This window comes from Opisthocomus hoazin, chromosome 6 (assembly GCF_030867145.1).
Source record: "Opisthocomus hoazin isolate bOpiHoa1 chromosome 6, bOpiHoa1.hap1, whole genome shotgun sequence".
Taxonomy (NCBI): domain Eukaryota; kingdom Metazoa; phylum Chordata; class Aves; order Opisthocomiformes; family Opisthocomidae; genus Opisthocomus; species Opisthocomus hoazin.
The window spans coordinates 7,707-129,602 of NC_134419.1; the positions used below are offsets into that span (position 1 = coordinate 7,707).

At 44.0% G+C, this 121,896-nt stretch overlaps 2 protein-coding genes, 6 long non-coding RNA genes and 1 other non-coding gene across 9 annotated transcripts; all 9 read right to left on the reverse strand.

Moving 5' to 3' along the window:
* Positions 1 to 3,683: 3,683 nt before the first annotated feature.
* LOC142361742 (uncharacterized) lies at positions 3,684 to 5,739 on the reverse strand. Its single transcript, XR_012764355.1, has 4 exons — positions 5,691 to 5,739; positions 5,518 to 5,579; positions 4,164 to 4,249; positions 3,684 to 3,955 (listed from the first exon to the last, which is right to left on the reverse strand). It is a non-coding gene; the product is annotated as an uncharacterized LOC142361742 (long non-coding RNA).
* A 1,126-nt stretch (positions 5,740 to 6,865) lies between these two features.
* On the reverse strand, positions 6,866 to 7,756 carry LOC142361692 (uncharacterized). Its single transcript, XR_012764337.1, has 6 exons — positions 7,702 to 7,756; positions 7,560 to 7,610; positions 7,405 to 7,460; positions 7,279 to 7,319; positions 7,097 to 7,195; positions 6,866 to 7,018 (listed from the first exon to the last, which is right to left on the reverse strand). It is a non-coding gene; the product is annotated as an uncharacterized LOC142361692 (long non-coding RNA).
* Positions 7,757 to 9,277: 1,521 nt separating this feature from the next.
* LOC142361743 (uncharacterized) lies at positions 9,278 to 9,628 on the reverse strand. Its single transcript, XR_012764356.1, has 3 exons — positions 9,530 to 9,628; positions 9,404 to 9,444; positions 9,278 to 9,313 (listed from the first exon to the last, which is right to left on the reverse strand). It is a non-coding gene; the product is annotated as an uncharacterized LOC142361743 (long non-coding RNA).
* Positions 9,629 to 12,701: 3,073 nt separating this feature from the next.
* Positions 12,702 to 13,033, reverse strand: LOC142361585 (uncharacterized). Its single transcript, XR_012764213.1, has 3 exons — positions 12,991 to 13,033; positions 12,859 to 12,900; positions 12,702 to 12,748 (listed from the first exon to the last, which is right to left on the reverse strand). It is a non-coding gene; the product is annotated as an uncharacterized LOC142361585 (long non-coding RNA).
* Positions 13,034 to 14,111: 1,078 nt separating this feature from the next.
* LOC142361683 (uncharacterized) lies at positions 14,112 to 14,452 on the reverse strand. Its single transcript, XR_012764330.1, has 3 exons — positions 14,410 to 14,452; positions 14,278 to 14,325; positions 14,112 to 14,187 (listed from the first exon to the last, which is right to left on the reverse strand). It is a non-coding gene; the product is annotated as an uncharacterized LOC142361683 (long non-coding RNA).
* Positions 14,453 to 16,131: 1,679 nt separating this feature from the next.
* On the reverse strand, positions 16,132 to 16,991 carry LOC142361744 (uncharacterized). The gene is made up of 5 exons (XR_012764357.1): positions 16,959 to 16,991; positions 16,721 to 16,785; positions 16,472 to 16,620; positions 16,338 to 16,376; positions 16,132 to 16,227 (listed from the first exon to the last, which is right to left on the reverse strand). It is a non-coding gene; the product is annotated as an uncharacterized LOC142361744 (long non-coding RNA).
* A 51,187-nt stretch (positions 16,992 to 68,178) lies between these two features.
* On the reverse strand, positions 68,179 to 106,255 carry MSH4 (mutS homolog 4). The gene is given in 20 exon segments (XM_075424196.1): positions 68,179 to 69,093; positions 69,440 to 69,528; positions 74,932 to 75,106; positions 76,616 to 76,744; positions 77,261 to 77,379; positions 78,593 to 78,793; positions 80,507 to 80,631; positions 81,457 to 81,560; positions 81,981 to 82,117; positions 85,768 to 85,937; positions 86,478 to 86,542; positions 86,965 to 87,039; positions 88,343 to 88,410; positions 89,172 to 89,344; positions 91,774 to 91,947; positions 92,614 to 92,729; positions 93,802 to 93,912; positions 96,417 to 96,580; positions 101,225 to 101,407; positions 105,846 to 106,255. Coding segments are annotated over 20 exon segments (2,850 nt in total). The 5' UTR covers positions 106,132 to 106,255; the 3' UTR covers positions 68,179 to 68,907.
* A 119-nt stretch (positions 106,256 to 106,374) lies between these two features.
* On the reverse strand, positions 106,375 to 120,771 carry RABGGTB (Rab geranylgeranyltransferase subunit beta). The gene is made up of 9 exons (XM_075424197.1): positions 120,730 to 120,771; positions 120,017 to 120,124; positions 118,738 to 118,935; positions 116,165 to 116,270; positions 115,840 to 115,892; positions 115,610 to 115,720; positions 113,496 to 113,621; positions 112,550 to 112,699; positions 106,375 to 109,762 (listed from the first exon to the last, which is right to left on the reverse strand). Exons 1-9 carry the CDS (start codon positions 120,730 to 120,732, stop codon positions 109,622 to 109,624), a joined length of 996 nt encoding a protein of 331 aa, XP_075280312.1. The 5' UTR covers positions 120,733 to 120,771; the 3' UTR covers positions 106,375 to 109,621.
* LOC142361821 (small nucleolar RNA SNORD45) lies at positions 119,792 to 119,874 on the reverse strand. Its single transcript, XR_012764439.1, has one exon. It is a non-coding gene; the product is annotated as a small nucleolar RNA SNORD45 (small nucleolar RNA).
* Positions 120,772 to 121,896: the final 1,125 nt, after the last annotated feature.

Genomic DNA, 121,896 nt, shown 5'->3' on the forward strand with positions numbered 1-121,896 from the left:
TCATATAAACATTCTACAGACCATTCTGTCACAAACTACAATGACCGCAACAATTTACAACCCTAACGCTCTACAATACAGTTAGGCCAACTTGCTACACATGCCAGTCCTTGACCGCACTACCATCTAGTCCAACTCCCCACACCCTTCTGCTACACAAACCTCAATCGTCTTCCTATGACTGTCCGCTACAGAGGCATCCCTGCAGTGATACAGCGTACCAACATTCCAGGGGAGGGCTCCCCAGAAACAGCATTCCTGGGAGCCTCAAAATACACCCTGCCTGCCAAAACCCCGGCCCGAGCCTGCCCGCGGCCCAAACATTGGCGATGAACATCGCCTCGCAGAGCGGCCGGGACCGGGGAAAAAAAAACCCAGCTGGGGGAAGGAAAAAAAAATCCCCCAGCTGGGGTTTTTTTATTCTAACATCATTTGGGTTTTCTTTCAGCTACTCCTACATCTCTGGAAAAGAATGCATCGCAAGGCCACATACAACCCGCTACAGAAACACAAATCAACCACCACACGCTGTCAGACACAATTTGCAGTCACCTACCGCACTAATCGCTCCACATGCTCACCCCATCCATTCGGCCCCCTGCCTGCCATCACCCTGTGTCTGCGGGGCTCCTCGGGAACGCTGTTCCCGGGAGCCGCAAAATTCACCCTGCCTGCCAAAACCCCGGCCCGAGCCTGCCCGCGGCCCAAACTTTGGCGATGAACATCACCTCGCAGAGCGGCCGGGACCGGGGAAAAAAAAACCCAGCTGGGGGAAGGAAAAAAAAATCCCCCAGCTGGGGTTTTTTTATTCTAACATCATTCGGGTTTTCTTTGAGCTACTCCTACATCTCTGGAAAAGTATACATCTCAAGCCCACATATAACCCGCTACAGAAACACAATCATCAACCGTACACCGCTCAACAACACTAGCGGTCAACTACCACGCTAATCACCCCGCACGCTCACCCCATCCGTTCAGCTGCCTGCCTGCCTGACAGCCAGCCATCACCCAGTGTCTGCAGAGCTCCTCGGGAACGCTGTTCCCGGGAGCCTCAAAATTCACCCTGCCTGCAAAAACCCTAACTGAGGCCTGCCTGCGGTCCAAACGCTGGCAATAAACATCACCTCGCCGAGCGGCCGGGACCAGGGAAAAACACCCAGCTGGGGAAAGGCAAAAAAATTCCACCAGCTGGTGTTTTTTCAACACTATTTTCCTAATTCCTATATATCTCAAAAAAAATTAGACTCAGCCACCCGCACAGTCTGAAAGGAAAAACATATTTAGCCCTGACAGCATCATACAGTATCAGACGCATTCAAAACCTACCGCTGATTCCACAGCCGTTCATTACGCTCCTCACTCAGAACGTAGCCCCTTTGCCACGTGCCTGCCACAAAAGCAGGTCACGGCACATCGAGAGCCATCCCTAGAACTGCCTCACCGGGCATCTCAAAACTACATCGCCGCTCCGCATCATCCCAAACTGTTAGCCTTCATAACCAGATGCTGAGCAATATGCTGAGCTACTTCCGCTTCTGCTCTGTCTTCACTTATCATTGTATACTCCAGCTAAATTCAATCAAGTATTTGCTCAGGGGTACAAAGTACTCGGTGGCACCTGCAAACCCCAATGGAAAGGAGTCCACAGCCTGCTGGCTCGCAGCTGCCGGCCCTAAAAAACCCATATGACCTCCACCCAAAAGGGCCGTGCGAATCAACACGGGACCATCCAGTGCTGGGACTGTTCCATCCCTACTAGAATTGCTACACACACACACAAAGCCTCTCTACCTCAAACACACACGCTCTCTACAGACGTGACCTTGGGACACCAGACTACCACACAGGGGACTGTTACTGCTACACCGAGATACGCAGCCTGACAATAAACAGAACAGTGCTGAGGCTAGGTGGCAGGGACCCTCTGGTGTGCCCTGCCTCGAGAGCACCTCAGTTTTGGCTAAAAGGCAGGGGATTCAGTCACAGTAATCGATGGAGACTAAATGCCACACAAACAAAGGAACTAGGATGCCGCAGGAAATAAACCCCTGGGAGAGCTGTCGAGAACAGTCAGCGAGGAAACACCTGCTGGTAAAGCCCAAGCTGCACAGCAGACTAGCCTAGTGCACAAATGATGCTAGATCCGTCTAGTGGCGCTGCCCTGGCACATCATTCCGTGAAACGAGATCTGCTCGACTGGCGCCATGTCAATAACTCAAACTTGCATAGACACTGCTGTCAGCTGCTGCGATTGCAGTACGATGACAATATGCCTGATGCTCTACAAGCGCCTCGCGCTGCTCTGTCACATGCGAAAACAGAACACGAGCCTCCTTAACAGACACCGCACCCAGAATATAAGATGGCCCTCTGCAGCTCCGCTCCAAAACCAAGATTTACAGTCAGAGTCCTCTGTGACAATTAAGAATTCCAGAGCATCCTAATAACTGATGAGCACCGAAGCAACCGACTGCTGAGGCCCGTCACGCTGCACCTCAGACCTCGTCTCGACTGTTTCTGGAGGCTTGCTGCAAAGTGCCTGCAAAGCCAATAGGAAAGACATTGCCGAGTTACAAATTTACCTCATGCTAGCTCTCGATCCAATTGCGATCGGCTTGACTCCATCTCACGTGCGTAAAGAGCTCCGAGTCGCTCCCGGCCTCTACCCTGACACCGCAATGCCATACCGTATGGACTTAAACGCAGAACCGGAGAACACTGGCAAGATTAATGCCATACGATGCAACGCGCTCTTACATAACCGACAAGACAAACCGCAACACGGACCCATACAATGCTTAACCGTCTCAGAGAGCGTCCATAAAGAGCGCTGCAACGCAAGACTGACACAGAGATATACAATGCAATGCAAAATCCAGTAAATACAGAGCTCCACGTTACAAAACGCAACACGGCCCTCATTACAAGGCAAGACAGTCTCCGAGAACAGAGACTACAAATACAGAGCACTGCAATGCCAGATCGATACGCACACAAGCGCTGCAATGCAAATTCAAGTACAGAGTGCTGCAGTACAAAAACGCAATACAGCATCATACAAAGCAGGATGCTCTCAGGTAACATTCGATACAAGTACAGATTGATGAAATGCAATACAAAACACAGTACAGAGCCGTGCGATGCAAGACGGTCCCAGGTATCGCTCGCTACAAGTACGGAGCGCTGCAATCCAAGACCGGTACAGACACAAGCAATGCAATGCTAGATCAAATACAGAGATCCACAAGAAAAAAACAATACGCGGCTATACAAGCCTATACATATTCAAATACAGAGCTCCACATTACAAAACACAATACAAGTTCATACAAGGCAATACAGTCTCCGATAGCGGTCCACGCAAGTAGTGCGTGCTGCAGTGCAACACGCCCAAACATTGAAATAAAAAAATCAAATATAGAGCACTACAACACAACAACAATACAGAGCAATACAAGGCAATACAAAACAAAATACAGTGCTACGAGAAAGAAGTACAGGGCCGTACAATTCAATAGAAATAGAGCACGGCAATACAACAAACAATAAAGGACTATTCGGTGCGAGACACTCACGTGGCATACGATACGAGGCATAATAATACAGTTAAAAAGAACACAAAACGCTGCAAAACGATGCAGTCGCAGATGGTGGTCAAAACCAATACGGAGTTGTGAGAAGCCAGGATGTAAGACCCGAGCCCGTAACGAGGCAGAGATGAAATGCTGCAGGGGAACTCTATGGTAGCAGAACTGCCACGAGCAGAGCTTTCACGGTGGCCTAGATCACCTCCGCAAAGGGGACTCTCCAGAAAGACCTCTGATGAAAACCGCACCTTAAGCTCCGGTCGCAAGATGAGGAACGCTTGACCAAGGCTCTAGGCCAAAGCAGCGAAGCTTGAGACACCCAGTGCACACCGACCAAAGTGCACAAGAGCGCAGAAGGTAGATACCTGTACAAAGCATCACATACAAGACTAATCACACAACACAAATGACACTGGGAAAGACACACAGGCCAGAACAGTCACACCCTAAAGGACAGATGCCAGGACCTCTGTCCGCCCCAAACTTAACGGACCCTAAATAGCTCCCTCCGCAACCCTGGTGTTACACCTCCTGCCGGCCTCACCCCACCCACAGCTTTGGCCCTGGACTTACCTTTGAGGGAAGGATGCAGAATCCATCCTCATTGAGCACATCATAAAATCAGATGCTCCTGCATTCCACGTGTTCTACATCAGTATCTGCATAACATATATAAACGCACACGCCTCACTAACATTACTGACTGGAAGCATCACATTAGCAAAGACCGCTCCCTTCCACAAGATACCCAGTTGCCGATATGTAACTTAGGAAGGCCAGCAATAGTGGTAGCATTTTGGAATACCGTCTAGAGTCCAACAGAAGCTTGCCATTAAAAACAAACCCCCCAAAAAACCCAAATTTGAGGCCCCACACCTACAAGCCTGAACGCTGTCAACATTCAGTCTTCTTTGCCACTGCTGATCGTCCCCTCCCACATAGCTCCCATCATCAGTTCAAAACACCATTGAAATGATAGACTGCACAGCCTGCCAAGGAGCAACTCCATGCGAGCTCACTACCCAACCGCTGCCTGAACAGTCGAGGCCTATCAACAGATTAAGCATCATCTCCTATCGCTATGCCACGTAACCCTCACTCTACACCCCTGGGCAGAAAAGCACGAAACAAAAACACACACAGACACACAGACCAACATTACACACACCGCCACCACCAATGGGATTCAAAGAACAGAGAAAACTCTCGGCGACAAGAATGACTTCCCAACGGGAGATGCTGTCCAGCAAGACGACCAGCAGGGCCACAGTGGCCCAGAACGAGGAGGCTCTACGGCAGCCCCAGAAGAGCAGAGTTGAACAGAATGCTCCGTTACAAGAAGTTACGCTCTGAACAGAGACGATGGATCTGCAAGAAGCTGGCTTCAAGACCTAAGAACACAAGATCGCAGGGAAGAAGTCCCACAGTCCATGAAAATGGACCGGAAGAGAGAAGAGCTGCTGACACAGCCTGAGATGACACCGCAAAAGAGAACTGATGGGAAACTTCCAAGATGTGACACCGCTCCATGCTTTATGTGAAAAACGTAAGATGAGAAGCGCCCAATGGACACTATGCCAAAGAGTACAGGCATTCCAGACCCTAGGAATGGCACCTGATATGCATAATGTGCTCATTGAGCACAGAGAGCAATGACGATGTTGAGACACAGGTAAAATCCAAGACACAAAACACAGACCACACAGATGACACCACCACAGACACAGTTCTGGAACTACCCTGCCCCCTCGGGCTACAGAAAAACCCCTTCCCTTGATCCGCCCAAAGGGGCCTGTTCCTGGACAGCCCTCTCCCCTACACTAGCTTCACAAGCTCTCCCTGAACTGCCCAACTGTAGTCCCCTCCCTCCAGACCCTTCCAAGCCCCTGCACTTAGCTTTCAGAGGGACGTGGGCTCTAAATCCAACCTCGACCAAAAATGCATTAGGTATCTGGGATGCTCCTGCAGTCACCAGGTTGCACTTCACCACTGAAAAAGAGAAAACCCAGAAACACTGCTGACAGTAAGCATCACACTGGCCAAGACCAACCTCTTCCACAAAAACCCCCTCCCTCAGAAGAACTGGGGTGCTCTGCTCACCTGCTCATTCCAGAGTCGGACGCTGCAGCCATCGTTGCTTGCGATACCTGAGATACCGAGAGACACAAAGTGATCATTGCACCCGTGAGAAGTCACCCGACCCACACTCCTCCTTCCTACCGCCCCAGCTCACCTCAAACAGTTGTCCAATGCCAAAGGCGGCCGGCACAGCCCCTGCAAAACCAAGAGAGACACCCCTCACTTAGTTGCTGAACAATAATTTGCTCTCACACGCTCACCGGGCCCACAACTGCCTCACCTTCTCAGACTTCATGTCAGCATGCTGCTTGGCTCCTCCGAGGATATGTGCGGCACCTGCAATAAAATCAAAGCAAACGGCGCATGCTGAGATACTGCCCAAAAACAAAGCTTGCCTGCATCAATCCCAGTCTCCTGCTCCTGTACCTTAGCTAGTCATCCACCCTGGACCTGCCATTTACACATTCACTGGTTGCCCTGAGCAGAGCAGTTCCAAGGCAAGCACACACAGGCACAGACCAACATTACACACAACACCAAAAACAATGGGATTCAAGAAGAGAGAAAACTCTCCGCAAGAACAATGACTCCCTGATGGGAGACGCTGTTGGACAAGGAGACCGACAGGGCCGCATTGGCCCAGAGCGAGGAGGCTCCACGGCAGCCCCAGAAAACCGGATTAGAACACAATGGTCCGTTACAAGAAGTTACGGTCAAAATGGAGACGATGGATGTGCAAGAAGCCCGGCTTCAAGACCTGAGAGCATAAGGATGCAGGGAAGAAGTCCCACAGTCCATAAAAATGGACCGGAAGAGAGAAGAGCTGCTGCTGACACAGCCTGGAACGATGCCGCAGCAGAAAGATGCTAGACTGATCCACGCTTTACGCTTGTAAGGCAAGAAGAGAAGACCTGAATTGGCACTATGCCAATGAGTACACGCATTCGAGACCCCAGGTATGGCACGGAGACACATGATGAGCTTTGTGAGTGCAAAGAGAAACAAGGATATCGAGACCAGAGGAAGGTCTGTGACACAAGACACACCACAACAACAACATAGCACTGATGACACAGGCTGGAACTGCCCTGCCCATGCTAGTCCTAGGATGCAGGGAAACTCGGTCCCTTTCTGTGCCCAGAGAGGCCCGCTCCTGCGCAGCCCTCTCCCCTGCTCTAATGTTACAAGCCCTGTCCGCAATGCCCAACTGTGGTCCCCTCCCTCCAAACCCTTCCCAGCCCCAGTCCCTCGACTTAGCCTTTGGAGAGCCAGGAGTCTGAATCCATCCTCGACAACAAGCATGTTGGATAACTGGGATGCTCCTGCAGTCAACAGGTCTGCTTCGTCATCTGAAAAAGAGGAAAAGATGAGGACATCACAGACCACACATGGTGCTGACAGTAAGCATCACACTGGCCAAGACCAACCTCTTCCACAACAATCCCCTCCTCAGAAGCACCAGGATGCTCTGCTGCTCACTTGTTCTTTCCGGAGTCGGACACTGCAGCCATAATCGCCTCTGCAACCTAAGATGCCAAGACACACAAAATGATCATTGCACCAGTGAGAAGTCACCTGCCCTACGCTCCTCGCTGCCACCCCGACTCACCTCAAGAGCTTATCCAATGCCAAAGGCGGCCCGCACGGCCCCTGCAAAACCAAGACAGAGACATCTCACTGAGTTGCTGCACAGTACTTTGCTCTTACACCCTGACCCGGTCCACAACCACCTCACCTTCTCGGACCTCTTGTCAGCATGCTGCTTTGCCCCTTCAGGACTATGTGTGGCACCTACAAAAAGAAAACAGATGACACATGCTGAGATACCGCCCAAAACTGCCACCTGCCACACCGGTTCCCTCCTCCTGCTCCTTTACCTTGGCTGCTCACCTGTATTGCCCCTGACATTTACATGTTGCCATGCTGAGGCTCAGGTACCACCTGGGAAACACAAAGAGGGATGATGGTAATTTCACCAACAACAGCACTCCAGAAAAATAACTGCTACTCCAGCCTACTACTCATTGCTTACCTTGCCTGAGTCACCCCTGGTGCCGATATCATGCTTCACTCGTTGCTTTGCACCTACAATATTGAAAAAAAAACAAACCACCAACTGTAAGGCAGTCCTATAGCTACTAATCATGTCTTCCCTTCAACACCACGTGCCAACCCACCTCCTAATGAGGCTCTACTCGGCGCCTCCATTGGTCTTTGGTGCCCATCTTGTTCCCTGGCACCTGAAATAAGTATTGAACAAGTCACCCATATGCTGCTTAAGTCATTAACAATTCCAGACATATTGATTTGATTTTGGAATAGCGCCCAGAGTCCAAAATACAGCTTGCCATTACATAAAGGAATAAAGGGCCAAACTTAAAGGCCCCCCATGCATAAGCCTTACCACCGTCAACATTCAATCTGCTTTGCTGCTGATGATCGCCCCTCCCACATGACTCCCATCACCTCTATAAAACACTGTTGAAATGACAGTCCACACCGTCTGCCGACGGCCGCTCCATCTGAGCTCACTTCCCAGCCTCTGCCTAAACAGTCTAGGCCTGTCAACCTATTAACCGCAGCCTCTTATCGCTATGACACCTACCCCAGACTATACCCCTGGGCAGGGCAGCTCCAAGCCAAAACACACACACAGGCACAGACCAACATTACACACACCACCACAAACAATTGGATTCAAAGAAGAGAGAAAACTCTCTGCAAGAACAATGACTGGCGGACGAGAGAAGCTGTCGGACAAGGAGACCGACATGGCCGCAACAGCCGAGAATGAGGAGCCTCCGTGGCAGCCCCAGAGAAACAGTAGAACCAAATGGTCCCTTACAAGGAGTTGCGGTCAAAATGGAGATGACGGATGTGTAATAAACCTGTCTTCAAGACCTAAAAGCATAAGGATTCCAGGAAAAACTCCCACAGTCCATGACAATGGACCGGTAGAGAGAAGAGCTGCTGACACAGCCTGGAACGACACCGCCAAAGGGAACTGACCAGAAGTTTTCAAGACACAAGACTGATCCATGCTTTACATTTGTAAGCCAAGAAGAGAACCTCCCAGTTGGCACTATCCAATAGGTACAGGCATTTGAGGCCCTAGAAATGGCATCCAAGGCACCTGATGAGTTTATTGAGTGCAAACAGAAACAAGGGCATCAAGAACAGAGGAAGGTCTATGACACAGAAGACACCACAAAAACAACATAGCACCACAGACACAGGCTGGAACTGCCCTGCCCATACTAGTCCAAGGATGAAGGGAACCCCCTTCGCTTTACATGCGTAGAGAGGCCCGCTCCTGCACAGCTCTCCCCTACGCTAACTTTATAAGCCCTGCCCACAATGCCCAACTGTGTTCCTCTCCCTCCACATTCTTCCAGCCCCAGTCCCTCGACTTAGCTTTTGGAGGGTCAGAGGTCTGAATCCATCCTCAACAAAAGCACATTGGCTAACTGGGAAGCTCCTGCACTCGCCTGGTTCCATTTTGTCATCTGAAAAAGGAAAAAAGCCAGAAACAGTGCTGACAGGAAGCATCACACTGGCAAACGCCAACCCCCTCCTCAGAAGCACCCAGGTGCTCTGCTCACCTGCTCGTTCCAGAGTCAGACGCTTTGCCATCATCACTTCTGCTGCAACAGATACCAAGAGACACAAAATTACTATTATGCCCATGAGAAGTCACACACTCAACGTTCCTCCTCGCTGCCACCCCAGCTCACCTCAAACAGTTGTCCAATGCCAAAGGCGGCCGGCACAGCCCCTGCAAAACCAAGAGAGACACCCCTCACTGAGCTGCTGCACAATAATTTGCTCTCACACACTGACCCGGCACACAACTACCTCACCTTCTCAGACCTCTTGTCAGCATGCTGCTTCGCCCCTCTGAGGATATGTGCGGCACCTGCAATAAAATCAAAGCAAACAGCGCATGCTGAGATACTGCCCAAAAACAAAGCTTGCCTGCATCAATCCCAGTCTCCTGCTCCTTTATTTGGCTGCTCACCCACTCTGCCCCTGCCATTTATGGATTCCCTGGTTGCCCTGGGCAGAGCAGTTCCAAGGCAAGCACACACAGGCACAGACCAACATTACACACAACACCAAAAACAATGGGATTCAAGAGAGAAAACTCCTCCACAAGAACAATGACTCCCTGATGGGAGACGCTGTTGGACAAGGAGACCGACAGGGCCGCATTGGCCCAGAGCGAGGAGGCTCCACGGCAGCCCCAGAAAACTGGATTAGAACACAATGGTCCGTTACAAGAAGTTACGGTCAAAATGGAGACGATGGATGTGCAAGAAGCCCGGCTTCAAGACCTGAGAGCATAAGGATGCAGGGAAGAAGTCCCACAGTCCATAAAAATGGACCGGAAGAGAGAAGAGCTGCTGCTGACACAGCCTGGAACGATGCCGCAGCAGAAAGATGCTAGACTGATCCACGCTTTACGCTTGTAAGGCAAGAAGAGAAGACCTGAATTGGCACTATGCCAATGAGTACACGCATTCGAGACCCCAGGTATGGCACGGAGACACATGATGAGCTTTGTGAGTGCAAAGAGAAACAAGGATATCGAGACCAGAGGAAGGTCTGTGACACAAGACACACCACAACAACAACATAGCACTGATGACACAGGCTGGAACTGCCCTGCCCATGCTAGTCCTAGGATGCAGGGAAACTCGGTCCCTTTCTGTGCCCAGAGAGGCCCGCTCCTGCGCAGCCCTCTCCCCTGCACTAATGTTACAAGCCCTGTCCGCAATGCCCAACTGTGGTCCCCTCCCTCCAAACCCTTCCCAGCCCCAGTCCCTCGACTTAGCCTTTGGAGAGCCAGGAGTCTGAATCCATCCTCGACAACAAGCATGTTGGATAACTGGGATGCTCCTGCAGTCAACAGGTCTGCTTCGTCATCTGAAAAAGAGGAAAAGATGAGGACATCACAGACCACACATGGTGCTGACAGTAAGCATCACACTGGCCAAGACCAACCTCTTCCACAACAATCCCCTCCTCAGAAGCACCAGGATGCTCTGCTGCTCACTTGTTCTTTCCGGAGTCGGACACTGCAGCCATAATCGCCTCTGCAACCTAAGATGCCAAGACACACAAAATGATCATTGCACCAGTGAGAAGTCACCTGCCCTACGCTCCTCGCTGCCACCCCGACTCACCTCAAGAGCTTATCCAATGCCAAAGGCGGCCCGCACGGCCCCTGCAAAACCAAGACAGAGACATCTCACTGAGTTGCTGCACAGTACTTTGCTCTTACACCCTGACCCGGTCCACAACCACCTCACCTTCTCGGACCTCTTGTCAGCATGCTGCTTTGCCCCTTCAGGACTATGTGTGGCACCTACAAAAAGAAAACAGAAGACACATGCTGAGATACTGCCCAAAACTGCCATCTGCCACACCGATTCCCACCTCCTGCTCCTTTACCTTGGCTGCTTAACCATGTTGCCCCTGACATTTACATGTTGCCATGCTGAGGCTCAGGCACCACCTGGGAAACACAAAGAGGGATGATGGTAATTTCACCAACAACAGCACTCCAGAAAAATAACTGCTACTCCAGCCTACTACTCATTGCTCACCTTGCCCGAGTCACCCCTGGTGCCGATATCATGCTTCACTCGTTGCTTTGCACCTACAATACTGGAAAAAAACACCACACCAACTGTAAGGCAGTCCTATAGCCACTGATCATGTCTTCCCTTCAACACCACGTGCCAACCACCTCCTAACGATGCTCTGCTCGGTGCCTGCATTGGTCTTTGGTGCCCTTCTTGTTCCCTGGCACCTGAAATAAGTATTGAACAAGTCACCCATATGCTGCTAAAGACATTAACAATTCCAGATGTATTGATTCCATTTTCTAATAGCGCCCAGAGTTCAAAATACAGCCTGCCATTACATAAAGGAATAAAGGGCCAAACTTAAAGGCCCCCCATGCATAAGCCTTACCACCGTCAACATTCAATCTGCTTTGCTGCTGATGATCAGCCCCTCCCACAAGACTCCCATCACCTCTGTAAAACACTGTTGAAATGACAGTCCACACCGTCTGCCGACGGCCGCTCCATCTGAGCTCACTTCCCAGCCTCTGCCTAAACAGTCTAGGCCTGTCAACCTATTAACCGCAGCCTCTTATCGCTATGACACCTACCCCTGACTATGCCACTGGGCAGGGCAGCTCCAAGCCAAACGCACACACAGGCACAGACCAACATTACACACAACACCACAAACAATTGGATTCAAAGAAGAGAGAAAACTCTCTGCAAGAACAATGACTGGCGGACGAGAGAAGCTGTCAGACAAGGAGACCGACATGGCCGCAACAGCCGGGAATGAGGAGCCTCCGTGGCAGCCCCAGAGAAACAGTCGAGCCAAATAGTCCCTTACAAGGAGTTGCGGTCAAAATGGAGATGATAGATGTGTACGAAACCTATCTTCAAGACCTAAAAGCATAAGGATTCCAGGAAAAACTCCCACAGTTCATGACAATGAACCGGTAGAGAGAAGAGCTGCTGACACAGCCTGGAACGACACCGCCAAAGAGAACTGACCAGAAGTTTAAGACACAAGACTGATCCATGCTTTACATTCGTAAGCCAAGAAGAGAACCTCCCAGTTGGCACTATCCAATAGGTACAGGCATTTGAGGCCCTAGAAATGGCATCCAAGGCACCTGATGAGCTTCTTGAGTGCAAAGAGCAACAAGGACATCCAGAACAGATGAAGGTCTACAACAGAGAAGACACCACAGAAACAACATAGCACCACAGACACAGGCTGGAACTGCCCTGCCCATACTAGTCCAAGGATGAAGGGAAACCCCTTCACTTTACATGCGTAGAGAGGCCTGCTCCTGCACAGCTCTCCTCTACTCTAACTTTACAAGCCCTGCCCACAATGCCCAACTGTGTTCCTCTCCCTCCAAACTCTTCCAGCCCCAGTCCCTCGACTTAGCTTTTGGAGGGTCAGAGGTCTGAATCCATCCTCAACAAAAGCACATTGGCTAACTGGGAAGCTCCTGCACTCGCCTGGTTCCATTTTGTCATCTGAAAAGGAAAAAAGCCAGAAACAGTGCTGACAGGAAGCATCACACTGGCAAACGCCAACCTGTTCCACAACAACCCCCTCCTCAGAAGCACCCGGGTGCTCTGCTCACCTGCTCGTTCCAGAGTCAGATGCTTTACCATCATCACTTCTGCTGCATGAGATATCAACAGGCACAAAATTACTATTATGCCCATGAGAAGTCACACACTCAACGCTCCTCCTCGCTGCCACCCCAGCTCACCTCAAACAGTTGTCCAATGCCAAAGGCGGCCGGCACAGCCCCTGCAAAACCAAGAGAGACACCCCTCACTGAGCTGCTGCACAATAATTTGCTCTCACACAGTGACCCGGCACACAACTACCTCACCTTCTCAGACCTCTTGTCAGCATGCTGCTTCGCCCCTCTGAGGATATGTGCGGCACCTGCAATAAAATCAAAGCAAACAGCGCATGCTGAGATACTGCCCAAAAACAAAGCTTGCCTGCATCAATTCCAGTCTCCTGCTCCTTTATTTGGCTGCTCACCCGCTCTGCCCCTGCCATTTATGGATTCCCTGGTTGCCCTGGGCAGAGCAGTTCCAAGGCAAGCACACACAGGCACAGACCAACGTTACACACAATACCAAAAACAATAGGATTCAAGAAGAGAGAAAACTCTCTGAAAGAACAATGACTCCCTGACGGGAGATGTTGTTGGACAAGGACATCGACAGGGCCGCAATGGCCCAGAGCGAGGAGGCTCCACAGCAGCCTCAGAAAAACAGGAGAGCCCAATGGTCCGTTACAAGAAGTTACGGTCAAAATGGAGACAATGGATGTGCAAGAAGCCCTTCTTCAAGACCCAAGATGGTAAGGATGCAGGGAAGAAGTCCCACAGTCCATGACAATGGACCGGTAGAGAGAAGACCTGCTGACACAGCCTGGAACACCGGAAAAGAGAACCCACTAGAAACTTCCGAGGCGTGAGATCAATCCATGCTTTACACTTCTAAGGCAAGAAGAGACACGCCCAATTGGCACTGTGCCCATGAGTATGGGCATTCAAAACCCCAGCGGTGGTGCCTGATGTGCATAATGTGCTCCTTGACTGTGAAGAACAAAAAGGATGTTGAGACCCTGGTAAGGTCTAAGACACAGAAGACGGACGACACAAACACAGCACCACAGACACGGGCTGGAACTGCCCTGCCCACTTGGGCTGAACACAAACCCCTTCCTTCCCTTTACATGCCCAAAGGGGCCCGCTCCTGCACAGTCCTCTCCCCTATGCTAACTTCACAAGCCCTCCCTGTGATGCCCAACCATGGTCCCCTCCCTCCAGATCCTCCCCAGTCCCTCAACTTAGCTTTTAGAGGGTCCAGGGTCTGAATCCATGCTCAACATGAATGCGCATCACCTAACTGGATGCTCCGGCAGTCACCAGGTTCCGCTTCCTCCTCTGCAAAAAAAAACAAAACAGTAAGCATCACGCCGGCCAACAACACCATCCATAGCATCCCCCTCAGAAGCACTGGGATTCTCCGCTCACCTGCTCGGACCAGAATGTGATGCTGCGGCCCTCATCGCTCTCGCTAACCTAAGATACCAAGAGACAAAATTACCGTTGCACTGCTGAGAAATCACCTGCCCCAGGCGGCTCCTCACCGCCACCCCAGCTCACCTCAAACGCTGGTCCGATGGCAAAGGCGGGCCACACAGCCCCTGCAAAACCAAAAGAGATACGTGTCATTGAGGTGCCGTATGATACTTTGCTCCGAGACACTGATCCGACCCATGCCAGCCTCACCTTGTCAGATCTCTTGTCAGCGTGCTGCTTTGTGTGTCTGAGACCATGTGACGCCTGCAAAGAAAACAAAGTAGAAGACACATGCTGAGATACTGCCAAAATTGCAGCCTGCCCGCACCGATTCCCATCTCCTGCTCCTTCACCTTGGCTGCTTGCCTGTGTCGCCCCTGCCATTCACATGTTGCCACTTCAAGGCTCTGGTACCACCTGAAAAACCACAAATAAGGGATGTTGATAACTTCAATGACAACACCCTACCAGAACAATAACTGCTACTGTAGCCTACTACTCATTGTTCTCCTTGACCGAGGCACCACTGGTGCCCATATCCTCCTTCGCTTTTTTCTTTGCGCCTACAACACTGGGGAAAAAACCCACCAACCATAATGCAGTCACATAGCCACCAAACACGTCCTCCCTCTGATGCTATGCACCCATCCGCCTTCATAGATCAGTCTGTTCAATGCCTCCATTGGTCCTCTGTGTTCATCTTGTCCCCTGATATCTGAAAAAAAAACATTGAAAAAGTCACCTGGATGCTGCTCAGGCCATTAACTGTTCCAGATGTATTGATTCCATTTTGGAATACTATCTACAGTGCAACTGCAGCCTGCCACTAAATAAATGAGAAGGGCCAGACTTCAAGCCCCACACATACAAGCCAGAACGCTGTCCAGATTCAAGCTCCTTTGCTGCCGCTGATTGACCCCTCCCACGCAGCTCCCAGCACCTCCTCTAACCGCTGCTCAAATGACAGACCACGCAGCCTGCCGATGGCTGCTCCCTGCAAGCTCGCTGCCCAACCTCAGCTGGAGGACAGAGCAGCTCCAGGCCAACACACAGGCACAGACCAATGGTACACACACCACCACAAACAAAGTGGTTCAAAGAAGAGAGAAAACTTTCCGCAAGAAGAAAGACTCCCTGATGGGAGACGCTGTCGGGCAAGAAGACCTACGGGGCCACGACGGCCCAGAGCAAGGAGACGCTATGGCAGCCCCAGAAAAAAAGATAACGCAAGAGGCCCTCACAAGAAGTTACGGTCAACACAGAGATGATGGATGCACGAGAAGCCCGGCTTCAAGACCTAAGAATGTAAGGATGCAAGGAAGAAGTCCCACCGTCCGTGAAAATGGACCGGTACAGAGAAGAGCGGCTGACACAGCCAGGAATGACGTCGCAAATAAGAACCGACCGGAAACTTGCAAAATGTGACACCAATCCACACTTTATGCTCACAAGGAAATGAAAGAATTGCCAAATTGACAGTATGCCACTGACCACAGGCACTTGAGACTCTAGGGACGGCACCTGATGTGCCTAAGGTGCTCGTTGAGCACAGAGACCAACGAAGAACTGGAGACCCAGGTAAGTTTTAAGACGCATAAGATGGACCACACAAACAACACAACACCACAGACACAGGCTGGAGCTGCCCTGCCCGCCGGGGCTTAAGAGAAACCCCTTCCCTTTACTGACCCAAAGGGGCCTGTTCCGGGACGACCCGCTCCCCTATGCTGACTTCACAAGCCCTCCCCGTGATGCCCAACCGTGCTCCCCTCCCTCCAGACCCTCCCTGGGCCCTGATCCCTCTACTTCGCTTTCAGAGGAACATGGCTCTAAACCCATCTATGTCAGAAAATGCATCGATATCTGGGATGCTCCTGCAGTCGCCAGGTTCCGCTTCCTCGTCTGCAAAAAAAGAAAACCCACAAGCAGTTCTGACAGAAAGCATCACGCTGGCCAACGCGACACCTTCCACAACATCCCTGTCCTCAGAAGCACCGGGATTCTCTGCTCACCTGCTGGGTCCAGAATGGGACGCTGCGGTCCTCATCGCTCTTGATAACCCAAGATACCAAGAGACACAAAATTACCGTTGTGCTGCTGAGAAATCATCCGCCCCATGCTCCTCCTCGCTAACGCCCTGGCTCACCTCAAACGCCAGTCCAATGCCATAGTCCCCTGCAAAAGCTTGTAGCTTCGCCGACAGTAAGACACCTGAACATTAACTGCTACTGCAGGCCACTAGTCACGGCTCACCTTGCCCAAGTCACCTCCGCTGCCCATAAACCCGCTTTGCGCCTTCAAAATATAAAAAAAACACCACCCACAAATCGAAACCTTAAAGCTAGTCCTATAACCACCGGTCACATCTTCTCTCCGACATCACATGCGATCCCACCTTCTTATGACACTCCGCTCGCCTCTCCTCCATCACCCTTTGGCGCACGGCTCATTCCTCTGCATCTGCAAAAGACATATTGTAGAAGTCACCCCAATGCTGACCAATAGCTTAGGAATTCCAGAGGTCTTATTTCCATTCAGAAATACCACCTAGATTCCAACTACAGCCTGCCGTTAGAAAAAAACAAAATCAGATGCGAAAGAACATTAAGCTCTTCACATACTAGCCTTCACACCTTTGAGGTTCAAAGGCCTGACGTTCAGCCCTCTGTCTTCGGATGCGGAGGCCCGGAGGGTTTACGCTTCATCTCTTGTCTTTGTCATAGCTCCCCGTCAGCCGCAGAGAGACTCAAACCAAACGAACCTCGCTGACGTCCCATTGCGACTGCAAAACTAAACTAAGAGAAGCCGATAAACCCTCCTCCCTTCTTCAACCGTCCCCTTGTCTCAAAGCTTTAGAAACCCCTTCTTTTCTCCTGAACTGGCAAGGAAGGAACCGCACGCCCCCTCCCAACAGCTGCTTCCCTGTATTCGCACCCCTGAATCCCCCACATCAGCTGCTCCTCGGGAGCTGTTCTTCCGAACCATGCCCTGTGTTCTGTGGGCATCTCCCACGTTACGCCTTCCCGCAGCCTCAGGGATCGGCTACAGGACCACAAAGTAAGCAAAGCCCCAATGCTTATAATCTACGAGAGGCCTGCCGCGAGCCACAAAGTTTCCTTGGGTGACACAGTCCACTGAGCAATTGGTAAAGGTGACGAGCCATCCCATGCTCTGGAAGACACTACATGTCACAACCCTGCCGCTCGCTTGAGAAACGCTCGATCTCTGCACACATGTGCAGAAGATGCTCACCTTAACCCCTGCCAGACAATGATGTCATCAATCTGATTAAGAGACACGGTGCCAGCAAGTTACACACTAAACAGCATCGCTAGTGAAAAAACCACAATGTTCCATCTTCAATCAAGTCAGGAGTTCCAGGAAAGTGCAATGCACCTAGAATAAAGGGAACGATACATACTATTAAACAATCTCACCACCCACAAACTCTGAATAAAAAATTACTGACCTGAAGAAAAAGGCTATGTTTAAATATACTCTGTACTAGATCTGCTGCCAAAACTTGACTCATCCTTAGAGTCCTACCGCAAACAGAGGTCTCTGCTTCTCTAAATATCAAAATGCATCTTCCTGAGTAGCTTAGCTCAAAAGCTATAACTGACTGAAGGAAGAATAGAGCTCTAAGACCAAAGAAAGCCATGAGCGGAATGAGCTCCCCTCCTGGCAGCTGCTGCTCATATACTCCCGGCCTCGCCCACCACCCTTCCCACGCTCCCCTGGGAAAGGGGAGGGGTGAACCACCAAAAGGTATAAAGCCAGCGGGAAGAGCAGCAGCAAGTTCTCTTATCTGCCTTAAATTTACATTGAGCAAAGCACCGACCAGAGATGGTGCTCCTTACCGGAAACAACAATGCCTGGTCTTCTACTGTAACTACATCTATTACAGCAACAATGTGACCAAGTAAGTAATTAGACTTAATTTTTCTGCAGTGTGGATAAAAAAAGAGGTCTTGCTAAGATGTGTAACAAAGTAGTTTGCTAAATGCAGTAACAATATTATTACCAAAATTTATGCTTTTTTGGCTTCCTATTAAAAAAAACCCAAAATGCTACAGGTTTACTCTTTGTTTCAAGCAAGACCAGGCATACGACCTAACTTCTGCCAGAACTATTTTCTGGATAGGACTGAATAACAAAGCAGAATTTGATTCCGTAATAATCTTTTCTCAAATGTATCTTGGGTCGCAAAGTGAATTATTTACCATCAGTGGCTGATAATTCAGAGCCCCTTCGAAGGTCTCTCTAGCTGACTCCCTTAAGACATCTAGGTGAGTTCCAAAAGACAGAAAATGGAAAAAAAAAAAAAGCGAAAATACAAGAAACATCGGAAACTGTACAAAAGTGGCCTAACACCTAAGTAGACAGAAGAAAAATAAATTGCAAAACTCAACAAAAAAAACTCCACGGGAGACGTGTTGATAAAAACAGATGAAGGCTATTGCTTTCTCTGAAAAACCAAAGAGGAGATAGGAGCTGACGACGGACATCTTTATGGCACCAGCTACCAAAGAGAAGTATATGATAAGACGGAAAAGAAAAATACCCCTCTGGGGCACAAAGATAGCTTTGAAAAACAATCTGGTAGAATGGGAGGCATCGTCACAGGGATCAGAGCAGTCCCGAGGGGGCCAGAGAGATTGACGAAGTCTCCAGGATGCGGCAAGCGGACACAATGCAAAACTCCGCAGGGTGTTCCGGCAATGTACAGATGTCCTCGGGGGACGAGCGCCCAAATGGAGACATCCTAGATGGCAGCGAATAAGGTAAGAGAGCTCTGGGGTGCAGGGACAGCGTGAGGAAGGATTCTGTCTAAATGGGGGAGACACAAAGAGGGCGGCAGATCTCAAAGGGTGCCGAGGGGCACGAGGACCGTCTTGGGGAGCGAGAGGAATGCGGACATGCATCCAAACGGGGGATCACCGACACAATGATGAACTCGGGAAGGGATCCGAACAGAGGACAGATGTCCTGAGGGACTGAGGACCAAACAGAGGCATCTGACATGGCAGAAGACAATGTAAACGTGTTCTGGGGCGAAATGAAAGCCCGAGGAAGATTTGCTTTTGAATAAGAAAGGTACAAAGCCTGCCGCAGAACTAAAGGATGGCTGTGCAATGCAAGGACGCTGGCAGGAAGCATCGTGACGGAAACAGAGGGGTGCAGATGTAGCTGGAGACACAGAGGGTGGCTCGAGGGCACAAAGGTACTCGTGAGAGGATCTGAACAGACTACAGATGTCCCAAGGGAGATGCTGACCCACTGGAGATGAGCGAGACTGAGAAGAGGACAAAAAGACCACTCTGAAAAAGAGAGGCCGTTCCGGCAAACCGAGAGGGGTACAAATGAGGCTTCAGAGATAAAAGCATGCCAACGAGACCCTCTAAAACCTCGGGATGAACCGAGAGAAAAGGGAGGGGTGGGGGGGAAAAACCAAAGAAAACTTAAAAAGCAACAGGGTATGTGACAAATGAGAAAAAATAGGGATAGACGGCTCAATAACAGGAAATGTAGAAATCAAATTTAAATAGCAAACGGGTACGAGGCAGAGGAGAAAAAAGCTAAAACATAGTGACAGAAAATGACATAAAAGTACACGTGGGGAAAAAAATGAAGGCTTTCAAGGAGAAAAAAACCCTAAAAATAGGGACGACAAACTAAATAAATGGAGACACAGAAAGGAAATTGATAAATGGAAGGAGTACGAGACAGATGAGAAGGAATTAAAACGTAGGGATGGGAACTAGATGAAAGCAGATGTACAAAGAAACTGTAAAAAGCAACACGATTAAGGGAATAAAGGAAAAGAAAACAAACCAGGAACATCAAATTAAGTACACAAAAACAAAGAAACAAAATTTCAAAAGCGACAGAGCACAGCACAGACCGGCGCGAAATAAAAAATAAAGGCAGCAAACTGGATAAAAGTAGATACGTGTCCCGGTTTTGACCGGGATAGAATTAATTTCCCTCCCGCTAGCTGCTGTGTTTCGGATTTAGTAGGAGAAAAATGTTGATAATGCTGACGGTTTTAGTTGTTGCTATGAAATCGAGGGCTTTTTCCAGTTTCTGATACATGGCTAACAGTCAAGTGTGCGGGAGCTGAGAGGGAGCGTAGCCAGACAGACAGCCGAGCCACCCGATGGAAATATTCCATACGATAGAAATCGTTTTCCGTTAATGAACGGGAATTGGCTGGGAGTCAGGAAGCTATCCGCTTTCTCATTTCTGGGAGTTAGAACTCTTTCTGGGAGTTGGGTCTTTCTCGGGAGTTTTGTCAAATTTGCAAAATTTGCGAGATATAGGGATGGGGAGCTTGATAACAGCAGACATAGAAATCCAATTCGAAAATCCAAGGCATTAAGGGAGGAAAGAATTTAAAAAATAGGCAGAGAAAACTAAATAAAGACATAGACAGAAAAATTAAAAAGCGAGGGTGCTAAGGAAAGGTGAAACAATGTTAAAAAGACAGCGAATTGAAAAAAAGTAGGTGTGGAAAGAATCTTTTAAAAGTGCTGTTTGATAGGGAAATAAAGGGAAAAAAATACAACAGGGACAGCAAACCAAAACGAGGAAAGGAAGATAAAAACTTTAAAATTGGGTTGGCAAACAAAAACACACGTAGAAAAACTTAAAAGCGACAGTGCTAAGGAAAGACAAATAATCAAAAGAGGGCAAAGCAGATAAATGTAGCAAAATCACAGAGATGTTATTTAGAGAAATAAATGGAAAACACTAAGAAACGGGAAAGGCACGCTAAAGCAGATGTAGGAAAAAATTTAAAATTGACATCATTAAGGAAAGACAAGAAACAATTTTTGAAAAACAGCAAAGGGAGTAAAAGTGGGTGTGGAAAGATCATTGAACAAACGACAGAGATTGAGGAAATAAGGGGGAAAAATAAAATACAGAGACAGTCAAAGAAGAGACATGCACACAGAAAACTTAAAAAGCCAGAGCGCTAGGGAAAGATGAGTAACAATCTAAAAAAAAAAAAGACAGCAAACAGAATACAATTGGACATAGAAGGAATATTTTTAAAAAAGAAGCCACAGAAATAACTTCTAAAAAGCGACGGGCGCAAGGGCGACAAAGAACGTTGAAGCAAAGAAGATTATGGAAATAAAGGGAAAATGTAGGGACGGCGAGCTGAAAGAGACCGAGAAAGAAAATTTGAAAAGTGGGAGCGCTAAGAAAGGACAAGAAATAATTAAAAACACAAGGATGGTGAAATAAAGGTATCGATCGGGATAGAGGTAGACAAAAATTTTAAAAGCGATAGCGAGTAAGGACATAAACAAGCAATTAAAAAGTCACGATGGCAAACTAAAAAGGAAACGTTGAAAGAAAATCTAAAAAGCGACGGCGTAGAAGAAAGAGAAGACATATTTTTAAAAAGACGGCAAAGAGAAAGACAGTAGGCCTAGAAAGAAAATTGAAAGACCGACGGGCATTAGGGAATTAAAGCAAAAAATCAAAAAGTAGCGACAACAAACTAAAAGACAAATGTAGTAGGAAAATCTAAAAAGCAAGAGAACAAAGACAGAAAAAAAGGTAAACAAATACAGACTGTCAATGGAATAGCAGTAGGCAGGAAATTTTTAAAATGACGGTGTTTTTAAGAAAATAAGGAAAAAAACCTAAAAATAGCGACAGCAGATTAAAACAAATGTAGAAAGAAAAATCTAAAAGATGACGGCAAAAAAGCAAGAGAGGAAATAATTTTTAAGAGGCAGCAAAGGGAAAAAAGTAGACGTAGAAAAAACTTCTACAAAACAAAGGGAGTAGAGAAACGAAAGGAAAAAATAAAAAATGGGAACAGCAAACTAAAACAGAGAGGTAGAAATAATATCTAAAATGCGAGGGCGCTAAGGAGAGAAGAAACAAATAAAAATAAAGACAGCGAACGAGATAAAAATAGACGGAAAATTTTAAAGGCGACGGCGAATAACGAAACAAGGAACAAATTAAAAAATGCAGACGACAAACTGAAATGGAAATGTAGAAAGAAAATACAAAAAGCGGCGGCGCTGAGGACAGGCAAGTAATTGAATGAGAAGACAGCAAATGGGGTAAAAGTAGACAAAAAGTCTGAAAAGCGATGGCGATGAGGGAAACGAGGAATAAATTCCTAATAGTGACAGCGAACTAAAACAGAGAAAGGAAAATGTAACAAGCGATGGCAAAGAAGCAAGAGAAGAAATAAAGAGAGCAAAGGCAAAAAAAAGGTGTACATCACGGATGGAGCAGTGCGCTTCATAAGAGAGAAGCGACGACACGTTTATTGATCTAAACCAGCAATTCTACAAAATTGGATAGTAAATGCGACAGTAGTTGAACAAGATTCGATGGTGAGGTATGCCGGATTATTTACCGCATAGAAGACGGGATGGGACGAAACTGTCACGGATACCCTCCCGTGGAGCCGTGAGGTTCAGAATGGACCCCCTTGCTTTCTAAACTCCTTCTCGGAGAGGAGTCTAGGTGCGGCTGGATCCAAGCTTAGCCCCGGACTCGGTAAACAGTTTATGTCTAAAGGATCATACGTGCGCAATCCATCCTTTACATCACTTAGCTAAGATTTTCAAGCATTCCGCATGTTTATTAGTCACTTAAAGACCATCTGTTGCGGCGAGGAATCTCTCGACCTCGAGGAGTAACCATGAGCGGCGTCCCTAACTCAGGGGGAGAACCCCGTGCGCGGCCCGGTGCCGTGCAGGAGAGCTCAAAGGGCTCAGACTGCTCGTTATTTATAAGACGATTGACTCAGTCGTATCTGCATACCGACGGCAGCTTCCCAGGTTCGCTCGAGTCAGACATTGACTGGCACCGCAGTTGGGTGGGTGCATCGTGCTGTTATCGGTCTGCCTCGAATCCGCTTTGACCAGATGCATCCGTCGCAACATTCGCTGGTGCTTGTTGTTTCAACAGGGTTACGGGTCGGGTCGGGGGACAAGGCTGTCATAGCCTACAAAAAAAAATTCCAAAAAACGAGGGGATTAGGGAAATAGCGGGAAAAATTTTTTAAAAAGAGGCAGCCAAAGAAAACGGAGACTTACGATGTGGAAAATTGATGTTTAGTTTGATTTTGTAATAGCTTTAGTTGAATTTTGTTCTATAGCTTTGCAGCTATGTTAAGGTAAGAGTTAACCGCTGACATTTAGTTTAGTTCTGTTCTTGGTAACCTTGCTAACAAGAACTGCTGTGAGCTCAAATGTTGCTAACGAGGACAGCTTGCGAGACAAAAAAAGAGAAACAAGGACCGATAACCAGAACTTTATTGTCTGTAAGAAGCAACTCTCTAGCTGAAAGCGGTTCTGTGGTTTGGGACTCAGCCAACACAGACAACTCGGTAATTTTTGAGCCAAAGGTGAAAGCACGCCGTGAGGAGGACTGCGAGCCTTCGTGGTGCAATGCTTTGTGACTCGGTGTCCAAGTTAGGAGGGGCGATGCACCTGGCACCACAATATACGTACCTGCTTTATAACTCATCGTGAGTTGTGGAGTTTGTTTCCGCACATCAATTTGGTGACCCAGGCAGGACCCTCTCCATCCGACTGCGGGTTCTGCTGAGGACAGGACTCCTCCGGGTGCCCCCGAGATTTCCCGGGAGGACTCCCCCACTCACCCAGATCGCCGCGGAGACAGACAAGGACCGTCATGAGCGGACCAGGCATGTTGTAACTGTAAAGGGATACCTGTAAGTTGTGAGGAGATGTCCCACGCAAGGTAAAGAGCGTTGGTGCTCATCCCTAGGATTGGGAGTTTGCAGTCCCCATAAGGTGGTGGTGGGGTAAGTCTCGTAAGTCTCGTACCCTGACTAATGGTAACTTGGGTTCTCCTGACTGCGGTAGCGGGAGTTATATTTGGTGTTGCCATGGTTATTGTTATATGCTGTAAGAATCCGGTACCGTGTGTTGTGCGAAGGATCACACCATCCAACGCTATTATAACGCCTGATAATAAGGCTTTGATATTTGTATGAAGTGCCGGGCTAGTCCTAGAATGTACGTGTATTTTTGTGCTGTTATTGTGTGTTAAAAGTGTTGAGCGAGCGATTGGGCGAGCAAGATGCAGCCTGGCTGCAAAGTGAGTGTGGAGTTCTGATCCGCAGTTCCGTGTTCTCTGCGAGGAGAGCGGCAGGAGAAGAACGAAGAGTGAGAAAGGAGTGAATGTTGATTTTAAAGTGATTACCCCAATGCTGTTATTGATGGAACACTACTAGTGATAATCGTAATATTATGTTGTATTTGTTATAAGTGATGCATACTGTTCCAGATTATATAATTGGGGAGCAGTCGTATTATATGAGACGGTTTAAGGTTTACAGTGTGTAGTTACCTGTAAAAGGTATAAAATTGCGGTCCGGTAACTATTTCTCGATGCTAAGAGTATAGAAGTTCGGTTAAGAGTCAGAGATCTCAGCGTTAGAAGGATTTGTTTAGGTGCAAAGTTGGTTTGTCGTATGTTGATTGAGGGACAGAGAGGTTGATGTGGTAAATAATGGGAGGTAAACAAAGAGGAGGGATAGTGAAAAAGAGCCCTTTAGGCTGTATTTCAGCTCACTGGAAGGATATAGGAGGACCACCAGGCGGGAGCGTGAACAAGAGGCCCTTACTAAAGTATTGTAATCAGGGGTGGCCTTTGTATAAATTAGATGATGAGGAAAAATGGCCCCTTAATGGAACACTAAATTATAATACTTTGTTGCAATTGATGCTATTTTTGAGAAGAGAAAGGAAGAGGGATGAGGTTTCCTATGCGAACACGTTCTTTACCGTTCGAAATCACCCCGAGTACCAAATAGACTGTGGATTGATGGTCCCACAGGACCCCCTAGTATTAGCTGTAGAAAAGGACAATAAGAGAGAGGGAAAAGGGAAGTTGGAAAGATCTTGCTCAGCGTGTGGTATAGGGCAGAGGTGTACAAACTTGGATAAAATGAGGGATCCCGGAGAGAATGACCTGCCAGAACATTACGAGCCACGGGTAGGGGTACAACATAGGGAAAGGGAAAGCTCTGACTCTGAAACACCTCCAGGTAGTCCAATATCTTCTCGTACCCAGAGAAAAGGGGAGCAGGCAATAATACGAGCACCCCTAAGAGAAGCATTTGGACCAGAGGGAAGCCCGGTTTTGATAAAGGTCCACTTTTCCTCATTTGACCCGGAAAAGTGGAAAAATGTGGTAAAAAGCTACCAGAGTGATTCTGTAGGGGTAACTAAACATTTCTGGTTCCTGATAAAGCAGCGTAATCCCGACAGGATAATATCCTGACAGATATTCAACGGTTGTTGGACCATATGACAGAAACCGAGAGGCAGTAATATGAAAAATGGCCCAAGATCTGGCTGATGATCAGCTTAAGAATACGGGAGAGGATATAAAAGACCATTTTCCCTTACAAGATCCACATTGGGATCATAATAGGTGAGCTCATGTAATGTTATTGAATGCCTACAGAGATTGGATTAAAAAGGGAACGGAGCGGGCTATTCCAAAAATGATTAATTGATCAGCCTTACATGCCGTTCGGCAAGGTCCAAAATAAACCCCCTCACAATTTTTTGATAAATTACAGGACGCTATGAGGCGACACACTCCTTTAGACCCAGGATCAGAAATAGGAATCCAGCAGTTAGCGTCTTTATTCATTGGGCAGTCACCAAGCGACATCAAGAGAAAGTTGCAGGAACTGAGAATGACAGACAGCAGGAATTTAGAAACTTTACTGGATGAAGCGCGGAGAGTGTTTAGTAACAGAGAAGGGGAGGATCGAAGGAAAGACAAGCGGATGTCGGTAGTGGCATTACAAGAGAGTTAAAGATTCAGAAGTGAGGGATCTAAGAGGCCCTTGGAAAGAAATCAGTGTGCATGGTGTAAGCGGAGGGGACATTAGAAAAACGAGTGTCCAGAAAGGCAGAGAAGGAAGAAAGGAATACGGGCCCACATCAAGGAGGATTGACAAGACCTGGGGAATCTACTCTAGCGGATCCACTGGTTGTATTAGAGCTAGGGAAATGGCAACAGGGCGTGGAATTTCTAGTCGATACTGGGGCAACGTTCTCTGTTTTAAATCAAGCTTTGACACTTGTAGATGATGACTTTGTAACAGTAAGGGGAGCTACTGGCCAGAGTGAAAAGACGTACTTTCTAAAACCTCTTAAATTCAAATTAGGGAAACAATTGGGGGTACACAAATTTTTATATATGCCTAATTTGTCAAGGCCTCTATTAGGACAAGATTTATTGGAACAATTAAAGACAGAAATAAGATTTGACACAGGGAATGTAGAACTCCGGGTGGGAAGTGACCAGCTAATTGAAGTTTTGAGTTTGGCCCTCATAAATACCCCCATTGGCTCGGGAGTACCTGAGGAAGTCCAGAACCAGGTATACCCAGGAGTATGGGCCACAGAGACGCTGGGAAAAGCGAAAAATGCCTCTCCAATAACAGTCAAACCTAAGCAAGGAAAGCGGCCTGTAAGAATTAGACAATACCCCCTTAGAATGGAAGACAGGGCAGGAATTTGACCAGCGATCGACTGATTCATCAAATATGGGCTATTAATAGAGTGTGAATCGAAATGCAACGCTCCCATTTTACCGGTTAAAAGGCCGGATGGTAGTTATTGAATAGTACAAGATATCAGGGCTATCAGCAGAATTGTAGAGGACCCGCACCCTGTCGTGGCAAACCCATACATGTTATCAACCTGAATTGGCCTGGTTTACCATCCTGGACTTGAAAGACGCCGCCTTTTGCCTCCCATTAAGTCCAGAAAGCCAGTCGTTGTTTGCATTTGACTGGGAAAACCCAGACTCCGGAAGAAAGACACAGCTGACATGAACTGTGTTACCTCAGGGGTTTAAGAATAGCCCCACTTCTTTTTGGAAATCGCTTAGCTATGGACTTGGAACAACGGGAGCGACCCCGTGGAGCAGGAACAATATTACAATATGCAGATGATCTATTACTAGCCACCGAAAAGAAAGAACTTTGTATAATACGGACAATGAGTCTGCTAAGTTTCCTTGGACTTAACGGCTATCGAGTTTCTCCACAGGAAGCCCAAATAGCTGAACAGTACGTAACCTACCTCGGATACGAGATAGCTGCAGGCCAATGAACAATGGGGACAATGAGGAAGGAGGCCATCTGTCAGACCCCTCGACCACAGACAGCTAAAGAGCTCCTCACGTTCCTGGGAATGACGGGATGCTGTCGCCTATGGATGTATAGTTACAGACTCTTGGTACAACCGCTCTATGAAGATTAAAATCTGATTAAAAAAACCCTCATCTGGAATGAGGAAGCAGAAAGAGCGTTTCAGCAGCTAAAGAAAAAGCTGATGGACGCCCTTGCTTTGGGATTGCCAGACACTACTAAGCCCTTCTGGCTGTTCTCTCACAAAAAGCAGGGAATAGCCCTAGGAATCCTAACCCAAAATCTGGGACTGTATCGGAGGGCAGAGGCATCCTTCTCTAAACAACTTAATGAAGTAAGCAAAGGTTGGCCTAGCTGCCCGAGGGCAGGAGCAGCGGTAGTGCTGAATATTCAAGAAGCACGTAAGTTTACACTAGGCCAAAAGATTACAGTACTGGTATCTCGTACCGTATCAGCAGTATTAGAGGTGAAGGGAGGACACTGGCTCTCACCACAAAGGTTTCTTAAATATCAAGCTATCCTGGTAGAGCAGGATGACGTGGAAACAGCGGTTCCTGGTACGCTGACGGAAGCAGCTTCGTTCCACAAGGAGCCCGCAAGGCAGGATACGCGGTAACCGCTACAGAGCAGGTAACAGAGTCCAAAGCCCTTGCCCCAAACATCTTGTCTCAAAAGGCAGAAATAATAGGCTTAACTCAAGCATTAGAACTAGCCAAAGGCAAGAAAAGTAATATCTGGACGGACTCTAAATACGCCTTTGGGGTAGTCCGTGCTCATGGAGCTGTGCAGAAAGAGAGAGGACATCTATCTACCCAAGGAAAACATATAAAACACGCCAAAGAAATTCTTAAGCTCCTGGAAGGGGCACAGCTGCCTGAGAAAGTGGCTATTATGCATTGTAAAGCTCGTTAGAAGGGAGACGCTGCTCAGGAACTGAGTGATGCCATGCGGACCGTGAAGCTAAAAGAGTAGTTGAGAAAAGTGAATCGAGGGTGCAATCTTTAGTCCCAGATGGTAAAATACAAATTGCTTGTGAACCAAATCATTCTAAAGAAAATAAAAAATTAACTGAAGACCTAGGGGGAAAAACAGAGAAGGGTAGGTGGGCAAAGACTCCACAAGGTAAAGTAATAATACCATTTTCTGTGTTATGAGCCACAGTTATGGCAGAACACAGAAAATCTCATTGGGGAACAGAGGCCCCGTATAAATATTTGAACCGGCCGATAGTTGCCCGAAATCAATACACCACTATCAAGCAGGTAACACAACAATGCAAGGTTTTTTTACAGAGTAGCCCTAAGACGGGACCTAAAGCCCAACTAGGACAAATCGCGAAAGGTAATTACCCAGGGCAGCGGTGGCAAATTGATTTCTCAGAACTCCCAAGAAAAGGGGGTTTCGATACCTGTTGGTCTTGACGGATACCTTTTCAGGATGGTCAGAAGCATTCCCATTACCAAGGTACTGTTACAAAAAATAATACCGAGATTTGGGGTTCCTGCAGTAATCTCATCAGATCGGGGGTCACATTTTATGGCCAAGATCATTCAACAAGTTAGTAAATTTTTGGGAATGGATTAGCAATTACACACCCCATATAATCCAAAGTCAAGTGGAAAAAATGAACCACCTAATTAAACTGCAAATTGTAAAACTGGGTCAGGAGGCTGACCTGTCTTGGGCCCAGTCAGTGCCGTTAGCACTCCTGAGAATTACAACTAAACCCAGAATCAAAGAAGGACAAAGTGCTTTCGAAATAATATATGGGAGGCCCTACATTGTACAAGCAGGAACATCAAGTCGAGTTGGGGATCAGGTATTAACTGGGTACATAATAAGCTTGCAGAAGCAGCTTTGAGAAACAGAGAAACTGGTCTTAGGAACTAGAGCCCGAGGTCTCAATGAGCCGTAACATAATATTGAACCTGGTGATTATGTATATATCGGATCTCTTTTAGACTCTCTGCTAGAACCAAAATGGGAAGGACCGTTCCAAGTGCTGCTGACATCCCACGCAGCAGTTAAGATTAAGGAGTAGACATCCTGGATCCAGCATACAAGGGTGGAGAAAATTCCTCAGCAGCAATCGAAAATAACATCCACTGGACCCCTGAAGCTCCGCATCCAAAGACGCTAATGTGGACTAACCAAGCTAAAGTTAAGAACCTTAGCGATAATGTGGGCTGTGACTGTGCTGAAACCCATGGGAGTTGATACTTGGGAATTACCTTGGTCAAGGGCCTGTTTTGGATATACAGGAATTATAGGAAAAGACTTAGCGGGAATGGATTTAACAACTGTCATAATATATGATAACAGGGAATTGCTTATAACAGTGACAAATATTTTGCCAAAACCCTTAAAGAGGGTAACCTTATAGCAAAAGAATTTGCAAAAGAAGAAAGAAAAGGGGGGGCTCGATGTAGGAAATTGACGTTTAGTACAATTTTGTTATAGCTTTAGTTTAATTTTGTTCTATAGGTTTGCATCTATGTTAAGGTAAGAGTTAACCGCTGACATTTAGTTTAGTTCTGTTCTTGGTAATCTTGCTAACAAGAACTGCTGTGAGCTCAAATGTTGCTAACGAGGACCGCTTGTGAGACAAACAAAGAGAAACAAGGATGGATAACCAGAACTTTATCGTCTATAAGAAGCAACTCTCTAGCTGAAACTGGTTCTGTGGGTCGGGACTCGGCCAACACAGACAACTCGGTAGTTTTGGAGCCAAAGTTGAAAGCACATCGCAAGGAGGACTACAAGCCTTCATGGTCCAGAAGACCCCCACAGACGACCACTGGATGATGCAGTGCAAGCGCTAAAGAGGGGTGGAGAACAATAATAAATTCCTAGAAATAATTATAACAATCACTCCTATTCCTAGAAATAATTATAATAATCCAGCCTACTTAGATAAACTTTGTAATAAATAGGTGCATGCTTTGTGACTCGATGTCCAAGTTGGGAGGAGCGATCTCCCTTGCACCCGGCGTCGCAATAAACATACCTGCTTTATAACTCATCGTGACTTGTGGAGTTTGTTTCTGCACATCAATTAGAAAGAATATCTAAAAGACGCAGCTGCCAAGGAAAGATAACAAATTATTAAAAAAAAACAAAAAACAAACAACAAAGGGAATAAAAGCAGGCACAGCAAGAAAAATGAAAAAGCAAGGGGAATGAGGGGAATAAAGGGAAAAAATAAAACACAGGACAGCAAATTAAGAGATGGAGAAAGAATTTTAAAAGCGAGCACGCTAAGGAAAGACAAGAAACAAAAACAAAGACGGTGAAATGGGATAAAATTTTAAAATTTCAAAAGTTACTGTGATTACAGAAATAAGTAAAAAATCTAAAAGTCATGATGGAAAACTAAAATGGAAACTTAGAAAGAAAATCTAAAAGGGATAGCATAGAAGAAAGAGAAGAAATAAATTAAAAAAGACAGCGAAGGGAAAAAGCAGGCATAGATGAAAACTTGACGAGCTATGAGCGTTACACAAATAAAGGAAAAAATTGTGAGAGGGTCTGCAAACCAAGAGAGAATTGCATAAAGAAAAACTAAACAGCGACAGCACCGAGAAAAGACGAGAAATAATTAAAAAATAAAGGTAAACAAATACAGACCACAAACAGGATAAAAGGAAACAGAAAATTTTAAAAGCGATGAGGATTAAGGAAATAAGGAAAAAAATTAAAAATAGCGATGGGCAATTAAAACATCAATGCAGAAAGAAAATCTAAAAAAGGATGGCAACAAAGTGAGACAAGAAATAATTTTTAAAAGCCAGCGAATGGAAAAAAACAGGCGTGGAAAGAACTTCTAAAAAGCTAGGAGGATTAAGGAGATAAAGGGCAAAAATACAAAATAGGGACAGTAAACTAAAACAAATAGGTAGAAAAAAATATGTAAAAGGAGAGGGCGCTAAAGAAAAACAAGAAATAATGTAAAAATTTAGACACTGAAATAAAGATGGAGAATGGGATAAATGTAGGTAGAGTTTTTAAAAACAATGATGATTAAGGAAATAAGGAAAAATTAAATAAACAAAGATGAGACTCAAAGAAAGGTAGGATGAACATCTAAACAGCAATGGCATAGAAGCGAGAGAAGAAACAATTAAAAAAAGACAGCGAAAGGAAAGAAAATTAAGAGACTGATGAGCATTAGGGAAATAAAGGAACAAAATTATGGAGGGGAAAAAAAAAGTACAGCAAACTAAAACAGAGGTGTAGAAAGAAAAGCTAAAAAGCTGAAACCCTGAGGAATGACAAGAAATAAATTAAAAATAAAGGTAGACAAATAAAGAATGCGAATGGGATAAAAGTAGAAAGAAAATTTTAAAAGCTATGGGGATTAAAGAAATAAGGAAAAGATTTTAAAACAGACGGGAAACAAAACGGATTTAGAAATTTTCTTTCTAAAAGAAAGCACTAAGGAAAGATGAGAAATAATTTTTAAAAAATAGCAAAAGGAATAACAGCAGGCATAGACAGCAAATTTAAAAAGCGAGGGGGATTAAGCAAATAAAGAGGAAAAAAATATAGGGACAGCAAACTGTAACAGAGACTTAGAAAACCTAACAAGCGAAGGCACTAAGGAAAGACGAGAAATAACTAAAATAAAGACATTGAAAACAAAAACACGCTAATGTAGAAAGAACATTAAAATAGCAAGTGGGCTTACGAAAATAAAGGGAAAAGCTAAAAAAACAGGAACATCAAACTAAGATGTAGAAAGAGAATTTTAAAAGCAAGAGCACTAACGCAAGACAATAAATACTTAAAAGAAATAACAGCAAAACAGCGAAGAGGGTAAATGAAAGAAACTGAAAAAAACGATGGGGGTTAAGAAAATAAAGTGAAAAAATCAAAAATAGGGATGGCAAACCGAAACAGGTGTAGAAAGAAAACGTAAAAAGCGAGGGCTCTAAGGAAGGACAAGATATAATTTAAATATAAAGGCAGAAAATAGAATAAAAGTAGACGGATGTTTGTAAAGGAAATGAGGCTTATAAAAATAAAAAAGTAAATGTGGCAAAAGCAAACTAAAACTGAGATGTAGAAATAACAGGTAAAAATTGACAGCGCTAAGGAAAAATGAGAAAAGTTAATTAAAAAATAAAGGAGGCAAATGACACAGAAGTAGAAAATTAAAAAAACGACAAAGATTAGAGAAATAAAGGGAAAAATTAAAACGTAAGGACAGACAACTAAAACAGAGATGTAGAAAGAAAAGCTAAAAAGCTGGGGGACTATGGAAAGCAAAGAAAGAAAGAACAAAAAAGAAAGGCACCTAAGGGGAAAAAAGTCTACAGGAAGAACATTTAAAAAGCAACGGGTGTTAAGGAAATAAAGGGAAAAACTAAAAAATAGGGACAGCAAACTAAAACTTCTATAGAAAGAAAACTTAAAAAGCGACGGCGCTAAGAAACGCGAGAAATATTCAAAAGCGCTAATGGTGAAAGGAAGACCATGAACCGGGATAAATATATATCTAAAAAGCGATGGGGATTAAGGAAATAAATGACAAAAAAAAGAAGTGACGGCCTACAAAAACATAGATGCAGAAAGAAAATTTTAAAAGCGAGCGCGCTAAGGAAAGATGAATTATTTAACAAATAGCAAAATAAAAACAGTGAATGGGATAAAAACAGGCACAGAAAGAAGATTTAAAAAGCAATGGCACTGAAGAAAGACAAGAAACAATTTTTAAAAGGCAGCAAAAGCAGGCATAAAAAGAACATTTTAAAAGCTATAGCTGTTAGGGAAGGAGAAAATTATGAAATACGGACAGCGTACTAAGAGACATAAAGAGAAAATTTAAAACACAGCGGTGCTAAGGAAAGACAAGCAAGAAAAAATAAAGACAGCAAAAGGCACAAAAGTAGACGGAAAAATTTAAAACCAGCGGTAACTAAGGAAGGAAGGAAAAAACTTTAAAATGGCGATGGCAAACTATAAGGAGAAATAGAAAGACAATTTTAAAAGCCAGGGCGCTAGTAAAAGTCCAGAAATAAAGATGTTGAAGGGGAAAAATTAGACATAGAAAGAACATTGAAAAAGCAATGGGCATTAGGGAAATGAAGGATAAAATAAAGAATAGGGACAGCAAACTAAAACAGATGTAGAAAAAACACGTAAAAAGCAACGGCGCTAAGAAAATGCAACAAATAATTACAAAAACAGCGATACAGAGACAGCAAATGGGACAGAAGTAGAAAAATCTAAAAGCAAAGGAGATTAGGCAAATAAATGGAGAAATGGCTAACTAAACCAAGAGACGTAGAAAGAAAATCTAAAATATGAGGGTGATAAGGAAAGCGAAGAAATAATTAAAAGACAGAGGATGGGCTAAAAGAAGACAACAAATTTTAAAAGCCACAGGGACTAACGAAACAAGGAACAAATTTGAAAAGAGACGGAGAACTAAATCAGAGACATAGAAACAAATTTAAAAAACGTATGCGCTAAGGAAAGAAAAGCCATAATTTTAGGAAAAACAGCAAAGGGAATAAAATTAGTCATAGAAAGAAAATTTTGCAAGCAAGCCATTTTAGGGAAATAAAGGGAAAAATCAAAAATAGGGACAGTGAAGTAAAATGGAAACATAGGAAGAAAATCTAAAGGGTGTTGGCACTAAGAGAAGACAAGAAATAATTAAAATTAAAGACGGGGCATGGAATAAAAGGAGAAATAAAATTTTAGAAGCAAATAGGATCAAGGAAATATGTAAAAAATCATAGCAACATTGAACTGAAAGAAGTAGAAAAAAATTGTGAAACACGATGGGCGCTACAGAAAAAACAACGACAAATAGGTGAAGGGACAGCAAATTAAATAAAAACTGACAGACAATTTTAAAACCAGTGGTGATCACGGAAACAAAGAAATAATTAAGAATTAGTGACAGCGAACTAAAATGAAGACACAGAAGGAAAATGTAAAGAGCGACGGCACAGAGGAAAAAAAGAAGACAAAATAATTCAAAAAGGAAGAGGAAGAACTAAAAAATAGCAACAGCAAACTAAAACACAGACGGAAAATTTAAAAAGTGACGGCGCTAAGGAAAGAGAAGAAATTATCTAAAACTAAAGATGGCGATTGGGAAAAAGGTACACAGAAAGAAGATTTTAGAAACGACGGGGATTAGGGAAAAGAAGGGGGAAAAAAATCAAAAATAGGGATCGCGAAGTAAAACCGAGACGCCGAAAGAAAATTTAAAAAGCAATGGGGCTAAGGAGAGAAGAAAAAAATTAACAAACATAGCACACAGGATAAAAGTAGGCAGGGAGAACTTTTAAAAAGCAACAGCGATTAGGAAATTAAAGAAATAAATCAAATATAGGGATAATGAACTTCATAATGATAATAAAAGCAAGGGGCTACATGACTGACAAAGAACAATTAAAAACAGGGATGGGCAGCTTCATAACAGTAGATGCAGAAAGAGAATTTCAAAGGCGATGGGGTAAAGGACAGACAAGAAAAAAATTGAAAACTAAGGACAACAAACCGGATAAAAAGACTTTAAGAAAATTTAAAAAGCAAATGGATTAAGAACAAAGGAAAAATCCCTAAAAATAGGCTTGGCAAACTAAATAAATGAAACAAAATTCAAAAAGCGATAACGTAGAGGACAGGCTGGAAGAAATAAAACACACAGACGGGGAACCAGTTAAACACAGGCACAAGGAGCAAATTTAGAAAGCAACGGGCTACTGGCCGTAGAGGCAAGAAGTTTAACATCGGGAGAGGGAACCTCATAGACAGTCCCAGGGAAAACAACATCGGAAGAGTGACAGGGAGCAGAGCAGAAGGGGTCGCTGAAAACAGATGTAGGTCGCTGGGTAGAGGGAGATCTCGAGCTGCAATTTTCCCAAGAAAGAGGGAAGAAGGCAGTAGGAGAAGAATGAAATAACAACAGCTGGGCAGCCAGAACGGGAGACACGTAGAAAGGAAACATAGAAGGCGACAAGATACAGGGTGGTGTTGGCAGAAGAACGTAATGCTTCGGGGAGCCAGACAGCCCGAAAAGGAGGGAGGCAGGCAGAGGTCTGGAGAAGCACAGAGGGGATGGGCCCAGACCCATGACTCACCGCAACTCCCGGCAGGAGACCTTCGGTACCCCAACGCTTCTCTCTCCACCTCTGCCACCTTCCTCTTCCGCAGTGCCGGCTGCCCAATCCTAGCCTCGACTCTTCTGTCCCACGAGGCTTCCCAGACACGTGGCGGCTCACACGTGCAGCCGACAGAAGCAACGAGCTCCCAGAGCCATGTGCCGGCAGTGCACTGTGTTGGGGATGCCTGGGAGCGATCATTCCTCACCATGGGTCTGGCTGTTTCTTGCTGGAGCCGGCTGCCTGCGGAATGCCCTTCGATTCGCTCCTCAGCTGGCTCCTGTGGGCAGGCATGCCCAGGCAGCCCCCTTCCCAGCAGGAGCCCCTTGGCACAGCAGGGCCAGCCCCATCCTCGGCTGCACCAGGGGCTGCCCCGGCCCATCCCTGTCTACATCCTTTGTAACACCTTGGCCCAACCCCATTCTTACCTCACGGGTCCCACCTGGGCTGCCCTGGCCCACAGCTGGAGCCCATCCTGAATGAATAGGGGCCTTGGCTCCAGCCCTGCAGCACATCGCCCCCTCCCCCGACCCCTCTGCAGGCACCTTGAGGAAAAAAAGGGAGGAAAAAAACCTGAAAAACTGGGATGGTGAACTAAAATGCAGACGCAGAAAGAAAATCTAAAAAGCGAGGGCACTAAATAAAGACAAGAAATAGCTAAAACTCAAGACATCGAAGCGACAAAAGCAGGCATATGAAGAACATTTTTAAAATGATAGGCATTAATAAAGGAAGTAATTATGAAATAGAGATAGCAAACTAAAAAGGAGACTCAGAAAGAAAATTTAAAAATCAATAGCACAAAGGAAGGACGAGAAATAATTTTAAAAAACAGCAAAAGGAATAAAAGCAGGCGTAAAAAGAAAATTTAAAAAGCGAGGTGATTATGGAAATAAAGGGAAAAATGAACAAATAGAACAGCAAACTAAAAGAAACAGAGAAAGAAAACTTACAAAGCGAGGGTGCTAAGGAAACGCAAGAAATAATTAAAATACAAGGACAGGGAGATAAATACAGCAACCAGGATAAAATTATACAGAATGTTATAAAAGAAATTAAGGAAATAAGCCAAAATTAAGAGAGTGACGAGAAATTATGCCGAGATGTAAGAAGAAAGAAAATCTAAAAAGCAATGGTGCTAAGGAAACCTGAGAAAACATAATTACAATATAAAGGCAGTGAATGAAAGTACAAAATTTAAAAAACGACGGAGATGAGGGAAATAAAGCGGAAAAAATTAAAAATTACGGAAAGCAAACTAAAACAGAGACATAGAAAATCTGAAAGGAAAGGGCGCTAAGGACAGAGAATGAATAATTAAAAATAAAGACATCGAAGGGAAAAAAGCAGATGTAGAACACTCGGGGGCATTAAGAATACAAACGGAAAAACTGAAAAATAGAGACAGCAAACTGAAAAAGCCTGAGAAAGAAAACTTAAAAAGTGACGGCGCTAAGGAAACACAACAAATATTTAAAAGAAATAATAACAGCAAAATAAAGACAATAAACTGGGATAAATGTATGAAATTTTAAAAGCAGGAGGGATTAGGGAAATAAATAGAAAAAAATAAAAACAAATATTGGCAAACTAAAACAGAGATGCAGAAAGAAAATTTAAAAAGCGATGGTGCCAAGGGATAATGAGAAAAAAAATAAAAAATAAATACTCCAAATGAGATAAAAATAAAAAATTTTAAAAGCCCTGGGATTAAGAGAGGAGAGAACTCAAAAAAACCAGACTAAAAGGCAGCATTGTGGTTAAGTCCCTGCCAGCGACAACCACGCAGTTGCTCTTTCCCTCCTATCCCATCCCCGGTGGCACCGGAGGAGAGTTGGAAGGAAAAGGCAAAACTCATGGGTTGCGATAAAAACAGTTTAACAGAATGGGAAAGGGAGAAGAAAAATAACAATGATAATACCAATAAAAAGAATACACAGCACGCTGTGTTCTCGCCGCCCAATGCTCAGCTTCTTCCTGACTAACAAATCCCCGTCCTTCAGCCAGCTCACCCCTTAAATACCGAGCGTGACATCACATGGTACAGAATGTCCCATTCAAGCAGCTGGTTTGGGTTTGCCCAACCCGCTTCTAGTGAAAATTAGTGCTAGCCCAGCTGAACCCAGGATGTAGACTTAAAAAACAAATTTTAAAATTGACAATGTAGAGGACAGATAGGAAAAAAGCGGACAATAGAGACAGAAAAATACATGAAAGCGAACACAGAAACAAAAATTCAAAAGTGAAGACATCGAGAGAGGAAAAAATTTTAAAACAGAAAAACAATCTAAATAGCAAAGAGAAATAGAAAGAAAATTACAAAAGTGACCATGTACAGGACAGACAAGAACAAATTGAAAAAGAAAGGTGGTGACCTGGGTAATAATAGACTAGGAAAGAAAATTTAAAAGCAACAGGGTACCAGGCAGACAGGAAATAATTAAAAAACAGGGAGAGGCATCTTGATAAAAGCAGACCTAGGACAAAAATTTTACAAGAGATGTGACAGGGGAAACAGGAAAAAATTAACAAAGAGGGAAAGAAATGAGATAAAAGTACACCTAGAAACAAAATTTCAAAACTAATAGGAAGGTCAGAGTGAAAAATTGAAAAATGGGGACAGTGAGGTAGATAAAAGTAGACACAGAAAGAATACTTTAAAAGCGACTGGATTAAGAAAATAAAAGAAAAATTAAAAATAAGGACAGTGAACTATAACGGAGACATAAAAAAAAAAAATTAAAACCGACAGGGTACATGACAGACAAGAAAGAATTAAAACTAGGGATGGGAGCTTGATAAAAGTAGACATAGAAAGAAAATTTTAAAGGTGACGGCACTAAGGAAAGACAAGAAAACTGAAAAATAAAAAACAGCAAATGGGATAAAAGTAAACACAGAAAGGGTATTTTTAAACAAGGATTGATACAATAAAGGAAAAAAAAAAGAAAAATACAGACGGTGAAGTAAAACTGTCCTGGGTTCAGCCAGGACAGGGTTAATTTTCACCAGGAGTCAGGAGGGGACACAGCCGGGCAGGCTGACCAAACCTGGCCAAACAGAACAGGGTATTCCAAACCACGTGTGTCATGCTGGGTTCTGATTGGGGAGAGCTGGGCAGAGGGAAGTCAGTCAAGGCTCGGGAGCATGCGGCAGCGGGTGTTGAGAGTCGCTCTGTGCATTCTGCTATTTATTTTGTGTATTCTCCTTATCAGTATTGTTGTTGTTACTGTTCCCTTTGTTTGCTGTTCTGTTAGAACTGCCCTTATCCCGACCCACGCATTTTTGCCTTTTTCTTTCTATTCGCCTCCCCACCCCAGCGGGGGGAGGGGCGGCAGAGCAGCCACATGGCCCTATTTTTGCCAGCCACAGCCAAACTATAACAAAAACGCAGACCAAGAAATAACATTTCAATGGCAAATGCATAAAGGACAGACGAGAAAAAAAATACAGACAGCGAACTGGAAAAAACATGACATCGACATGCGGAAAAGACTCCACAATCTGTAAAATTGTAAAGTAGGTATGTTTATTTGGCGACAGATGGCACGGGGGGTAGCCCCACCAAAGTCGTGCGCGCCGGACAGTAACTTGCTTCTTCAATTGATACAGTCAAATATTATATATTCATCAAATTCCCAATCCGCCTATACATATGCATGACCTATCCCCACTTCGTATTAAAATCAGTTCGAAAGAGAAATTTCCATAGACTCCTCCCAGCCACGCTTGCGCAGTGCCTCCTGGTGGTGGTTGTCGGGGGTCCCAAGATGAAGGCTCATCCTCTTCGTCATGGTGTTCGCTGATTGACTTTTGTTTCTGGGCAAACTCAGTTCTTTTCTAGTTTCCATCCAAACTGCAAGGTCAGTCTTAGCCGGTTCCAGGTGACTCCCCAGCCCTTATCAGGAATTACCCCCTTTGTAAGGAAATGCAAGACTCTGCCTCAGTTAATTTACACAATAGATAAGCACTGTCAGTTCTCTGCACAGCAACTATCAGGCAGTGCTGCTTCTACTAAATTCCTTAACTATTAGGCAAGGCTGCTTCTACTAAAATCCCTTTAACCCCTTCCTTCAATACAGAAAATATTAAAAGCGACAGGAATTTTGAAAATAAAGGAAAAAAGTTTAAAAATAAGGACAGTAAACAAAATAAACAGAAACATAGTAAATTTTAAAAACGATGGGGATTAAGAGAGGAAAAGATTAAAAAAAAGAAACAGCAAGCTAAATAAAAGCAGATGTAAAAAAAATTAAAAATCCGTGTAAGAGAAAAAATTACAAAATAAGGATGGCAAACTAAATAGAGACATAGCAATAACATTATAAAAGCAACAGGGCGCACGGTGCACAGAAAAGAAATAAAATATAAGGATAGGGAGCTTCATAACAGCTGACATAGAAACCAAATTTGAAAACCCAAGGGATTAAGGAGGGTAAGAATTAAAAAATAGGGAGAGCAAACTAAATAAATGAAGACATGGACAGAAAATTTAAACAGCGAGGGCGCTACTGAAATGCGAGGAATAATTTTTAAAAGACAGCAAATGGAAAAAAGGTAGGCGTAGAAAGAATATTTTAAAAGCGATACGCAATGCGGAACTAAAGCGCCCCAGGACTACAGCTCCCAGCATGCCGCGAGAGGCACCTTCCCCTCTGCCCGAGCTGGCGGGGGACACCACGCCCCGCCCGCCGGCGTACCCGGTAGCCACCCGAGCACCCAGGACAGCCGCATGGCTCCGGGCAGACCCTGCTGGCGGCTCCGACACAGCACTGCACCCCCCACCGCTCCTCGCCGCCGACACGGACCCGGCCAGCCAGGCTGCCCCCGCCTCCTGGCTCTGACACAGTGCTCAGTGGGCCCCCGGCAGGCACTGCTGCCCTCCTGGGGGCTTTCCCCAAGACCCGCCGGTCGGTCACCCCCCCTGCCCCCCCCCCCCCCCCCCCCCCCCCCGGTCACTTTCTCCTTTGCTGCAGCCGGAGCTCTGCAACGGCTCCGCTCCTCCCTCGGCTCCCACTGGCCCCTCCACAGCCACCCGGGGCACGGCAGCACCGGCACACCCACCGGCAGCCACCGCATTAAAGGGAGGGGCCATCACCATCAGCCCGGCTGCCCGCACCTCTGTGGCTTCTCCAGCCCCGGCCCACAGCTGGAGCCCAGCAGGAACAGGGGGCCATCTCCCGAGCCACAGAGTGAGTCTCTTCCTCCGCTGGCATCCCTCGCGGCCCTTTGTCCCATGCAAAGGAAACACAAACACAGGCAAGAAGGCAAAAGAGACAATGGGTGTTTATTCAGTCACGCACCAAATGAGTCTGGGGAACGGGTCTGCTCTGAGCTTCGGTGCCCCCTACGCTCCCCCTGCCCCTCCGACACCTCGGCAGTCTGTCCCGGAGCTGCGCTCATTGGTCAAGCGCAGAACAGTCGGTCAGTCGGCTCCTGGAGCGATGTGCTGCTGGGCAGGGGCTGCCAAAAATGAGGAGCAGGGTGCAGGACGCTACAAGACAGGAAAAAACGACAGATGGCTGGACAACGGTGGTGGAGAAAGCACAAAGCAGGGAAAGGGACAGCAAAAGAAGGACGGGGACAGGCAGTCCCCCAGAGATGGAGAAAGCAGCAGCATGGAGAGAGGAAGAGCGGCACCAGAAAGAAGAGGGAGCAGGTCAGGGCCCGAAAATGAAGAACGGGGAGCAGGAAGGAGATGCAAAAAAAAAATCTGCAGCATGACAGGAAAAAAGAATAGAGGCGGGGACCTGGACGAAGAGAGATGAGGAAATAGAAAAGAATAGACATGAAGAAAGCAGTAGATCTGTGACGTGCTACGGAGCCGAGAAGGAAGGCCTAGAATCAAGGGACAAGGAGCCAAACAGAGAGTGCCAAAGCAAAAATACTGACAGGCTACGGGACAGAGAAGGAGGAAAGAAATACTAGTAACTGGGAGCTGAACAGAAAGAGGGGAAGAAGGAAAAAAATGCCACGGGCTGCAGGGCAGAAAGAGAGAGGACCTAAAAGATTGGGACAAGTCAGAGAGAGATGGAGAAAGAAGGTACTCAAGAGCAGAATAAAAAAATAATCGTAGCAGTGTGGGAAAGAGCGAGCCAGGGGAGGGACTGGGATGCAGAAGAGGGGTGACAGGGCCCCGAGGGCCCAGGACTCACTGCAGCTCTCACTCTCGGTGCTGTAGGGAGACTTTGACACTTCAGATGCTTCTCCCTCCTTATCTCTTCCCTTCTTCTTCTGTAATTCCAATCGTTTGGCTCTCCTCCACCTGAGAGAAACTGCATGTGGGTGTCTTAGAACTCATACGAGATGTGGCTTCCTAGACAAGAAGCCTCACTCGCGCACTACATGCAGAAATAGGACAGAGAGAAAGAGAGAATATGATGATTCGGAAGCAGAACACACGGATCGAGACAGAATTTGAATCAGAGGAATAAACAAGACAGGAAATACAGAAAAACCCAGAGAAAAGAGCCTTTCTGGCCTCTACTCGCCCCCCACGGCCTCCCACCCCTTTCCAGCCTCCTTTTTTATTCCTGGCCTCTACTCTCACCCCCAGCCTCCCACCCCTCTGCAGCCTCCCACCCATTTCTGGCCTCCTTTTTTTTTTTCTGGCCTCTACTCTCGCCCCTGGCCTCCCACACCTCTGCAGCTTCCCACCCCTTTCCGGCCTCCTTTTTTTTTTCTGGCCTCTACTCTCGCCCGTGGCCTCCCACCCCTCTGCAGCCTCCCACCCATTCCCGGCCTCCTTTTTTTTTTCTGGCCTCTACTCTCGCCCCCGGCCTCCCACCCCTCTGCAGCCTCCCACCCCTTTCCGGCCTCCTTTTCTTTTCTGGCCTCTACTCTCGCCCCCGGCCTCCCACCCCTCTGCAGCCTCCCACCCCTTTCCGGCCTCCTTTTCTTTTCTGGTGTCTACTCTCGCCCCCGGCCTCCCACCCCTCTGCAGCCTCCCACCCCTTTCCGGCCTCCTTTTTTTTTCTGGCCTCTACTCTCGCCCCCGGCCTCCCACCCCTCTGCAGCCTCCCACCCCTTTCCAGCCTCCTTTTTTTTTGTGGCCTCTACTCTCGCCCCCGGCCTCCCATCCCTCTGCAGCCTCCCACCCCTTTCCGGCCTCCTTTTTTTTTTTTGGCCTCTACTCTCCCCCCGGCCTCCCACCCCTCTGCAGCCTCCCACCCCTTTCCGGCCTCCTTTTTTTTTGTGGCCTCTACTCGCCCCCCACGGCCTCCCACCCCTTTCCAGCCTCCTTTTTTATTCCTGGCCTCTACTCTCACCCCCAGCCTCCCACCCCTCTGCAGCCTCCCACCCATTTCCGGCCTCCTTTTTTTTTTTCTGGCCTCTACTCTCGCCCCTGGCCTCCCACACCTCTGCAGCTTCCCACCTCTTTCCGGCCTCCTTTTTTTTTTCTGGCCTCTACTCTCGCCCCCGGCCTCCCACCCCTCTGCAGCCTCCCACCCCTTTCCGGCCTCCTTTTCTTTTCTGGTGTCTACTCTCGCCCCCGGCCTCCCACCCCTCTGCAGCCTCCCACCCCTTTCCGGCCTCCTTTTTTTTTCTGGCCTCTACTCTCGCCCCCGGCCTCCCACCCCTCTGCAGCCTCCCACCCCTTTCCAGCCTCCTTTTTTTTTGTGGCCTCTACTCTCGCCCCCGGCCTCCCATCCCTCTGCAGCCTCCCACCCCTTTCCGGCCTCCTTTTTTTTTCTGGCCTCTACTTTCATCCCCGGCCTCCCACCCCTCTGCAGCCTCTCACCTCCTATTTTTCTGTCTCTACTTAACCCAGCTTCCCACCCCTCTGCAACCTCCTACCCCTTTCCAGCCTCCATTCGCCTCCCCCCCCCCCCCCCCCAGCTTCCCACCCTTTTTCAGCCTCCCGCTCGCGTCCCTCAGAGTGCAGGACACACAGACAGAGAGAGAAAAATGACAGGGAACAGGGAAAAAGGTACTAAGAAACAAAGAAAGGGTCGGACAAAGAGGGTGGTTAGGGTTAGAACACCAACACAAACCAGCAAGGGGCTAGAGGACAGAGAGAAAGAGAAGAAAGGGCTGGGAAGCAGGACAGAGAAGGAGAGAAAGGCAAAAAGGGAGAGCCGGCTGGACAGGGATGTACACTAAGAAACGACCAGACAGGCAGCAGGATAGAGAAACAGAAAAACCGGGGACAGGAAGCAGGACAGAGGAACAGTGAGAGGAAACAAGGGCCAGGGAGCAGGACAGCGGTGGAAAAAGAGGCACTGGGGCAGTAGGATAGAAAAAGAAGGAAGGAAAGGCCAGAAGAAGAACGGGAAATAATAGCAAAGGGAGAGAAGGACAAGGAGCAGGACAAATTGTCAGAGAAAGACAAGGACAGGGAGCGGGACAAGGTGATACTGAGAGAGAAAAAGGGGACAGGGAGGTAGGATAAAGTGAAAGACAGGCAAAAATAAGAGACAGGGGAGCAGGACAGAGATGGAGGGGGAAAAGCCTCAGCTGGGCAGCAGGGAAGAAGAAGGGAAAAAAAAGCACTGGGCTGAGGGACAGAGAGGGAGGAATTAAAAAATAGACACAGGGAGCAGGACAGAATGACAAAGAGAGAAAAGGGACAGAGAGCAGGACAGCGGAAGAGAGGTATGGAGAAAGAAAAAAATACCGAGGAAGAGAAAAAGGAGAGAAGGGACAGCTAGCTGCACAGGGGCACAGAGAAAGAAAGGATGGGAGAGCGAATGGTGCAGAGAGAGAAAGGCAGAAAAAGCAGCGAGAGGAAGCAGGGCACAAAGACAGCAAGAGGAAAAAGGGACAGGAATCTGGACAGAGAGAGAAAAAAAGCAGCGGGGACACAGGAAAAGACACAGAAAGAGCAGGGCACAGAAAGATAGATCAGGACAGCAGCAGGATGGAGATGGAGGAAAATCTTTGGATGGTCAACAGGACAAAGAGGAATAGGAATATGGTCAGGGAGTTAGACAAAGGGATAGAGTGAGAAACGATCGCACAGGAAGCAAAACAGAGCAACAGAGCAGAATAACAATAACAAGAGAGGGAGAAAGACATAGACTGTGAGAAGCACATAGTGTGTCAGAAAAAAAGAAAAGTATATTAGGAGCCCTACAAAGAGATGGAGTATGGAGAAAAAGGGGGCCAGGGAGCAGCACAAAGGGTCAGAGAGAGTAAGACATGAACAGGAAGGAGGACAGGGACAGTGAGATACATGATGAAAAAAACACAGCGACAGTGAACTAAACAAAAGGATACAGAGAGAAAGAGAAGGAAGGAGGAGGAAGAGGAATAAGAGGAATAAGAAGGCAGGGACATGGAGTAGCACGTACAGGCGCAGAGGAGAACACCAGCAGGGAACAGGGCAGAGATATTGTGGAGAGAGAAAAAGGGGGAGAGGGAGCAGGACGCAAACATAAACAGAAGAGGGGAGGTACAAAGAAGAAGAAAAAAAAAAAAAAAAAAATCACAGCACTGTAGCAAAGAGAGGGGGCATGAGGGGGCTCGGGATGCAGAAGAGGGGTGACAGGGCCCTGAGGGCCCAGGACTTACCGCAGCTCTCGCTCTCAGCACTGCCAAGAGACACTGCCGCTTCAGATAATTCTCTCTCCTTCTCTCCTTCCTTCCTCTTCCGTAAGTCTGGTGACTTGGCTGTCCTCCACCCAAGAGAAAACGTGCATGTCTCGCAGCTCTTATGAGACGAGGCTTCCTAAACACATAGCCTCACTCTCCGACGTACTATGCACAGGAATAGGACAGAGGGAAAGAGAGAGAGAGAGAGTATGATGAGCGGGCAGCAGAACAGACAGCTCAAGAGGGAAACATAAAATCGTCAAGGTTGGAAAAGACCCTTAAGATCATCAAGTCCAATTATCAACACAACATTATGCCTGCTAAACCACACCCTAAAGTGCCATATCTACATATTTTTTTAACACCTCCAGAGACAGTGACTCCACCACTTCCCTGGGCAGCCTGTTCCAATGCTTCACAACTTTCAGTTAAGAAATTTTACCTAATCTCCAGTCTAAACCTGCCCTGATGCAACTTGAGGTCATTTCCTCTCGTCCTATCGCTAATTACTTGAGAGAAGAGACCAACACCCACTTCACTACAACCTCCTTTCAGGTAGCTGTAGGAGAGCAGTAAGGTCTCCCCTCAGCCTCCTCTTCTCCAGACTAAACAACCCTAGCTCCCTCAGCCGCTCCTCACAAGACCTGTTCTTTAGAGCCCTCACCAGCCTCATTGCTCTTCCCTGGACACAGTCCAGCAACTCAGTGTCCTTCTTGTAGTGAGGGGCCCTCACCAGTGCCGAGTACAGGGGCACGATCACTGCCCTAACTCCAGCTGGCCACACTATTCCTGATACAAGCCAGGATGCCATTGGCCTTCTTGGCCACGTGGGCACACTGCTGGCTCATGTTAGCTGGCTGTCAACCAACACCCCCAGGTCCTTTTCCACCGGGCAGCTCTCCAGCCACTCTTCCCCAACCCTGTAGCATTGCATGGGGTTGTTGTGACCCAAGGGCAGGACCAGGCACTTGGCCCTGTTGTTGAACCTCACACAATTCGCCTCATCCCATTGATCCAGTCTGTCCAGATCCCTATGCAGAGCCTTCCTTCCCTCAAGCAGATTGACACTCCCACCCAACTTGGTGTCATCTGCAAACTTACTGAGGGAGCACTCAATCCCCTCAGCCAGATCATTGATAAAGGTATTAAACAAGACTGGCCCCAAAATGAAGCCCTGGGAAACTCCACGCGCAACCGGCCGCCAGCTGGATTTAACTCCATTCACCACCACTGTCTGTACTCAGCCCGAGAAATTTAATCGGAGGAATAAAGAAGGCAGAAGGCAGAGAAAAAGACAGGGAACAAGCCAGAGGGAAAGGCATGGAAGGGGAGGACATACAGATCAGGACAAAGAGGTGGAGAAAGACAAAAAAAAGTGATGGGCTGCAGGATGACAAAAAAGGCCAAGGAACAGGACAGATGGGAGTAATGGGACGGTGAGCCGGACAGAGGCATATAGCAAGAAACGAAGGGACAGGCAGCAGTATGGAGATATACAGACAAAGAGTTACAGGGAGGATGGAGCACAGAGAGAATAAGAGAAAAGGGGCAGCGAGCGGGGCAGAGATGGTGATGTCGTGAAAAGCTGGAGTTGAAGACTCAATAGTCAAGAGGGCTATTAAGCAGGTATTCTTTATTGCGGCGCCGGGCACACGGGGGATCTCTCCTCCAAATGTGCGCACCAAACACCCTGTCATTTCAGGTTAAATACAATCAGAATATACATATTCATTATATTTCTGAGAAATGCTTAGCATATTCATGACTTTTCCAAGAATGAATTAGCATATGTTAATATCTTTCACGCATGTCTGTTTGCGTCCTCGGGTGGTCTTTGGGGGTCTCAAGATGAAGGCTTATACTCCTCATCACAGTGTCCGCTGGTTGACCTTTGTTTCTGCGCAGGCTCAGTTCTAAGATTACATATACCCTGTCCTTCTAGGTTGTTTTGCTCCAGTCTTGTTGCCCTCTTTATGCCTCTTTATCTCTGTAGCTTGGTACATCTGCCCTCCCAAGGCTGAGCTGTCTGGGGTAGAATTATTTAGGAGCCTCTCTATCTTAGAGCTTTCCTGTCTTCTCAAAACAGCAAGTCAAGTTTGTCTAAGTAGTGTTATTGAGGGGCCTCTTTATCTTAAAGCTTTCTTGTCGTCTCGAAACAGCAAGGATCTAGTTTAGTTTAATTCCAATCACTCTGGTAAGTGCAAATTTTACATTTACAGGTATCAATGGAGAAAGAAATGCTGGCGACAGAGACGAGGAGAAGAGCAACTGGACAGAGGCAGAGAGAGGGAGAAAGGAAGAAAAAAGTAGCGAGGAGTAGAAGGTCAGAGGGACAAGGAAAGGACAGGAGGAAGGATAGAGCGACAGAGAGCCAGACAGAAAGATACAGTGAAATAGAGAGCAACAGGAAGCAGGACGCTAGGATAGACAGCAAACAAGAGCAACAGAGAGAATGGTAGATCCTGGGACAAGAACATCGACTAGAGAGCTGCTGGCATGAACTTACCTCACCCTGTAGATACGATGAGCCAGAAGCAGTGCCTGGATTGCTCCAGAGCCCCTTCGGGCCTAGCTGTTGATGCAGATGGCTGGGGCCAGCAATAGCCGTTTGGTCTAATTTAGAAAGGACATGTTTAACAGCATTGCCAACACCCTTGGACAGCTGGAACGGGCCCCATCCAGCAATGTATTTGTACTCCCTTACTTCACAAAAAGGCGTGGGAGACCAGGGGGAGCAAGTAGAGGCCAGAAAAATTGGAGGTTGAAAAGGGGTGGGAGCGCAGAGTGCAAGTAGAGGCTAGAAGAAATTGGAGGCTGAAAAGGCGTGGGGGCCAAAAAACTGGTGGGAGGCCAGAGGGAAGTAGAGGCCAGAAAAATTGAAGGCTGAAAAGGCGTGGGAGGCCAGAGGGCAAGTAGAGGCCAGAAAAAAGTGGAGGCTGCAAAGCGCTGGGAGGCTGGTGGGTGGGTAGAGGACAAAAAGGGATGGGAGGCCAGGGGGCAAGTAAAGGCCAGAAAAAAGTAGAGGCTGCAAAGGGGTGGGAGGCCATAAAAATCGGAGGCCAGTATTTTCAGACAGCTCCCTTCCTCTTCCTTAATATGCTACATATTAATGAGGCCCTGCCTCTTTTCATGTGGATCTCAAAGTGAAGAGCTCATACGCTGGAACTTCAGTTCACTCTGTCTCACCTTCAGAAGCAGAGGGTCCAGACGTCGGATGGCCAGGTTTAAGTAGTGGAGCACAATAATGCCACAAAAAGACAGGGGTGGGAAGCAATAAAAGGCACACTTTTCTCCATGAACAGAGTATCACATTGAGATTGGGAATCATAGTAATTTCCAGAAGTCTAGTGGAGAAAAAAGGATGGGATCCCAAGACAGCAAGTCAAGCTCAACAACTGCAAGAGAGAGGATGTGTGAACGACATCAGCTGCCATTAGAAAGCAAACAGCCCAAGGGATGGGGTGGTAGGAGCACCAAGAGAAGAGGAAGCACTTGCAGGAACCAAGATTCGACCTAGGGCAGAGAGAATAAAATGACAGGGAGCGGGGCAGAGATGGAGAAAGAAACGTTGGTGACAGAGAGAGGAGGAGGAGAGTGACCAGATGGAGGCAGAGAGATCAAGAAAGAAAGTAAAAATTAATGATAGGTAGCAAGCCAGAGGGACAAGGGAAAGACAGGAGGAAGGACAGAGTGATTGAGAAAACAGGTGAGGGACAGGACACCAGAAAGAAAGATACTTTGAGATAGAAAATGATAGGGAGCAGGATGCTGGGACAAACAGCAAATGAGAGCAACAGAGAAAACAGGGATTGAGAGCAAGACCGAGGGGTGAAGCAATAAATAATAGGGCAGGGGAGCAGGATAGCAGAAGACAGACACAGAGAAGGGGGACACAAAAGACAACCGCAAATTGAGAGGCAGAAGAGCAGGAAAGCAGAATACAGACACAGAGAAGGGGGACACATAAGACAACCGCAAATTGAGAGGCAGAAGAGCACAGAGGGTCACAGAGAAAAAGAGAGGGATGGCAGAAAGAGAAAAACAAGATGAGGAAGAAGGACTGAGGAGCAGAGAGAAAATAGCATCCGAGTCACATGATGAGCTGCTTGTATGCAAAGAGCAACACAGACATTGAGATGCCAAGAAGGTCTACGGCACACAACACAGACCACACAAATGACACAACACCACAGACACAGGCTGGAACTGCCCTGCCCATTTGGGCTGAAGACAAACCCCTTTCCATTTACCCACCCAAAGGGGCCTGATCCAGGAAAGCCCTCTCCCCTACACTAACTTCACAACACCTTCCTGCAATGCCCAACCATGGTCCCCTCCCTCCAGACCCTCTCCAGCCCCTGCAACTCAGCTTTCAGAGGGCCAAGGGTCTGAATCCATCCTCGACAAGAAAACAAATCAGCTAACTGGGATGCTCCTGCAGCCACCAGGTTCCGCTTTGTCATCTGAAAAAAAAAAAAAAAAACCAAAAACCCACCACCACAAAACCCAGAAACAGTTCTGACAGTAAGCATCCCACTGGCCAATGCCAACATCTTCCACAGCAACCCTCTTTTCAGAAGCACCAGGGCGCTCTACTCAACTGCTCATTCCAAAGTCAGACACTGTGGCCATCATCACTTCTGGTACCTAACATACCAAGAGACACAAAATTACCACTGCAGTCGCGAGAAGTCACCCGCCCCACGCTCCACCTTGCTACCACCCCAGCTGACCTCAAACGCTCGTCCAATGCCAGAGGCAGCACTCACATTCCCTGAAAAAAAAACAAAAAAAGAGATACACCTCACTGAGCTGCTGCACAATACTTTGCTCTTAGAACCAGATCACAACAGCCTCACCTTCGCAGACCTCTAGTCACCATGCTGCTTCAGTGCTCCGAGGCTATGTGCAGCACCTGCAAAAAAAAAAAATCCAACAAAGCAGCACATGCTGAGATACTGCCCAAAACCACAGACTGCTCTTGCCGATTTCTGTCTCCTGCTCCTGTATGTGGGATGTATGCCCGCCCTGTGTATGCTGTTTACAAGTTCCCTGGTTGCCCTGGGCAGAGCAGCTCCAAGATAAACACACACACAGGCACAGACCAACAGTACACACACCACCACAAACAATGGGATTCAAAGAAGAGAGAAAACTCGCCGCGAGAATGACTCCCTGACAGGAGACACTGTTGGGCAAGAAGACCCATAGGGCCACGATGGCCCAGAACAAGGAGGCTCTATGGCAGCCCCAGAAAAAAGAGTCAGAGTGGTCCATTACAAGAAGTTACGCTCAGAACTGAGACGATGGACGTGCAAGAAGCCCGGCTTCAAGACCTAAGAATGTAAGGATGCAGGGAAGAATTCCCACAGTCCGTGAAAATAGACCGCTAGAGAGAAGAGCTGCTGACACAGCCTGGGATGACACTGCAAAAGAAAACCAATGGGAAACTTCCAAGACGTGACACTGATCCACACTTTACGCTTGTAAAGCAAGAAGAGAAGCGCCCAATTGGCATTATGCCAATGTGTATGGGCATTCCAGACCCTACGGATGGCATCCGAGTCACATGATGAGCTGCTTGTATGCAAAGAGCAACATAGACATCAAGATCCCAGGAAGGTCTGTGATACAGAAGACAGACCACACAAATGACACAACACCACAGACACAGGCTGGAACTGTCCTGCCCACTTGGGCTAAAGAGAAACCCCTTCCCTTGACCCACCCAAAGGGGCCTGTTCCTGAACAGCCCTCTCCCCTACACTAACTTCACAAGCCCTCCCCACAATGCCCAACCGTGATCCCCTCCCTCCAGACTCTCCCCAGCCCCTGCAACTCAATTTAGCTTTCAGAGGGCCAGGGCTCAAAATCCATCCTCGACCGAAAATGCATTGGGTATATCTGGGATGCTCCTGCAGTCAACAGGTTGCGCTTCACCACTGGAAAAAGAAAAAACCCAGAAACAGTGCTGACAGTAACCAGCACATTGGTTGAGACCAACTTCTTCCACAACAACCCCCTTCTCAGAAGAACCGGGGCGCACTCCACTCACCTGCTCGTTCCAGAGTTGGACACTGTGGTCATCATCGCTTCTGGTACCTAAGATACCAAGAGACACAAAACCATCATTGTGCCTGCGAGAAGTCACCCACCCCACTCACCTCAAATGATTGTGCAATGCAAAAGGCGTCTGCAAAACCAAGAGAGACATGGCTGACTGCGGAGCCACGCAATATTTTGCTCTTACACACTGACCTGGCCAGCAACAGTCTCACCTTCTCAGACCTCTTGTCAGCATGCTCCTTCACCTCTCCACGGCTATGTGCGGCACCCGCAAGAAATCAAAGCAAACAGAACATGCTGAGATACTGCCCCAAACCGCCACCTGCCCACACTGATTCCCATCTCCTGCTCTGTTACCTTGGATGCTCGCCCACCCTGCCCCTGCCATTTACAACTTGCCATGTTGAGGCTCAAGTGCCACCTGTAAAATACAAATAACAACAGATGCTTAGAACTCCACCACCAACACCACACCTGAAAAATAGCTGCTACTCCAGCCCACTAGTCATAGCTCCCACCCTTTTTCGGCCTCCAATTTTTCTGGCCTTTACCTACCCTCCGACCTCCCACCCTTTTTCAGCCTCCAATTTTTCTGGCCTCTACCTACCCTCCGACCTCCCACCCTTTTTCAGCCTCCAATTTTTCTGGCCTCTACCTACCCTCCGACCTCCCACCCTTTTTCAGCCTCCAATTTTTCTGTCCTCTACTTCCCTCAGGCCTCCCACCCCTTTTCAGCCTCTGGAAAAAAAAACAAACACAAACCACACAGAATCACAGAATGGTAGGGGTTGGAAGGGACCTCTGTGGGTCATCTAGTCCAACCCTCCTGCCCAAGCAGGGTCACCTACAGCAGGCTGCACAGGACCTTGTCCAGGCGGGGCTGGAATATCTCCAGAGAAGTAGACTCCACAGCCTCCCTGGGCAGCCTGTTCCAGTACTCCATCACCCTCAGAGGGAAGAAGTTCTTCCTCATGTTCAGCTGGAGCTCCCTGTGCCTCAGTTTGTGCCCGTTGCCCCTTGTCCTGTCACTGGGCACCACTGAAAAAAAGTTTGGCCCCATCCTCCTGACACCCACCCTTCAGATATTTGTAAGCATTTATTAGGTCCCCTCGCAGCCTTCTCTTCTCCAGGCTGAACAAGCCCAGCTCCCTCAGCCTCTCCTCACAGGAGAGATGTTCCAGTCCCCTCACCATCCTTGTAGTCCTCCGCTGGACTCTCTCCAGTAGCTCTTCATCTTTCTTGAACTGGGGAGCCCCGAACTGGACACAGTACTCCAGATGAGGCCTCACCAGGGCAGTGTAGAGGGGAAGGAGAACCTCCCTCGACCTGCTGGCCACACTCTTCCTAATGCACCCCAGGATCCCATTGGCTTTCTTGGCAGCCAGGGCACACTGCTGGCTCATGGTCAACCTGTCGTCCACCAAGACACCCAGGTCCCTCTGCACAGAGCTGCTCTCCAGCTGGTCCACCCCAAGCCTGTAATGATGCATGGGTTTGTTCCTTCCCAGGGGCAGGACCCTGCATTTGCCTTTGTTGAACCTCATCAGGTTCCTCTCTGCCCAACTTTGCAGCCTGTCCAGGTCACGCTGAATGGCAGCACAGCCTTCCGGTGTGTCTACCACACCTCCCAGTTTGGTGTCATCAGCAAACTTGCTGAGGGTACATTCCAACTCTTCATCCAGGTCGTTGATGAAGAAGTTAAACAAGACTGGGCCCAGTACTGACCCCTGAGGGACACCACTAGTTACCAGCCTCCAACTAGACTCTGCGCCGCTGATGACAACCCTCTGAGTTCTGCCATTCAGCCATTTCTCTATCCACTTCACTGACCACTCATCTAGCCCATACTTCCTGAGCTTCCCTAGGAGGATATTATGGGAGACTGTGTCGAAAGCCTTGCTGAAGACTAGGTAGACAACATCCACGGCTCTCCCTTTGTCTACCCAGCCAGTCATGTCATCATAGAAAGCTATCAGATTGGTCAGGCATGATTTCCCCTTGGTGAATCCATGCTGACTACTCCTGATAACCTTCTTTTCCTCCACTTGCTTGATGATGGCCTCCAGGATAAGCTGCTCCATCACCTTTCCCGGGATGGAGGTGAGGCTGACCGGCCTGTAGTTCCCTGGGTCCTCCTTCTTGCCCTTTTTGAAGATTGGAGTGACATTGGCCTTTCTCCAGTCCTCGGGCACCTCTCCTGTCCTCCAGGACCTCTCAGAGATGATGGAGAGTGGCTCAGCAGTGACATCTGCCAGCTCCCTCAGCACTCGTGGGCGCATTCCATCGGGGCCCATGGATTTGTGGACGTCCAGATCGCTTAAGTGATCCCTCACACAGTCCTCCTCGACCAAGGGAAAGTCATCCTCTCTGCAGGCTTCTTCTCTTACCTCTGGGGCCTGGGATTCCTGAGGGCCAGTCTTAGCACTGAAGACTGAAGCAAAGAAGGCATTCAGTAGCTCTGCCTTCTCCGCATCCTCCATCACCAGGACACCCGCCTCATTCAGCGGTGGCCCCACATTGTCCCTAGCCTTCCTTTTGCTGCTGATGTAGTTGAAGAAGCCCTTCTTGTTGTTTTTGACATCCCTTGCCAGCTTCAATTTCAGGTGGGCCTTGGCCTTCCTCGTCACATCGCTGCACGCTCTGACCACATTCCTGTACTCTCCCCAAGTGGCCTGCCCCTCTTTCCACATTCCATGGACCTTTCTCTTCCACCTGATCTCCGCTAGAAGCTCCTTGTTTAACCATGCAGGTCTCCTGCCTCCTTTGCTCGATTTCTTTCTCAGGGGGATGCACTGCTCCTGAGCATGGAGGAAGTGACATTTAAAGAGCGACCAGCACTCTTGGACCCCCCTGCCTTCGAGAGCCCTGGCCCATGGGATACCTCCCAGTAGCTCCTTGAAGAGGGCAAAGTCAGCCCTCCTGAGGTCCAAGGTTTTGATCCTGCTTATTGGCCTGCTTCCTCCACACAGGATCCTGAACTCGACCATTTCATGGTCACTGCAGCCAAGTCTACCTCCGACCTTCACATCCTCCACCAGTCCCTCCTTGTTTGTTAATACAAGGTCCAGCAGAGCGCCTTTCCTTGTTGGTTCCTCCACCCCTTGCATCAGAAAGTTATCATCGATGCTCTGTAGGAACCTCCTGGATTGCGCCTGCCTAGCTGTATGGTCTTCCCAGCTGATGTCAGGGTGGTTGAAGTCCCCCATGAGAACCAGGGTCTGTGACTGTGAGGCTGCTTGCAGCTGCCTGTAGAAGGCCTCATCAATTTCCTCCTCCTGGTCAGGTGGCCTGTAGTACACACCCACCGTAATGTCACCCTTATGAGCCTGTCCCTTAATTCTAACCCACAAGCTCTCAACTCATTCCTCATCTGCCCCCAGGCCAAGCTCAATGCATTCCAGTTGCTCCCTCACATATAGAGCAGCTCCACCACCTCTCCTTGTTGGTCTGTCTTTCCTAAAGAGTCTGTAGCCATCCATGACAGCATGCCAGTCATGTGAGTTGTCCCACCACGTTTTTGTGATGGCAACCAAGTCATAGCCGTCCTGCTGTACAATGGCTTCCAGCTCCTCCTGTTTATTGCCCATGCTACGTGCATTGGTATAGACACACTTGAACTGGGCTGTCAATCTCACCCCTGACTCTGGCACGCCAAGCCTAGGCTCATCCCTAGTGAGCTGGGCGATGTCCCCTTCCCTCTTCGAACCTAGTTTAAAGCCCTCTCAACGAGCCCCGCCAGCTCGTGGCCAAGAATCCTTTTTCCCCTTTGAGATAGCTGCGATCCACCTGTCGCCAGCAGGCCCGGTGCTGTGTACACCTCCCCATGATCAAAGAAGCCAAAATTTGACCGATGGCACCAGTCCCTGAGCCACCTGTTAACCAGTGAGTTTTCCTGCCCCTTTCAGTGCTGTTCCCTGCCACTGAAGGGATGGAGAAAAACCACCTGCACCCCTGATCCCTCAACCAGTCGCCCCAGTGCCCTGAAGTCCCTTTTGATGGCCTTGGGAGTTCTCTCTGCTATCTCGTCCCTGTCAACCTGCACTACCAAGAGGGGGTAATAATCAGAAGGGCGCACCAGAACAGGGAGTTTCTTTGCAACATCCCTAACCCGGGCCCCAGGGAGGCAGCAGACTTCCCTGTGGGATGGGTCCGGTCGGCAGATCGGGCCCTCTGTTTCCCTCAGAAGGGAATCGCCTATGATAATTACCCTCCTTTTTTTCTTAGCTTGAGGTAGTTGTAATACGTGGGGCTGCCTGACTCGTTTTAGGCAACCCCCTGGATGGAGCTTCACCTACACCCACTTCCTCTGTGGCTGGTCCCTCACATTCCAGAGGCCCATATCTGTTGCTTAAGGGCAACTGGCCAGGTGAGGGAGGCCGGGGGGAGATTCGCTTGCCACCCCGAGCAGGGACCCATTTCCATTCCCCCCCATCTCTTAGGTCCCCTCTTTCTGCTCAGTGGCAAGAGGGTAGGGGGTTCTCTGCTTTTCGTGGAGCCGCCTCCTGCTGCCTCTGCCTCAGGTAGGGCAGGGTGTGGCTCCACCAGTCGATCTCTCTGTCACACTCCCGGATGCTCCTAAACCTCTCCACTTCCTCTTTCAGCTCTGCCACCACGCTGAGCAGATCATTCACCTGCTCACACCGAACACAGCAGTTGTCTCTGCTGTCCTCCAGTACGAGCGCCAGGCTCAGGCACTCCCTGCAGCCAGAGACCTGGACACCTGCGTTCTTGCGTGGGGCCTCCGTCTGGGTCCCCACACTCCTTCTAGCAAGAGCTTTACCACGGGTGGTAACCATGGCTAGAATATCTCCTGGATAGGCGATGCCCACTACTTGAGTAGCCAGGAGGGGGACTGCACCCTGCCTGTCGCCTTCCCCGCTTGCCCTGCCTGCGCAAACTGCCGCACAAACTGCTGCGCCACTCCCTGGCTGCTGTGCCACCAACCATAACGTCGGCATGTAGCCACCAGACACCTCTTCCCTCTGACACCACACACCGATTCACCTTCCTACGGCGCTCTGCTCACCTCCTCCGTTGCTCCTCAGTGCCCATCTTGTCCCCCGGTATCTGAAAAAAATGATTAAACACATCACCCGGATGCAGACCCACAGTTTCACAATTCCAGATGTATTGATTCTGTTTCGGAATACCATCTAGAGTCCAAAACCAGCCTGCCATTAAAAAAACCAAAAGAAAACTAAAAAAACAAACTTTAAGCTCCTCTCAAACAAGCCTTAATACGGTCAAGATTCAATCTCCTCTGCTACTGCTCAACAGCCCCTCCCACACAGCTACCACCATCTCCATAAAACACTGTGCGAACGACAGTCCACACAGCCTGCCGATGGCTACTCCACCCGAGGTGACTATAAAACCGTTACCTAAACGGTCTAGGCGTATCAAGGCATTAACCATAGCCTCTTATTGCTGTGCCACCTACACCTCACTCTACGCCCCTGGGCAGAGCACCTCCCCGGCCAAACACACACAGGCGCAGATCGACACTACGCACAACATGACAAACAACAGGATTCAAAGAATAGAGAAAACTCTCCGCAAGAAGAAGGACTCCTGGATGCGAGATGCTGTTGGGCAAGAAGACTGACAGCGTGGCAACGGTGAAGCGAGGAGGCTCCGTGGCAGCCCCCAGAAAAATAGAGTCCAACGGAATGGTCCGTTACAAAAAGTTACGCTCAAAACGGAGACGACGGATGTGCAAGAAGCCCGGCTTCAAGACCTAAAAACTTAAAGATGCAGGGAAGAAGTCCCACAGCCCACGAAAATGGACTGCCAGAGAGAAGAGCTGCCGACACAGCTGGGAACAACGCCACAAAAGGACAACCAAACGGAAACTTGCAAGACACGAGACCGATCCATGCTTTACGCTTGTAACGCAAGAAGAGAAGCGCCCAGTGGGCACTATGCCAACGAGTACAGACACTCGAGACCCCAGGGGTGGCACCCGAGGCAAGCGCTGTGCTCCGTTAGCGCAAAGAGCAATGAGGATGGTGAGACCCAAGGAGGGTCTACGGCACAGAACACAGACCACACAAACAACACAAAACCACAGACACAGGCTGGAAATGCCCTGCCCAGCACACACGAGCATCATGCTGCAAAAAAACCCGGTCCCTTTGCCTGCCCAAAGGGGCCCGCTCCCGAGCAGCCCTCTCCCCCATGCTAACTTCACAACCCTTCCCTGCAATTCCCAAACTTGTCCCCTCTCCCCAGCCCCTGCCCCTCAACTTCGCTTTCAGAGGGACAGGGGTCAGAATCCACCCATCCTCGACAAAAAAAAAAACCCAAACAAACAACATTGGCTAACCGGGATGCTCCTGCAGTCACCTGGTTCCACTTCATCATCTGCAAAATAATAAAAAACAAAAAACCACAGCCACACACACTGCTGACAGTAAGCATCACAGCAGCCAATGCCAGCCTCTTCTACAAAGGCCGCCACCTGAAAAGGACTGCGGTGCTTCACTCACCCACTTATTCCAGACTCAGATGCCATGGCCGTCATCACTTCTGGCACCTAACATACCAAGAGGCATAAAATCACCATTGCGCTTGTGAGAAGTCATCCACCCCACGCTGCTCCTTGCTGCCACCCCAGCTCAACTCAATTGCCCATCCAATGCCAAAGGCAGCCTGCACAGTGCCTGCAAAACCAACAGGGAAACGCCTCACTGAGTTGCTGCACAGTACTTTGCTCTCAGACACTGACCTGGCCCACAGCCGTCTCAACTTCTCAGACCTCTTCTCAGCATGCTGCTTTGCCCCTCTGAGGCTACGTGCGGCAACTACAAAATCAAAGCAGAAGCCACATGCTGAGATACTGCCCAAAATCGCTGCCTGCCACACCGATTCCCACCTCCTGCTGCTTTACCTTGGCTGCTCACCCGTGTTGCCCCTGACATTTACACGTTGCCATGCTGAGGCTCAGGTAGCACTTGAAAAACCACAAACAAGGGATGCTGATAACTTCACCAACACCACCGCACCAGAAAAATAACTGCTGCTTCAGCCTACTGCTCTTTGCCCACCTCGCCCGAGTCACCCCTGGTGCCAATACCCCACTTCACTCGTTGCTTTGCACCTACAATACCAGAAAAAAATCCCCACCAACTATAATGCAGTCACGTAGCCACCAATCACATTTTCCCTCTGACACCATGCACCAACCCGCCTTCTTATGGCGCTCTGCTCAGTGCCTCCATTGGTCTTTGGTGGCCGTCTTGTTCCCTGGCACCTGAAAAAAATACTGAACAAGTCACCCAGATGCTGCTTAAGACATTAACAATTCCAGATGTATGGATTCCATTTGGGAATATCGCCTAGAGTCCAACAACAACCTGCCATTAAATAAAGGAATGAAAGCACCAAACTTCAAGCCCCACACACATACAAGCCTTAACACAGTCAAGATTTAACCTGCTTTGCTGCTGTTGGTCAGGTCCTCCCACACAACTCCCATCACCTGCGTAAAACACTGATCAAATGACAGTCCGCACAGCCTGCCGATGGCTGCTCCATCCGAGCTCACTGCCCAGCCTCTGCCTAAACAGTCTAGGCCTATCGACGTGTTAACCACAGCCTCTTATGGCCATGGCTCCTACCACTGACTTTACACCCCTGGGCAGAGCAGCTCCAAGCCAAACATACACGGGCAGAGACCGACATCATACACAAGACCACAAACAATTGGATTCAAAGCAGAGAGAAAACTCTACACAAGATCAATGACTCCATGACGGGTGACACTGTTGGACAAGAAGACCTACAGGGCCACAAGGGCCCAGAGCATGGAGCCTCCATGGTAGCCTCCAGAAAAACAGAGTCCAACAGAATGGTCCCTTACATGAAGATACAGTCAAAGGAAATGGTGCATGTGCAAGAACCCCAGCTTCAAGACCTAAGAACATAAGGATGCAGGGAAGAGCTCCCACAGTCCACGAAAATGGACTGCTAGAGAGAAGACCTGCTGACACAGCCTGGAACGACGATGCAAAAGGAGAACCGACTAGAAACTTCCAAGACATGAGACCAATCCACGCTTTATGTTTGTAAGGCAAGAAGAGAAGTGCCCACTTGGCACTATGCCGATGAGTAGGGACATTCAAGACCCTAGGGGTGGTGCCTGATGTGCACAATGTGCTCCTTGAGCACAAAGAGCTATGAGGATGTTGAGATCCAGGGAAGGTCTAAGGCACAGAAGACAGATGACAAAAATGACACAGCACCACAGACACAGCCTGGAACAGCCCTGCCCAATTGGGCTGAAGAGAAACCCTTCCTTGCCTTTACATGCCCAAAGGTGCCCGCTCCTGGACAGCCCTCTCCCCTACACTAATTTTACAAGCCCTGCCTGCAATTCCCAACCGTGGTCCCCTCCCTCCAGTCCCTCAGCTTAGCTTTTGGAGGACCAGGGGTCTGTATCCATCCTCCACAAAAAGCACATTGGCTAAATGGGATGCTCCTGCAGTCGCCTGGTTCCATTTTGTCATCTGAAAAGGAAAACGAGAAGACGACATCACAGATAACACACAGCGCTGACAGTAAGCATCACACTGGCCAATGACCACCTCTTCCACAACCACCTCCTCCTCAGAAGCAACGGGGTGCTCCGCTCACCTGCTCGTTCCAGAGTCAGATGCTGCAGCCGTCATCGCTTCTGGTACCTAAGATACCAAGAGACACAAAATTAACCTTGGGCCCATGAAAAGTCACCCGCCCCACGCTCATCCTCGCTGCCACCCCAGCTCAACTCAAATGCTGGTCCAAGACCAGAGGCGGCCCGCACAGCCCCTGCAAAACCAAAAGAGACACACCTCACTGAGTTGCTGCACAGTACTTTTGCTCTTACACACTGACCCGGCCCATAGGTGCCTCACCTTCTCAGACATCTTGTCAGCACGCTGCTTGGCTCCTCCGAGGCTATGTGCAGCACCTGCAAAAAAACAAAGCAAACAGCTCATGCTGAGATACTGCACAAAACCAAAGCCTACCTGCATCAATTCCAATCTCCTGCTCCTTTACCTTGGCTGCTCACCCACCCGGCCCTGCCATTTACAGGTTCCCTGGTTGCCCTGGGCAGAGCAGCTACAAGCCAAAACACACACAGGCACAGACCGACATTACACATGCCGCCACTGACAATGGGATTCAAAGAAGACAGAAAACTCTCTGCAAGAACAATGACTCCCCGATGGGAGAAGCTGTCAGACAAGGAGACCTACAGGACTGCAACGGCCCCGAGTGAGGAGGCTCCACGGCAGCCCCAGAAAAACAGAGTAGAACAGAACAGTTTGTTACAAGAAGTTACGCTCAAAACGGAGACGATGGATGTGCAAAATGCCCGGCTTCAAGACCTAAGAATATAAGGATTCAGGGAAGAATTCCCACAGTCCATGACAATAGACCACTAGAGAGAAGAGCTGCCGACACAGTCTGGAACAACGCCACAAAAAAGAACCTACTGGAAGCTTCCAAGACACAAGACTGATCCATGCTTTACATTTGTAACGCAAGAAGAGAAGAGCCCAGTGGGCACTATGCCAACGAGTACGGGCACTCGAGACCCCAGGGGTGGTGCCCGAGGCAAGTGATGAGCTTCTTGAGCGCAAAGAGCAACGAGGATGCTGAGACCCACGGAGGGTCTACGGCACAGAACACAGACTACACAAATGACACAAAACCACAGACACATGCTGGAACTGCCCTCCCTTGCATACACAGTGTTGTGCAACAGTAGCCTGCTTCCTTTACCTGCCCAAAGGGGGCCTGTTCCTGCACAGCCCCGTCCCCTACACCAACTTCACAACACCTCCCTGCAAGGCCCAACCTTGTTGCCCTCCCTCAAGACCCTCCCTCCCCAGCCCCTGCCTCTCAGTTTAGCTTTCAGAGGGCCAGGGGTCAGAACCCATCCTTGACAAAAAACACATTGGTTACTGCAGTCACCAGGTTCCACTTCGTCATCTGCAAAAAAAATAATACGATAGTCTTAGGCTGAAGAGAAACCCCTTCCCTTTACATGCCCAAAGGGGCCTGTTCCTGAACCGCCCTCTCCCCCACACTAACTTTACAAACCCTGCATGCAATACCCAACTGTGGTCTAGCCCCTGTCCCTCAACTTACCTTTCAGAGGGCCAAGGGTCAGAATCCATCCTCCACAAAAAGCACACTGGCTAACTAGGATGCTCCTGCAGTCACCTGGCTCCACTTTGTCATCTGAAAAAAAAAAGAAAAACAAAAAACAAACAGAAACAGTGCTGACAGCAAGCATCACACTGGCCAAGACCAACCTCTTCCAAAGCAAAACATAAAGGAAGAAAAGGTAAGAAGCAAAGGTGAAAGGGACAGACAAATAAAACATTACAAAATACAGACTGTCAACTGGATAAAAGATGACAGAGAATACTAAAAGTGACTGGGATTAGGAAAATAAAGGAAAACAATTAAAAAATAAGGACAGCAAACTGAAACAGAAACATAGAAAGTAAATTTTAAAAGCTATGGGGATTAAGAGAGGAAAAGATTAAGAAGGAAAAACAGAAAACTAAATAAAATTAGATGTAAAAAAATTTTTTTAAACCATAGGATTAAGAGAGAAAAAATTAAAAAATAAGGACGGCAAACTAAAGACATAGCGAGTGTATGATAAAAGTGACAGTACAGATAACATAGAAGAAAACTACAATATAGAAATAGGAAGCTTGATAAAAGTATATATAGAAACAAAATTTGAAAATCCAAGGGATTAAGGGAGGAGAGGGTGTCTTTTCTTTCAATTACTTGTCTTTCCTCAGTGGCATTGCTTTTTAAATTTTCTTTAGAAAATCTTAAAAGCAATGGTGATGAGGGAAATAAGGAATCAAAAAATAGTGATGGCAAACGAAAACAGAGAAAGACAATCTAAAAAGTGATGACAAAGAAGCAAGAGAAGAAATAAAGAGAGCAAAGGCAAAAAAAAGTAGGCAGATGTCACAGATGGAATGATGCACTGCATTCATAAGAGAGAAGCCACAAAATGTTTCTTGATATATAACAGCAATTTAACATAATTTGATAGTACACGCGACAGTGGTTGAACAAGCTTCAATGGCAAAGTACATTGCATTATCTACTGTGTAGAAGACAGGGTCAGACAAAACTGTCATGGATACCCTTCTGTGGAGCCGTGAGGTTCAGAATGCACCCCCTTGCATTCTAAACTCCTTCTCAGAGAGGAGTCTAGGTGCGGCTGGATCCAAACTTACCCCCAAACTCGGTAAACAGTTTGTCTAAGGGATTATATGCACACAGTCCATCCTTTACATCACTTAGCCGAGACATAAAGAGGCTCAGCAAACAATAGATGAAGACATAGATTAAAAAAACATTAAAAAGCGACAAAGTAAAGGACAGGCAGGAAGAAATAAAACACATGGACAGTGAATGCGTTGAATGTAGGCACAGAGAGAAAATTTAGAAAGCAAGGGGGTACAGCTCACACAGGTAAGAATTTAAATATGGGGAGAGGGAGCTGGATAGACAGCCTGAGGGAAAGGACATCGGAGCAGCGAGCGGTGTAGAGCAGAGGCGGTCACCGAATACAGACACAGGTCACTGGGTAGAGGGAGACTTAGAAGTGCAATTTTCCCAAGAAAGGGGGAAGAAGGCTGTGTGGGAAGATTGAAACAATAACAGGTGGGGAGCCAGAAAGGGAGAGACACAGAAAGAAAACGTAGAAGGCGACAAGATACAGGGTAGTGTTGGCAGAAGAGCAAAAAACTTTGGGGAGCCAGAGAGCCCAAAAAGGAGACAGAGACAGGGACAGGTAGAGATCTGGAGAAGCGTGGCAGGGATGGGCCCAGACAGATGACTCGCCACAGCTCCTGGCACTGGCAGGAGACCTTCACTGCCCCGAGGCTTCTCTCTCTGCCTCTGCCACCTTCTTCATCTGCAGTGCCGGCTGCCTGACGCCCACCCACCCAGGAGCAGGCAGCGGGTGCCTCAACGCTTCTCTCCCACAAAGCTTCCCAGACACACAGCAGCTCACACACACAGCCCATGGAGGCACCGAGCTCCCGGAGCCGGGTGTTGCTGGTGTGCTCCATCGGGGATGGCTGGGAGCAATCCTGCCTCGCCACGGAGACCGGCCGGTCCTTGCTGGAACCCCCCATTGCCTGCAGAACCTCCTTCAATTCGCTCCCCAGCCAGCTCCTGCAGGCAGGCATGCGTGGGCAGCGCCCTCCCCAGCCACAGTACCCTGGCACAGCAGAGCCAGCCCCATCCTCACCTCACTGGCTGCACCCAGGGCTACCCCAGCCCATCCCCCCCTGCAGCCTTTTGAACACCTTGGTCCAGCCCCATCCTCACCTCACGGGTCCCACCTGGGCTGCCCCAGCCCACAAATGAAGCCCATCAGGAACAGGGGCCATCATCACCCCCTCCCCTGGACCCCACCACAGCCACTTGCTGGGGAAAAAATAGAGGAGAAAACTGCAAAACTGGGATGGTGAACTAAAATGGAGACATAGAACAAAATCTAAAAAGTGAGGGCAAGAGAGAAAGAGAAGAAATAACTAAAAATAAATACTTCAAAAAGAAAAAGGTAGGCAAATGAAGAATATTTAAAAAGCAATGCGCATTAGGGAAGGAAGTACTTACGAAACAGAGATAAATAGAGACACATGGAAAGACATTTTAAAATGCAAGAGCATTAAAGAAAGACAAGAAATAAAAATAAAGGTGGACAAATAAACACAGCAAAAGGGATAAAAGTAGACAAAATTTTAAAAGCAACGGGGAGTACAGAAATGAGAAAAAAATTAAAAATAGACAAGAAACTAAAGTGAGGACTTAGGAAAAAAATTTTAAAAGTGACAGTACTAAGGAAATACAAGAAATAATTAAAAAAACCAAAGGGAATAAATGATGCAGAGAAAGAACATTTTAAATGCACTAGGCATTCGAGAAATTGTATTACTGCGACAACACCACGGTGGCGGCAGCATCACAGAGGCCTCGGTGGCATGAAAGCGGCAGTGGCAGCATCACAACAGCAGCGGTGTCACGGCAGCAGTGCAATCACCACAGCAGTGGCCAGAAGACGTAATTGCAGGATGAAAAGAGCTTGACCGGAGGTATGCCCATGAGGATATGCACTTGGGAGAGCTGCCAAGGTGCCTGCTGATCACAAAGGGCTATGGAGACATCAAGACGTGAGGAAGGTATGCGATAAGACAGAGACAGGAACTGCCCAGCCCTGCCACACAACACGAGAAAAGAAGCGCCTAATGGGCACTATGCCGATGAGTACATGCACTCGAGACACTAGGGATGGTGCCTGATGTGCATAACGAGCTCCTTGAGTGCAAAGAGCAACGAGGACATCAAGACCTGAGGAGGGTCTACAGCGCAGAAGACGGACCACACAAACGACACAAAACCACAGACACAGGCTGGAAATGCCCTGCCCGGCACACACAAGCATCATGATGCAACAAAACCCGGTCCCTTTGCCTGCCCAAAGGGGCCTGCTCCCGAGCAGCCCTCTCCCCTATGCTAACTGCACAACCCTTCCCTGCAATTCCCAACCTTGTCCCCTCCTCCTAGCCTCTCCCCAGCCCCTCAACTTCGCTTTCAGAGGGACAGGGGTCAGAATCCACCCATCCTGGACAAAAAAAAAAAAAAGACATTGGCTAACCGGGATGCTCCTGCAATTGCCTGGTTCCACATCATCATCTGCAAAAAAAAATAAAATAAAAAACAAAAAAACACACCACACACGCTGCTGACAATAAGCATCATAGTGGCCAACGCCAACCTCATCTACAACAGCCACTACCTCAAAAGCGCTGCAGTGCTCCACTCACCTGCTCATTCCAGAGTCGGACGCTGGGCAGGGGGAGGCCTCTTTGGGCCTTTAAATACTGCACTAATTGTCCTCATTAAGAGCATCTGCGTGCTGGGGCGGGATTAATTAGCCAGAGGAAAGGGGGAGTGAAGATGTGCCTCACACAAGCCTCGAAAGGGAGACTCAGGCTCAGCACATAAGGTTGTTTGAGAAGGCAGGGACAGGCTAGAAAAACCACAAGCCCGGCTCCCTCTGACAAACTGTCTCCAGCCCCTTGCTTTAACCTGTGTCTGCAGCACTGGGGCTCATGAGATTGCACTGTCTTCCCACACGCGTGAGCTTTGTGGGCCGGGATGCAGACCAGCCGCTATGTTTTCCCTAGGCTCCCATGCCTCTGAGCCATGCTGCAGAGAGGATTTCTCTGCAGCCACCCTCAGCCACGTTGAGGGACTGGGAGCTGCCAAAGCCAGCGGGGCTTACAATGGCACAGCATGGGACGCTCGGTGCCTGAGGAGGGGTGCTGAAGTGCAATGGGGAAAACAAAGCACTTTTGTTTCCTTTGCAGCATGTCCAGCACAGCGGGAGGGCCGGACCCTGCTGCTCCACCATACCCTGGTGCCCTCTGCGCAGTGCCCTGGGTGCACCCTCCCAAAGCAGCAGGGCTGAGCACCCAGCAGGGTTTGCTCTAAGCAACCCTATGTAGCGCACCCTTAGCTTCAGCAGTGGGTCCAGACCCACCAGGAACCCCCATCCTTTGGCCACACCCATCATTGCAGCTCACACCCAAGGCAGCCCCAACTCCGCCCCAAGGGGCTGCAGGACACCCAGTGCTGCCAGCGTCCCCCTGTCACCTGCCCAAGCCCTTCCCCGGCAGAGCAGGGACACTGCCACCATGCCTGGCCCCAGCCCGCTCATCTAACACAGATGGGACGAGGCAGGATGTTGGGGGGGGTGTGGGGTGTGTGACAGCACGGTGCTCCCCTTAGGTGTACCCACAGGGCTGCTGTCCTCAGGCACCCAGCTGCTCTCTGTGAGGGACCGCAGTGACACGCTGCACCTTGCCTTCAGCACAGGGAGTAGGATGCAGCCAGCAGGAGAGGCTGTGGTCCCTCCGAGCAGGGCCTTGCTCCCGGGGGCAGCAGGAGATGTGGCCCTGGGGGCAGCCAGTGGCCCTCGCACTGCAATTCTCATGCTTTCCCCCAGTGACCCCAAGCTGTGCTTTCCTCTCTGTTATCACCTGCATAAGGGTCCCTGCAGCAAAGTCCAACGGAAATGGTGTGCTGGTTTGTGTGTTAGAAGCCCTCCAGCCAACCTGGCCTGCAGCACTGGGTATGAGCCAAAACCGTAATTTTCATAAGGCAATTAAGGCGATTTGGAAGAAACCCCTCCACTTTTTCATGAAACTTGATAGGAAATTTTCCAAGCTGTTTCAGGAAAGGAAAGAATTTGTCTTGGAACTACTGTGTCCAGTATTTCTTACTGGTGAACGTCTAATAGTTTTCACTCAAATTTAAAAATTTCGCACAAAAATCTTAAGCTCTGCAGAAACAAAAATCTCTGTCAGGAAGATTCACCAGTTGGTAATCTGCTGCTGTGCAGTGCATATACAGCCTCATAGCAGAAATTCGATTATTCTGTCATTCTGCATTTACTAGTTGAGGATTATAATCTCCTGTCAAGAGTAACTGACCATATGCTTTAAAGTAAGTGACGCTACCACATTTGTGACAGCAAATAACCCTGTCCTGGCCCTCTCTATTGCTTGGAAATGGGCCTATTTGCAAGGAGATGTAATTTGAAGTGGTAGAGTCCCTGCTCCGTAACAGGAGTGGACACATTGTGCAGACAGTAAGTGCAGTGTATACTTTTCTAGGACAAGATGTTCACAGACTACACAGAATAGGAATCTTGTCATAGAGATGAACTGTCTGTTGAAGCTTCAGGGATTTCAATGTTGTGTGCCTTTTGACATTCACTGTCAGCCGTTGACCAGGCTTAGTTTAAAAGCTCTTAGTGTTCAATTCCGAGATTGCCACCTTCAGCAAGGAACTGCAAGAGCAAGAGAAGGGCGTTTAACAAAGCAGCAATCTGACTTGCTACTCAACACCATTGTGGAGAGGGGACAGGAAAGGACAAGCCTTCTTTTGCCCTCTGAGCTTTCTGTTTCCCTGCAAGTCCCCAATTGTAAACTTCCCGAGATCTCCTTTACTTCAATCAGCATTCTCAGATTGGCAAAAAAGCTCACCGAATGCCCTTGAAGGTACTCCCCCCCCCGCCCGGAGTTCTGGACACTGCTAGCAAAGACCCTAGAATTCAAACCAATTTGTCTACTGAGGACCATTTACAGGTAACGCAAAAATGAGTCTGAAAGTATCTCTATTATCTTTTTGTGGTCTGGTCCTGCTCCTTGGCATCCAGATTTCAGGAAAAAAGAAAAATCCTCCATATTTAAAATCTGTTTCTAGAAAGCAGTAAGCAGAGTATATACGCACACAGTCATGATAGACTGACTGGAAGCAACCTGAAGGCTCTCAAGTAAGGTATGCAGAAGAGGGCAACAGTTCTGACGGTGTCAATCTTCCCTAGGCTCCCAGACATGAACCCCCAGAACTGTTCTTCCTGGTACTGTGGTGGCTGACCCCACTGGGAAAACGCGCACCCTGTTCAGTCAATATCTGAAACATATATCCCTTGCCATCTGGTTCCTCTTTTTAAGACACCTGAACACAGAATACTTTTCCTGCCATGATCCTCACTGGGGTAGACAACAAATATGGTATTACTGATGGATAAGAGTGCTATAATAGGCAACATTTAAGGCCTGAGGAGAGGGCAATTGTGGTTAATAGTTTAAATCAATAAAAAACCTTCTTAGGTAAAAAACCACAATGCGCCTACTACAAATGTTGTTCTGTTGCAATGTTATGTTTACAAAGGTCGATACATAAAAAGGAAGTATGTATTATAACTATATATAAAAATATATTTGTTATTATAAATTAGATATTACACTTGCATTATTACCCATTTTATAGATGTAATAAATTTTTTATGTACAGACACATATATAGAGAGAGAAAATAAATATATAAGAACTCTTGGCCAAATGTGGGTAGAAGTAATGAGGAAAGATAAATCCCTTCAAGCTGGAATACATGGCTGCAGTCACTCAATGAAGCTATACTGAAAAAAAAATCAAGGAACAAGGATATTCAACTTTTAATTGATTTCCTCACTTTCTGAACAAAAACTGATCAACAGTGTCAATACCACACTAATTTGCTGTTACTGTGTTACAAAAAAGCTCTGGCTGCCCAGTTCTGCAGAGGAAGCAGTCTGCAACTGCCTACGTTATGTTGGATTAAGCTTAATGATTTAGAGAGCTAGAACCCTCCTTGAGTAGGGAACAACAGGATTTATGGATGCACGTTCAACTGTGCAAGCAGAGCTTGCCTATGCAAGACGAGTGGACCACCTGTTTCAAAGACTGCTTTTTGTTAGGCAAGATCTTTAGTATCAGATGTAAGAGCTGTAATACCAGATACGTGACACAGAAAATACTACTTATTATACAACTTTTTTTGTCTCTAAAATAACAAAAAGGATATAGTTCATCATCAAGAAGAATCATGTTCCTCATACAAAGTAAATACTTTTATTTCAGGTATGTTTTGGGGAAAAAAAACAATGAAGGATATGGTCTTTCAGTAGTGAGTATAGTTTAGACTAAGAATTAAGAATTTAAAAACATGTGAAAAGCAGTGTTTTCTAATACTATGGAAAAAAAATAGAAACATTTTGCAGTCATAAAAATGAACAACAGCCTATGTTACACATTACTGTTGCTCATAATTTTGTCCGGGTGAAAGACAACTGGCTTCATACTTTTTCTTCAAGCTTTTCAAATATATACGCAAACTGTCTGGATCCAGTCGAGAATGTCTGGCAGTCTGAAACAATCTCATTGCTAAATGGTATTCAGCTCTCTGTTTTATCATCTCAGGAGTGCTCTTCTGCCTCTGCTGTTCTTAAAAATATACACATGTATTAAAATATGAAATCAATCATGTTCTATTATTAACATAGTAATATTAGCTATTTTCCAGCCTATTTCTGATCTCCTGATTCTTGGTTTATACACCAACATTACACCCAATACTCCTTCACCCCAAGGACTGCTTTGTGTTGCCATCTGACAATCACCTTCTGTATAATCTTTTATAACTGGTTCCAGAAATACAAATTTTAATGAAATCTATTTTCATAAAGCCATAGGCAGTGCTTATCCTATATCCTTTCAGAAACTGAAAATACATTTGAGTTTTATAAAAACTGTGAATTACAGTATTATCTTTTTCTGCTACATACCAAAATTTTTTTTGCAATATGATTTGTGATTTCCTTTGCATCCAAAATTATGGATGATGGTAGGGAGGAAACTTCTGCAGCTTTTAATCCTAAGGATATAAAACACAAATTGGGACTTTTTTTTAATGGCTTTTTTTTTTCCTACCTTTCACAATATGTCTGCCAGAACTAACTTTGCCTGTTTTTCAAAGGGTGAAGTTTTAATTTTTATTAAAACAAATTTGATATCTCTTGTGTCTCTTTTTCTTTTTTTTTAGATAATAATTTTTTGAGAGTTACAAAACAAAATGTCTACTTTGTTGTAACGTTACCTCTAAGATATACTTCCACATGAAGTTACTGCTGGTAATGCTGTAACTGGGCAGGATGAGACACATTAGGGGATAAAGGAAAAAAATGGTCCAGTGGCGTTAACAGCTTTCTCTGTTTTTTTAATTTGTCAGGCCAGAAAATACTGAGGTTGTGCTAAATGCGCTCTGCATAAAATCCAGACACCCAGTGGATACGGATGTCATGTTCCAATTTCTACTCTGTTGCCAGTAGCCAAACTGCCAGATTTTTAGGGTAAGAAAGAGATGTAAAATACTTTTTCTGCCCTAACATGATTTTTTTACTTTTTCCTTTGCCTGTGGCCCTAGCTATTCCGAGGAAATTCTGTGGTTCTCAGGTGCAGAATCACAGAATCACAGAATGGTAGGGGTTGGAAGGGACCTCTGTGGGTCATCTAGTCAAACCCTCCTGCCCAAGCAGGGTCACCTACAGTAGGCTGTAGAGGACCTTGTCCAGGCGGGTCTTTAATATCTCCAGAGAAGGAGACTCCACAACCTCCCTGGGCAGCCTGTTCCAGTACTCCATCACCCTCAGAGGGAAGAAGTTCTTCCTCATGTTCAGCTGGAGCTCCCTGTGCCTCAGTTTGTGCCCGTTGCCCCTTGTCCTGTCACTGGGCACGCAGAGCTGCTCTCCAGCAGGTCCACCCCAAGGCTGTACTGGTGCATGGGGTTGTTCCTCCCCAGGTGCAGGACCCTGCATTTGCCTTTGTTGAACCTCATCAGGTTCCTCTCTGCCCAACTTTTCAGCCTATCCAGGTCACGCTGAATGGCAGCACAGCCTTCTGGTGTATCTAACACTGTAGGGTTATAAACGAAAAACGGTCAAGAAGAGCCCCTGCACTCTTTCTTAGAATATAACTTTGCTCAAGTAAGGTAAAGCCAAGACACCAACACTGAGTTACTAAAGGTCCTCTCTTCTCTGAGAATACGCTCTAAACACATGATTTTTCTAGTTACTGGTGTTGTAGCATCTGAAATTGAGCTTGTGCTGCCAAAGGTAAAGAAACTTATTCTGAAATTCTGATAAAGAAACCTTTTAAGTCCAGTTATTTGAAGCTTGACTGGAGTAACTTGTAGTCTTCAGTTATCACTAGCTTCCAAAAGTCATGTGTAGCTAATTTCCTATTGATTAAATGTCACCTGCATCAAGGATCCAACTTCAGAATCTAGCATTTGGAAATACACGGATTTCTGTAACTCTTTAAAAAAGAAGTTATGCCTTATTGTCACTCACTCATTTCTTTACTGACCCATAATACGTCAATCTGTGCAGTCTTCAGTATGATATATTCTACAGTTAAAAAAGAAATAAACCCACTTTCCTGAGAATGCTGATGCTTTAGTGGAACCTCTCGAAACAGCCTTACGCTGACACACAGTAAAATTACTGTCCTTTTTTAAAGAAACTTAATCCCTTTTTGCTGATCAAACAGGGCCAAGCTGCTATTTAACTGATCTATCATTACTTATGGCAGACATGTAAGGGAATTTTACATTAACACAAACCTCAGCATTCACAGCTTTAAGTCTCTCCAGAACTTTCACTCGCAACCAGAGCAGTGGCAAATGTTCCTTAGCTGCTTCCCAAACTGAGAAGCAGAACACCAACCACCTTAAGGGTGGGTATGGCCATGGCAGATCCTCCTGCACCCCTACAGGGAAACAGGCATGCTTGACTAGAATCATAGAATCACAGCATAGTTAAGGTTGGACCAGACCTTTAAGATCATAGAGTCCAACCGTTAACCTAGCACTGCCAAACCATATCCCTAAGTGCCACATCTACACATCTTTTAAATACCTCCAGGGATAGTGACTCAACCACTTCCCTGGGCAGACTGTTCCAATACTTAACAACCCTTTTGGTGAGGAAATTTTTCCCAGTATCCAGTCTAAATCTCCCCTGGCGAAACCTGAGGCCATTTCCCCTTGTCTCATCCCTTGTTACTTGGGAGAAGAGTCCAACATCCACTTCACTACCCCTGTGAAATGCCTCTACATGAATGCAGGCAGCACGGGGAATAAACAGGAAGAACTAGAGATCTGTGTGTGTGGTCACAGGGCCATGATCTCATTGCAATTACAGAGACATGGTGGGATAGCTCGCATGACAGCAATGCTGTCATGGATGGCTACGGACTTTGTAGGAAAGACAGGCCTCAAGGTGAAGTGGTAGAGTTGCTCGTTATGGGAGGGAGCAACTGAAATGTATCAAGCTCTGCCTGGGGGTGGACGAAAAACGAGTTGAGAGCTTACGGGTAAGAATTAAGGGACAGGCTCATACAGGTGACACTGTTGTGGGTGTTTACTACAGGCCACCTGACCAGGAAGAGGAAGTCAATAAGGCCTTCTACAGACAGCTGAAAGTAGCCTCACGATCACAGGCCTTGGTTCTCATGGGGGACTTCAGCCACCCTGATAGCTGCCGGAAAGACCACACAGCCAGGCACACACAGTCCACAAGGTTCCTGCAGAGCACTGATAACAACTTTGCGATGCAGGTGGTGGAGAAGCCAACGAGGAGAGGTGTGCTGCTGGACCTTGTGCTGACAAATAGAGACTCACTGGTTAAGGATGTGAAGGCTGGGGGCAGTCTTGGCTGCAGTGACCACGAGATGGTGGAGTTCAGGATCCTGCGTGGAGGAAGCAGGGCAGTAAGTAGGATCACAGCCTTGGACTTCAGGAGAGCTAACTTTAGCCTCTTCAAGGACCTGCTTGGAGGCATCCCATGAGTCAGGGCTCTAGAAGATATGTGGGTCCAAGAGAGCTGGTTGCTATTTAAGCATCACTTCCTCCGTGCTCAGGATAGGTGCGTCCCCCTGAGTAAGAAATCTAGCAAAGGAGGCAGGAGACCTGCATGGATGAGCAAGGAGTTTCTAGCAAAACTCAAACGGAAGACACAGGTCTATGGAATGTGGAAAGAGGAACAGGCCACTTGGGAGGAATACAGGAACATTGTCAGAGGATGCAGGGAAGCAATGAGGAAGACTAAGGCCCATCTGGAATTCAATCTGGCACGGGATGTCAAAGACAATATGAAGGGCTTCTTCAAATACATCAGCAGCAAACGGATGACTAGGGAAAATGTGGGGCTGCTGCTGAATGAGGTGGGTGCCCTGGTGACAGAGGATACAGAGAAGGTGCAGTTACTGAATGCCTTCATTGCTTCAGTCTTCACTGCTAAGGCTGGCCCTCAGGCATCCCAGTCCCTGGACGTAAGAGAGGAAGCCTGTTGAAAGGAAGACCTTCCCTTGGTTGAGGAGGATTGGGTGAGAGATCATCTAAGCAAACTGGACACCCACAAATCCACAGACCCCAATGGAATGCACTCACGAGTGCTGAGGGAACTGTCAGATGTCATTGCTGAGCCACTCTCCATCATCTTTGAAAGGTCCTGGAGAATAGAAGTGCCCGAGGACTGGAGGAAAGCCAGTGTCACTGCAGTCTTCAAAAAGGGCAAGAAGAAGGACCCAGGGAACTACAGGCTCGTCAGCCTCACCTCCATCCCGGGAAAGGTGATGGAGCAGCTCATTCTGGATGTCATCTCTAAGCAAGTGGAGGAAAAGAAGGTTATCAGGATAGTCAACATGGATTCACCAAGCAGAAATCACGCTTGATCAATCTGACAGCTTTCTATGATGACATGACTGGCTGGGTGGATGAGGGGAGAGCAGTGGATGTTGTCTACCTCAACTTCAGCAAGGCTTTTGACACTCCCTCTTATAACATCCTCCTAGGGAAGCTCAGGAAGTGCGGGCTAGATGAATGGACAGTGAGGTGGATTGAGAACTGGCTGAATGGCAGAACTCAGAGGGCTGTCATCAGCGGCGCTGAGTCTAGTTGGAGGCCTGTAACTAGTGGGGTTCCTCAGGGGTCAGTACTCGGCCTGGTCTTGTTCAACTTCTTCATCAACGACCTGGATGAAGGGACAGAGTGTACCCTCAGCAAGTCTGCTGATGACACAAAACTGGGAGAAGTGGCTGATGCACTGGAAGGCTGTGCTGCCATTCAGCAAGACCTGGACAGGCTGGAGAGTTGGGCAGAGAGGAACATCATGAAGTTCAACAAGGGCAGGTGCAGGGTCCTGCACCTGGGGAGGAACAACCCCATGCATCATTACAGGCTCAGGGCTGACCTGCTGGAGAGCAGCTCTGTGGAGAGGGACCTGGGTGTCCTGGTGGACGACCAGCTGACCATGAGCCAGCAGTGTGCCCTGGCTGCCAAGAAGGCCAGTAGTCTCCTCGGGTGCATTAGGAAGAGTGTGGCCAGCAGGGCAAGGGAGGTTCCCCTCCCCCTCTACTCTGCCCTAGTGAGGCCGCATCTGGAGTATTGCGTCCAGTTTGGGGCTGCCCAGTTCAAGACAGACGAGGAACTACTCGAGACAATCCAGCGGAGGGCTACAAAGATGATGAGGGGACTGGAGGATCTCTCCTACGAGGAAAGGCTGAGGGAGCTGGCCTTGTTTAGCCTGAAGATGAGAAGGCTGAGAGGGGATCTTACAAATGCCTATAAACATCTTAAGGGTGGGTGTCAAGAGGCTGGGATCAGACTCTTTTTCAGTGGTGCCCAGCGACAGGACAAGGGGCAATGGGCACAAACTGAGGCACAGGAAGTTCTGTCTGAACATGAGGAAGAACTTCTTCCCTCTGAGGGTGATGGAGTACTGGAACAGGTTGCCCAGAGACATTGTGGAGTCACCTTCTCTGGAGACATTCAAGACCCGCCTGGATGTGTTCCTGTGCAACCTGCTCTAGGCAACCCTGCTTTGGCAGGGGGTTGCACCAGATGATGCCCAGAAGTCCTTTCCAACCCCTACCATTCTGTGATTCTGCGATTCCATAAGCGGAGATGAAATCAACTCCAGTACTGTGTGCTCAGAATGGCTCATCTAATTCAAACAGAGGTGAATCAAGTAACTACTGACATTACTGAAATGTTCTTTTCACTACGAAATTTCATGTAAGTTCTTTATACTACCCCAAACTACTATCTCACTACACGGTTACTTAAAACACAGCAGTATTTGGAACATATTATAGATATGTGTTTGTTACTCTATGAGAGAGATACAAACTCAGCAGAAAAATATTGTTATATGCCTAATAACTGAAATAGTATCTTACATAATCTTCACTAAATTAAAGTCATAGTGGAATCCATTACCATAGTTCTTTTCCTCTGTATATCCTTTAGAGAGTGTGTAAGTGTAAGCAATTTTCTCCTTATTTCCAGCACTGCTTCTCACATGTTGCACTCCAAAATGGTAATTTTCCACATTAGGATATAAAGCATCTATATGGCACAGTTCCAGGAAATGTGTAGCAAACAATGTAAATGCCTAAATAAGGAAACAAGAAAAAAAATTTATTTTGGAAATGAGCCTGGAATTACAGTAACTAAGAAAAATTAAATGATCTCACATGTCCAAGCTTTCCTCCAAAACAGCTGAAAAGCTGTCTTTAAATTACTAAAGCTAATTAAAATCTGTAAGCGATGAGTTCTACCATTGGCAAAGATATCTTTTCCAACTGGGAATTCTCCCACTCCTTTGTCAACAGAAGGAAAACTATACCAGAAGTAACAGGAAATCGATGATGCTTACAAAACTTGACTAGGGTTAACTTGAATGATTGTCAAATCGTTGCCTTAATACTCTCAAGGAATGTTTTGCCAAAAGTACAAGCTACAGAAAATATCTGAGCTTTGCACACCAAACCACAAAAGTACTTTGCATAAACTCTGATGAGAAACTGAACACCTGGCACACTTACTTTAAAAAGCTGACAAAAATCCGAGGTCGATCACATAACTAGTAACAGAGGTGAAACTTCCAACCCATCTAAAACCATCTTCCACTTTTCTAAACAAGCCTCTAACCTCTGTGACCAATTTGTAAGTTGTGTGGAACTACCACTGTACTTTGGAAAGATAACACGCAGGTAAAGAGGTTCATCTTTAACATTCAAGTGTACAAAGCTGTACTAAGCAGAACTAAAGAGACTGGGTTATTCTCTTTCTAGATTGAAATGCAAGCTCACAAGCAAGCTGGAAAGAGATGGTGACCGGTGTACTGGTTTTAGCTGGGATAGAGTTAATTTTCTTCATAGTAGCTTGTACAGTGCTATGTTTTGGATTTGTGACCAAAACAGTGTTGATAACACTCCAATGTCTTAGCTATTGCTAAGCACTGCTTGCACAGCATCAAGGCCTTTTCTGCTCCTCACCCTATCCCACCAGCGAGCAGGCTGGGGGTGCACAAGAAGTTGGGAGGAGACACAGCTGGGACAGCTGACCCCAAATGACCAAAGGGATATCCCACACCATACAATTCAGCAATAAAAGCTGCAGAGAAGGAGAAAGGAGGGATGTACAGAGTTATGGCATTTGTCTTCCCAAGTAACAGTCGTGTGCTGAAGCCCTGCTTTCCTGGGAACAGCTGAACACCTGCCTGCCGATGGGAAGCAGTGAATGAACTCCTTATTTTGCTTTGCTTGCATGCGCAGCATTGCTTTACCTATTAAACTGTCTTTATCTCAGCCCACAAGTTTTTTTGCACTTTACCATTCCGATTCTCTCCCCCATCCCACTGTGGGGGAGTGAGCGAGTGGCTGGGTGGGGCATGGCTGCCTACTGGTGTTAAATCACAATAACCAGTGAACAGAAGTGCAGTTCATGTCAGCATTTTTTCTCCATCACTGTAATTCTTACGATTCACCAGTTATGAAAAATATCATATTTATGCAAGAAATCTCCACAAAACTCAAGTTAAATTATGAGAAAATACTATATTTACTTTCAGTATGACAAAACAATAATAAGGCTTAAATTTGTATCAAAACGGAATTACCTTTAAATTCAGCAGATATTCACAGGCAGCATAACAAATACCAATACCTTCTTCAGCACTGGTACCTCTGCCAAGTTCATCAATTATGACGAGTGATTTGTCATTAGCATTTTGTATGATGTATGTTATCTAGGGAAATATTTAATGTGTTACCATTACTATAAATGCATTTTTTAAAAAAACTAATAGGAATAATGCTGCTAACAGCAACACTTCATGTTATTCAGATGAAACTTCATGCAGAAATTTAAAAACATCTTGGCAGATCCACAGCTTTCAAGTACCTATCAATTCTAATCAAGCAAAGACTCATATTACAGCATGCTTTTTTTTTTTTCATTGAACATATCACTGTCCCTCAAAATCATATCAGTTTGGGAGAGGAAACTGAAAGGGCTGAGGCTCCTACAAATAATCATTTAAGGTCTAAGAAACGCTGAAACTACCGTCCAATGCAGCACTGATTTTCACTTGTATTGGGCTATCTTCTTATTTAAGATATGCCTGGCTTTCTGTGGCTTATCATCAAAGTAATAGATGAAAGCTGAATTTTTTACTACTTTTCAGTGGAAATATACTAGAACAATTTCTATTAGCTTAACAGTAAAAATGGGCCTTGGACTCTGGATTAGCTATGTTTAATACCTCCATCATTTCCTTCATGAATGTTGATGCATTTGTTTCTATATCATCATCCATACCTATTCTGGTAAAAATTTGCTCTGCGATTCGAAAAGAACAATACTCTGCTGGGACATAAGAACCTACAAAACAAGTAAAATACAAGTTTTCTTCTATCAGTGTGGCAAACGCCAATTTGCCTGAATATGTCAGTGAGAAGAAGAAATCAGTGTTATGCTTGGTCTTTACATACTGTAGAGAATGCATATCATTCTACAAAGTTTCACAAGATTATGTTCTATCATTACTTTATAAGAAAAATAAATAGATACCATAATTCAAGAAGCTTATCAGTAAAACCTTAAGAAATCATATGCCTGAAGCTGTGTGTTAGTCTAAAGGGATGCAAAAGTAAGAATTAACACTAGGATTAATTTACACTTCTGTAGCCATTGAGTTACTATTCCCAGGGAACCTTAGTTTCCTGAAACAAGATTATATTGCCTTTATCAGACTTTGAGGTTTATTAGTTTTATTGAATAGAAAAGAACTGAAAACCTGCCAAAAGACTTTACAGTCTCCTTTATTCATATTAAACTCATGATTTTGAGAGCAATTCATGAAGAACTTGCAGTTGTTGGGGACTGGACACACAAACACATGTTGGACAGATTTTACCCTCTACTGCTACATAGTTTCATCCCAGCAGAGTTAGGGTCAGCCTATTAAGGTCTTTCTCCTGTGCTACCAGTCTTATTCTATCTTTACCGTAAAAATCACGAGGAATTCCCGAGTATAGGGCTGAGTCTCAGTTAGACTTTAGAAGTATTTGTTTTACTTTTATAATTTTCATTACAGATCCCTGCAGTATCTATTACTGCTTTTATTTGAAGTAGTTGGTTATTTATCTATTAATTCTACTTGGCTGCAAGCATGTTTCTCTACATAACTGAGGCATGCTCAAGTTCATCTGTTCCTTTTGGATAACTAACACATACGCAGCCAGACAGGCATGCTTCAAGGACAGTCTCGATTAATCTAGCATAAGGTGCTAGACTGGGTTAAGCCGCTTCAAATAATTAAAGCATACAACTGTGCTTCTCCTAATGACAGACTGGGGAGGCTTCCAGATATACAGACAAGGTCCTGTAAGTTTCCAGTGGCAGACCCAAAATCTTGCAGTGGCCTCTGTCATCAATACAAGATGTGGTAGGAGAAAACAGACTAAAAATTACCTGTTACTATTTTGACAGAATCTTATTCTAGAAGCGAAATCATTCAACTTCATAAATATTTTTAACTAGAAAACAATAAATGTGTTGCAGAAGATTACTAATATGGTACACTCTTACTTACCAATCTGTGCCATGATTTGACAGAGAGCAATCTGTTTTAGGTATGTTGATTTTCCACTCATATTTGGCCCTGTAATAATGACAAAATTGCTACCCTCTGTCAGATATGTGTTGTTAGATACAGGTTTTTCCATAGCTATTTTTTCAAGAATGGGATGCCATCCCTGCTTGATAGCTAAAGTATCCGTAAATTCTGGACGAACTAAATGGGAAAAAAAATATAAAACACTGCAGAGTTCACACGGAAACCTTTACGTTATTAAACTAGTGCATTCTGAAGCAAAGTAATTCTTGCAGAGCAGAAGTCAAACTCTGTGATCCCGATTCCCTGATTTTTACTTTCCTGCAGTGAGCAAGACTACTAACATGCAACACTTCGGAAGAATTACCAGCCACTTTCAGGTATAGATTCTGATTGTCATGCAAGTCTTCATGATTTATCACTACAAAAAAAACCCCTTAACTAACACTTCATTTCTAAATTAACATTCTGTGTTGGTGTTCTGTAGTAAGTAGGGTGGGATTCCAGCAATAAAGAAAAATACAAAAAGTGAAACTTGAAAAGTAATTAAAACAGAAAACCTGAAAGCCAGGTTCATAGCTAACATTTTTAATAATTTATTTTTATACTGCTATGAGCATATAAACTACAGGGGATCTGTTACTACTACACATGTACCTTATTATATAAGCACGGGAAACAAGGAAGTAGCACTCCTATTTTTGTTATATTTTATCATATTGATTATTTGGGTGTATGCTATGCCTGCAAAGATCCATTTGAATCTGGGACTATCTCTGCTTCTTTCTGTCAGAATACAGTTCTTTTCTGAACCTATTCCATATGCCTCATCTTTGTCTACCTCAATGGCAGTACCCCAGGCTAACAAAGAAGTGTTGTTAAATTTGGTAGTCTGTTTAAATGGAGATGCCTTCAATAAGGAAGGGCCAAAACAGTTTTTCAGTTTAAACACTGGGGAACTCTAATTACCTCATGTAGGTTTTAATCATGTAATGATTTAGGTGAAAGTCAAGTGGCAAAGGGGACTGAAAGTTACAAATGACAGTCCATTTCTTTTGGCAGATACACATTCATGCCCGGCTGTGCAAACTGCAGGTGTAGGTTTATGGCAGAAACTAAGTGGCTTTGGTTTATTATTACTGCTGAAGAAAACTTGTGCTCTGATTCATTTGGTGCTAAAAGGTTGTGATGCCTCAAGAGTATCAGTTACTGTTCAGTTACATATCAATTCTTGTGCTATGACTGAAATCATCAGCACATGAAGAGTCATACTGCAAAGTAAACTGATCCTGCTCATGAACTGGAAATTACATAGCAGCATCAGCAATGAAGAGCTAATACACCTCCTGAGATGGCTTCTAGACCTGATTTAGTATCTACACATTGCACAACTGGGCTAGGGAAGCAGGATGAACAATATGCAGGGAAGCACATTATCCTGGACTCCTTAGAAGACCCTCCAAAGTGTCTAGAAGTGCTACAGAAATTGAAGCAGATAAACAAAGGTAGCCACATATTTTGTTCTACAGTATACATGTAATGTTGATCTGCTCATGTTATCTTGTGCCCTTTCAGAACAGAAGTGTAAACTCAAACTGTTCGCAGACTTCGTGCTTTTGAATAGAACATGCTTAAACTGGCTATTTTGAAAAGACTGGCTGTGAAGGATTACAGCAGCTAAATGGCTGGATGTAATTCCAGTGAATGGAAACAGAAAGAACATCAGCACAAAACTGGCAAGGATAGACCAGAGACACTCACCTAAAGCCTACTGAGACCCAGAAAAATAAAAGCCATAAGCTTAGCAATTGGAGAGCCAGACAAAACAGCCTAAATATTCCCCAACAGGCAGGTCTTTATCGGGCCCATGACAGAATCAAAGAACAAACTTACCATAATCAGAAAGGGTGCAGGCATGGGCAAATGAAAGCAGCATGTCCAGCATTGACACAATGTCAGACAGCTTGTATAGGCAATGAATGTGTTCATAGACCTCATTCAGTAGTTTACACACTATTCTGAAAGAAGACACTGATTTAGTTGTTGCGCAGTACATACCATCACTTTATACAACTTACAGAAAGCAAGCAAGTTAATAAGGTTCACGCTACATACACTAGGATGGGAGGTTCCTCATAAAATGCAATCATCTCTGAAGATGCAAGCAAATTCATGAATTTCTTTGAAACAATTAAGATCTTACACCATCATCTCAGATCAAAGTCTGCTATCAGACACAAGACACATAGCTTAAATACCAACAGCTTATAAGAAAGCTTCACAAAGAGAATCAACTAAAAATATAACTACGGAATCAAGTGTGTTTTATTAACACGTCAAACATGACTAATTCCCTTAGGCCTTCATGGTAATAAAAACCTCACATAGTTTCTAGAAAGAATTTCCATAAAATTGACATGCAACATTATGCCTAGTAAGTCTTCTGAAATAGACAGCAGAGCAACATGACATGCAGCAAAGATAAAATACAGAAATCAACAGTTCTACCGTAAAGGAACTGATTAAAAGTAACAATTCTGCAGTACAAAACTAATACATTCATTGTGTCATTTTGTGTAGATAATTCACCCATAAAAAATTAACAAATATTATGTCCACCCTTATTAATAAATGCCTATATATTTGTAATCACATTTAATACAATACACACTTTGTGGGGGTTTTTTTGTCTCAGGTAGTACATTTCATCAGTGTTGCTTTGGATTATTTCTGTAAGTCACCATAACTTAACAGAAAGACAGCTTTAAGAAAAATGTAATTAGCTGTTAATTGGACAAAATAAAGATAGTTAGCAAATATTAAATAATTTTAAATGGTCTCACAAGTAGGTCATGTGATATATTTCTCTCAGGGACTCCTGACATCTTTCATTCATTTTTATTAAATCTGCTGAAGTGAAGCTGTATGCATTTTTCATTTTAGTGACCTACAGGGAATTCAAACCAACAATAAGAACTTGTTATATTATCAGAAACAAAAGTAGTTTCTAAAAAACAAACTTGGAACAATACAGGGGGGAAAGGCAAAAAAAACCAATGCCTGGTTTCATTTTTCCCATATAAATTTGTATGAAAAATCCAGATAAGAGAATGCAGTTATCAGCAAGATAATACAATGTTGTATTTACATATAATTGCATGTAATTGCACATTTCTGACTATATCAACTAGAAATAGGGCAGTTATAAAAACATGCCAATTATACCTTCATTTACTTCTAGATACCTTCATTGAAATTATTTTGTTGCTTAAACTACTGTTTAGTGTGGTTTATATTAATATATTGCGGATTTTGTACACATTAAGTATACAAGCATATTATAAAAAAACATATCTAGTACAGATACCTTTGTAAATTCCGAAGGAAGTTGACCATTGGGTAATGTTGAACTATCAACATTCATCTGGATAAAAAATCCACGAGCATAGCTGAAACTTGTCTTCATTGGTAGGTTATACTTTTCTGCAAGTTGTGTTATCATATCTACATACCAAAAAAAGATTTGACCCAAATTACATGTATTCATGTGCATACGCACACGTACATGTTTGTGTTGATACAAATCTGCCTACTATTATGTGATTTATAGACACTGCATGTGTCAGGTAACTAATATGACAAAAGGCCTTAGAAGTGGGTCTCCAGGGATTTAAGTAACGTTATTTAATGTAACAAATCTGGCTGCATAAAGCTATTGGGAAAAAATTCCAGTGGAGAATCAGACAAATTCATGTGTTCTTTAAAGACAGTTCATGCATTTGACCAACTCCCAGGTGGCCCTAACTATGAAAAGAAAAGTTTGCTCAAGCACTTAGCATCAGTGTCCAATCAGGAGACAGAATATGAGCTGTAGACTATGGACTCTCAGATTTTAACTAGTTCATGATTCTAAGCAATCTTCTTCCCTCAGACTGAGGGTAATGCTTTATATTTGTAATCCCCCCCTTAAATCCATCTTGTTCCTAGCTGACAAGATACCATACGTGGGAAATGGTTAGATGTCAGAACAATATGTACTGTTAAATCATGGGAATTTTGAATACTGTAAAGACGGCAACAGTGTGATACTCCTGTGAGAAGAAAGGATGGAGTTACTTAGTGGTTTTACCCTGCTGCTCATTACTCTAAGGTCATGTTCCATTCTCATGTTCCAACCACTCACAATGTAGACTAGGAACTCGGGACATTTTGGATACAGAAGCATAGAATGGTTTGGTTAAGGACCACCTAGTCCAACCCACCCTGCCACGTGCAGAGACATCTTTCACTAGATCAGACTGCTCAAAGCCACATACAACCTGACCTTGAATACTTCCAATGACAGGGCATCCACAACTTCTCTGGGAAACTGGTTCCAGCGTCTCATCACTCTCATCACAAAAAATGTCTTCCTTTTATCCAACCTGTATCTACTACCTTCTTTCAGTTTAAAACCATTGCCCCTTCTCCTGTCAATACAGGCCCTGGTAAAAAAAGTCTTTCTCCCTCCTTCTTACAAGCCCCCCTTTACATAGTGAAAGGCTCCCCAGAGCCTTCTCTTCTCCAGGCTGAACAACCCCAACACTCACAGTCTTTTTTCACGTGAGAGGTGTTTCAGCGCTCTGACCAATTTCATGGCCCTCCTTTGGACCTGCTCTAACAGGTCCACATATTTCTTTTGCTGGAGACCCCACAGCCGGATGCAGTACTCCAGGTGGGGTCTCACCAGAGCAGAATAGAGGAGGAGAATCACCTTCCTCTATGCTTCTTTTTTATATAGGCCAGGATACAATTGGCTTTCTGGGCTGTGAGCACACGCTGCTGGTTCACGTCCCTTTTTTCATCCACCAGCATCCCCAAGACCTTCTCTGGAATCCATTCATCCGAAGCCTATATTGTTACTAGGGATTAATCTGACCTAGGTGCAGGGCCTTGCACTTGGCTTTGTTGGACTTCAAGAGGTTCGCACAGGCCCATTCAAGCCTGTCCCTCTGGATGGCAGCCCTTACCCCTAGAGAATCAACTGCACTACTCCACTTCATGTTGTTTGCAAACTTGCTGAGGGTGCACTCAATCCCACTGCCTACGTCATTGATGAAGATATTAAATAGTATTGGGCCTAGTATGGACCCCTGATGAACACTATTCATTACTGGTTTCCACTTCGACATTGAGCCACTGATTGCAACTCTTTGGATGATGCCATCCAGCCAGTTCCTTTTCCATCTCATATCCATCTCTCATTCCTTGGTCTATCTGTCTATCTCGGTTTCAGCTGGGACAGAGTTAATTTTCTTCCCAGTAGCTGCTGTGGTTTGGATTTAATATGAGAAGAATGTTGATAACACACTGATGTTTTTAGTTGTTGCTAAGAAATCAATGACTTATTTTATCAGTTTCCCAGGTTTGGCTACTGACCAGGTGTATAAGAGCTGGGAGGAAGCATAGCCAGGCAGCTAACTCAAGACAGCCAATGGAAATATTCCATACCATAGATGTCATGCTCAGTATATAAATGGAGGTTGGACAGGGGGCAGGAACTTTTCCATGAGTTGCACTTTTCTGTGAGTTCGGTGAGCTCCACTATCGCTGCTCATGGACTGGCTGTGCAGTCACTGGGCAGTGATAAAAACTGTATCATGCAGTGCTTGTTTTGCATATTCATTATTATTATTATTCCTTCCTTTGTCGTCTTATTAAACTGTCTTTATCTCAACGCACGAGTTTTATTTTTTCAACGTCTCCTTCCCATACCACTGGTGGACTAGAGGAGTGAGCGACTGTCTGGTCCTAGTTGCCAGATGCTGGGTTAAACCGCGACACCATCAAAACCATCTCTCTCCAATTTAGCAACCACGATGTTGTAGAGGACTGCATCAAAGGCCTTACAGAAGTCCAGGTAGACAACATCAGTATTTCAGTCTTGGAGTCACTTGGAGTTTAATCCAGTAAACAGAAAAATAGAGAAGAATCCCTTCTGCAAGCATGTAGGTGACAGTGAAAACAGGCAAGGGGAACACATCTCTTCAGACATTCTGGAATCCTAGCAGCTACCAAATTTTGGAAGGTTTAGGAAACAAAATACAACAGCATCTGTACTTTTCAGCGTGCACTGCGTAGAGTGTAATACTAGAAGGAAACAAGAAGCTCGCAACACATAACAGATGCTAATGTTTCTGATGCTCTTTTAAGTTTCCAATTATACACTAAACTAAGAAGATGGTCCAAGAGTCTTGGCCAGACTCTTTTCAGTGGTGCCCAGCAACAGCATAAGGGGCAACGGGCACAAACTGAAGCACAGGAAGTTCCATCTGAACATGAGGAAGAACTTCTTCACTCTGAGGGTGACGGAGCCCTGGAACCGGTTGCCCAGGAAGGTTGTGGATTCTCCTTCTCTGGAGATATTCAAGACCCGCCTGGACAAGGTCCTGTGCGGCCTGCTCTAGGTGACCCTGCTTTGGCTGGGGGGTTAGACTAGATGACCCATAGAGGTCCCTTCCAACCCCTACCATTCTGTGATTCTGTCCTTTAGCTAGATATCAACATTTTATACTAGGGAAAAAAAAGAAAGTAGGCCAATTCCAGAAGATACTTTTTTCTCTTCTATCTTGACTTCATGATAAACAGAAAAGTTACTATAGCACAGGAACAGACATTCCTATGCTGTTGCATATTCATTGCTAAAATTCCTTTCGTTCGTATTTTCCAACTCTTAATAGCTTGGCCAAGAAGCAGTCCACAGATAGATCAAGACTGCTGAAAATATAATGAACAAAGAACTCAGATATTTTAATTCAAGAAGCTAAACCAAAGATTTACATGTTTTATGCAGAATGTTTCAGTTGGAGTAATTCTGTTGTTACTTTAACCTTTTTGTACTTTTAGAGCATAAGGAGCAACAGAGTTTTAAATATAGGCATCACAATGTAATTGTTCAACTTAATGCAAATAAAACTGAGTTTTGATATACAAAATGAGAATCTCAATATGTATCTCCACTATTTCAGTTACTTATCAATGACAATCAGTTTATACTAATGCTAAATATTTTTTACTTATGAGAAGGTTATAATACATATGACTACATGGTTTCTATATGCCAGGTGCCATTTACTTTGAACTTCAAATAAACAAAAATCTTGATTTAGAAATACCTGCTATGTCATCAACAATTTCTGTATATGTTCTACGAGCTATGTCAAGGAATTCATTGATGTTAGGCTTAACAGCGTAGCATTTCTGGGTCCTCATACTCAGACATCCTTTTGTGTACCTTGTATCATCGTTAATTACAGTTGTAATCTTTTCAAGTATAATTCTGAATCTGCAATATCAGTTATATCACCTATTAGCTACATAATAGTTCATTATTATTTGCAGTATCATCCCAAAATTACAAATAAAAGTATTAAAAATAACTGAAGCAAATTATCTACTGTTAAACCAAACACTAAATTCCATGCCTATTTTCATTTCAGAATGAAGTATGACTACACCCACATGTGACCAAAGATACCATTCAACTCTTCGGAAGATGTAAATTATTTCTCAAATATACAGGCAACAGCCGATTTTTGCATTATTATGGGGAATCTAGCAAACCACTACTTCTGTCTTTTCAGAATTATTTCTAACTGAGTGCAGTTCATCAGCAATTGTAGTATCATAGCTAACTTTCTGTTTTGCTTTTTTCCCTGTATGTGTTTGTTACTTAAAAATTAGAATTTTTTAAAATTAAAATCAGTTTTTAGGCAAAATAATTGAGCAATAACTACAAATAAGCAAAGGTGCAACATCTTTAATCTTACATTCTGAAGAAAGACAAGAGTGTCTAACATACTAGCAAAAGCACTCTGATAAATACCTGGTATCTTCAAGAGAATCATAATAAGCCTTTAGCAGTGGTGTGTTACAGCTTCTTAAAGCAGCCTGTTCAAGATTAAAATATGGACATGAACAGTTACTTCTTATGGTAGCCTTTTTAAAGGACAAAAAGTTCTTAGATTCACTAAGGCTTATCAGGGGTTGCATAAGCAGCTCATGGAATCTGAGCAGGGGTTTCAGATAAACATTTGTTACAGAATCAGTTATTCAGGTAATGGAAGGAATCCAGTTCTTAAGAGTATTAGACTCAAATGCACATTTCCAATTGGCTTAAGAGTTAACAGACTATGTTGGCAGTATTGTGTTCTGCAAGATGTAATTTTTTTTTTTTTGACTCAATGATCCTTATCGGTGCCTTCCAACTTGAGATACGCTATTCTATGAAATTTGACACACTGCACTGTATAAAAACAAGGATAAATGGTCTGTACTTCATTAAAAAAAAAACAAAAATAGAGACAGCTCACTTTTAGAGGCTCCACAAGTTCTAGAGTATGCTTCAGGTAGATTAAATTAGTTATTTTTGATTCAGCAGTTTTATCCTGTTGAAAAATTTTACAAATATTGGAGCTGTTTGTATGTGTGCCTGTTTAAAAAAGCACTTAAGAACTAGCAGAACTCATATGGTTAACTGTAACTGGTTTATACTTTTAATGAAAATTGCTAAAATACTTTATAAGCTCACTTTGACAACTCAATGTATAACTGCATAAAAATATTTATCATGTTTACCTAAATTTTACATTGCCTACTGTGATAGTTTGCCCATCAGTAGCTAATATTTTCATATGTCTGCACTGATAACAATTGACTCTGAGAACACTCTGCTAACCCAAGCTGTGAAAGCTTCTTTTAATCTTCTACATATACATAGCTCTAGACAAGCTCTATACAGCTTGTAGATTCTGTCAGATCGAATATATTATGCATCATATTTAAGAAGCACAGCCCTTTTCATAAATGCTATTAAACACAACATAACCCAATTTGGTTGACTTATCTTCGGTTGATTTATTTCCATCCTTAAACATCCCATGCAACTAAAAAAAAAACCCAATAAATATTTAAAAATCTTGCTTACAACAATGACTGCTCTTCAAAATGTTTTTGTCCACATACACACTCTACATTGTTTACTATGCCTCACCAACATTTAACACCTAACCAAACACTTAACTCCTTCATGAAAAAGTTGTGCTTAGCTCATACAATGCCTGTGTCTTAGCAACTAACAGGTAAGTAATTCCCATTTCTGGCTTTGTATGTTTACATGATTGATTTAGTAACTGTATACAGATTTAAGTTTACCCAAATTATAAGCACAGCTGAGCAAAGTGAGCATGCTTCTCAAGAACCTTTTTAAAAATAATTTTTCAGGCAATAAAGACTAATATCTATTACATTAAAACTAAGAAATTATTTAATTTCTAGTAAGAAGGATGCTTAATTTTCTTTAGGCTATCAAAAATTGTATTAAACTCCAAAACCTAGAGAGTAACTTTCTGTTATAACTCTCTGTCGTCCTAGTACTGTCAAACAAGATGCACAATTACGAAGAATAAAGATCGGGAGTGATGAAAAAAGTAAACATTTTTGGAAGTCAATTTGCGTAAATTAAGATGAATGTGATATTGAAGCAAACCCAAATTTTTCTAACATTCTCCTAACAAGAATCTTCTACTGCTGTAAAATAACACATATTCTCAATCTACGATAACACTACTCCATGTCTTTTTAAGGTGCAGTCTTTTTCTTATCATGTCATGCATGTTTATAGATAACACATTTATATATTGCATGTTATACCCAGATAACTGATCAGCTAAAGTGTATTTCGAAACATACTGTATCCTGCTTTGGAATTTGTACCAAAACTGAAAGTAGTTGTTCTGTATCCAGGAATTTTGAGATAACTGTAAAACAAAAGTAAACAGATCAGAAATGGAACTGAAATTGTAAAAAAATCTGGGGTTTTTTTAGATGCACACAATTACTTAGTAATACTTATGCAAATCTTTTTCTTTCATTCTATCTTCACAAATTATTTACCAGGGAAAAAAATGGGTTAAAACCAGCTGCTACCTAAATTACTTTCTCATAACTACACATAAGCATGTAGTGATTATTGTACGGGTGGACACGTATCAATTCAACATTCTTTTTGTTAGATTGAATCATATTTCTCATGTGATAAAGGTAACATGATCCAACTTCAGGTGGACTAACACTCTGGTATTGTGGGGTTTTTTACATTTTTTACATTTTTAGACGATGTTTTATGAAGCAACGGTGAAAAATGCATAATAAGTATTACATCAGCAACGCATTTATTTGTTTTTAATGTATCTATTTTGTGTACTTGTACACTCCAACGTAGTGCATATGTAGCCATAAAGGTAAAGAGACAAATTCCTATTCTTTGAAAAAGCTACTGGCTCACTGACTTCTATCCCCTTTATCAGAGAAATTCACTTTTCTTAGCGAAATACTTGAGAAAAATATCACCATCATAATAAACATTACTTCAAAAATTTCAACGTCCACTATATGCCACCTGACAAATCATAGAAAAAATACTTTTCAAAAATACTGAGTCACACTGCATACTTTCATAGATTACAAAAAAATGTTTAAAAAGAAATCTAATACTATGTATTAAAAAATAAACTACAACCTGCCTGAAGACCAAAAAAGAGCTCCTCATCCTGGAGTAATTCTTGAACACAGTCCAGTCTCATGTTAATTGATTTGGCATCAACTAGTGGCTCCAGGATATTGGATCTAAGTCTTCGACTTCCACCTGGAGTTTTAGTGTAATTTAGGACACCAAAAAGCGTGTGACCACTCCTTTGAAAACAAAATACATGTGAAGAATACCCTCACAAAAATAAAGATGGTAAATGTCAAGTGATATTTTCAGGTAAGAGTATCCTACGAATTTGAGGCATGCTTTTGGGATGCTTAGCACCTCCCTATTTGACATGTATATTACATGAACTACAGCAGTTTAGGAAGACAGATAATTTAATGTAATTTAATATAATATCAGCCCTCATTATATCATTTTCCAAAGTACAGAAATACATTTGTGCTCAGTATTTTCCTTGTTTTTTGTAGTAGTATTCCATTCCTACTACAGTGGTGCAGTTCACATTTTTCCTCTCAATTGAACTAATTAAAACCAAACAAACCTACAAAGGGAGACAAATTACAATCTGAGATCAAATACTAATCAGAACATTTTCATTAAAATACATTTCTGAAAACGATTTGAAATACTTAGAAGTCCAAGAGAGAAATAAGCTTTTATTTTTATTTTTGAAAGAACTGACTTAGTCAATACAGGAGCCAAATAACATGCTTATGATTTATAAATATTATTTTCACTTTCATTGCTTTTACATGTTACACATTCTAGTGTCTCACACTTTAGGGTTCATTGTACCTGTTTAAAATAAATAGCCTATAATATGTACATCTAATACATACCCAAACGTTTTTAGAAACCTGAAACCTTCAACGCTATTGGCTTGAAAAAAGGCCAATGAAAAGACTGGGGCCATATAAACATATTGATTGAAAACAGAACTTAAATAGGAAGAAATCCGATACAAGTATACAAAGCAAACAGCATAAAGACAGATAGACAGATAGTACAGAAACTCCTGAAATACCATGGCATAAAAAACCAAAGCAACAGTCAAGAGAATTAAAGCAGGGGGAAATTCAAAACCAGTTTTATTGAGGACATATCTACCATAAGATGCAACTCACGACTACACTTCAGGGGAACTCTACATCTGGGACAGTAACCACACTGCCTATCTTTAAGCAACTAAGGTCTCATTTCCCTATACAGTAAATGAAGACAGACCAGCCCCTTCAGAATTCATACTGTCACAAGAATTCGATTTAGGTATTTCTGACATGTGCCCGTACTATTAACTTTTACCTGTTAATAGCTGTTACAAAGATATCTGACCAGGCTTTAGAGGTAACATCTATGTAATGGAAATAGTCGTGTGTGGCCTGATTCAAACTTGCTGCTTTGTTAGCAAAAAATCTGCAGAAATAACGCTACAAAAAGCGAGAATCTTAAAGCCGTTTGCTGTTGCTCAGCTCCTCCTGTGACCTCCTTCCTCTCAAAACCACCTGTGTAATCAGGAGCAGCTTTCAGAGAAATACTGCTCTGAGGGTACCAATCTTAGAGTGGCTGACTCCTGCAGTTACACATGAAGCAAAGGAGCAAGCAACGAACCAGTGGCAGAGCATGACAGATGAACAGAAAAAAACCATAGTTACCTCCCACTTCTGAAGAACAGATCTAGCTGTGTACTCTGCAATTCCCACAAATATTTAAAAAAAAAAAAAAAAGAAAAGAAAAAAAAAAAAAAGAGCCGTGGCAGCAGAGCAAGGATGACTTATTTAGTCAAAGATGTCCCTGACCACAGCAGGAAGGTTGGAACTAGACGATCTTTAAAGGTCCCTTCCAATCCAAGCCATTCTATGATTCTATGACATCTCTCCAAACAGAAAGCTCTTACGAGTAATACTTGGAGAGTGAAGAATCTCTAGGCTACCCTTTTTATATCAGAGTGGTGAGTGGACTTCTAAACAGAGGTGGATCCCAGAATTTGGGAGGCAGCGAAGTGCAAGTTCCAAGTCTTTCTAACCAGAAGCATAACAGTCTTGAGAAGGTTAAGCCTTGCAGCTTCTTCTGCCTAGAAGGCAAGTAACTCCCGGTGAAGGAAGTGGTCCAAGCACTGCTCTCATTGTGGAGAACTACCATGTAATCAAGTACCACATTACATGTGACCATCATTATAGAAATTACTTTGCCACTATTTCTTAGAGTTCAAGGAAAACAAACACAACCTTTCAAGCCTGGAGTGTTTATCCTATGTAAACTGAACAAAACCTAGGCATTTAAATCCAACATAAGCAACTTCTTGCAGAAATGTCATCTCTTTCATTACATAATCTGTGAAATTTTGCAACAATATCATTGACAAGTTTGAATAAAACATAGACATCAATGTAAAGATGACTATGTATCATCTCTTCCCACAATTCACTTGTAAGATTTCCTATGCTAGAAATTTTGTGCTGAATTATAATGCATTTCTCTGTCCAAATATTTTTTTAAAAGTTCTGAATGGTATATAAGTTCTGTCATACAAAAATAAATATAATGGTCAGCTCTGACACAAACGTCAGGAAAATCTGATGAAATACAACTTTATAAAAGTGTAATTTGTAAACTTTAATGTTCTTACCGAGAATCTCTGTTATTAATTACTAGTTCCAGATTTTGTGCTGATGATGAATCTATCATAGCTGTTTTCTCACTCCCCTGGAAACGCACCTTGAGTGACTTAGGAGCATAAACTGAATTTTGAATAAATTCAACGTATTTTAGCAAAGCTGCAGCAGCTGCAAGACAGTAGTACCTTGGAAAGAAACAATTTCTAATCAATGTTGAATGCTGCTATTTAAATACCACAAAACCAAATGGTGCACTACAGAAATCACATTCACACTTTACAGAAATCACATTCACTTCTGCTTGACAGCTACAGGGATTGGTAACACTGAAAAAGCAGTATGTTTTAAGTATGCACTAACCCATGTATAGTACACGTATATACACGTAAATCAATTATTTGTGAATGTTTGAGTCTCTGTACACTTCACACCCCACACTATATAGCTGGTATTGTGAATATACATATTTCAATAGTTACACGTGACTTAAAATGAAGACCCAGGTCACCAAGTATCACTACTTAAAGTTGTTGGTACAAGGAAAACATTTGCTGAGGCCAGAAAGAAAGGCAGTCATAGCTGTTAAGTTGTATCTTTAAGGAAAAAATGAAAAGGAGAAAGTGGAAAACTGTGCAGACTTTAAAAAAAAACAACAAAAAAACAACAAAAAAGTAACAGGCCTCCTATTTCAGTTTCTAGATGTATCAGAAACACTGGTGGGCAATATAAAAGAACAGCTACTATGATTTTCTAACTTTTGCAACAAGCCACAGACTTGTGTACTAACTATGTAAAAAGCTTATGTAAAAACTTATCTGGAGACAGTATGCTTTTTCATTATTTAAACATACTTTGACTGAACCTCCATGAAAATGGTGCTGAATTCAGATGCACACAACTGCTCTATGTATTCCAAACCCTTTGTTTCATTGAAGTACTTTCTTTGGACAGTTGTAAAAGTCACATTCTGTGAAGATGGGGGGAAAAGCAAATAGTTTTTAAAAGTTACAGATAATTTTTCATCAGGCAGACTTCTCCATTTTTCTACTGGTATGTGTTTCCAAGAAAATCTATCAACTGATTCAGCTTTCATCTGTCTTTGTAGAAGTATTCATTCCAGCTTATTAGCACAAGCAAGCCACACTACTGTCACTCATCTTTCCTTCTCTCTGGTAGAGAGTCTATATAAAAAGGCTCATACTGCTGTTTTGAGCAAATTAACATAGGCTTTTTCCTGGATATTGCTTTTCCCCTCAAGAATTACCTACACCAAATTTTGCATCTAACCTGGATTTGGCTAAAATTAATGATTTTTCAGGAAGAGTTATTTTCACGCTAGCATCGATGCTCACATTCAAACTGTAGAACTCCCTTGCCAACACTGAAGCCCGAGGGACCATTATTAAGCCTTCAGTGGTAAACAGGGAAGAAGATATGCAGGTCAATGTAACTGAATGTGTGCAACGCACGAGCGATTTAAGAAAAAGGGTAGAGAGGTCAGGAAGTAGAAGAGGACTCATGAAGAAGCCATCAACAGTGTAGACGTGAAAGCAATTCAAGTAGTAATTAATACAGTTTTTTAAAAGCTCGGAGGCTTTAATACTCATCAATAACACATACTAGTTCATCTCACCCTCTTACCCTGCCAGTGCTCTTATTCCTATTCTGTGATATATTAGCCCCATCAATTTATCACGTCAAGAGAATAAAGAAGGAACAAGAAAAAATTCTTGATTTTTTCATCTCTGAATCTTTCCTACGTTTTGTATTGCTCAAATTACTTCAATGCCACAAATTCAAAACTTTCGGCTGCAATCAGTAATATACTTATGTCTGCAATTGTCAGGATTAGAACTAACAGCGTTGGAGCTGCTTTTAGATTATCCTTTACCATGGTAAAATTAGGACCAAAAATCATAGAAAACACAAACTCTGACTGCATTTAAGATTTTAGAAGTTGTGGAAAACTCTCAAATCAACAATCACATAAAAGTGACCAACAAGGACTCCAAAATATAGAATGAAATTTAAGAGATTACCTTGAAATGCTCTGTTAGCAGACTGAACAATTTTGTTGTGTTTCCTGCATCACAAGCAGTGTTTGACATTATTATTTCTAGTGGTGTTAAAATCGTGAGTTTAGTAATAACCTGAACAAAAAATTTCAAAATAACAAAAATCCATACATAATCTAAAATACTTTTTACACAGTAATGAACCAGCAATAATTACAGAATCTGATCTTTCAAAATTAGTTCCAGTCTTGTAAATAAAGATCAAATTTTCTGCTAACTTCTACACTGAGTCAAATTTATCTGTCTCTATAGATACAGATACATAAAAAAAATCAAACAATTTTAAAAAAAATAGAGGTATCTATTCCGTTATTTAAACACAGAAGCATGCTTGTCGTCAAAGCAAGAGATAAATATCCAAAACTATATTCCATGGCTATGATGGGAGAAGGACTTATTTTCAACAGACAGCAGCTTTCAGGGCTTGCAGCTGAAAAGTTAACTGTGCTCTGGAAGACGAAGAAATGCAACAGGTCTGAATATTAATAATCTTTTGATTGAGACTTATTTTAGACTTTGTTCTAACCACCTCATAACATTTATCTCAGTTTTACCTTTTTCTATATGGCTCAAAATGCACATATTTAAACCCACTTTGCTTTGATTATGTGCTAGACACCTGCTGTAGGGATTTAAAATACACCATATGCTTTTCTATTTGTTTACTGTGTAGGAAATGATGAACATCACTATGCATTTATATTAATTTTTATCATCACAAATTGTCAAGGGAGAAATGTGAAAAAACAGACTATATTTTAAGTGCTTAGAGGTAAGATGTGAAAGAAGGGATCGGTAACAATGGAAAGGGGAACAAGCATAAAAAAACCACCAAAAATAGATCATCTAAGGGTATTGGGGGGTGGGAGGGAGGGCTGTCGCTGTCCATCATATCTGATAATCATTAGGAATTTTTTTTTCAGAGGCATCACATTTAAAGCAAACCTTGACGAACTTAAAGAATACAGAAAACTTCACTGAATTAATTTACAGAATATTAAAAAACACAAGAAGAGTGACACTGTCAGAAAACAGCTGATCAGCAGACAGACAGTATTGTTAAAGGTGTTACCGATTAAGATAAGAAACTAGGCCATGTAGTGCATTTGGGAAAAAGTAGTTGCATACTAGCAGCTTTTTTATTGTTATTGTTCTTGACTGATAGTCAATACAGTATCAGGTTTGCCCACATAACAGAGAACTCAGTAATCTAAATGGAAAATTAGGAAGATATGTGTAGAAGTAAAAATGCCACCTTTTGTAATGGTGAAGAAAATACTTGAACAATCTGGCCATGGCCTGACAGGCGGTTAAAGAAGATGTAAACTTAACAAGCTACAAACCTGAGTAACAGAGAAGAGAGTTATGCTGTCAGAATTTAAGGAAAAAGTATGAAAGGCTTAAGAGAAGTAACTGTATTTTTATCATTAAATTCAAACAAAACCGAAAGTAAAGGGGTGGAAGGGGAGTTTGGGCAGCTAATATACTTCTCAATTTGAGAAAGATAAATTTCATGGGACAATAATGTAGTTCTTAACCCTGACACAGCAGAACAGGGGAGTCTACACTATAAGCACAGCTACTGTTTGCTAAAAAGAAAGCCTTTTACTCTTAGAAGTAACTGTAATCTTAGTAAACAATTTCCATAAAAATAATCTGAAGTTTCCTTGCAGAATTCTAGTCTTATCATTGTTTTGATTACATGGGACTTTTTTCCCCAAGTACAAGCAAATCAACTTATCGCTTTAAAACCTTTAAGCGAATTGTTATTTAAATTGCCATATCCTCATCTGACTGTCTACATTTCCTCATGCACCCATATTTTCAAGGTGCACATCTCATTTTGATTTTTAGTACTGTGTATTGCAGAAGTATTTCTGTAGCTGCCAGGTTCAATGTGTACTTATGTGTGTTAAAACCAGGAAAAACTTTAAAAGCACTAATGATCAAAAAAATTACATCATACATGTATTTTAGTAAATAGATTTGACAGCTGTTTATATTCTGAGTCATATCTACTTATTCTCCTAATTAAATTTAGTTTTTATTTCTTTGTATATTGTAAAGATACTACAAGGCACACTATTTTCTAGCATGCATAACTACAACATAACCATTAAATAAAATGTTTTATTAAAGCTGGTGTTGCATAAACCAGAGAGACTACTCTCTACTGTCACCCTACCCCCCAACTCTCTCACTCACACACATTTATGCAGTTCTGCTCTCAGAGCTGTTTTGCCTGATGAAAAATATTTGCAAGTTCTACTACCATGTATTGCCCAATGCTCTTCAAAACAAGGCATCTCACTCCCACATAGCTCAAAAACACTATTTTTTGCAGAAAGGCTATTTTTCTTTTGCAAAACATTCTACTGCTTTATCTAAAATCAGAGGCACAGTGAAAAAAATATCAGTCCTTTCAACACTGCACATCCTCTATAATGTGTTACTTTCACTTTTGAGAAATTTCTTTTACAAACTAAAATCTAATTTCTCATTAGTCATAAGCTTTTTTAAGAAAGAAACTCACAATAATTAGCCTGTAAGGGATACAGCAATTAAGTATGCAACAATACCTTGGCATAAGTTGTATTGTCTGCAAACTGTGATAATATCACCTCAGGATTTTTTAAGTCAATACTGGCCATTCCTACTTCACCTCTGGCAAGGCCTCTTCCTTCTACTACAGCTACAATAACCGGTGTAACAGTATGAGCAGAGACTGTAGATGAGGATGTAACTGTAAAACAGTTGCATATATTCAGTTAATAGTCACTACTTTATATTTACAGAATCATACTTTGACATTCCAAATGAAATACGTGTTTACATTCCCATAGCCACGGAAAACCCTTTCAATTTACCAAACTTAGTTAAAAATTAAAAATCCTAGTTGTTCAACTCCTTACTTGCCATACCATAGAGACAAGGCGCACCTTCCAAAGTATGAACAGCATTCTCTTACATTAAAAGACTGATTGAATGCATTAAGATTGTCAGAACTAATCACATTTCTCTAGCATGTGAAAATATAGTTTCAGAGTCACTATCTCTGTACTTAACAACAACAAAAAAATGTTCAGTACATGTCAAAAGGCATGGCTATTATTAACCATTTGCCATTTTAAATTCAAAATGATTCATAGCTATTACCGCTAGTGAAAATCGGGTGTATTAATTGCACAGAGACACTGCAATACTCCACTAAAAGTACAACTTTGATCAAAGTGGCATAGATCCCATCAAGTCAGGGAAACAAATGTCTTATATATATTTTATTTTTCTATCTGCTTTTATGCTTAACTTGTTAAACTAGTCTAACATACAACATATGTACAGTACACTTCAGACCTAATAATTGGACTTTCAATTTGATAATTTCAAAAAAAAACCACAAAACATTTTTAGTATCTTAAAATTAGCCTGGCTTAAATTTTCCCAAATATCATCACAAACTCAACTAATCTCATCTCCTTCTTCAAATACGAAATCATAGAATAGTTTAGGTTGGAACAGACCTTTAAGATCACAGAGACCAACTGTTAACCTTCTACTGCAAAGTTCACCACTAAACCATATCTGTAAGTGCCACATCTACACATCTTTTAAATACCTCCAGGAACTGTGACTCAACCACTTCCCCGGGCAGCCCGTTCCAACACTTGACAACCCTTGCGGTAAAGAAATTTTTCCCAATATCCAATCTAAACCTCCCCTGGTGCAACTTGAGACCATTTCCCCTTGTCCTATCCCTTGTTACTTGGGAGAAGAAACCAACATCCACTTCACTACAACCTCCTTTCACATAGTCGTAGAGAGCAATAAGGTCTCCCCTCAGCCTCCTCTTCTCCAGACTAAACAGCCCCATTTCCCTAAGCCGCTCCTCATAGGACTTGTGCTCCAGACCCTTCACCAGCTTCATTGCCCTTCTCTGGACATGCTCTAGCACCTCAATGTTCTTCTTGTAGTGAGGGCCCAAAGCCGAACACAGTGTTCAAAGCGCAGCCTCACCAGTGCCGAGTACAGGGGCACAATCACTTCCCTACTCCTGCTGGCCACACACCTGATACAAGCCAGGATGCCGGTGGCCTTCTTGGCCACCTGGGCACACTGCTGGCTCCTGTTCAGCCAGATGACGACCAGCACCCCCAGGTCCTTTTCCGCCGGGCAGCTCTCCAGCCACTCCTCCTCTAGCCTGTAGCATTGCGGGGGGTTGTTTTGACCCAAATGTGGGACCCAGCACTTGGCCCCATTGTTGAACCTCATACAATTGACCTCAGCCCGTCAGTCCAGCCTGTCCAGATCCCTCTGCAGAGCCTTCCTTCCCTCAAGCAGATTAACACTCTCCTGCCTAACTTTCCCTACAAAGAACAAGTGTGAAAATTAAGATTACAGCTCCTTAACACCTAACGTCTTCCTTTCTAAAGACCCCAAACCTCCTTTTCTTCTCTAGTCTCTTTCTTTTCCCATGTAGATAAAACCACCAACCCAGCTTCTCCAGCAATTTGCCCAATATAACAGCAAATCTATTTTGGGATTGTACTATAGACCTACAATAAACCTGATGTTTATACCTAAACTGAACTGTATGATTCTTAATATCACATCATTCAGATCCAAATAGCTAATTTAAAAAATGGGGCTATTTTGTGTTCAGCTACGGTTTATTCCAGTATAGTTGACTGGAGACACATTTTGATGCATTCCTTCATCTCACTCCTCTGACACCACTTCATACAGTACAGAACTTCAAATAGCACTGAGTTAAAAATCCACTATCTTCTGTCACTACTCTTGTGGTGCCTAAAACCTAAGCTGTGAGCCAATAAGGATAGTCTGAGAGATGAGCTATCATCTGTAATCAGAACTGGGGGGGATAAGAAGTTGGACAAAATAAGCTGACCCTCCAACTTCTCCCCAACTTCCCACTGAGTGCCTGCCATCACAGATCTGTGCAACAGTATGTCTAAACCAACAGTAACTGAGTCCACACACACCCCAAATTATGCTCCACTATTTTAGAAGCACTGCTCTTAAGTGCTAAGCTACAGTACTTCCTAAACATGACATTTAAGTAATGGGGTGATACCATTTTAATTTGGTATACGGAATTTTTTAATGTTTTAATCTATGAAAGAACAAAACTACATACACAGTGCTACTTCTAGTATCTCAGCTAATTTCTGTTTCATGTTTGCAAAATGGTACTACATTCTTCCAAATTCTATTGGAGAAGATACTAATGACGTTTTGTTTGGAAATCTGCAACCAAAGATTGCGAGACTGTGCTATTCAAAGAGCAGATGTGTAACTTGCTGAGCAATATTGAGTTTACCACATTATGAAAAGCAGCCGCTACATACATTTTGGTGTAATTTCTCAAACTGGAAAAAGTCTTCTTGATCTCAATCGTCTTAACTTTCAGCTGAAAGCCAAACTAAACATTAAAATAGCTGAATTGAACAGATTCTTCACTTAATCCTCCTTGAACTCACTTAAATGTTCAGAAGAGATGCTGTTATTAAATAACGATTAAGTCTGAAGTATTCAAAATAAGAAAAATAGTTGCATATACAAGGCATGCCCCGTTTACACTTTCAAAAACATCTAAACAGTATTGGATTTTTATAGCTTAAACATATTTACTGATTCAAAACACCAGTAAATTATACCTGCTTCATAGTGATTATTTACATTCTCTTCCACCATTACCTTCCCTTGCTCTTGACAGAATTTGCTGTCAAAAAGTAATGGAATAAGAAAAGGCGTAATACACCAAACCTGCCACTTTCTTCTGATGTACCCCAAGAATCAAAACTAATCCTACCAAGAACCTGAAAGGGCAAGATCAGAATTAGAGTTTATCTAAGAATTTAAGATTAAAAGGCTGTTTGAACCGCAACTGGCTACAAACTGAGTGAAATCTTTGACGCTGCACACAAGCCAGTCTGAACCTTCATTTATTGTACCTATGTTCGGTAGACCACAAGATGTCAGCAACAGCATTCGCATAAAGTTTCATCTGAGGCCTGCTGAAAATCTGTTACTCCAAATCTTCTACTCAGAACAACCCCTGGCCCATCATCATCAGCTGATCACAGTATTAACTCTTATTTTAAAAACAACTAAAAGGTGAAGATAATAGTAAGTATTTTAGATAAGGTATGGTAATTAGACAAATTTTATTTGGAAGATGGTTAGTTTTTCCGTTTGTCACACTAAAAAAAAAAAATAATGCAGTGACAAACCAATATTCATCAGAATCTGATATTCTGGATACACTGTCTTCAATACAGATCAATGAAAGACTGATCAAGTAATGTCACATACAATACAGCAAGCATAAACACATAGACATGCACACACATAAACATACATACATACACACAGAGGTAAAATCAGAGGAAACTGATGATGTGGGTTTGCTTCGTTGTTAAGCTGCATAAAGTCTAGAGAAATCTGCTTTCTGGGTTTCAACAACATAGTTACTATGATTCCCCAGTTCCTGAAGTAGTCACTAAGAAAACTGTGGATCACAACAGCTGCAAGAAATTACAAACTTCACGTTACTTACATTTTGCAAAAGAATAATTAAATTCAGTAGCAAGTGGAGAGTCAATTCATATTCTTACCAGGAATAGGTATTTTTTATAAAGAACCCCACAATTTTTAAATAATTTAATTGCTTCAAAGAATCACCATGAAATAACTCGAAGAACACTAAAGACTGAAGTGATAATGATTAGTCAGACAAAGAACTAACTTTGAATCCCATTACTTCTGCACTACCAGAGCACACAGAAACACATAACATCATGATGATGTACAAGGCATCACCACCTGTCATAAGAAGCACTGCAAAATGTACACCCAGTGAGCTACTGTGTAAGTGAAGAACTAGTGTTCTACACCTCTGAAGACGCCAACATAAAATGTATAAAACTTGGCACCAGGAAAGTTGAGAATGACATCATGATACGTAATGTACAATGCATTTCAAGCCTAAAAATAAACCCTGATTAGGAAGGTGCGTAAGTTTGGGCTCTTCAGTTCAGTCAGCACACAAACCAACCTATCCACAAAAATAATTCAACTTTGGACAAACTGAAAAATTTCTGAATTCTAACTATACTGATCATTTATACATGAACACAACGTAAGTGACAAGAGGTTACAATACCAAAACATCTACTCTGTGTCTAAAGCAGTATTTTCCCTTACAGCTGCATCTCTCAATGACAGGCATCCTCAGTAGTAGAAAATACATTCCTTTGTGTTTTGAATACAGGATCTTACTGTATCACATTAAAAAATAAAGTAAGCTTAATATAGTAATGTTAGAAATGTAAGCAGAACTATTTCCTTTAAGAGCTGTTAATCTTACCTCAATATCCCATAAGAAGGGTATGGCTTCTGCAAACAGATCTGCTAGAAGAGAGGTGTGGTTTTGCTATACACGTGCTATTCAGGTCTCGCACAGAAGAACAACTTGTGAGATTCAATATGCTAGCATTTTCTACACGAGAACTTTTGTCCCCAAAATATGATGTGGGGGGAGGGAAATTAACTTTTGCAAACAGACATATTAAATTGTGTATTATTTAACTGAAAAAAAAAGAGATTTGAATCAATTTTTATTCAGAAAGCAATATATAAATACACTGCTTAGAAAACTTATTTTTCTTAGTGGTGGACATAGAGATATCCAAGCAGCAACCTTTAATGTCATTGTATAAAAGCTCTAAAAAGTAGAAAAAGTATAAAATGAAATAAGAATCAGTCTGTTTTGAAAACAAGCTTTTACTGATGTGGTTATTTTCCACAATGACATTACTTGCAGCACCAATAAAAATCTTTGTTTACATTGTTGGACTGAAATAATGCAATAGAAGTCACTTTCTCATGAGTAATTTGATATTCTAATGAATTCAAGATTTATGAAAGAATGCTATAAGTCAGCTCTATCTCACCTTTGCCCATCAGTTTTAAAATCCGTATCTGAAATTGCACAATTGTTTATGAAAATTCTGGGTTTTTTAAAGCTGAGCATTGTTTTTAAAAAAAGGACAATCAAAGAAAACAAAGAACCATGCTCAAAAACTCCTCCGCTTGAGAATGAATCTCCCTTTGAATTTATGGGGTACAAGTGTCAGAAATCGCACAATAATCTGGGACGTATTTGCTATCTACAGTTTCTTTTACACACGTATCTCAAGATTTATCTGTATTTTTAAGTCCTGCAAAATCTCTTTTCTCAGATCATTCTTTAGTTTCAATAAATTATTTTAAACATTTTACATATTTTACTTATTTTGAGTTCTCTTGAAATGACTGAAAACAACACCTCATCCTTAATCTAGCTCAGATAATTGCTTTTTAAGATAAAAAATGAATTAAAATATAATTTTTTTTTGAAGTTTTCCACTTCAAAATTACAGGTCTTAAGAGACATGCAAACCCAAATGTTTCTGTTCCTCCTACTACTAAAAATCCATCTACAAGACAAAATACTTCAGTATCGTTCTCAGATGACCCATTAACTACATGTCATTTTCTCATGGTTGGTACAAAAATATTTACAGTACTGGGTTTTTTTGCTTGTGTTTTTTTTTTTTGTTTTTGTAATCTTACAAAACGGTGACAGATTAAAAAAAAACCCAATATTATTAGTTCTGACTGTAATTTTTTTTCAAGAGTGGACAAATCAGCACTGCAACGCACATAGATCATAGAATAGAATTACAGAATGTTTTGGTGGTTGGAAGTGACCTTTAGGGGTCATCTAGCCCAACAACCCTGCAGTGACCAGGGACATCTTCAACCAGATCATGTTGCTCAGAGCCCCGTCCAAGCTGGCCCTGAATGTTTCCAGGGATGGGGCCTCCACTACCTCTCTGGGCCAGAGTTTCACCACCCTCACTGTAAAAAATTTCTTCCTTATATCCAGTCTAAATCTACCCTCCCTTAGTTTAAAGCCATTATTCCTTGTCCTATCACAACAGGCCCTGCTGAGAAGATTTTGTTCATCTTTCTTATAAGCCCTCTTCAGGTACTGAAAGGCTGCTACAAGGTCTCCCCATAGCCTTCTCTTCTCCAGGCTGAACAGCCCCAACTCTTGCAGCCTTTCCTCACAGGAGAGCTGCTCCAGCCCTCAGATCATCTTTGTGGCCCTCCTCTGGACCCACTCCAACACCTCCATGTCCTTCTCGTGCTGGGGGCTCCAGAGCTAGACGCAGTACTCCAGGTGAGGTTTCGCCAGAGCAGAGTGGAGGGGCAGAATCACCTCCCTCGACCTGCTGGCCATGCTTCTTTTCACAGAATCACAGAATGGTAGGAGTTGGAATGGACCTCTGTGGGTCATCTAGTCCAACCCTCCTGCCGAAGAAGGGTCTCCTACAGTAGGCTGCACAGGACCTTGTCCAGGCGGGGCTTGAATATCTCCAGAGAAGGAGATTCCACAACCTCCCTGGGCAGCCTGTTCCAGTACTCCATCACCCTCAGAGGGAAGAAGTTCTTCCTCATGTTCAGCTGGAGCTCCCTGTGCCTCAGTTTGTGCCCATTGCCCCTTGTCCTGTCACTGGGCACCACTGAAAAGAGTCTGGCCCCATCCTCTTGACACCCACCCTTGAGATATTCCTAAACATTTATTAGGTCCCCTCGCAGCCTTCTCTTCTCCAGGCTGAACAAGCCCAGCTCCTTCAGCATCTCCTCGTAGGAGAGATGCTCCAGTCCCCTCATCATCCCCATAGCCCTCCGCTGGACTCTCTCCAGTAGCTCCTCATCTTTCTTGAACTGGGGAGCCCAGAACTCGACAGAGTACTCCAGATGGGGCCTCACCAGGGCAGTGTAGAAGGGAAGGAGAACCTCCCTCGAGCTGCTGGCCACACTCCTCCTAATGCATCCCAGGATCCCATTAGCTTTCTTGGCAGCCAGGGCACACTGCTGGCTCATGGTTAACCTGTCGTCCACCAGGACACCCAGGTCCCTCTCCACAGAGCTGCTCTCCAGCAGGTCTACCCCAAGCCTGTACTGATGCATGGGGTTGTTCCTCCCCAGGTGCAGGACCCTGCATTTGCCTTTGTTGAACCTCATCAGGTTCCTCTCTGCCCAACTTTGCAGCCTGTCCAGGTCATGCTGAATGGCAGCACAGCCTTCTGGTGTATCTACCACTCCTCCCAGTTTGGTGTCATCAGCAAACTTGCTGAGGGTACATTCTAACTCTTCATCCAGGTCGTTGATGAAGAAGTTAAACATGACTAGGCCCAGTACTGATCCCTAGGGGACACCACTAATTACCGGTCTCCAACTAGACTCAGCGCTGCTGATGACAACCCTCTGAGTTCTGCCATTCAGCCAGTTCTCAATCCACCTCACCGACCACTCACCCAGCCCACACTTCCTGAGCTTTTGATGCAGCCCAGGATACATTTGGCCTTCTGGGCTGCCAGTGCACACTGCTGGGTCATGTCCAGATTTTCATCCATCAGTACCCCCAAGTCCTTCTCGGCAGGGCTGCTCTGAAGCCCTTCATCCTCCTGCCTATATTGATAGCAGGGGTTGCTCTGACCCAGGTGCAGGACCTTGCACTTGGTCTTGTTGAACCTCATGAGGTTCACACAGGCCCACTTCTCAAGCTTGTCCAGGTCACTCGGGATGGCATCCCGTCCTTCTGGTGTGTCAACTGCACCACTCAGCTTGGTGTCATCTGCAAACCTGCTGAGGGTACACTTGATCTCGCTAAGTTATTGACAAAAATGTTAAACAGCACCGGTCCCAGTACGGACCCCTGAGGGACACCACTAATCACCGGCATCCATCTGGACACCGAGCCACTGACTATTACCCCCTGGCTGCGACCTTCCAACCAACTCCTTATCCACTGAACAGTCCACGCATCAAATCCATATTTCTCCAATTTCAAGAGAAGGATGTTGCGAGGGACTGTGTTAAAGGCTTTACAGTTTTTTTTTAAATAGCATTCACTTAGATTTCTGTGTAAATTCACTCAAAGTTTGGCAGAAGAGACTTTGCTATGGTCTTAGAATGTACTGAATCTGGCATAACATGGGGAAAGAAGTAATTTTAAAGACCAGATGAACCTAACCATCTGCAGATATCTTTTAAAAACAATATTTACCAAATAAGTTATGCCCTATTCAAATAAATTAGCATTCTAAGTTCTGTTCATTTGTTGTTTGGGTTTTTTTAGGACTCATGACAGATCGTGTATGTTACCCAAAATCATGTTACCTCTTCCCAATTTATGTGTTATCTAGATGCCAGGACTTCAAAATGCATTTCAGCAAATGTTAAAACAATTTCCAAACCTTTTTATAGTTTTTCCACTAAAAAAAAAAAAAGCATTTTGAACCAATTTTTTCTGCCTGCCAAGATACAGATTTACAAACTGGTTGATGATGCACATGTGTTTAGTATGCAGGAGTTGTTGAGGGGTCTGACCCTCAGGGGAGAGCCAGGAGACTGCTGTTAACAGTAGCTTTACATGAAGGATAGCAAACAGCACTGTTGCACTGTAGGACCACAACATTCTTACAACACATCAAGTATAACAGCACTTCAAACTACTTCAAAGCCCAGGCCAAAAAAAACCAAATCATAACACCCCCCAAACAAACAAACAAGAACAAAAAACCCACAAACACAAAACCCATAACCAACGGAACGTGGTTCAGTTCTCTACTAAAGCAAATATTGTGTTGCAATTCAAACCAGTTTATTGACCCCATCAGAGAATTCAGATACTGCTATCTGAAAAGCTTATGTAAAGAAAGCAAAGATGTATTTAAAGAAGTATGAGGAACAACTACCACTGTTCTGACGGGGTGAATGAAAAAAAGAGGTCACCAAAATGAAGAGATGCTGCAGCCTCCTTCTCACTGTAAGTACCGCTTGTGGCAGCTCTTTTGAAGCCCGACCCAAGCCAAGCGGGCAGGACAGAAGCAAGGGATAAAGACCCCGACAGAGCTGGCAACGCCGCACCTCACCTCCTCTTCCGGGAACCGGCGGCTTCACCCTGCTGCTACGGGCAGCCCTGCTGGGAGTGGGGCCTTCCCCGCTGGAGCTACCTGGCCTCACCCCGCTGCTGGAGAGGCCGCCGGTGCTGTCCACCGAGCTGCGCGACGTCTGCAGCAGCCCAAAGGTATAGCGGGGCGCCAGCCCCGCTCGCCCGCCCAACCCCGGCGTAGAAGAGCCGCAGCCCGCATAGGACTCCGAGGCGGCTGAGGCTGCCGCCCGCCTACACAAGTCGGCCTTACTGTTTTCCTTCATCATCGTCACCTCGCCCGCAGTAGGCACCGGGCGACGGACTCTGACAGAAGCCTGCCCGCAAGCACGGCCTCCTCGCAAGATGGCGGCAGACGCTGCCCTCCCGCGCACGCGCGCGTGCCTCGCACCCACACTGCGACTGCTCGGCGGGCCGGCAGCAGGGGGCCCTCGTGCCGAGGCGGAGTTCTGTGCTGAGGAAAGAGCTGCAGCTACTAGGACAGCTGTAAATGATACAAGAGTCAATATCGGTGCTGGGCATGCAACAAGTTTCATTACAAATACGCAATTACAATAAAAGGGTGACACAGGAATGCAAAGAAAGAGCCTGCAATGCTCATTAAACCAGGAGTAAAGCATTTAAACATGACTTTTCCCACATTCATTCTTCAACATTCAGAGACTCTTTCAGCAGGAGTTTCACAGATGTTTTCCCCCTGCTCAAGAGTTTAGATACGAAAAGATCCCACTGAAAACCATAAATCTTGTTTACATCTGTAATTGTCTTAAATATACGTCCTTCTCTGCATGTTTTAGTACACTAACACTGCTTTGTATACTAGCATGTAATGTACACCACTAAAACTGTTTCAATGAAGATTTTGAGTAGACAATACTTTGTCCCTGGAACTTAATACAAGTGCATTAAAAACACTCCAAACTGAAGGCCTTTACTAGGCCACAACTCTTTGTGGACAGTTGTAGTTTGATAGCTATTCAGCTCCACAACAGAAATTCTATCAGTTGCAGCTCCTCAGCCAACACCTGAAAGGCACTGCCACCAGCCTCCTTGTTCAGAACAGGCATGTGCTCTCTCAGCACTGACCACCATCAGTCTGACTGCCTTAAAAATTTGAGCATCAGAAACTTCAGCCTCACTGCAAAGGCTGGAAGACAGCAGGTGCCGATTCCAGTTACTACCACTGTCCTGAATTTCAAGTCCTACACTGAACTTTCCATGCGCTTTCAGACTCCTGAAGCTGGTGTTAAGACCTTTTCCTCTTCTCTGTCAGACATCCAAGTGTATGGCAAGAAAAGCAGAAACCAAAGGAACGTCCATCTTCCACCTTCCTTCCTTTCTTACGGTCACAAATCGTAAGGCTGAATTCACCTAACCAAGCTGCTGCAACAAAACTGAAAATAAGCATCTTTGGATAAAGCACGTACCTCCGGACTTGACCACGTTCTTAGAAGGTTAATAGAATGGCTGTTGATCCCCTCCCCCCTGATTTTGTTTTCATAAACATATCTACAGACACACAATTTTATGTACCTGAATTATTCATTATACTTTTACATATTCTCACACAGCATCTTCCAAAATTTATTGCTGGCAATGTTGGCTACATTACAGTGCTTAAGATTAAGTACTAAGACAATGTCAGGATCTTTCCATATAAAGATTTCCATGGGCAGAAACAGTTATGAAAGTACAAATTTCTGAAAGCCTTTGATAAAGGACTTGTAACTGAAGACTGAGAATAGTAGATTAATTACTGCAAAGTTTCTACCTACATAAGATGAGAAAAAAACCTTTGAAAGTACTTTCAACAAAGCAGAGGTAGACCGTAACAATGTGTTCTGCACCAAAATGACAGAAGTCTTAACACAGACACACTGAGCAACTAATTTTTTTTCACAATACATTTAACAGAAAATGTGATTTTGTTTGCTTAAGAAAAATTGTGATGACTCTCTTTCTACAAATACAGTATTTCAAAAAACTGATGTAAACAATGGAAGAATATTCTTAAGAAGTTTTTAGTTTGTGCACATACCCCATTTTTTAACCTATAATCTTAGAAGATCTTTACAAATCACAGCTGACTTAGGGAAACAAGTTGACCAGACCTTCTTCAGAGAAAAACTCCAATACTATTAATAGGATTTCAACCTGCAGCGAGATGTTCTACACTGTCATGCAGTATCACCCACATATTAATTCCCAGGGTGTCTCAGTCTACACTAGACTAGAAATTTTGAAGAATATTCTATTTTGTCTACACAACATGAAAAAAAGGCTAATTCCTATGTACTGGACAGTTTCCTTAGATGAAAAGGAGTGGCACTTGCAAAGGTAATCTGGAATGACTAAAATTAATTTTAGAATTTTCTGTTAAACTTCACGGTTAGATAAAACTTGATCAGTGCTCTCATTCCTTTGCACTCAACACAAAGCCTACTGTAACTTTTTTCCAAACCTTGAATAAGAAATTAATCCCAGGCTTTGACCAAAGAATTCATCGGGCATTTGGAGAGTTAAAAAGAGTAGGGTTTTAACCTCATCTAAAAGCCTGTAGAGAAGGCTTAAAAAATTCATTAGAAATACTTGAGCATTCAAATACACATTCTCCCTTTTGAGATTCTCTGCAAGTACAGTTCTACCAAAAAGTTACTTTGTCCAATTCTATCTTACTCTCTACTAACACGAATAGGCTAGATAAAACTAACCAGCTGGCTTTTTAAACTGTGTTTGACACAACTTTAGACCTTCCTTAAGCATTAAGTACAGAGATTATCAGACTTCCTCCCCTTCAGAATTACCTTTTACTGTGTATTTCAACTGGAATACCATTCAGTCGCAGCCAGGGTGTGTGGAATGTAAATTAAGAGGCAATTTTAAGGCTTTTGTGAAAACAAACAGGACTTCATTCTTCAGAGGACAAGTATTTTCCACAGTTAGTTTTATTCTCAATTACACCATAATCAAGTGTTAGCAATTACTATCTTAAAAGCTACAAAAGCAGGATTTCAAACCAGCAACAAATTTAGGATCAACTCTATATTGTTACAAGTCACTGTCCTATAGAGACCTTCTCTAGAATGCTTAATATTAGCAAGTTTCACTATACATACTCAAGGTATGCTCTATTTCAACTATCAGTGAAATTTTGTCTATGGGATTCATCAATAAATGAAGACATTTTTATACTTAATGGAACCATAATTGTTATTTTCACTGGTATCAATTACTATGAGAAGAAAAAGCTTGTTTCTCAATGTAATATAAAAGTCATGGCAAACATGAACAGGAACAATTAAATACAGAAGCATGTGGCATTGAGTGCATGGATTAAGTAGGGTTCTGTTTGGGGTTTTTTAATATTCTTTTAAAGTGCTTTGTGTGATCCATCATCAAAACATGCTTGTGTAAAGACAGATGCTAGCACGGTTGATATCACAGGAGTACAAAAATCAATCTCTCACACTATTGCTTTGACTTGAATATTCAAAAAAACCCACAAAGGCCCATATATTTAAATACAGATTAGAAATGTTTCTATATCTTTTATATGCAACCAAAGAACATGTTAAACTAAGATTATTAGAACCAGCCTCTTCTGATACAAAGTGACAAAGCCCACAGTAAAGCTATTGCTTTACTTTTGAAATGTAAACACATCTCAAAGAAGAATACGCTAACAGTTTCAGAGATGAGATGATTTGAATAATTAAAACCAAAGCAACTGGGTATATCAACCTTTTGTTGCTACAAGGCTTAGCTCACAAGCTCAGGCTGTACATTTATTCTTCGAAGGACATCTTCTGGCATACAAAAGACAGGATTGACGGCCTTAATTTGCTCTTCTCCTAATAAAGATAGTCCAGCAATTCCAAATAAGGTGTGAAATGGATCCACCTGGGAGAAAAAAGAAAGTTAGTGTTCATTTCCAGAAGTCAATCGGCTTTTCATTTGTATGGAATGCAGCTTTTGTTTGCTATCAAGCAGATCTCCATGGCTGGAGAAGACAATGCAACTGGGCAAACTTTCCTTTGTGCTGACCTGTTGACAGGCAAGACACCTTCCACAGCATACATTTACAATACTATGATTTACTCAGAGATGCTTGTCAATTGTCTGCTGCTAAGATGATTTTCAACTCTGAATTTGGCAGGAAGCACTCATGTGTCTCCATTAGCATGCAATGTCACAGGGTAGCAGCAGCAAAGATAATAAAAATTTTATAAGTAAATTTGATCATCTACAAGTACCACTTCCATAAATTCCCCATTTGCTCTTCAGGAACATTATCATGCTCCTTAATGGTCTCTGAATACAGAGTTGTGCTGTAAAATCTTGAGAGGGGAGCAGCAACCTACTGTGCTAGAAAACTGAAAGGAAAAAAATACTAGGAAGAAAAAACCCAGAAGCGACAGGAACAGTTATTTAGTATCCAAGTATTCCTTCACTGTCTGAACCTTCCCTAAAAGCATGTATGGGCACATAACTGCAATAGACTATGAAGTCTCATGACATAAGCATCCTGTCAGTGGAGTTGATTAGCCATTCTACAAAATCCTATCCAAAAGTACCTGTGCTGTCTGGTGCAGCGTACATGCTCTTTGCATTAGTGGAACCTCTGGATCTTACTGCAAAGGTTCTACACAGCAGTAAACTAACCTGAATTACCAGGTTATAGCCATATACAGGATCTCCAACCATTGATCACAGCCTAGAAGGTTCCAACTACACTAGCACAGCAAATCTTGCTCCTCAGTGGTTTGGCAACCACATTACAGGTGTGGTCAAAGCTCAGACATACGTTTACTCGCTCCTTCCCAGAATGAGTACACGGCCATTAGAGGAGGCATAAAACAAGTAAGTACACAGCAAAATAACAAAAACAAAAATAAACAGTACACTTTAGAAATGGCAAGACAGAATTTACTTGTACAGATGCACAGGCCCAGAAGGGGAGATGGTTCCCCATGGGAAGTGTGCAAATGAAGTTACAGATTCAACTTCTTGATGAAAAGAATGTATGTTCAGGGAAACCCAGATTCCTAGAAGATGTATCCACTGCTACGTTGTCTGCTCCTTTCTGCAGTTCTCTTTAAAGCAAGTAGAAAAGGAAAAACCTGCTGATCTGCAACTAAGAGCTAATAAGCACAGCTACTAACTTAAGTTATGAAGAACTAGCTGCTTGGAACTTAAAGATGACCGAGCTGTCTTATTGTCCAGTGGTTCAACACCTGCAATACAATCACAATGTCAAATCAAAAGACTAGAGCTTAGAACTAATTCAAGAAAAAAAAAACCTCCCTCAAAACCAAACCCTCCAAACCACAAAATACCCCCCAAAACTCCCAAACAAACAAAAAACCTCAAACCAACAAACAAACTCACAAAAAAACCCAGAAAACAACTGGGCTGTTAGAAATTAGCTTCTGCAGGAACAAAGCAAAAACCTATAGGTGTCAATATTTCCATGGCAGTGCCCACTTCAGCCATGGATGACAGGTAAAAGTAATATGAAATGATCACTAATATGCAAAAACTCCCCCAAAGGTGCCTGCATTAGATACAGAGGAAAGGCTCTTCAAAGTTGTTCTTCTAGCAAGACAGAAATAGCTTAGTTTAATCTCAAAGCCAGAAAAGCATTAAGGCTTTAAGTGTTAGGCTTTTCTTGGAGAATCCTGAAAAGGCAAAAGGCTTTTTCTGTACTCCTCAGAAATACAAAAACCTTCCCATTTTAACACCAAAACACCTTTGGAACGACAGACCAGAATTCTCTCCCTCCCTCAAGTGGGAATAATGTATCAGCTTGCAAAGAAATAGAAAGCTACTTCAGTTTTTAATGCTTTTCTGGAGAAAGGAGAAGACATGGTCACTTGCAATATAAACAGCTAAGACTTCCCCTTGACAAATAAGCAGCCAAGTGTTCCATAGGAATTGCACTGAGGTCTCGTAATACTTTTAATTTCATCTGTCCAGCATCCTTGAAAGACACAAACTTTATTTGCCATTTTACCTAGACAATCTCAACTATTTGAAACCAGTGAAAACAGACCAGCTAAACCATAACTGCTCTCTCAACCAAGCAAAAAATCCATACTACCAGCCTCTTCACAATGTTCCCACAAAAGCTTCTTCCTCCCTCATCTAGACATATGCCAGTGAGAAGATTTGTTCAGTGGCTGGGCTGGCACCAGAACTAAAGTTAGCCTATAAGGATTCTTAACAAAAGCTTGTAACTCATTTATGTCACACAAACCCACCGAGACAGCTGAAGACTACTCAACCTGCACTGGACTCTAGCTTGCGTATCGTTTTACAAAACAAAACAACCCACCAAAAACCCACACATCCCAAAACCTCCACCACCAAACACAGCATTTTTAGAGAGATCTTCCAAGTGGTCTCGTGAGAAACGATTTGTGTGGTATGCATTATGGGAACCAAACCAGAATTTGTAAGGAATGGCAACTGACTTCCGTGGGGGATACTGCAGTGCAAGGGCAACACAAAATATGTGCTCCCCAAGTAAGCCTTTGAAAGCAACTCTACCCTATTCTTTCCTTCAAAGTAAACTGCGGGCTCTGCAAAATGCTTCCACCTAGATCACGTTACACTCAAACGAGAAAACTTACTTTTTCAGTTGAAATTTTCAATTAAGTATATTTTATTTAGTAAATGATTATTTACCATATCTCCTGGTCTGTCAGCAAATCCTCCAGTCTCTTCATCCTGGCAAGCCAAAATAAAGCAGCGCAGTTTCTCTCTGTCAATCCAATGTAACCTACCAATCATCTTCAAAGATGCTAGCACCCACCACGAATAACATACATCAGGTAACTGGCAAGCAGAGAAGCAGACTGTTATTTGATTTTGTTTTAAACATGACGTTGCAAATTTTATTGGTGATTCTGCAAGTTACTAGGTGTGCTATCATAATACTGTTGCAGAGAAACAACACTTTAAAGAATTTCTTTCGGGTAAAAGAGAAGGAAGTTCCTGGATGCAGTCTCTTTTCAGAGGACTTCCCTTTTTCAGGAAGGTAAAGTCTCTTTTTCAAACCTCTCCCCTTCTTCAAGAAACAAAACCACAAGAATGTGATTCTGAAACAGCTTTCACCTTCTGTGGGAGAGGCTGAAAAACCACAGCACCCTTTTCAGCAGTAAGTATGAAGAACTTACCAACTAGTTTCATTTTTTTGAAAAAAAACTCTGTCGGTTATCTATTTGCCAGTGGACATTATTCTACATTATACAACTTCCTAGTGTAACGTGGAACACTATTATACCCAGGATTTACATCCAGTAAAACAGTAACTTTTGTACAAATTCTATGGAAGACATCATTCCCAATGTCAGAAAAATATTCAAGCCTGATTTAACAGGATCCTGGTTCAAGTGGACAGCAAGACACACTTCAGTATGTGTACTTTCCTAAACTGAGGACTCAAACTAAGCATAGCTAAGGACTGCACGAGAAGTGTTAGAGACAAAACAAAGAATCAAAATGAAGGCCTGACTTCTTTGAAAAGTTTACTAAATATTTCACAGAAGGCATGACAATTTCCAGAAGTACTTCAGCTTTAAAAAGGTAATCTCTACTGAGGTTTGAACAAACAAAAGAAGCCAACTAATACCTTCTCTGGTCGTCCATTGAGACCTCCAGATGGTAACTGACGTTCACAAAGCCACCAACCCAGCAAGTCAACATTTATTTGATGCAATTGGTCTGTTATAGCCAGAAATCCTGTGCAACAATAGATCTAAAATTACAGACATAAATTTTTTGTGTATTTAAAAAACTAAGTATAGTTTAGCAATCTAAATGCAGGAAATAGTCATGCAAACACAATACAAAATACTCACACATTTCAACTCTAATTTCAAATGACTTCTACTTTTCCATTAGAAAAGTATGTTATCGTGACAGTTGCTTTTGTATAAAAGTACCAGTTGCACAATGTAATTATAGAATAGTATGATTTCACTGATAGAAGACACTAATGCAAAGTTTTGAAAAGGATCCTAAAAGATCAGGCAGAGCCATACAGTTTCATTTTACAAACACGGACTCTCAAGACAGAGTACTCAAACTGGTTTCTGCAGGCCGGATATGACCTTTATGACAATTTTGCATCCAGTCTATGGTTTGTTCCTGTATGTGCCTCTTACCCCAAGGCTTGTGGAGAGCAAACTAAAGACCAAATGAATTCTCTAGCAGAAATAGGCTAACCCTGGTCATTAACTATCCTGACAACCGCACATACATCCAGTCATGTCAGGCTTATTTTCAATGTGCCATGTAATATACATGCACTGATTAATCCCTGTTTATTTTTTCCTGGTAAATAACATTTACAGTGCAACAGCATACTCTGGTCACATTTCACACAGTCACTAAGAAAGCAGCCAAGCATAGACTGCAGGAAACTACGCTATGGACTGAAGCCTGCTCATAATCACATTCCCTAATAAAACACACTCCCAAAAAGACAACAAAAAACACAACAAAAGCACACATCAACAGGGATGTGCCTAATCAAGAATATGCAAAATAAACGTGATATTCCCAGAAAACTTTTTAACTACTGTGCAGGCAAAGGAGTTGCCCTTTACAGCATTTTAAGGAGTATGTGAATAGGCACAACAGATCTAAGCCTCCCAGGAGATGCCAGCTGCAAAAAGAGTGGGTTCAGCTACTTAATCCGACTTCTTTGAACACGAGGACATGGTCCAGCCATTTAGACCATATGGGCAAGGCTACTGTAGATAAAACTTGTAAGATAACATACATGGACCAGTTGGGGTTTTTTTATTTTAAGGGGGGGAGGGGGCACAAAAAAAAACCAACACTCTTTCTCGACTAAATACCTCCAGTATTTTCATGTGCTGAGGTAAATCCTGGCTATGGCATTGCTCACCATAATTATGCAAAATAAACAGGTGATTGCAACAGCATTAAAATATTTTATTAAAAGTTGATTTCTACTCAGAAATTCAGGTTAAGTGCAATAATGCCTTCCAGGAAAAAAAATAGGAAAAGTAGTTCTTATGTAAATTTTCTGCTGGAAGACATCGACATTCCCTTCCATGAGAGATCCCTTAATTTGTTCCAATTATACTACCGCATTCTCTTCTCAATTAGATTTTACTGAGCACTTTTCGGAATTCAGTGTCACTGGCACAAAACACTCTTTAGTACCTACAACAAAACATGATAAATGTTCCCACGTCTGAGTTAGGCATCTCATCTTAAAACTGACTTTCCTCAAAAAATTAATCAAGCCTCCCCTTGAGAAGGATCACATGTCATTTTTATTTCAGTTCATCAACTAATAAATATCAAACATATTATACAATTGACCTTTATGTTTCATTACGATTTGTAGCAGACACAGTGATAGATCTTGCCCAATATCTCCATAAATATCCATTTAAAATTCTCTGAAAATCTTCACACTAACTATTCCAGTACCACTATGCGAAGACTGAAATACAGTCCTAAAAGTTGTTCTGTTATTATCTTCTGAGGGTTTTTTTTCCCAAACTGCAACTTCCCGAGTCTCTACTCATCTTCTCAGATTTAGCTACCTGTTTGTTCACCTATTTTAACTAAGGTACTAGAATCAGGCATTTGGGAAACAAGAAAGGTACATCAGTTGACATCACTGATACATGCTGTAAAGAAACATTTATAGGCAGTACGTGCTGCCTGCTAATTTAAAACATTCCCATATAAAGAAAAACTCACCTGTCCTGCATGTGATTCGGAACCTGGTCTACAACCAAATCCTCCATCAAAGTTCATACAGGACAAAACGAATTCTACTGCTTTCCCCACATCAATAGCATCCAGCTTTCCCTGCAAGTCACAAAATCAACTAATGCACTTCATGTTCTGCCAAGCTCATTAACTACAGAAACTTCAGCAGTACCAAAGAAAAGATTCTGTACTTGTGCAAGTAAGGATTTAGGGCTTACCAGAAGCGCAAGAGTTGCTGCAGCACAGAAGGAGAACCTTGTATCTATTTCTCCTAGAATGTGGGGGGTAGGGAATGAAGTAAGTGTTTTTATTAACAACAACAAAAATACATTTAAATCACCACTGAAAATACGGAACTGAAGTTTAGAATACTTCTGAAAAGAATGAAACACAACTCTGGCCCTCACAAAACCTCTTTTTTCATAGCTCAGAAAATAAATGTTCACATACAATACATTAGCAAAAAGACCACTCAAGGAAACTTAAGTTCACAGACTTACGCATGTCAACCTAGTCATTAAATTTTAAAGATCTAAAAATTACCCCATCTGTCTCCAGCAAATGATCCATCTTCTTTTTGCAAGTTCTGTATATATTCAACAATTTTATTTACATCAACAACATGGAGACTATCATATAAGATAAGAATCTGGGAAAAAAAAGACAGAGTGACAGTCAAAGAGAGGCAAAAATTCTAAAAATTGATTTCTTAAAAAAAAAATTCCTGGATTTATCAAAGACTTTATTTAATTGACTATCAATGCTATCTGTTAAGGTTTATTAAAATAAAAATTCATTCACTGCAGCTCATCTATGTCTAAAAATTAAGAAATTCTCAAATGAAAATATAGGCAATTCAAGCACTCTCTCATGTTTTGTTAATTTTTAACTTCCAGCTCTCCTTTCCAAAGCATAATCAGTTTTATCTGGTTTTATGTTAGCATTATGTAGAACAGAGATCTGATTGTGGTTAATTTTGTAATGAGGTAATGACATCCTAGACTTACAAATCTGTAGTTTGTGCACTGCTGCTACCTGGATATGTGCAAGTGTAAGTTACGCAGCTAGTTACTAATACCACTTACAGTCCAAGCCTGTTAGCAATGATTAGTTTTGAATTATAAGATTTTTATTTCCATTCAATTGTATTAGTTACATTCAATATTAAATATAATGAGTAGAATCAAACTACAATAATTTAAGAAAAAGTATGAACAGTACGATTAGACATAAACTGTACAGTCAACATATTCTGAAAGAATTAATAATGGTCATAGTAGGGAGTACAAAGTTTTCTGAGCTAGCACTGATTTGAACCAGTAAGCCCATTATGACACAATGTCACGTGAAAACAACACTGCTTCTGAACCCCAGCTGTCTTTGTGTTTTTACTCAGAATTTGCCTAGTCTGTGAGGAGAGTAATTAAGAATTTATTATACACAGCATAATAGAAAGAAAGTTGAAACTAAGCAATATTATAGTGCCAATCCCCAAAAATACTATGACTTTGAACACCCAGAGTTAGCTGGAATCTCTGAATTGCTAGATAATATTTAAGTCTTAGGGGAATGCAATAAGGAGTGTACAACTCTAACAGAAAACACACAATTGTAGCATGCTCCTTATAAAGCAAATCAGAACAAACTACTATTAATGGACACCAAAGGAAGAGGTGACATGACCCTTTAAACATTCTGAATATGTAGGTAGGACTAAACGGTATTTGCTCACTAAGAACATGCGTGCTCGTTAAAACACGCTGGTTAGGTTTAACACAAAAATTTTACATCAGTACTTGCTAACACTTTTCAAATCGCACATCTAGAGCTGCGTTCAGTTAACATGAAAATATCTTCTAGTAATATCGAGCATTTATTTAAGAACTAACATCTCTAATATGTAACAGTAAACAACCTCAAATTGGATCCCCTTCTTATACTGGATTAGCATTTGTGAAAGGAGTTTGATTGGACAGTTTGGAAAAGCTCAAATGTCACAGCCTAAAGAAACATTCGATTCCCAGTGTGGTGCTGCAAAAGGTGGTGCATCAGGATTCCAACACCTTGTTTTCAGACTACTTTAATTCAAGAGCTAAAGTGGTGATAAATATCAACTTTAGAGTGATAGTACTTGCCAATACTCATCACTGACCAAGAAAACAGCATTCTTCTGTCCTACCTAACAGTTTCAAATCCAAGACCTTAAATGCAGCCCACTTTGTTCCCAAAACAGGATGCCATCTTATTTATTTGTAACACCATTTCAATATTTCTTCCACAAGATTGGACTAGAGATAGATTATACGAGCAATCAAGCAATTGTTCAGAAGCGTGTCAGCCTTTTCGTACTTTTTTTCCATGATGGTTTGCATGAGAAGGAGAACAACAATTTAAAGAAAATGACACCAGAGATAGTGAAAAATTAAAACTATAAAGCAGATAGTTATGGTGAAAAAATAAGATTGAGAATTACTTTTTCCTCAGTGGAAGAGTACACACCAAATAAATACATAAAAATGCTCAACAGACTGGTATAATATTTAAGTTATACACAAAATAAGCAGATTTGAGGAACACAACAAGAACTGGCTACTAGAATGTTTCTTTTGTACAGTACTAAAGTGTAAACACACTATGCATAATTATATGTATTAGATATATATTTATGTAAATAGTACAAAATTATTAACATGTTAGATAGCAATCATAATATATAGTAATATACACATTACAAAATTAAATCCCAGATTTTACTCTTACTCTGGTCACACGTCTTTCATCTCAATCTACACTAAGAAAAATTAATAAAATACAAAATTATCTACAAACAACTTCAGTAAAACCTGGAGCTAATAAGTATTTCAAGAACATTACAAATTTTATCAAGAATGCAGCCACCATTAAATGATCATTACAAGCACATTCCAAAACCTGACAATTTTTTAGGAAATGATACAGCTAAATTCTAAAGTTTTGGCCATTAGATTTTTTTTTTTTTAATACAGCACTGAAACAGTTTTTGTCCCTGGCATCCAACAGTACCTGGTTCATAAATCTGCAATCATCAAAAATCATTAGTTACAACTTTTCTTTTTAAATTACCCTGCTACATTTACCTGGACAGCACTGAGGGTATACAGAAGATGAGGATCATGACCTATGCTGGCACTTATTCCACCACATTCATGTTGACAAGATTTGATGAATGCCAGAATTTCTTCTTTGTTCATTCGGTGCAGCTGCCCCATGAGATCCATTGCTGTCAGCCCCCAGTAAACACCACTCATCCTCAAATATTCCGACATACAGTATTCCTAAGTAGTGCATTATTTTAGTTCTTTATCACATAAGCACATCATCAACATAGAGCAATGAAAATACATCATTTACCATTTACAAACAATCTGTAATATGTCAACTATTTCCACCCCATTAACAACTTAATACGTATCAGCCACTCACAAATATTCTGTACGTCATGCGTGTCTGTACATACACATGCGCACATTCAGGCACATGCACATGTATAGATCTACACATACTGCGCTCCCTTCCTCCCCTGTATTTTCTAGTTCAAAGTATCAAGCTCAATGTAGAATTAAACACCTACAAGTAGCTAGGCACCAATTCACTTCAGATCATCAGTTATTATCTTGGCATGCAATCTATCACTCAAATTACCACCCCAACTAGTCTCAAAAATAACAAGCCTAACATTTAATGAAACTTACTTCCAAGTGCCAAAACTGCCACAATCTAAAGTCACATTAGGAAATCAAATCTCATATTGAAGTCTCTTACATTGGTTACATCACCTACACTACCTATAAACATTAGTTTCTACATGCAGGACTTCTTAAGCACAAGAATAACATCATAAGCAATAGTGCTCAGAGTTCTTTTGTGGACAGTAAAGACAACTGCAACTTTTCTTCAGACATAAGCAGTTACTGTCATTTTTCACCTGCTGGAACTGGAATTCTATTATGGGCTACATCTGATAACCTATGACTATAGAACTGATGCTAATTAAAGTGTTTATCAAACCCAGTAAGCATGAAGCAGTGCTGTGGTGAGATTCAGTATGCTGTCCCATCAAAAGAACGTGTAAATGCAGCTATACTCCTTGTGCATTCTAGTGGATGAAGAAGCAACAAGTAGTTTATTTCCCAGGTCTCGAAGTAATTCTAGAGCTAAACCAATAATGTTCAAATTTATACTCAGAAAATACCTGCCAAAACTCATCACAGACCTAGGGAAATTAACAAAGACATCTCTCCCTTATAGCTTGGATTGCAAAGCAAGAAACAATTCGCTCGTGAGCATGCATCTAACCCTTAACTCTGAGCAAGTCAATAAGGACCACAGCTGTACTGAAACAAATCTTATACCTACATAATCATCTTTCTTTGTTCCATATGAAGCTATATAGTCCGCATGTTTCTCCGAAAGCAGTGTGCTTGGGGCATCAGATTTTAATAGAACATCCTTCTGCGGTGTCCCCTGCAAAAAGCACCAACAAGGCGTCAGTCGCGTCGTCAGTTCGAGAGGTTTTGGTACCTCGGTACGGCACAGCCAGCGCTGGCAGCAGCAGCTGCTGGGTAACCGACACCTCTTCCTCTGACCGGAACGCAGGGCGGATCGCCTGCCTTGCAGCGCCGCTCGAGCCGCACCCTTCCCAGGGAGAGGGTTCAAACAAGATCTTTCCACAAAGCTGAGTAAACCCACCAGCTCGCCAGAAATAAGCTCCACGACCGGAAGAAGAGGCCCTCCCCTGCGCGCGCGAAGGACGCCGCGCCCCTCGCCGCAGAGGCCCCGGCCGGACGCACAGCCCGGGGCCGCCGCACAGCCCCGCCTCGCCGTCCTGCCATCCCAGCCGCGGCCCGGGCGGGCGGCAGGCGCGCTCCCGAGTCCACCCCAGAACCGGAGCTGCGAGGGCCACCGGCGTCGAGACCGGGGCCGCCGCAGGCTCTAGGCCGCGCCGCCCTCCCGGCCCACGGAGCACAGCTAGGCGGCTGGAAATCTACGCTTCGCCCCAGAGGCAAAGGCACGGACTCCGTCGGCCCGCCAAACCGAACCCCCTCCCCGCCGCGGCGAGCGACACCCACCATGTTCGCCTCTCGCACCGGAAGGAGCGTCGTGCTGCGGCACGGGGCGGGGCGAGAGGTGGCGCCAGCAGGGCCCAGCTATAGGTGCCCGCGCGCCGCCCACCGGTATGCGCGATTCTGTCCTGTGGCCGTGCTGGGGCAAGGCAGCGCCTACGCTAGTACCGTCTGCAGGCTGTGCCGTGCGCAAGGGCCCTCGGCTGCCCAGAGGTGCCGGTGCGGCCCAGCCCAGCCGCTGTCGGCGCCCGGGAGGGTGGCGGGTCGCTCCCATGGCGGGGAGCAGGGCCGTGCCGTGCCGTGCCGTGCCGTGCCTCTCCCGTAGCGGGGCCGCGGCCGTCCCCGAGGCCGTGCTGCAGGGCCGGTGCCGCACAGCGCCTGGGAACCGGCCGCCGTGCCCCCTCGAGCTGTGTGTGTGTGCGGAGGCGTTCAGACTTGCTGCAGCTAAAGGTTATCGTAAAACAGGTGAGGGAGTAAACTTAAAGCCTAGTAACTCCAGCTGTGCCCTCTCTTGCACCGCAGCAAGCAGGACGACATTTAGAAATAGCTTCAGTTTCTTTCGGATACCTCAGTTCTATGGAAAAGCAAATCCAAGAATTTAGTCAGGGAGCAGGTAAGGATAGCGGTCCTTGTGTTCCAAAAACCCCCTTTGCTTCCTAATTAAAACTGGCTAGGATGATTTTGCTATTGATTACCAACACTTAATGCTGGCACATGTCCCCCACAGAACCACAGCAGGCAGGAACAACAGTTGGATTCTGTACGAGAAATACTATGTGTAATGCTGGCTTGCACAGAACAGTGAAAAATAAGGTCTATTTTTTACACAAGTTAAATACTTATCAAGGATGTTGCATTATTGGTCTTCCTGCAGGTAAATAAGTTGGTGATTTATACTGATTAAACACTTTATTTATAAAGAATTAATTTCCCAGGTGGCCTACCTGTGAAGTAAGCATTGCAAAACTGATACCTGATGACAGTAATTATACCATCCAGCACTAAATTTAGATGATAGATGAAAAGACACTAGAGGGAGGCAGGGATGTGTTGGTGAGAAATTGCAAATTAATTCACACAACTGTGATCTTGAGATCATCAGGTGCAACCCACCTGCCCAAGCAGGGTCAGCTAGAGCAGGTTGTCCAAGACTGTGTCCATTTGAGTATTTCC

Coding starts and splice junctions, on each gene's coding strand:
- RABGGTB (XM_075424197.1), bottom strand. Junction 115,893..116,164: donor ATTTGCTGGAGACAGATGGG/GTAATTTTTAGA, acceptor CCCACATTCTAG/GAGAAATAGATACAAGGTTC. Junction 112,700..113,495: donor TCAATGGACGACCAGAGAAG/GTATTAGTTGGC, acceptor TCTGCTTGCCAG/TTACCTGATGTATGTTATTC.